Source organism: Pyrus communis, chromosome 6, assembly GCF_041283825.1.
Source record: "Pyrus communis isolate YQ-2024b chromosome 6, ASM4128382v1, whole genome shotgun sequence".
Taxonomy (NCBI): Eukaryota; Viridiplantae; Streptophyta; class Magnoliopsida; order Rosales; family Rosaceae; genus Pyrus; species Pyrus communis.
In genome coordinates this window covers 21290640-21430334 of record NC_142570.1, presented here as the reverse complement: position 1 = coordinate 21430334, position 139695 = coordinate 21290640, and the positions used below count along the sequence as shown (strand labels likewise).

At 36.4% G+C, this 139695-nt stretch overlaps 17 protein-coding genes and 2 non-coding genes across 35 annotated transcripts; 4 read left to right on the top strand and 15 right to left on the bottom strand.

The window, feature by feature from the left end:
• Positions 1 to 7668: 7668 nt before the first annotated feature.
• Positions 7669 to 16963, bottom strand: LOC137710492 (S-adenosyl-L-methionine-dependent methyltransferases superfamily protein). Of its 5 annotated transcripts, none has more exons than XM_088695964.1 (11): positions 16521 to 16963; positions 16316 to 16420; positions 15972 to 16053; positions 15118 to 15187; positions 13746 to 14073; positions 12039 to 12719; positions 11457 to 11667; positions 10690 to 10972; positions 9485 to 9868; positions 9144 to 9221; positions 7669 to 8339 (listed from the first exon to the last, which is right to left on the bottom strand). In XM_088695964.1, the coding sequence occupies exons 6-11, from the start codon at positions 12690 to 12692 to the stop codon at positions 8102 to 8104; spliced, it is 1848 nt and encodes a 615-aa protein (XP_088552090.1). In that variant the 5' UTR covers positions 12693 to 12719; positions 13746 to 14073; positions 15118 to 15187; positions 15972 to 16053; positions 16316 to 16420; positions 16521 to 16963; the 3' UTR covers positions 7669 to 8101. The 5 variants fall into 5 exon arrangements, with proteins under 5 accessions (XP_088552090.1, XP_088552089.1, XP_088552091.1 ...); XM_088695963.1 differs by having other exon boundaries at positions 15972 to 16038; XM_088695965.1 differs by lacking the exons at positions 15118 to 15187; positions 15972 to 16053; positions 16316 to 16420; positions 16521 to 16963 and adding an exon at positions 13529 to 13561 and having other exon boundaries at positions 13746 to 14010.
• Positions 16964 to 20243: 3280 nt separating this feature from the next.
• Positions 20244 to 25127, bottom strand: LOC137710953 (Man1-Src1p-carboxy-terminal domain protein). 2 transcript variants are annotated; one of them, XR_011065028.2, is made up of 11 exons: positions 24758 to 25110; positions 24444 to 24571; positions 24269 to 24340; positions 24010 to 24155; positions 23808 to 23922; positions 23644 to 23724; positions 22368 to 22505; positions 21268 to 21355; positions 20977 to 21090; positions 20500 to 20814; positions 20244 to 20421 (listed from the first exon to the last, which is right to left on the bottom strand). XR_011065028.2 is itself a non-coding variant. In XM_068450125.2 (10 exons), the coding sequence occupies exons 1-10, from the start codon at positions 25017 to 25019 to the stop codon at positions 20771 to 20773; spliced, it is 1188 nt and encodes a 395-aa protein (XP_068306226.2). In that variant the 5' UTR covers positions 25020 to 25127; the 3' UTR covers positions 20244 to 20770. The 2 variants fall into 2 exon arrangements, 1 of the variants encoding a protein (XP_068306226.2); XM_068450125.2 differs by having other exon boundaries at positions 20244 to 20814; positions 24758 to 25127.
• Positions 25128 to 27564: 2437 nt separating this feature from the next.
• LOC137709905 (uncharacterized) lies at positions 27565 to 28275 on the bottom strand. Its single transcript, XM_068448887.2, has 2 exons — positions 27930 to 28275; positions 27565 to 27793 (listed from the first exon to the last, which is right to left on the bottom strand). Exon 1 carries the CDS (start codon positions 28257 to 28259, stop codon positions 27972 to 27974), a length of 288 nt encoding a protein of 95 aa, XP_068304988.2. The 5' UTR covers positions 28260 to 28275; the 3' UTR covers positions 27565 to 27793; positions 27930 to 27971.
• Positions 28234 to 31964, top strand: LOC137709903 (phosphoacetylglucosamine mutase). The gene is made up of 10 exons (XM_068448885.2): positions 28234 to 28372; positions 28500 to 28606; positions 28691 to 28953; positions 29058 to 29177; positions 29261 to 29403; positions 29505 to 29756; positions 30356 to 30774; positions 30861 to 31036; positions 31245 to 31341; positions 31534 to 31964. Exons 2-10 carry the CDS (start codon positions 28546 to 28548, stop codon positions 31689 to 31691), a joined length of 1689 nt encoding a protein of 562 aa, XP_068304986.2. The 5' UTR covers positions 28234 to 28372; positions 28500 to 28545; the 3' UTR covers positions 31692 to 31964.
• Positions 31965 to 32110: 146 nt separating this feature from the next.
• Positions 32111 to 33717, bottom strand: LOC137709904 (uncharacterized). Its single transcript, XM_068448886.2, has 2 exons — positions 33320 to 33717; positions 32111 to 32312 (listed from the first exon to the last, which is right to left on the bottom strand). Exons 1-2 carry the CDS (start codon positions 33643 to 33645, stop codon positions 32303 to 32305), a joined length of 336 nt encoding a protein of 111 aa, XP_068304987.2. The 5' UTR covers positions 33646 to 33717; the 3' UTR covers positions 32111 to 32302.
• A 2478-nt stretch (positions 33718 to 36195) lies between these two features.
• Positions 36196 to 40092, top strand: LOC137710815 (iron-sulfur assembly protein IscA-like 2, mitochondrial). Of its 3 annotated transcripts, none has more exons than XR_011065013.2 (5): positions 36196 to 36691; positions 37205 to 37329; positions 37429 to 37537; positions 39502 to 39625; positions 39789 to 40092. XR_011065013.2 is itself a non-coding variant. In XM_068449950.2 (4 exons), the coding sequence occupies exons 1-4, from the start codon at positions 36497 to 36499 to the stop codon at positions 39562 to 39564; spliced, it is 492 nt and encodes a 163-aa protein (XP_068306051.2). In that variant the 5' UTR covers positions 36205 to 36496; the 3' UTR covers positions 39565 to 39768. The 3 variants fall into 3 exon arrangements, 1 of the variants encoding a protein (XP_068306051.2); XR_011065012.2 differs by having other exon boundaries at positions 36205 to 36691; positions 39502 to 39649; XM_068449950.2 differs by lacking the exon at positions 39789 to 40092 and having other exon boundaries at positions 36205 to 36691; positions 39502 to 39768.
• A 309-nt stretch (positions 40093 to 40401) lies between these two features.
• GNA1 (glucose-6-phosphate acetyltransferase 1) lies at positions 40402 to 41719 on the bottom strand. Its single transcript, XM_068449952.2, has 2 exons — positions 41476 to 41719; positions 40402 to 41078 (listed from the first exon to the last, which is right to left on the bottom strand). The coding sequence occupies exon 2, from the start codon at positions 41045 to 41047 to the stop codon at positions 40586 to 40588; it is 462 nt and encodes a 153-aa protein (XP_068306053.2). The 5' UTR covers positions 41048 to 41078; positions 41476 to 41719; the 3' UTR covers positions 40402 to 40585.
• LOC148696438 (U6 spliceosomal RNA) lies at positions 41531 to 41633 on the bottom strand. Its single transcript, XR_015963847.1, has one exon. It is a non-coding gene; the product is annotated as a U6 spliceosomal RNA (small nuclear RNA).
• Positions 41720 to 43004: 1285 nt separating the features above from the next.
• LOC148696437 (glucosamine 6-phosphate N-acetyltransferase-like) lies at positions 43005 to 46431 on the bottom strand. Of its 6 annotated transcripts, none has more exons than XR_015963684.1 (4): positions 46211 to 46426; positions 45334 to 45813; positions 44544 to 44687; positions 43005 to 43344 (listed from the first exon to the last, which is right to left on the bottom strand). XR_015963684.1 is itself a non-coding variant. In XM_088695960.1 (4 exons), the coding sequence occupies exons 2-4, from the start codon at positions 45780 to 45782 to the stop codon at positions 43168 to 43170; spliced, it is 765 nt and encodes a 254-aa protein (XP_088552086.1). In that variant the 5' UTR covers positions 45783 to 45813; positions 46211 to 46431; the 3' UTR covers positions 43005 to 43167. The 6 variants fall into 6 exon arrangements, 4 of the variants coding, with proteins under 4 accessions (XP_088552086.1, XP_088552084.1, XP_088552085.1 ...); XR_015963683.1 differs by lacking the exon at positions 46211 to 46426 and adding an exon at positions 45964 to 46167; XM_088695960.1 differs by having other exon boundaries at positions 45339 to 45813; positions 46211 to 46431.
• LOC137711757 (U6 spliceosomal RNA) lies at positions 46266 to 46368 on the bottom strand. Its single transcript, XR_011065105.1, has one exon. It is a non-coding gene; the product is annotated as a U6 spliceosomal RNA (small nuclear RNA).
• A 1353-nt stretch (positions 46432 to 47784) lies between the features above and the next one.
• Positions 47785 to 50585, bottom strand: LOC137709906 (eukaryotic translation initiation factor 3 subunit B). Its single transcript, XM_068448889.2, has 3 exons — positions 50161 to 50585; positions 49291 to 49434; positions 47785 to 48092 (listed from the first exon to the last, which is right to left on the bottom strand). The coding sequence occupies exons 1-3, from the start codon at positions 50515 to 50517 to the stop codon at positions 47916 to 47918; spliced, it is 678 nt and encodes a 225-aa protein (XP_068304990.2). The 5' UTR covers positions 50518 to 50585; the 3' UTR covers positions 47785 to 47915.
• A 1146-nt stretch (positions 50586 to 51731) lies between these two features.
• LOC137710943 (Vacuolar protein sorting 55 (VPS55) family protein) lies at positions 51732 to 54984 on the bottom strand. 2 transcript variants are annotated; one of them, XM_068450113.2, is made up of 5 exons: positions 54303 to 54984; positions 53418 to 53550; positions 53263 to 53302; positions 52323 to 52404; positions 51732 to 52202 (listed from the first exon to the last, which is right to left on the bottom strand). In XM_068450113.2, exons 2-5 carry the CDS (start codon positions 53514 to 53516, stop codon positions 52007 to 52009), a joined length of 417 nt encoding a protein of 138 aa, XP_068306214.1. In that variant the 5' UTR covers positions 53517 to 53550; positions 54303 to 54984; the 3' UTR covers positions 51732 to 52006. The 2 variants fall into 2 exon arrangements, with proteins under 2 accessions (XP_068306214.1, XP_088552083.1); XM_088695957.1 differs by having other exon boundaries at positions 53418 to 53649; positions 54303 to 54697.
• A 2252-nt stretch (positions 54985 to 57236) lies between these two features.
• On the bottom strand, positions 57237 to 60032 carry LOC137710896 (transcription factor MAMYB). 2 transcript variants are annotated; one of them, XM_068450052.2, is made up of 2 exons: positions 59902 to 60032; positions 57237 to 58529 (listed from the first exon to the last, which is right to left on the bottom strand). In XM_068450052.2, exon 2 carries the CDS (start codon positions 58420 to 58422, stop codon positions 57472 to 57474), a length of 951 nt encoding a protein of 316 aa, XP_068306153.1. In that variant the 5' UTR covers positions 58423 to 58529; positions 59902 to 60032; the 3' UTR covers positions 57237 to 57471. The 2 variants fall into 2 exon arrangements, with proteins under 2 accessions (XP_068306153.1, XP_088552081.1); XM_088695955.1 differs by lacking the exon at positions 59902 to 60032 and adding an exon at positions 58775 to 59558.
• Positions 60033 to 60719: 687 nt separating this feature from the next.
• On the top strand, positions 60720 to 65585 carry LOC137711208 (pentatricopeptide (PPR) repeat-containing protein). Of its 3 annotated transcripts, none has more exons than XM_068450419.2 (4): positions 60720 to 63252; positions 63463 to 63542; positions 64354 to 64801; positions 64888 to 65585. In XM_068450419.2, exon 1 carries the CDS (start codon positions 60803 to 60805, stop codon positions 63038 to 63040), a length of 2238 nt encoding a protein of 745 aa, XP_068306520.2. In that variant the 5' UTR covers positions 60720 to 60802; the 3' UTR covers positions 63041 to 63252; positions 63463 to 63542; positions 64354 to 64801; positions 64888 to 65585. The 3 variants fall into 3 exon arrangements, with proteins under 3 accessions (XP_068306520.2, XP_068306521.2, XP_088552080.1); XM_068450420.2 differs by having other exon boundaries at positions 63449 to 63542; positions 64888 to 65405; XM_088695954.1 differs by lacking the exon at positions 64888 to 65585 and having other exon boundaries at positions 60740 to 63029; positions 64354 to 64492.
• LOC137711209 (expansin-like B1) lies at positions 63519 to 65014 on the bottom strand. The gene is made up of 5 exons (XM_068450421.2): positions 64867 to 65014; positions 64668 to 64774; positions 64394 to 64575; positions 64146 to 64278; positions 63519 to 63855 (listed from the first exon to the last, which is right to left on the bottom strand). The coding sequence occupies exons 1-5, from the start codon at positions 65012 to 65014 to the stop codon at positions 63658 to 63660; spliced, it is 768 nt and encodes a 255-aa protein (XP_068306522.1). The 3' UTR covers positions 63519 to 63657.
• Positions 65586 to 81035: 15450 nt separating the features above from the next.
• On the top strand, positions 81036 to 84162 carry LOC137711474 (Haloacid dehalogenase-like hydrolase (HAD) superfamily protein). Its single transcript, XM_068450721.2, has 5 exons — positions 81036 to 81263; positions 82835 to 82949; positions 83149 to 83300; positions 83383 to 83644; positions 83723 to 84162. The coding sequence occupies exons 1-5, from the start codon at positions 81229 to 81231 to the stop codon at positions 83918 to 83920; spliced, it is 762 nt and encodes a 253-aa protein (XP_068306822.2). The 5' UTR covers positions 81036 to 81228; the 3' UTR covers positions 83921 to 84162.
• Positions 84163 to 105930: 21768 nt separating this feature from the next.
• On the bottom strand, positions 105931 to 106785 carry LOC137710291 (adenylate isopentenyltransferase 5, chloroplastic). Its single transcript, XM_068449223.2, has one exon. The coding sequence runs from the start codon at positions 106783 to 106785 to the stop codon at positions 105931 to 105933; it is 855 nt and encodes a 284-aa protein (XP_068305324.2).
• A 9893-nt stretch (positions 106786 to 116678) lies between these two features.
• Positions 116679 to 122837, bottom strand: LOC137710822 (phragmoplastin DRP1E). Its single transcript, XM_068449958.2, has 15 exons — positions 122402 to 122837; positions 122228 to 122291; positions 121634 to 121741; positions 121053 to 121154; positions 120406 to 120456; positions 120245 to 120306; positions 119639 to 119729; positions 119450 to 119514; positions 118777 to 118971; positions 118562 to 118681; positions 118399 to 118469; positions 117709 to 117934; positions 117474 to 117524; positions 117017 to 117382; positions 116679 to 116938 (listed from the first exon to the last, which is right to left on the bottom strand). The coding sequence occupies exons 1-15, from the start codon at positions 122540 to 122542 to the stop codon at positions 116810 to 116812; spliced, it is 1842 nt and encodes a 613-aa protein (XP_068306059.2). The 5' UTR covers positions 122543 to 122837; the 3' UTR covers positions 116679 to 116809.
• An 8668-nt stretch (positions 122838 to 131505) lies between these two features.
• Positions 131506 to 133140, bottom strand: LOC137709821 (deoxypodophyllotoxin synthase-like). The gene is made up of 3 exons (XM_068448808.2): positions 132720 to 133140; positions 132304 to 132625; positions 131506 to 132117 (listed from the first exon to the last, which is right to left on the bottom strand). The coding sequence occupies exons 1-3, from the start codon at positions 133079 to 133081 to the stop codon at positions 131872 to 131874; spliced, it is 930 nt and encodes a 309-aa protein (XP_068304909.2). The 5' UTR covers positions 133082 to 133140; the 3' UTR covers positions 131506 to 131871.
• Between the last annotated feature and the right edge of the window lie 6555 nt (positions 133141 to 139695).

Sequence of the window (139695 nt, the reverse complement as noted above, 5' to 3'; positions counted from 1 at the left end):
CTTATTCATGTATGTTCATTGAGATTGCAAGCTTAATTTTCATGCATGAATATGACGCTAGAATATAAGTGAGTTTCACCTAATCGTTATGAACTTATATTCACAAGTAGTGGAGGTTGCTTATAAACAATCGCGTTAAACGAATTCTTGGCATAAGTTTCATGCGTATTCCATAGTAACGAATGCCTCGTCAACACTTATAATTTTCATTGAACTTAATGATCTTTGTTGAATGTCTCTATCATGCGTATTCCATAGTTAGGGACTTTGATTAAGAATAATTTGGTTGTAATGCGTATTCCATTCAATCCAACGAATTTAGGGAAATCTGAAAGTTAATCTAAGCGGACCTAATTAACTTGGAGCATTGAGTTTCACAACTTATCGAAAGACCAACTGAGAATCAATATTGTATGCAAGTGTAACATGTGTGGAGAAGAACCCCTTGGCTATTCCATCATCCATATTTTCATCACATTCATATTTACGTTTTGCCTTTAATTACAATTTGTCCATTTAATTTAATCTCGTCCAACCACAATCACCCCCCTTATTTTGTTAAGTCTTATTCATTTGATTTGTCTTATTTTATGTTTTTGAGTATTTGGAGTCTTTTAAACTTGTTTTGATTCTTTTAGTTTGTCTTAGTGTTTTAAAAGTTAGTTTTTATGTTTTTAAGTCAATTTAGAAGGTTTTAGCAAGCCCTCCTAATCCCCGGTCTAGAACGATCCCTCACTTATCCATTCTACTACAATTGTCAAACGAGGGTTTAATTTGAGTGTCAAGTAAATCTCGCATCAACAAGTCTCAAGCGCTCCAACATGGCTACATGCAATATTGCATGGCCCCAAGCAGTGATCGAGAGCTTGGTTGTATGACCAACAATTAAGCAATCATTTGTAAGTGCTTAATGAAAGCCTCTACTAAGTCATTCTGGGTGTGAACATGGGGTACTGGATGTTCAACTTCAACCCCAACCGATATGCAATAATCATCAAAAGTTTTAGTTATGAATTCTCCAGCATTATCTAATCAAATAGATTTGATTGGATAATCAGGATGGTGAGCCCTGAGCTTGATAACCTGAGCCAACAGTTTGGAGAATGCAACATTCCTTGTGGATAACAAGAACACGTATGATCAACATGTGGAAGCGTCAACCAAAACTATAAAATATCTAAATGGTGCAGGGAGTGAATCGGTCCACAAATGTCCCATGAATCCTTTGTAGAAAAATAAAAGGATTCGAACGAATCTTATCATAAGAAGGTTTAATAATAAGATTTCCCATGGAGCAGGTTTGATATACGATTCCTTGAATCCAACCTAAACTTCGAATTAGTGGATGCCCGTTTGGTTATTTAAGGATACAGCACATCGCTATTCATCCAAGGTGTCCCAAATGATCATCCCAAAGTGTAATTTTGTGCGCGGTCCCAAAGATAGGGTCGGCCACATAGTGGCTTTCTATAGGGCGTATGGTCGTAGCATACAGACCACTCGAGATATGCTTTATCTTCTTTAGAACACGCTTCTAGCCATATTCGTAGGAAGTTATGCACATATATTCAACTTCATTTTCTACATAGGTTTCAGCGTGGTAATTATTATCTCTAATGTCCTTGAAACTCAACAACGTTCTTCCGGAATGCGGAGAATAAAGTGCCTTATCAATGGTCAAAATTGTACCATTAGACAACATTATACGTGCCTTACCGTATCCTTCGATCAGTTTGGATGGGCCTAAGAGGGTTGTCAGAGGTGCATTCTTAGGTATGAAGTTAGTGAAATAGATGAGTTCATGTAAAACAATGTGTGTGGTTGCATTATCTGCCAGACAACTAACTTTCCCACCAGTCATACCTAGAATAAAAATTAATTTGAATCGGTCATATGCATAAAAGTTCTAAAAACAAATATTCATTCAAAATAATTTAAGTATTCAAGGATGGTAATTAATTAAAAACTTAATATCCAAAAACAAATCACCAACAAATAATCCAAACATAAAGGAAAATTGTTCAAAAATTAAACCAAAAAACGAGGGGGGTTCGGCCACTATGTGGCATTCAGCCCCATTGTCAAAATTTCAAAAAGAAAATAGTGTATGTCTAAGATTCTAATCTTCCATAGGGGTGGTATCCTCCTGAAAGTAAGACCTCCATCTTGGTACTCTCCGGTTCATCCACTTGCACAAAGTTTGATTCAAACTTTTTACAACGAGAATGATATTCAGCTACAACCTTCTGGGGAGCACAGCAAACATAGGACCAATGGTCTTTTGAACCATAATGGTAGCCCATGTCTGCATCCATGGTTTCAGGTTCTTTGCCCTTATTCTTGAAGTTTGGCGCCTTGGGAGCAAGGTTAGGGCACTTCTGGGCTCGGTTTCCTCCCTTAGATGGGCTTTGGCTTTGTTGACCTTGACAGGGTGGCTTCTGGCCGCCCCTACCACGCCTATGTTGGCATTTTGGGCGTTTGCTTGTGCTATAATGTGTTTCAGGCACAGCACTCGGCCTAATAGGTCAAGCTTGATGATTCTTCATCAACAACTAATTTTTCTTTTTATCAATAAGTAAAATAGAGATCCAATCCGAAAACTTTGTGAAGTTCTAAGCCCTATATTGTTGCTATAGGACAATATTAGTAGTAGAGAAGGTCAAATAGGTCTTCTCCAATAGAGTCTTTTCGGTCAAGGTCTTGTTACAGAACTTGAGAAGTGATCAGATTCGACAAACTTCATAATTATATTTACAGACTTAAAATCTTGAAAGCGCAAATGCTGCTAGTCATGTCTTGCTTCAGGAGTGCTCGTAGATCCTCGTCAGCAAGGTACTCGGTTTGTAGTGCGTCATGAATATGTCTTCGGATGAAGATCATGGCAATAGTTTTCTCAACTGAGCCAACCAGGTTGTCTGTCTCATCTTCAATGGCGGGACGCAACTTCTTTGCAGTGAGGTAAAGCTTCACATCTTAGACCCACTTGAGGTAGTTTCTTCCATAGACCTCCAAAGCGATAAAGTCAAGTTTGTTCAAATTCGACATGTTCCTATCACAAAATAAATGGACAAGATGTGGTTAGTGTAATGGAGAAAAAAAATCAATCCATTCACATAAGAGTAAAACATTCAAGTTCTAATAGACATGTATTGGTTTAAATTTGCACGAAAAAACTTCGGGTTTTCATAGGTGATGTTTTTAAGGAAAACTTCATGTTTTCAAACAAGGCATGTTTCTAGAAACTTCAGGTTTCGAAATAATTATGAACTTCAAATTCATATGTTTCTGTAGACAAACACAAATATATACAGAAATATGCAACAATAAAATATGCAAATAGAACTTCAAGTTTATAATTATAATTGAATTAATTATTTGGTCTTCAAGCCAAATATAAAGTATGGGTGAAAAAAAAATTATAAAACCCAAATTGTCTAAAAAAAATAAACAATTAAACTCGGGGTTCAAAACATGGACTTTGGGTGGGCTGGGAAAAATTAAGTTGTGAGGTCCAGGCCCAAATTTGGGCTGGAATGGGCTGATCAGGCCAAAGGGTTTCAGGCCCAAGGCAGCAAATGGGCTACCAAGGAAAGCCGGGCCCAAAATAGGTCCAGCGAGGGCGCTAATCGTGTGCGGATAGGAGCACGGATGTACCAATGAGGTTGGGATCCGGTGCGTCGCAGCACAAGAAAATCACAACAGTCACATGGGCTGAGTTCCACTGCAGCGGGGACACGAAGACACCAAAGCCCAATTGGGCTAGTGTTGCAAGTGGGCCGAGAGAGAGGGGTTTGCAGTGGGCTATGGCATGCAAACCCCCAAAAACCAAGTCTAGGTTTTAGATTAGGCCAAGAGGGCTGGGTCTTTGGACCAGAAGAACGTCTTAGCTGTGTGCTAGACACGCTAGTTGGGGAAGAACACCAGACATATCGCTTCTAGTAGTGGTCTGGGGTTATGGTTCACCATAGAACCTCTTCCCAGGTGACGGAGAGTGAAAAGTAGCCGTGGTGGCTGGGCATGGCTGCAGGCCATGCTTTTGTCTGAAAATCAGTTATGACGCCGGTGATGGCGTCGGGTTCTAGGTTTGGAGACGAGGAGGGCTCCACGGTCTCGACTTGCTCGTAGGTTTACACAATCACACTTAAATAAGAAGTTTATAACATGCATCAATTTTTTGCACACTGTTTTATAATGTTGGCACGATAATTAACCCAAAAACATAAGGTGTCTAAGAATATATGAAGAGTCCTACTTTTGAGAGAGTCCATTTAGCATTTCTCTTATAAAAATGTAATTTTCAACTATAAATAGTGAAAAAGCCCGAGCTAAATAAGAATTGTTATAACTCGTTGTAATATCTTACACACATCAATACAATAAGTTATATTTTTACAGAATATCATTCGTTTCTCACCAGCTCCTAGATTTTCAAGTCCAAAAAAAAAAAAACAAATTTATTTTTCCCTTTGCCGTCCAAACCCCTCAGCTCTCTAGGGTTTCTTCTTCCCCTCTTCTCATGGCTTCCTCGTTTCCCCTTCCTAGTCATAATACCACTTCCTTTGTCAAGTTAACCAAAACCAGCTATCTTTTCTGACTTTGACAGATTAAGCTCTTTCATATTGGGCATGATTTTTGGATATTTGTGGATGCTTCTCACTCTCTTCGCTCTCCTTTTATCCCCGATCCTAAACACGAAGCCAAATAGAATTACAATTTCATTAATAACCAAAATTACAATTTCATAAAAAATAATTCCTTTTATTTCAATTAAACAACATTGCAATTATATCAAGTGTAGGCCTACACAAACAGAATTACAATTTCATAAAAAATAATTCCTTTTATTTCAACTGTATAGCTCTGCAATTATATCAAGTGTAGGCCTACACAAACAGAATTACAATTTCATTAGCACTTCAATGACTTACAAAAGATGGTAGCACTTATGTCAGTTGATACCCAAAATGCAATTTGACACCACTTGTCTGATCATGACCAAAGATTACTTAAAGTTCAAAGTACAGTTTGAAAAGCTAAAATAACTCTGAATACAAGTCATGAAATCAAAATGCAACGTATAATTTATATGGAAAATCTCGGAACTACAAATTAAGAATTTCAGGAAATTTGGGATGATCATGGGGAATGAATTCACACAAGCGTAAAATTACTTTGGCGTACCTGAAACCAAAAAAGTCAAGACAAGTGAGACCTTATCACAGCAGTGTGGTGTAAGCCAAAGACTCTCAGATGCCTAAGTTGGACTTAATTGTAGGAAGAATGAATCTCAAGTTATAGCCTATGGATTTTTTGGCTAAGGAAAAGTTACATTTTCATGGAAACGATCATGCTTTTATATAGGGCTTGCATTGGCTTGAAGATGATTCATTAAGTTTGTGCGGCACTCCCTAAGTGGTTAGACTGAACCCCACATAATCCTACCCATTTAACTAACAACAGTTGACCACGAAAAACGTGATGAAGGGCATAAATTAGGAGTTTGGTTTAGGGATGACTCTTAACAGCATCAATGATCATGGCCTATGTATGGGCCATGATTACATGGATGGCTATCCCTTGGAGATCCTACTGGATCTTGCCTTATCCAGCCTTTTTTGGGCTTATCTCATTTGTGAGTCCAATTGGGCTCACAGGATCCTTTTTGGTCCTTGCATGGCCAACTAAGCCCACCTACTATGTTGAGTGAGTGTGGCCCAACGCATCGATTTATGTGAGTCCATCATCACGTGTGGCATGCAGAATAGGCTAACTTTCACCTCTGTCAAGTGTGATTTACAGGGACATATCGCCTCGTTGAAATAGTTGTCAACCCATGCAAAGGTTAAGTGATGGTGAAACTCTAGGGGGTTATGTCATTTTGACTTGTTTTAGTACATATGGAATCCCCTCTTGCATCAGGGAAATTTGCTTACCACAATGACAATTTGTTTAAAATTTTAGCTGAGATGACAATTAAAACATTGTATTAGTTATATGACATTTCAAAAACATTTCCTAAAATAAAAAGTAGTTATAAAAGCCCTATGAAGGGTTCTTCATCTTTATTTAGTCAAAGCTACACCACATTCATGATTGTGTTGTAGCTGTTCCTTATAGATAAGTAATAAGTTTCCCTTGGCCTCTAGGCTCCAATCTGGACTCTGGGCACACCACTTTAAAGACAAACTTTGAAGGTTTATGTAAATTCAGTTGAAGAGAAATTTTGGACTTTTAGTCAGAATAGTATTAAGATTGGCATAACTTCTCATTTTGGTCCCGAACAATTTCTCACATTGGTCCTTAACAATGAAAATCGATAGAAGTGGTCCATGAGTTTGTCGACCGTAAATCATTTTGGTTCCGTGAAAAATATATCAATATCCTCGTTAAGCAAATGAGTTTGACAAAAATAACTTTAAAAAGGTGGTCACGTGATCGTTCACGTGACAATTTAATGAGGATATTGACACATTTTTCACAAAGGACTAGGATTCTCTCCCCTCCTCTTTCCATCCCCTTCCATCCCCTCCTCTCACATTCTCTATTTTGTCTTTCTCTTTCTATAAAAAATTAATATAAGTTGTTGACGTGGCTTAATCGTGATCGTTCAAATAGGATGGGAGGGAAGGGGAGGGAAAACAGAAGGGAGAGAATCCTACTTCTTTCCCAAAATGACCAAAATGATTTTTAGTGGACAAACTCAAGGATTACTTCTTCTGATTTTTATTGTCAAAGACCAAAATAAGAAGTTATATCAATCTTAAAGATCATTTTAGCTAAAAAGCCAAAAAACTCTTTTAAGGCTCTACCGTCTCTCTCTATTATAGAAACTTCTGGCTGCTGCTTCAAGAGAGGTGGGTATGTACTCTGTAGTGTAGTCAAGCCAGTCCAGTCGAAGTGGGGCTAAGAGCATCTCCAATAGAGGCCTTAAATAGAGTCCCTACAACCGTACAATCTCTAAATATAGGGACAAATGACTTCAAATAAGTCGGAATTGAAGTCCTCAAAGTATCTCAATACATAGGAACTCGCTGGATACCTCAAAAGAATTCTCAAATATAAGGACTGCATATAGAAACTCAAATAGTAGACTTCATATTAATTTTGAGAGGGAATGGTGCTGCTCTTTATGTTTTTTTTTCTTTGTTTTTTGAACCCACCCAAGTGGGGCAACTTCTCATTTGGTTTTTTTTTTTTTTTAATTCTTGAAAAATCAATGGTAAAGATAGTTTCTTATTTAGGAAAACTAACGAAAAATCCTCAAAACCTTTATTTTTAATGAAAATGACAGAATAAAGGTATAAGCGAATGGTACAAGAAGTGACTTTTCAAAGTAAAAATATCATTTTCGTTAAAAGTGAACAGTACCAAAGTGTTTCATTAAGATTCCCTTATTATTTTTATCAATGGTTACAATATTTTAATGAAATGAATAATAAGTTTTTAAAATTTTAATCTCTATATTTAGGGATATACTACAAAAAAATTTCATTGTAGACAATATTCTTTTAAGGACTCGAACATTCCTCTGAAGCTCCTAAATAAGCCCTCAAATATGATGGTCATCGAAGATGCTCTGAGTTACGTTGAGTTCTGGTTTTACGACAAGAAAGCTCGACTTTGCTGCATCAACTTTAACCTTTATGAATTAGTTATGTTCCCTTGACCTTTCAAAATAGTATGACATTCTTAAATTAATTTAACAATTCAATATGCCACTCAGTACTACAGTCTAATGGTATTCCTCTTCACTTGGAAGTAAGAGGTCTTATGTTCGAATCTCGTGAATTGAGAATTCAATATCAAATTAGGTTGTCCATTGAATGACTTAGCCGAACTCTCCTCCCCCTTAGTGCAAAAATATCGATGTACTAAACAAAAAACAATTCAACATGCCCGTAACCCTATTTCCCAGTGCGTCAAATGAAGCAAATTAAAAAGGAAAAGTAACGGCTGTTTCCGGTCATTACCTCACAACCCTATAAATTACACAACTCGTACCTAACGGCGGGTCATAACTCTTCAGTCCCACAACTACAGAGCAATTTTATCATTCCTTGTGCTATATTCTGATTTATTCACAACCGAATGATGATGCGGTTTACTCATCATTGGATGTGCTGTTTCCACTGCCGGCAACCCAGTACTGTTTAACGACCACCAATATCTTCTCAGGAACAAGGGGTCCGTCCTCGTGATCCATAATTTTGGCATCCCATCTCATGCCCCCGACAATCTTCCTAACCTTGTTCAGGACATCGACTTCATCCCTGAAGATGACTGTCCCTTCAGGCCGCAAAATGCGATCCATCTCCAAAAGGATGTCTTCCGGTTTGCACCTGCTTAATCCATTTAATAACTGATCAGCACATTTGTGAATGTTAAATGCTTCATGCAACAATGTACCTTACACGGAACCCCAGCTAACCAAAATGAGCTGTTAAATTGCAAGATTTGGCCTGATTGGAGCTTTCACCAGAACTAAACATCCGAGAGTATTGGTCATGAACTTGTCAAACGTGGAGCAATGGTCCTTTTGTGTAAATATGTTAAAATTTCTATCCAAAATAAAAGGTTTTAAATGGCAAATAAGGGACAGAAGTTCTAAAAGAGTTGCCTAAAAGGGCCATTTTACCACTCTCTCACGAGTTCCAGGACCAATACTCACGGATTTTCAATTCAAGGACCAAAGTTCAGGACAATTATCTCAAATTTGAATAAAACAGAAAAGAGTGACTTTATAACTGTAAGTTATAGAAAGTTGGCAAACTACATTACTACTCTTATTAGCATTAGATTAGATTTATGCATGAAAAAACAACTGTCATTAAGGAAGCCCGTAATTGTTTAAATTAGTATATTTTCACTTTATCACTAAAAAGCCACCATTGTTCAAACAGCCCTAGAGAAATTACTTAAAAGAGTTCTTGGATTTAGTTCTTCAAAGATTCTTCCATCTTGATGTTTACCAAACTACACACATTTTTAGAAATGAAGTCTAAACTATGAAGGTTTTAGAAATCTTAAGGACAAGATATTGCATCACATGATTTGATTGCTATCTCATAAGATAATCTACTGCTGCAAACAACTACATATGATATACGTACACAGATACACAGGAAGAAGATGATGATGCTTACTCGTTCTTGTACAAGCTGAACACGCCACTAGCATGAATAAGGTCATATGACCTTGGGTACGTAGAGAAGCCTTCACACCTGAAATAAGTTTCTTTTTTTCGTTATGACATGGAATAGTAACTTGAAAATATGTATTTGCTACCTAGATCTCAGTATTGTAAATTATAATCGAGAAGCAACTAAAAGTCTTTGTAGGAAAAGCATAAAGGTTAATGAGTCCTGAAGAACACTCGTACAGTTCCATAAACACTGATGTTCCTGTGTTTGCGTGTGATGTGTGTGTGTGTGTGTGTGTGTGTGTGTGTGAGAGAGAGAGAGAGAGAGAATTATCAAGGACATACCAATCATGATATATGCCGATTAGACCTCTCTCATAAATAACACCTAAAGTATTCTTTGCAATTGTAGGCACAACATTCATAACCCACAATTTTCGAGATTCAAGGGCTGCTGCAAACCCTCCAAGGCCTGCATTCATATCCATCACATTTCGATATCTTGTCGTTCCAATCAATCCATTGATTCTTTTGTAAACATTTACATGCTTTTTCCAAAGTTTATTGTCCTCTTGGTAAGATTCAGTTGTAACCCCTACAACTAAACCGTTAGCGATTCGAGGAGGGACTGCATAAAGCCTTGCAGGAAACTTCAACTCCCCTACTGCTACTTCATTTGCATTGGTTACCTCAGGAGAAGGGGTTACACATGTGTCCATTTTCTTGTACCTGGAACAGACCACATAAAACTTAGAATTAGGATGGCTGTAACAATTTAAGAACAATATATTAAGCAAATAACGAACAATCTAACCCTAGAACTAGCATTCTTTCAAAATCGCTCTTATATGAATTGCATGGGACATGCTATATAATATATATACCATGGAGGGAAAAAAAAGCAAGGCCAAATGAACTTCACCTTGTATTGTTGCAACATTTGTAGGAACTAAGCTAACTTTCACAACCACTAAAATGACAAAGGGTGGAAGAACATAAAACAAAGTAAAAAAGAGAACATATTCACTTTAATGAATGGAATTTAAAGTTATACTACCATACTGCTTATATCAATGAATTTCAGTTAAAAGCCTAATATTGAACTAGCAAACCAACGCAAACAGTGCAAAACCTGCATAGCAGCAGAGCTTGCTTACATAGGATTGGGAATGTTGGATATATGCAGCATGCCAATTCAACTACTTCTGCTTATAAAACTTGTGTTCTATTTAGCATTTTCCTAGATAAGTAAACCAAATTGCTGGATGAAAGTTACTCAATATCATATAATTTGAGATTTTCAAAAATGTTTTTCGCGCATTATCCTGCCATCTGCTGCAAAGGTTTGTGACTCTTTCCCCTAACTGAGTCTGTCCCACTTCAGGAAGTTCTACCAAACCTCAAATTTAGAGGGGGGCAAACTTATGATGACCATAAGATTATCTTTATACTTGAATAGGGAAGATGTAAAACAACTAAACAAGGCTAAAAACAATGAGTTGTGAAAATACCAAACTAATAAAGAGAAACCATAGTGCCCAGAGACTCACCAGACATCATCAGCATCCTTTGTCTGGCATACATCGATAGACTTTCTTCTGCAGGATTTTGTATTTACTTTTTTCTTCCAGATAGCCATATCTCCTTTCTCATACTTTTTATCCCAGCAAAGACTTTCAGCTAGTGCTTCAATCTGTTTTTGCTCAGCCTGCACGTCCTCCTTAGACCGCTTCCACGTTTTGTAGTAGGTCTTCCAATTAATTGGAGGTCCAGACAATATCCAATATCCACCAGGTCTAAGGACCCGATCAACTTCTTTTAGGTACATTCCATCTACACGCAGGCATTCATATTTGAATCATAAATTTCACCACATTGAGTAAAGAAGTTAATAAACTATCGTTGCAAGTTAAAACTTGGAAAACAAAGTAAAAGATGCAACTCCAATGAGAAGCCCATTTTATATAGAAGTCAACTTGTGGGAGGGGGGTTCATCAAACAAGAGAAACTCAGAAAAGGGAAATTGAGGAGGGTTGGTAAATAAATTAACAGCCAGCCATGTAAGAGTTTCAGGTGGATTAGCAAACAACTCTGACCATATTTCAGTGGTCAATGACTCGATCTTCCAAGTTGAGACAAGATCACAATTCAGTTGACCGTATTTCTGAGTACAGAAATAAATATAGATATGTTTTTCTACTTTTTATATCTTATTTTGAGTTTGTAATTCAACGATATATTATCAGTATGTAATACAAAAACAAAAGAAATCAAATGTGATTGCTCAAGCTTAATGTTGGTTACTCCAAGATGTTACCATTTTCAGTCCATGGAATTAAACACCGAGAGCACTGGGCCATATCAAAAGCCCTAGATGGGTATGGAAGATGAATCGATCCAAGCACACCAATAACAGCAGGTACTCCTCGCTCCAATGCAAACTGCACTTGTGCTTCATGATTGTCCCGGGGTGCAAAGGACATGGCTAATACATTTCTTTTCATTAAGTATGCACCCCAACTTGCAACCTGTGTTGTTGTTGGCCTCATTAGTACAGAACCACAACCAAATGGGAAAGAACTGACTGTGTGTGAACATGCACACTATTATAAATCACTGCTCATGCGCATACATGATCTAGTCACAAATACATAGGCACAGATGGAATGTACATTTTCATTCAGTACATGCACAGTGTTTTTGAAATGCAAGGTTGATCTGACGTGACAGGTTCTCAAATATTCTCTGGAAAGTGAAAAGCTAATGCTCTAGTCAGTCTTGGATTGACTGAAGGAAGTTAAGAAGCTCAAACTGAATGCAAATGATAAAATGGCAGAGTGGGGAAGTGAATGTAGACATGCATATCCAATAATAAAAGCACATTAGAAAACAAACTTACTCCACAACCGGTGTCCAATGCTGTCCTGACAGAGCCATCTGCAATCGGAATAACTGATGCAAGTTCGTCAATATATGCATCTGCGCCTTGGGGGAACATTGTTCCTCCGCCTGGAAATTTGAAAACATTTCCCTGAAATTGCACCCAGTTCTGTGAAGCTTTCTCAACTGTGAGGCTTTTATAAGGTACATTGGCATAGTGGACATAGTCACGGCCTTTAGGCCAGGGGAATGGAGTCATATACCCTTCCCGGGCTGGAATAAGACAATGCAATTTTTCCTCTTCTGGAGGACAATGTCTTTCCCTGTATACCATATTTTCCCTGGGGAATTTCATTGCTCGGTCTTGTTCTTGACAAGGAGTATAATCAGCATATTTAACATCACAAGGTTTGAACTCTTTGGCTTTAGGTTCATAAGGTTCAACTATCTCCACGATACTGTGATGAGATTCAAAGTTCAAATCAGAGTTCAAATCAGGAAAGACATTACAATCTTTCTGCTTGGTTACTTGAAATGCTATTTTATCTCCTTTTCCAAAACCGCTCTTTTGCCATGCTCCAAGAAGGTAGAAGAAACAACAAAGAGAAATCACAACAAATACAGATAACATGCTTCTTGTTCTGTTTCCTGAAGAATTATGCTTGGAGCCCATGATATTCTTGTAATAATTCCCTCAAACCTGTACAAAGTAATTTAAACCTTAGCGGCAAGTATTAGAAGTATTGATCAATGGTTGAGAAGTTGAAGCCAAGCACTGCCAAAATGTAATGAACAAAGGGAACAAAAATTCATGAACAGGTACTAAGTAGGTACTTACTTACCCAAGAATCTACTATAAATATTAAAAACTAGAAAATAACTTGATTAATTGTTCCGAAGTACAGTTAGTTTTCTCTAGCTAGAGTTGCAGTCAATATGCATCGGACCTACAAAACGAGAACTTGCTGCTCATTCGGCTTTTAGGCGATCTTGAAAATACAAATTCCAAAAAATATATGTATATCTCTTCAGATACGAACCAAGAAGTACTTAATTAACATAAAACTTCCTGAATGATAATGACATAAGAAAGACGATGGATTCCCAAATACAGTACGTTTCTAAAGGCAACTATGCATACATTCTTATGGTTAACTAGTAAAGGACTTGCAAGCAGTAACTAGATTTGCTGAAAAGAGAGTGCGTTGGCAACCACATTAGGATTAAATAAACTAATGGATAAATGGGATCAAACCCATATCATTTTCCACCATTTAATTTAGATTTAGTGGTACTAAATCCATTGTCATTGCTGTTTCAAGGTATGTGAAAGCTCATAGGATTAGATTAAGGATTAATCTCATCAGTAAACAAATCTTATCATTAATTATTAATTAGTTCCAACCGAGCACTATGGCGATCAAGGATTCATAGAGCCGAACCCACTTAGTGAGATAATGATTGGTTGTTGTTGTAGTAATTATATCTATTGCCTCAAATCCAGCTCACCTGTTGGATCTTTAAGTGTTGAATCCATTTCACCTAAGGAGAAAACTTTGGATCTCACTTAAAAAAAAACAAAAAAAAAAAAGGAAAGAACTTTGGATATGAATGCAAGATGCAGAAACAATGGAATTCAAATCTTCAACTTTTAAGACAAAAGAAAAAAGAAAAAGCAAGTGCAAGCATGGATCTTGTGATGGTATACAGGGATCAAATTGCTAACCTGAGAGATGAGTTCTCAAGTGGGTTTATTGCATTTGAACTTTTCTCACGTTCTGCATCCCCCACGGTGCTAGTGAGTAGTGAGAGAAACTGGGGAAGCTAGAGAGAGAGGAGAGAGAGATTTGCAGTGAGGGAGAGACAGAGAGACTGAGTGGGAGAGATTATATATATATAGGAAGAAGAGGAGAGGTGGTGGCAAAGCAGGGGCATACTATTAATAGAAATTTGATGACTTTGGTTTTCAACTCCTGGTGGAATTGCTCGTCGAATTGTCCGCCGACACAGAGGAGTGATGCACTACGATCCGGAACACGCAATCACCTCTTCATCTGTCAAATCTAGTAATTCCATTAAAATATAGATCTAAACTAAATAAATTGTCAACATAAAAATATTAAGTTTAGTTATAATGTCGGGACTAAATTAATGTTGTAACTATATAAGGACTACTAAATATAAGTATAGTTAAACAAACATATTTTTTAATTTAGTTATCTTTAACAAAAGTTGTATAAAGATTCGAAATTACAATGCAGCATGCTAATTTTCGAAATGTACATCTGACAGAAATTAAATTGGGACTAAACGGACGTAACATTTTCAATAGATTGAGTACTTGTTTAGAATGTTTAAAAATGTTGAGACCAATTTGAAATTATACTAAAAAGTTTAGGGGTTTTAGATACTTAATCCTAAATTTAAATATGCAAATATTGCATATTTTTTAACTTATTGATAATTATTCTTATATGGTGGCAAGTTTCCTAAGACGAGACTAGGAAAATTATAAGTTATTACAATGTGAAGTTTATTCTTATATATAGTTGACCCTAGTGGGGATCGAATTTTCTATGACTGGTTTATTCTCTTACAGAGTATTACTATGGAGAGGTTTTACTGTACCTAAATGTAAACTTTCCAACTTTTTATAATTGAAACACACAAAAAGTTATTAAAAACATCTTCAATTATGCTCATTATTTTCAAGTCAAGTGAGAATTTAGTTAAAAGAGATTATAAAGTTATTTTATGAGCTACCTAGAAAATACTCTAACCATACTTGAAGCATTTTGCTACTCGCTTTAAACTCTAGTGTATGTTCCACAGTTTCTCTTCATTAAGAAAATACATGTGACACACCCCGACCGAAATCAATGCATGTTGGTCGTCACGTGAGGGTGACGTAGCCATGTGCACAGTGCGGAAGCAAAAGATAGTAATAAAAGTACGAATAAATAAAAACCAAACTACAAAACAATGTAGTTAACGTACAAGTGCAAGTGTAAGTGTGATAAACAATATTTAGAGCACAGAAAGCCTATTGCAATCCAGAGAAACAAACACTAACTAAACACACCCAAAGGTGGTCTTACACTGGTGATAATCTATCAAATATGCCGTGGATTCCTCGTAAGCCACCAAAAGAGCAAACCAAACTAGAACCTGGAGGGGCGCAAAATAGAAAGTGTGAGTGGGCAAAAACAAAACTTTTCAAAATCAATTCATTATCAAAAGTTCTAACCCCTCGCCGTAAAACCTGTATAGTTTTCCAGAAAATAGAATATACACATATATCGAAAACATGTTCAGAAATATGCCATGTCGAATGCCTCCACATAAAATGTAAGTAACCCAGGTAATGTCAATCAATGCAAGTAACATGTTAGCCGGAATTACCTAACCTGACCTGTACAACTGAATCTAGAGCTCAAATCCCCAACTCACTAACTATACCTACACACGAGTCGGAACCACCTAAAGTGGTTTGTACGACAAGACTGGGTGTAAATAAATCCGCTCAAGTGCTACAATCACGTGAAAACTGGGCGAATAATCGCGGGTCACCTACGAGTCGGAACCACCTATAGTGGTCTGTACGACAGGACTGTGCACCTAACTTGGATCCAAGATGAGTGTGTGGTGCGGGAGGTGAACATCACATGAAGGACTGTGCCCTAACTCTGGGCGGGAGCACTAACACCGGGGGTGCAGGTTATGAGCTCTCTATGCATCTCACCTAACCACTAGTTCATAACCATAAACTATGAACTTACCTGGCACTTACATGTGCGTCCGCAACACTAAACATACATATATGCAACTACTAATGCATAAATAAATAGGCAAACGCTATGCATGGCATTTAAAACATATAAACATTCCATATCATTTTCTGGGGAAAACCACAAGTATATAGGTATATACGGAAAACCAAAAGCCCACTCACTGATATGTGGAAGGGTCGTAACCCCCTTATCTCAAGTGACTGCGCTCGTCCTCAGGATAGGTCTCACCTAAATGCGAAACAACTATAAAAACGTCAATTTAAAGCACATAACCAAAACTAGGTAATAATTTCTCATACAATGCTCAAATGGGATATTTGGATATACCAACGTGATCTACTCAACCTCACGAACATCCCCATATTTTTAAAATAATTTTTCGAGACTCCACGCGCCAGCAAGGGCATGGCCCTACGCACCCCCACGCACGGCGAAAACTAACGGATTCCCTAACCGTCGTTAGGGAATATCCCGTTAAACCCTAACAGATTCAGTTAAAACTAACCTGACACCGTTAAGAATATTCCGTTAACTTCACAAAATATTCCCTTGTCTTCTCCGGTGAGTCTCGCCAACCGCCGCCGTCTGCAACTCAAATTCTCGTTGGAAACTGGAAAATTTTCAAAACTTCATATCTTCTTCATTTCTCAACCAAATTCCATGAAATTGGTACCAAAATGAAGCTTACAACGAGTAGAACAAAACCTTACCACTTTGAAGTCCTGAAATTCATGGAATCTCGCTGGAGAAACCACGAAATTCCAGCCAAACTTGCAACTCGCCACTCCAGGCCTTCCCAACGTCCAATTTCTTCCAAAATGCTTCTCCGAGCTTCGTGAGAGTATTCTAAAGCTACCTATGACCTTAAAAACTTCTAAAACCCCCACGATCACGTGTGCATGAACAGTGCACAAAATCGGGGTTCCCTGGTTCTCAGGTTTTCGAGGGTTTCATGTCTAAAAACTGGTATAGATGAGTTCGTGATGACGAGATGAAGGTGATGGTACTAAACACAAGCTCGATCTGCATAGAAATGGGTTGGTTTGGTGTTGTCCGTACGACTTGTACGGACGTTGCAGAAAATCAAAAGAGGGAGGAGAAAGAGAGAGAGAGAGAGAGAGAGAAGGCACGAGAGTGTGGTATGGGTGTGTGTGTGTCCTGTAGAGTCAACCACCAAAAACAACAAAACAACACCCCACAACCCAATTAACGTCCAAGGGCATTTTAGTCTTGTCGCATCTACGGTACAAATAATTCGGGACGAGCTGTCACACATGGCTAATGAATAGGAATTGTGGAGCATACACCACAGTTTAAAATGGACAGCAACAAATGCTCCCTCTAATTTAAGAGGTCATAATATGAACTAGTAAGAATGGAGTTCTTATTAAGGAAAACTAACGAAAAATCCAAAAAAACTTTAGTTTTAATAAAAAAAAAATGACAAATAAAGATGTAATGAATAGTATCAGAGAAAGGTAAAAATGTGGTTTTTCGTTAAAAGTGAACAGTACAGGGGTGTTTCGTTAAAACTCACTTCTTATTATTACAGAAAACTCCATTTTTATTCTTGAAAAGTATAACTTTTAGACTAGAACCTTATGTAAGATTAAAATTTAATTTAGTCATTGATACATTTAATAACCTCATTTATTAATCATATTTTGATATTTTATTTCTCTTTTTCTTCCTAATTTTAATGTATTAAGTTAACTACATTTAATCCTATTTTTCTTTCATTCATCATTATATTTTGTTATAGACAATTGGGCCAACTAATTTTTTTTTATATACAATATTTTATGATACCCTTCGTGTCCTTCATTTAGGTAATTAATTTATATAATAATTTTAGTAAATCTCTTTTGGTACAAACATTTAGGTACATTAGTTCAATACAATATATTTCGATACATATATTTTGGTAATACATTTTAGTACAGGTATTTAGATACATTAATTCATTATAATATATTTCAATATAGATATTTAGGTAGATCAATTCGTTTTAATATCTTTTTGGTACACATATGTTTCTTATGTGTCACCATATATATATATTATGTTTTTTCATTAGGTACATTTATAAGGATATAAGTGGAGTAAGTTTAAAAAATTAATAAATTAAAATATGTATATTCACGTTCTTGGAATAGTAACACTTCAAATCACAAGATTTCAATAAACAACGATTTGTTAAATATTTTCTCATATGGACATAATTAAACACTACAAAACTTTATAACAACAGTGCACTCTGTGTACAACTACATGAATGTGAAAAGTTAATCAATTTACTGCAGTAAGATAACCTATTTATAGGCAAAACACCTTTTCACCGGTGATGATTATTCTTAAAAGGCCAACTGATGGAACCTTTTATTCAAACCATCTCATCCTTTTCAAATGATACGTCCCCTACTTCCAATTTTAATAAGTACAAAATTTAAAGGGAATTGTTATTGACACTCCAAATTTTTCATTTTACATTCTAAACTTTCTATATTTAAAAAGAAAAATACACTTGTGAAAGTGTAGAATGAGATTTTTGAAGTGTCAATAACAGTTCCCAATTTAAATAGAATTTCCAACAAAAATTCATTATATAACACTCCACAGGTGTAGAGCACATCACAAAGTTACTTTAGCTAATCCATATAACATTTATGGCGTTCCAGCTTTATAGATCAATTTGCATTATTGCAATCAAGAGTTACTTTCTTGACATATATATTGGACTCCAATTTGGAACGTTGAGCTGATCGCGTTTAGTGAATTTAATCTCTATTAAGCACTACACTTGTTTCAGTTGATCCTCCTTGATTTCCTGAGACTAACCATGCATCTCTCATCCTACAATTGTGCAGACCTAGTGTAGTCTGATTTAATTCTAGATATCGAGTCATATAATCCAACGACCAAAAACAATGTTTTGAATAAACACATATCATGAGCATGTGAAGATTTTTGAAGAGAATGGCGAGTAATCCATTACCAAGCATATTTAATATTGTCCCCCAATTAGCACTCGCACAATATGACCAGTGTGAAAATTTTATCACAAAAGGTGGTGGTATTAAAAGTAGAACGACACCGTACAAGTCATATTTACTTTTGTTTATTTTCGATGTGAAATTTTTGTTTTCTTCAATAGAATAACGCAATCTAATTCGAGGTTGAGTTGAATTCGAGCATATTTTTACTTATTTTAACCCGCTTGAACGAGACTAAAAATCAAATTGGACATCACGGATTCTGGATCACCAAACCCATGATGCACTCCTTACTGCTCCCTTAGGATTCAAGTCATGATGAGATAGCGAATTGAGTTATGATCGTGTTCTCCCGAAACAAAACCAAAGCAATAATAATTATTAGAACGTTGGCAGTTGGATCATATGCCTTTTCCCCCACTATCATCAATCACTACCGACACATTGCTGTCACTTGCCCACAAAACACATGTTATTTTAGAAAAACGATTTTACCACGGTTTTTCTCAATTCATATATACTCATCTAATTTTGTAGTTTTCAGATTGAACAATCTAAATACATATTAAAACTGAACATAAATAAAAAATATGGACAGTAATATAATTTCACATAATCAAAATTTTTATTATTTTTTTCAAAACCTCACTCACATATGATTTTACTATATCTCTTATTAAAAGTAAAAAAATAAAAAATAAAGCTCTGTCCCTTCTCTCCTCACTCTCAAGTTCTCTCTCACTCTCTTCCTTTCTCCTCCCATTTTAAAAATAAAAATAAAAAAAATTTCACACACATTTTGTGTGAGCCCGTATGCCAGTTAAAATAAAATCAACTGTGTGAGCCCATATGCCAGTTAAGAACCAGAAAGTTCAATTTCTTGTCGGTTTATTAAAGATTTCTGACGCCACTTGATAAATATTTTTAGAGTGTTGTTATTCGTACTAAAAATAAAGCCATTCACACTCTAAATTTACTACATTTCAAGAAAAGAATACTGAACGAATAACTTTATTGAGTTACAATAAAATCTCCCTAATTTTAATTCTTGTTTATTAAGAAAATAGGGCTTTAATGTAGTCGACAATGTCCTTTTCTTTTGGCCCCCGAGTGCCTGTGGTGTTAAGTGAATTGATTACTTATGAAAAGAAAAAAAGGATGAGGCTGACCAACAAAGACATGAGAAGCATAGTTCAACCACAAATTCATTTCCCCAACAAGAATATGTAGGTAAACATTCACATTCAGTGTTCAATTCGATTCCTCTCCAATATGATTACGACTTAGTAAACGAGCCATTATTGTATTACTTTTGTTAAGCGGGACGGAATAGAACCCTTCAAACGATCCTAATTTGTTGTTTTCTTTTTGCAGAAGTATTCAATTTCTTGTTACCCGAGAACGTCAATGACACCAAGTAACGATTCACTCATTGCAACGTTGAAAAAGGTCCAAAGTTTGAATTCCCCCACTCACATAAACTAAAAAGACGTCAATGTCTCACGAAACAAAGTTCCGATACTCAATATTCAACACAGGCAAAATCGAAGAGCAATACGAATTCCTCCAGACACAGGCAGCATCTGCAGTCTGGGATATCACAAGGCATTGGGTCTAACTACATACATAACAAGTTACAAAATTAGCATGCATAGTAATAATAAAAAAAAGCTTCATATGTATGTGTTTGCCAGACCTCATCCAGCAGTATGCTCTATGCGGTTAGTGCTCTGGTCTGGTGTGAAGCAGAGAAACCTGAAACCTAGTATCCATCTAAACTGTTTGGAGCTCGATACAGAATGGCGGAGGAGTAGCCGAATTTGCTTCTTTCATCTCAAAACAACCTAACTTCTGTACTCTTTCATTAAGCACCTTGATAAATATCCTGTGCAGCCTCTCCGACAAACTTGTGCATCACCCTTCAAAAACAGAACACTCTGAATCTCCTTTGCTCAATGGGATAATGGTCACTGCTCCAACATCACCGTATCAAAATTCAGTGCTTTAGCATCTGTGTGAAAAGAGAGTTCCATCAGATATCAATTCCACTACATTGATGCGAACAAACAATCTAAAAAACAAATGAGCACGCAGGAAGTACTAGAAGTGGGACCAATTATTTCATGAAAACAAAAACGAACAAAAAAATGAAATGAAATGATGTGCAACTAACCATCCTTGAGTGAGTGGAGATGCTGATCAGAACTTCTTTCCGTGCTTTTGCTCAACTTCAACGTGCTAGACTCCCCCTTTTTCATTCTTCTCAAAGAGCTCAAAGAGCCTTCAACTGCACAAAATGAGAGCCGTCATGCCAAATTTGAATGCACCCTTCTTTCCATAGAGCTCCCAATTACACAAATTATATGTGCTTGTAAATAGTGTTTTGCTAAAAGAAGATAAAACGGCCATGTTATGTCACCATATTTACAATTTCACATACATAAAACCGAGTCCACCTGCATACCTTGCCATTCCCATACTACTTTCGATTCACCCTTAACCAACATTGGATAACGATCTACATGAGAGTCCTCCTGAACCAACTCTTCTACCTGCACATACCACAGATATCACTATTAGAAACATGAACGATAATATAATTATTATTTTCAAATATAGACAAACAGAAACCATAGAAAAAAAGACCTACGCTTTTCATTGGGACTGAAAACTAAGATTTGGTAATGATACAAATAAACTAACAAAAGAACCAATTCAAGTCACGAAAAGTGGACGTACTGAAACTTTTCAATTTCGTTTTTTCTCATAACGGACAATGATATATTTTCATAGCTTGGTGATATAACCTTTTTAATGGGGTTAAAAATGAGTGTTCTTTTATACACTAAATACTAATAAGGTTGAACAAATGACTTGTAACTTGTGCCCAAGTATACAACAGGGCTTTATCACGTTCAATAGAGATTTATGGAAAAACAATATGTCTCCAATAGGAGGCATGCTTGGGAGTTGTCATGGTGATAAGAGGAGTAAGGTAAACAAGTAAAATTAGAATGGGTCGTGAGTTCAATCCCTTGTACCGCATTCAAAAGAAATTAGCAAAAAATAATGTAAGCCAAAACTTGTGAGATCATGTATACAACTAACTACCGTCATTAGCCCTAGCGACTCGAAGCTTGGCAGTGGCCCAATCCAAACATGAGTTTGGGCCCAGTTAGTCACTCAGACAGCAACTGAGGTTACCCTTTTGCTTTACGTAGAATCTTTTAAAATAGAATATGATACATTATATATATCATTTAAAACATTTTTAAAGGGTTCTTATTTTAAAACATCAATCCGCTGAAACTTTCAGTTCAACTAGATCATGCAAGAAGATCCACCTCTCATCCCAGAAAAGTATGCCAATTTACATTTCAACAGACAAATTTGAACGAATCTGAACTCCTATAACATTATATGCGCATTTGCCTGGGTCATTTTTTTTATTTTTACAAAGGAACACTATTTTGGATACTGACAAAATCATGGATTAATTTATAAATTATCAATTCAACAAGAAAGTATAGATTGAAGTGATAATCCCAAGAGACATGAAAATACCTTTTTCCACAATATAGGGTCCTTCCTCTCTTTTGGCAAAAGTAGATGATCTCGCAACCGAGAGGCAACTACCCATGGTTCGCATTCACCATTCACACTCTTTGACATCAAGGCCTTCTCCTCAAGTATCTCACAAACCTAAAAAATTGGCAAATGAAATTGTTTTAATAGAACCAATTGAACAATTCAAACCAACCCATGCAATTAAAAAAATCAAGTCTTTTCTAAGTTGTGCTTGATTAACAACCACAGTTAGCATGCTGTTATAAATTAAAGGTCACTGTTGACCTTGATAGGCATTCAAGCAGTGAGTTAATAGAACATAGAGCTAGCATGCTCCAGAGAGCTTAACTTGGGACGACCATTGACAAACTTGTATTTTTAAGTAGAACAATAAATTATGGTGTTTGTGGATGTTTTCAACAGCAAGAAAAGACGGCAGCTGAATCTGTGCTCATATAGTGTGACCATAAAAGGACATAAATTTAGCATCCATATTATTGTTCCCTGCATGAGATGATAGTTTTAACTTTTCGTATGGACAGAGTACCAACGTACGCTGACACGACCTGCAGGAGTTTCATTCTTTTTTTAAAGTATCAGATCTGATTCGCTTTTCTCTCAAAATTTCACATGTAAACACACATAAAAATAAAGAAATAATACAAGCATACAAGGTGATAACAGTGAGTAGACATGAAAAAAATAAATTAATAAAATTAGAAAAATAATGGGAGTGACACATAATGATGATAAAAGAAAAGAAATTAGACTTCATGGAATGGACATATAAAATGTAGACCACAAGATGCACCTATAACCAAAGGAAAACTTGTTGAAGCATATGCATCCAGAATCCAGATGCACCTATAATAGGAGATGTTGAGTATGGTAGATAAAACAGAAATGTGAAGCAACACTACCAAAAAAATATTTGCGACATTTTACATTCAGATCAAAAAAATTTCCTGATCTTACATGACCATGGGTTTGGGTTCGGATTAACATTAATATATGTCCACTTAATCCACATGAACATCCACTTCTTTTTTCAGGCATCTCAGAGTGTACAGTTGTCTATGTGTTACAGGTACATTCAGAAAACGCAGGTTACTTCACATAATTCCTTCAAAATCCAGGCTTTATGAGGTCAAGTGCTCAAATGTTGGTCCAAAACAGGATTAAGAATATGGTGACATCCCTTTGATGTCAGACTTACATGAGAGGCTAAATTGTATATGTTCCTTACAAGTAAAGAACAAACGATACCGTATACCTGTTGGTAAAGCTCATCAACTCTAGTTGCTAGACGCCATCTTCGCTGGAGTTTCCAAATAATGAATGTCGATCCCACAAGCTGGAGATCTCAATACCGTCAACAAGCTTCAAAAAGTTGATACTAAATATAAGCATTAAAGGCTGCCTTTAAGAATGGAATACCAATGCACAAACTGAATAAACAAGTAATGCATGCTCAGCAATCCATTGTCGGATGCGACAGGAAAATGGTTTGTAATGCTCTGCTAGCATGTCAGGGCACTTCAACTCTTTGACCCTACACACAAAGAAAGCAAATATAACATAAGATGGTTGGGAAAAATTGAGAAAGTGGACAATCTTCATTCCATATGAAATGACATACCCATGAGAATTTGTCCTCGTGTCCAACATTCTATTGACAGTCTCCATTGTCCTTTCTTTCGTATACATATAAATCGCATTGTCTGAGCCAACATGTTCCACCAGATCTTGCTTATCTAAATCATTCCATATATCATTCTCTTGGATCTGTCAGAGCAAGAAAAACTCAAGAATTTCAAATGTATTCAAAAGCACGGGAAAATATCCCGATACAGATAAATTTTTTTTATCAAATTCATAGGAGTTGAAAAGACACCAACCCAAATCGTTCCAGTTCCATAGCACAAAAATTCAGCAAGCGCCTCACAAAGACGAATTTCTACCCTTTCTGCCTGTATCATACAAACCCAAGTAAGAAACTCCAATGTAACTTATGCAAACATTCGTCTGCTGGAATAATGTTAGTGCAGCTGAAAGGAGAGTTTCAGGACCTACAAGTTTCTTAGATGTATCATAAATACTTCCATCTTCTATGCATAACTTGCCATGCTTTTTATATCCTTCAAGACAATCCAATTTCCCTTCATAACATTGTCCATTACTTGGGCAAGGCTCACAAGAATCTGTAATAATTCCAATTGCTTAAAATGTCATTTCAGCACATAATTACGCATCTTGCTGAAAACCCACTAGGAAAATCAAGGGAAATTCAGCTAAAAAACTAAAACAATGCATAAAACATAAAAATAAATAAATAAATAAAGGTGGGTTTTATCGGGAAACAAACAGGAGAAAATTGAGAGGCGTACCGGGGAGGAAGTCGAGAGAGTCGGGGGAGCTATCGCAATAGGGCTTCCGGTGGCGGTCGGTGAGAGTGGAGGATAAGAAATTGCAGGTGAGAGCAACGGAGGATGCGATGGCGAGGACTGCTATGAGACGAAGGAAGTCGTGCTTTGAGGGAAATAAACTTTGGGATGGTTCCAATAGCGACGCGATCGAATTAGGGGAAGACTGAAAGTAGGGTTCGGGTTTGGGCTTGGGTTTCAGGCGCTTCTTTGGAGTCGAAGACATTGATGATGATAGTGTGATTGTGTCTGTTACTGTGAGAGGGAATGAGAAAGAGAGGGAGGAGAAGGAGAAGGAGAAGGGATACCAGGAGAGATGAAAAATAAAGATTTAAATTTAAATTTGATAATCATTTCATTTCTTTTAATTAAAAATTAAAAATCAAAAAATAAAATTTACTTTTTAAATTTAAATTTGATAATCATTTGGAAGGGGTTGGTTCAGCCACACAATAAGAGCAAGTCCAGCCCTAGCAGAATGGGCTGGCACCAAGTGAAGAAAATGGCCCGGCCTGCAGTGAAGTTGCTCCAGCCCGCGAAATTGACTGGCACCCAGCCCGTGCCAGTCAAGAGCCCAGCCCAAAATGGACAGACCCAGAGGCCGGTCCGTTTATTGGCGCGTGCACAACACGCGCTCTGCCTGGCGAGTAGCCGACCGCGTCTGCAGGCGGTGGGGCCCGCGTGTCGCGCAAGTGGACTCAGCACTCCTCAGAGCCGTTGGATTTCCCACGGCTAGTTTTTGTAGGCCGTTGGATTTCCAACGGTTAAAAAAATTTAAATTTCACTTTTAAATTGGACCGTCCGATCATAGATCAATGGTCCACGTTTTTTTCACCAAAAAAAAAAAAAAAAAAGGCCCAACGGTCATAAATTTGACCGTTGGCCACGTGGCAGCGTGTTGGCTGTTGGATTTGATTATTTTTCAAATCCAACGGTCCAGATTAATTACAACATTAAAAATTATTAAAAATTAATTAAAAAATGTCAAAAAATTTTTAAAAAATACAGAAAAATTTTAAAAAATTAAATTTTTTTTTCTATAAATACATAACCCTCATCTTCCACCTTACACCACATTTCAATATTTTCTACACTTTCTACACTTTCTACATTTGAATTTTTTGTACACTTTGAGAGAAAAAAATGACTTCGTGGAAGCTCAGTGAAGATGTTACGTTGTGTGAATGTTGGTTAAAAAAATGACTTCGTGTGAATGTTACTTCATAGAAATCTATTCATAAAATAGTACGTTCGGATAATGACACGTGGCGTAACGAGATTGGTTAAAAATCCTATCCGAAATTAAAACTATTTTTTTTATTTTATAAAAAAAATTATTTAATATTTTAAATGGACTGGGTGCCAGCGCATTTTGTAGGGGTGGAGATCGTTTGTGCCAGCGCATTTTTTAGACTGGGTGGCAGCACATTTTTTTTGGGGTGGAGATGCTTTGGTCTATTACTGTTCATTGGGTCTATTACTGTTCAATTAAGTGGATAAATGCGCTGGGTGCTGGCGCAAAGTGGATAGGGGTGGAGTTGCTCTAACTAACAATAATATGTTTCAAACTCGCATTTGGGGATAATCAAATATAAGACCTTTCAATTACGAATGAAGAGAAATATCATTAAACTATAGTACTAAATGACTACTTTTTAAGTTTTAAATTTAAATTTGATTCGCTTCATTTTTCTATTACTGTGTGGAAACAGTCTTGCGCCTCGCCTTGTAGGGTAGTGGTGAAAATCTTGCACATGAGAGCGTCATTACTCTGGTAAAGGATCATTGTGCTAGGTAGTGCTTTAGGTACCTCTCTTGGTCTTCATCACCCTTGAAAAGGGTGAAAGGTGGCATATTGAATTTGCATGGGGCCTCCATCTGCTCAATCTCGTCTATGAAAGGTGACCTACTCATGTTGGCTATATCTCTCTGAAGTGCCTTGTCAGTAGTCTTAATGTGTTGGAAACCGTTCAATTGTTCAACTAGAAGCCTCTCTACTTCTTACTGGATTTGCCTCTATTGGGGCAGTGGAGCCTACCGCTGCCACTGTGTTGACCTGCGGGTCTATGATGTTCTTCCCTATGTCCTACTTGTATGTGTCGCGAAGGTGGTGCGCGTGGTACGTCTCTGGTGAGCGAGTTGCTAGTGGTTGTACATATGTGGGCTACTAGTTGAACTCGAGTCGGACGAGGCTTCTGCTTCTCTCTGTCTGTTACGCTAGCCAGGTGGAAGTGCACACTGCCATAATGCTCGGTTCGCGGCTGCTTGAGTGGTTGCTTGTCGAGACAATGCTGGAAAAATTTGTCGTCTCATGCCCTTATCCTGTTTTGAGATATCTCGTCAAGAGTGTGCTGGGTCTCGATGTGCTCCAAGAGCTTATTCACCAAGGTTGTCTGTTGCACGCATACGCTTGTCAAATCTGCGACCTGTCCAGACAAGTGTTGTTCGCCATTCAGGGTGGAAGAGCTTGGATGGTAGGCATCTCTTAGCATTATTGATGACATGTCATTTGGTTTGCAAATTGGAAAATTTTGGTCTCCCAAGCATTACTCCTTATTTTATACACATGCATGTTGTCCAATATCCTACTAGATAAAGTGTTGGATTCTACCCATATGCCTCAAGTTTGAAACTCTCATTCCTAAATTATTAGTATAATAATTCCAAAATCTTACTCCTCTACTTAATAATAAACTCAAAAAAAGAAAAAAAAAAAGAAAAGAAAAAAGAACAAGAATTACGTGTATTTTACTTTATTTAGAAATCATTCCTGAAGAAGACACAAAATACCAATTTGATGTTTGCCGAAGCTAGGCTAAATATTGTATTTTGTGTTTTTAATTATTTGTTCGTTGAAAGCAACATACCAAACGCATATTATCAGTACAACGTTACCAAACAAACCCTTATTTTCTTCCATACAAGCGACTTTGAAGAGGAAGAGGATTCAAATGCATAACCATTAACAGACCTTCCATGCAACCCAAGATTAAGAAGAAACTGCAAAAGTGAATTTCCACAACACACGAATAAACCAGACACTATTCAGCCGTTACGAACAACATTCAAATCAAAAATCAAAACTTGAAAATCACAAAGCAAAATGTATAAAACTTGGATCGTTTAGAAAATATACATTGACCATCCGTAAAATCACACGCAGACACAGGGTGAGTGCTTAGAAGACCACTCGAAACTGGGGCGCTTCCGAGCCACTGGCGGGGAGGATCTCCCAGCGGCATGGCTCCAGGTCTTCGGAGACGGGGCAGTACCCGGCGAGAGTGACCTTATCGGCTGAAGCCGCCACTGACCCGAACTCGAACACGGTGATGTTGGCGGCGGCGGGTGGTCGAGGCACCTCAACGGCGCCGTTCATGCCCGGAGCAGCCTCGGTCGGTTTCGAATCCTGGCTGGTCTTGGTTTCGGCTTTGGGTTCATTCCCTTTCCACCACGAGAGCAGACCCATCGCTCACCCTTCGACTCTGTCGTTCCTGCGGCTGCTTTCGTGAATTGTTTGATGCTTTGCTTGGGGACTTTGGCGGCATATCCATCCACACACGTAGGGCTTTAAGTACAAAGGTAACAGTATCGGGCTTGGAATTCCAGGAAATTACGGAAATGCCAAGCCATAGGGCATCCGAAGTCTAAATGGCTTGAGAAGAAAATCAAGACAGAAAACAAATTACAGAGTCTATTGATTTTGCAGGTGCAGATTAGGGTTTGATTGTGATTTTGAATCAGGATTAGCAACCATGAATGAAGAGCAACGGTCACTCCTTCTGAGCTCCTCGTCGCGCTTCCCGCCTCCACAAGGTCCTCATCTCTTGCTCTCTCTCTCTCTCTCTCTCTCGACAAAGTTAGGTTTCTGGTTTGTTAATTTTGAAATGTTGGCACCAGGAGTTAAGCTATCTTATGGAACGGCTGGATTCAGAGCGGATGCGTCGATCCTCCAATCCACGGTTTACAGGGTGGGAATTCTGGCGGCCCTAAGGGCCGTCAACACCCAATCAGTGATCGGCATCATGATCACAGCCTCTCACAACAAAGTCTCTGATAACGGAATCAAGGTTGCCGACCCGAGTGGCGGAATGCTCTCTCAAGATTGGGAGCCGTTCGCTGATACCCTCGCCAATGCTCGTGATCCGCAACAGCTTGTTCATGTATGTTTTTCATTTTTTATATAACCCTTGTGCGTGCGCGTGCGCATGTGCCTCTCTTTTATTCGTGTCAATTCGTGTACAATGCTGACTGAATTCTTCAACAGTTGATAGCTGAATTTGTTGAAAACAAAAAAATCGCACTTGATGGAGCGAAATCCGTGGAGATATTGGTGGCAAGAGATACAAGACCGAGTGGAGAATCTCTGGTTGAAGCTGCTAAACAGGTATCTTCTCTTTTTCCATTGCTTAGCATGCAGTTTCTAAATCTTTTTTCGCTCCTCATTTCTTAGCATTTGGTCCATTGAAGGGAATCAGTTCAATTCTTGGAGCGGTTGCCCATGACTTGGGAATATTAACCACTCCACAGCTACACTGGATGGTTCGGGCTAGAAATAAGGGTTTGAAAGTATCAGACATTGATTACTTCAAGCAGCTTTCAAGCTCGTTTAGGTTAGTTGGAGCTAGAGTTTTGTGTAATGTGTTGGTTTGATCTTGAAAAAATTCATATGTTGTTTGAATGCCTTCGTGAAGTGCTTTGTGTGGCTGGTTAGGTGCTTGGTAGATTTGATTCCTGGTGGAATGCATCCCAGCGATGTGGATGACAAGTTGGTTGTTGATGGGGCAAATGGTGTTGGTGGAGAAAAACTTGAACTTTTGAAGACGATGTTGAATGGTTTGGTTATTGAGACACGGAACTCCAGAAAAGGAGGAGGTGGTGTACTTAATGAAGGAGTCGGTGCTGATTATGTGCAGAAAGAGAAGGTCGTTCCTTGTAGTTTTGGTCCACAGGATGTTGGGATAAGGTCAGTTATTCATGGATTGTGAAACAAATTTTGATTATCATTTACTTAGGTACTTGCTTGAATTGCCTGCATCACAGAGATATTGTTGGAGAATGACTGATAGTTGCATTATGCTGACAATTCTGTTGTATGCGTATTGTTGCGATACATAGACTACGTTGATTAGATAGATGGGAGAAACTCTGAATTTTGGTGGCCTGTTGATTTGCTATTATTGTTATTGCAATACCTATGCTACGTTAATGTGATTAACAAATTCCGAGTTCTGATCTTTGTCGTAATAGCATGCTGCTTTTGGAGAACTTGAATTTTGATCTGATTTAACAACTACTTGGATTGCTTACAATGGATGTATCTTTTCCTTGATGCAAACATTTGTTGGCTAAGAAACAAGTTTGGTGGTATTTTAAATAATTGTTTCCCTAAAGCTAGTTTGGCAACAAAGGATGTCAGTGTGCAATATCCAAACATCGTTTTGGGGTTTCAAACTACTCAAGTTTTCTATTTGGTCAATTAGTAATGCTCGACTGTTGATCTAAAGTGTTACATTAAATGATCAGATGCAGGGACTAACTGTATGGATGCTTCTAGCTTTTCAGGTGTGCTAGTTTGGACGGTGATGCTGATCGGCTTGTATATTTTATTGTGCCATCTAGAAGTAATAATAAGATTGAACTCGTTGATGGGGACAAGATTTTATCCTTGTTTGCTATATTCATCAAGGAGCAACTAAGCATTTTGAGTAAGGAAATAGATGTTAATGGAAATAATGATTATCAGTGTCGCCTTGGTATTGTGCAAACAGCTTATGCAAACGGAGCATCCACGGATTATCTCAAACAGTTAGGCCTAGAAGTCACTTTTACACCTACAGGAGTGAAACACCTTCATGAGAAAGCTGCGGAGTATGATATCGGGATTTACTTTGAAGCAAATGGCCATGGCACCATTTTGTTCTCAGAACATTACTTACGGTGGTTAGAGACCAGGACTACTGTGCTTTCTGATGTAGCTAAAGGTTAAACCGGTCTTTATGCACTACATTAGTGCTGACATGATTGTCCATTACCTGTCTAAATGAAGAACGTGGTTGTTTCTTTTCAGGTTCAGAACAGCATAAGGCGGCTTTGAGACTCTTGGCTGTTAGTGAATTGATTAACCAGGCTGTCGGGGATGCGTTGAGTGGGGTACTCTTGGTTGAGGCCATTCTGAAACATATGGGATGGTCAATACAGAGGTGGAATGAGCTTTATCAGGATCTACCCAGTAGGCAGCTTAAGGCAAGTTTCCTTGGCCATCCTTCTATTCTATGTTATGGATGATTTATTAGCTTTATAGTTGTTTTCTTTTGAGGCTTTCATATGTCATCCGTTTTAAAACTTAATTGATTTTCCATCATTTCTTGTTGGCCGCAACGCGCCCAAAAAAAACAATGGTGTAAATTGATATTCTATTCAGAAACTAATTCTTCCGCGTCGCAATTATTAGGTCAAGGTTATGGACAGAACTGCTGTTGTAACAGAAAATGCAGAAACTGTGGCCGTGACACCCCCTGGCATTCAAGAAGCCATCAACGCTGAAACCGGTAAGCAGATTTCTCCCTTTATTTTGAGTACAGTTGAGTCTTTGCTCTGCACAATATCCATGTTGATTATTGGTCTGTACCGTTAAGTTGATAGCGGTAGTCATTTGTTGCACGGAAAATTGCCACTTTTCCTAATTTTAACTGTGTCTACAATTTTTTGAGGATATTCTTGTGTTCCTGTTTATATTGCAGTTAAATACCCTAGAGGCCGATGTTTTATACGACCATCAGGAACAGAAGATGTCATACGCGTATATGCGGAGGCATCCACACAGAATGCAGCAGACAGCTTAGCAAACTCTGTAGCAAAACTAGTAGATCAGTTTCTTGGGTTTGGAAGCTCGAAGTGATCTGCAACTTTCTTTTTCAAACCAAAACTCACTGAATTATTAAATCGATGAGGATTTATGGTGGCTGACAGATTTCCTGTTATTCTTGTTGTGGATGCGGTGGATTGAACCCGTAAATGTAGAACGGTGTCTTACCTGGTTTGGTTATGATTCATAGACATCCAAAATAACACGCGGACTAAAACCCAGAAGTGCGAAAACATTGAATTTTTCTTGTAACTTGTATTCTACCTTACATTGTTTCCTATTGATACATGTTCTGTTTCTTCTTTATTAAGAGTTCTTGTTCAACAATTTGCAGAACCCGCATTTGCGCAATGCAACAACGAAACTCAGCGCGATCTTAATAAATTTCCAACATACAGAAGTAGAGTAAAAGGCTTCTTGCATGACATGGAAAATTTATACTCGAGCTTGAATGATACGTAACATCTCTCAAATGACAAATAATTTCTTCGAAGAATCTGAGTAAATTACTCATCAATAAAAACTTACTTGTCTATAAAAACTACAGTCGCAGCGGAAATGAAAAGAGAGTGCTGTATTTAGCTGTGAAATTCTGGAACAAAAAGATGATAAATGCCAATCCAGCATCTGCTCGAACGATATTCTCACAGGCCTCTGCAAAATATGAACTCAGAAATTAATACCCATAGAAGAGGTAAGTAAAGAACATCAAAAGAGATAGTATTCACATAGAAAGGAAGTCTGAGGCAAACTAAGGAAGAAACAAGTGTCTAAAATTTGAAACAATACATAAACCGTCCCTGTCTACGTTACAAAAAACTTAGAAATCTAGTGAAAATCTATAAGCCGCTCTCCAAGTAAAATTATAGAATTTATAACTCAGCAGAGAGGGGAATGTGTTTGGAGTTCACTTTCATTTGGAGATGAGAAAGTAAAGTTTGGGCAATTCTTGTTCCTATAAATCGACTTTCTTGAGAGAGGTTTAGGAGGGAAATGATAGGACTCTGGTTTATTTTTCTTACTAACCAAACAGAAAGTTGGAGAATTTAATAAATTGTTCTTTCCCCCTTATCCACCATTGGTAAAGGTAAAACCAAACAAATGGTTGATTAATGTTTCAAAGTTTTCTACTTTGAAGAGTGAGAATGACTTACATGGCATGGGTACATTGACATGGTGGCATCCCGTGCAAATGGAACAAGGACGTGAACATTTTCTTATCCACGTCCTTGGGTTTAGCAGGACGCCACATGGCGATGTACCCGTGACTTGTAAGTTGGTCTCTTCAAGAGTAGTTTTCCATGGAAAAACTACAAGAATATAAGAACTCAAGCAAAAGCCGCATTTCTCAGGCAAAACCTCAAACAGTTGAACTGCAATACAAGCTACAAGCTGGGAAAAGCTTAAACACAACAAAATCTTCCATTACCCGTCACTTGGCACAAAACCCATATGCACTAAACACATTCTTAATCATCTACTTGTAGTGTAAACCCTAAACCCTATTCTCTAATCCAGCTACAGAAATTCACTTGACCAATTAGCACTAATGAATAATTTACATTGAAAATGAACAAATTAAGATTTAATCAAAAACAACAAATGGGTTTTGTATAATCCATAATTTTGCGATTTGTTGTTTGAGATTGCGAAATGAGTACCTGACTTTCTTGAGGAGGACGGCCTTGAGCTTGCGAGCGAGGTCTTGAGATCGGAGTTTCTGTTCGAGATTCTTGCGGGCTAAGATGCGCTTCTCGGAGTTCTTGAGGTGGTGGGTTTGCTCCCGCTTTATCATCCTCTCGATCCCACTCGACGTCATCTTCCTCTGCATAACCGTCAGCGCCCACTCCAGGTTCCCGTTCATAACCTTCACCCGAATCCCTCTCGATTGCTCATGTCGATGACCCAGAGTAGGCGTCGCTGACTCCACCCCCTGACTCGCCCGTTTCAACACGTTCCACGCGCACCTTGCCGCCACCGAGTTCATTGCTCCGCTTTCGCTGTGTTTCTTTCTGTTTCCGACGAGATTGCGGCGTTGGCTGGCTGTTAAAGTGAACAAATGTTTTACCGAGGTTTATTTATCGATTTTTTTTAATTTTTTTTTATGAAATTAATTTCAATTTTTTAAAGTTACACTAGCATATGGGCACACTTGGTGTGTGTGAGAAAAATTTTTATTTTTGTTTTTGAAATAGAATGAGAGAGGAAGTGAGTGATAGTGTTTGGACCCAAAATAATATTATTGGGCCGTGCGTAGGTTTATGTTCGGCCCAAGCTTTTTCAAATGTACTATGGGCTGTCTGGTGGTCGTAAGCCGCTCAGTTAGGGTAGTTGAGTCCTATTGCAAGAAGGAGTGATTTGGATAAGGATGGGTCGAAGTCCTAGTACGATAAGGGGTCCTAATGCAATGAGGATTCTTGGCCGGAAATGAATACGGCTTGAAAAGGGGGTGGAGTTCAAAGTCCTAATAGAAGTAGGATTGGTCGAGATAAAGTTAGATCAGAATAAGAAGTCCTAATCCGAATATGGTTTTAACTCGATCGTAAGGAGAATTTGTTGCTATAAATAGAGAGCAGAGTGCATCATTCAAGGCCCATCCAATTCAACACACAAATTGTCCTGCGCAAACCTTTCAAACACTTTGAGATTTTTTATTTTCTTTGTCCGCCAACACACCTTCAGTTTGGATAAACAACACTGTGAAGGCAACCGGCGAACATCTTCAGTTTGGATAAACAACACTGTTATCGTATAATCAGCCGATCGAGGAGCACCTTTAGTTTGGATAAACAGCACTACGTCGAGGCCGACTGGTTACCTATCCAAGTCTCGGTTGAGAAGGGTTTCCAAATCCTTATTAGCAGATGTCATCTTATTAGCCTTTTCGGCGAGGTAAGGTGTTACAAGTTAATACATTTGGCACATTGAACGCCAAGTGATTTTATGATTGGATACTCACAAGTGAGTTTCAGAGTTCGACATTCTGATGGTTGAACTACATTTACCATCAAGACATACATCTCTTTTGAGTACCTATGTTCGTATAATTTGGAGTCGGTTCGACGTACTTATACTCTTACAAATACAATCACCGTGACCGAACCCGGCGCCAACGATTCGTGAACTACGCAAAGCTAGCAGCCTTGTCTTCAGACTCGAGAACCCGAATGCCGAGACGTGTTCCTTCCTCGGCCGCAGTCGCAAGATCAAGAAGTCAGCAACGTGCTCAACGCAACATCAACAAATTTTACTCCTCGCCCGAGCTTGGCCGATGAGTTGGCACACCCCACATCAATCGAATAACGTAGTTAGCTTATTAGTTACTCGGCCTACGCGTCACGTAGGCTTTGTAATTTTTAGGGTCAATAGATAGATAAGGTAGGAGTGGGAAGTTTTTTATTTTTTTATTTTTAAATTTTAAATTTAGAGGTATGTTAGGATTACATGTAGGTGAGGCTTTGAAAAAAAAAAAAGCAAAATTTGGTTGTATGAAATTACATTTTTGTCTCATATTTCTTATTCATGTTATGTTTTAATTAAAGGGTTAAAATGGTAATTTCATAGGATTTTAGTTAACAATAAGTGTTTTATTAATTAGTAGAGATTAAGACCACCTTGACCTGTTTTGCCAAAACAATGCAAGATGACAATGGAGAGATTTTTTAGTGTGCTGGTAACAAAAATATTTCTCTATATGTAATTATATAATTGGAGTTTGGAGGAACATTTTTTTTTTTTTTTAATAAATTGTATTGATAACATATAACTAATCACTCAATGTGCTTGGAACACAAACGCACGTTATGTGTTATCATACAACTGATGATTTTTTTTCTCCAAATATTCCTCTCATTATATAATTAAATATGGCACACCTATAGTTTAAAAATATTTGATCCACTTGATATTTTTATTGAAATATTAAAAAAAAGCTGAGAAAGATATAGAAATGCGGGTGAAGTCTAATCCTCACCTCATATTAGAGAAATCAAGTTTAGGTTAAAATCAACATATATGGTTCATATTTATGTTAAATATTGAAGAAACTTTTATATTGAATCCCAACCAATATTTGACAATCTCTAAAGTTTCATTGAAATTTCCATTATTTCCATTGAAAGCAACCGATGATGATAATTGATATATCTGTTGATATTTTTGCAAAGAGTAATGTTATTCATAATATGTTTTTATATCACATTTATATACCACCTTAGGTGGCATCTGATATGGACAGCCACATCATTTGAAAAATTTGCAAAACCCAAGAAAGGAATAAGAAAGAGTCCTCTTATACCACAATCATCATTTAATTAACTAGTTTTTCTTAATTATTAGTTTATTAAATAATGAACTAAATTTAAAAATCTGATTAATTCAAATGATATGACTGTTCACATCAAATACCAGCTAAAATAATATGAAACTATAATATAAAAACATGATGTGAATATCATTACTCTTTTGCAAATTTGCATATCAATGTTTATACCAATACAGATATTCTAAATATTGAACACACGACCCGTCTTCCAGCACATGTAAAGAAAAATAACACGTCTGTGTTGTATTATTATGACGGAAGTGGTGACGATAGCGCCGTCCGATACAAGTCTTCTCCCTCCCTTACCTTGCAGCGGCAGCATGGTCTAACCCAACGTACCAGGTACCTCCACGGCTAACTCCTCTCCAATCTTCCTCTGACTTGGGCCGTCCTAAACCACCTTCGGCCACAGCCCAGCCAGCCCCTCCCCCGCCTGGACCCCCAGATTCCCGGACGACCGCGCAACCGCCCCAAATCTTGCAATCCAAAATTCCAAAAGGTCCGTTATCAGGCGATGGCTCCACCACGAACTCTGATCCTTCACCGGCTGACGCCCTACTTTGCAGCTCGAATCAGGCAGAACCAGAGGCTCCTATCCTCTTCTTTCTTCTATTCCTCTTCCTCTTCCGCTGCAGAAGAAGCCTCCTCTTCTTCTCCATCTCCGTCCCTCGACCTCGATTCCGTTCACATGACTGATACCTGTGTTCAAGTAATCCCTCTCTCCCTATCTTGCAATTCGATACCATATGTGGGCTGCCTGGCTTTTCCATTTCTATGTTTGGGTTATCAATTTGTAGATATGTGGAATTATATCTTTCCTTTATTTTCTCGAAAGGAATGAATCCCGAAATGGTTTTAATTCCGTTGTTTAGCTGACCATTTTCGTTAATTTTGAGGAATGAATCACAAAATAGAAACACAGAAAAGAAATGTTTAAACTTTGTAATGGATGCACGAAGAACGCTTATGATGTTAGACTCTAACCAGCCAAACGGCTATATTCCAGCAGATAATCCGAGTACCATTTCAGTTTTTCGTTCTTATTGAATTGGTTATCATGCTCGCGGTATGCAGTTTTTGGGCGAAGAGAGTTTAATGTGGCTTATGGGCTTTTGTGTCTGTAATCCTTTGTTGTTTTTGGTCAGGGTAATCCATACTGGTATCTTGAGTGAGTTGCATACTAATGTGTGCTGACTTTGGTTTCTTAACGGATGTCTCACAGAGAATGAAGCAGCTGCAAGCCAGTGAAGCGGAGGGAAAGGTGCTACGTTTGAGTGTAGAAACCGGTGGATGTTCTGGGTTTCAATATGTTTTTGATCTGGATGACAAAAGCCATCCGGATGACAGGTATTTATTGTCTCCCTCTGTATTTATAATTGTTGAATAAGAACGTTTTTACTTATTTAGTTTGCTTGGTTAACTGGAAATCCATGCATTCTGTAATAGAGTATTTGAGAAAGGAGGGGTAAAGTTGGTGGTCGACAATATTTCGTATGATTTTGTGAAAGGAGCAACTGTTGATTATGTTGAGGAGCTGATTCGTTCTGCTTTCCAAGTAAGTCAATTTATCTTATTCCATTTCATGCTTTGTTCTTTAATTTTCCTGTCCGTGGTGCACGTCAAATCTCACACACGTGACCCCACATGAAATTTCACTGTTCGGGATATGTGAACTAGAATAAGTAGTCAAGAAATATATTCTTTAGAAAGATGTGCTTGAAATTATTTTTGTTAACTATGCCTATCTTGGTGAGCATAAGAAAAGTAAGGAGCATCTGCCAGTGGTCTTCTTTTATGACAGTTAGAAGTACATTCTTTTATAATGAAAGATCTGCTTGAAATGTTTTCTGTCGGATGCATGATGCCTATCGTGGTATCAGTGCATAAGATAAGTAAGAACCATCTGCTAGATATAAAAGTTAGCATTTCATAATGGTATTCTGTGTATCAAATATAACAATGATGATATTGTATAGGTCTTGGCTCACCATTGTGCACTGTCGGCCATGTTAGAAAGTATCATAACGGTTCCCTTGACGGGCTATCCGATAATTCAGTGAGCATGTATACCATGTTAGAAAGTATCATAACGGTTTCCTGTATTTGGCATCACTACCTTTATTTTTTTCTAAGTAGGTTGCTGTAAACGAGAGATAATTGGCAATGCAATACAATGCTCTTCTGCTGTGCAACAGATTGGTTATTGCTGGCATTGTCTAGACAAGCAGAACAAGGGATTTTGTCTTTCAGGGAGGGGAGTTACAATAAAGAAGTTGTTTTAGGAATTTCTTTTTCTAACGAAATGGAGCGGAGAGTTCGAGAATTGATAGAACTGTTTGTTCTATGTGAATGAGTGGGTGGTAGCTGATTAGGAATAGCCATAAGGGATGGAAGAATCTTGCAGTGAGTTCAGTTGGGATATGGAAGCTTGGTTTCTCGGTTTTGTTCTTTTAAATGAGTGGACTTTGTTACACGTGGGATTACGAGGAAACTTCCCCGGGCTATAGAACAGGGGTGCTTTTAACATGGCTATGCCCTTATGTGTGGTTGCTTAGGTTTGTAGTGTGCCCATTACGGGTTTGGTCAAACAATATGGGGATGTTTAAAATCTGAAATCTGCTGAATCCCTTCTAAATTTGGTAGGACAAGACTCTTATGGTGTGTTTGGATGAGGAATTTTCAAAGTATCAAGGAATTTAGGCTACAATAGTAAAAAATGCACTACAAAACATTGGATAGAAGATATGAAACGACTAGATGCAATGCGCTTAGAGGGATTTGTAAATGACTACTTGAAAGGAGTCAATTGAAAATTCTAAAGGTTTAGTGGCTGTTGTAATGCTCATGTACTGCATTTCTTCCCTTTTTGATGTGTTGTAGTGCATTTCTTACTAATGTGACCTAAATCCCTTGGTACTTGGAAACCCCTCATTCAAATACGCCGTTATAGGGCTCAAAGTACACCTGCTGCACATTCTATTCGTTCAGCTCTCAATGAGAGGCCCTCACCAGGAAAACTCTCCAATTCTAAGAGGTCTCATGTCATGAAGTTAATTCGTTTTAAAATATTAACTACATTAGTTTTCTCTTAGACTTTTTGCTAAGAACTATTGATGAGTGTTCAGATGTCAATGTGTTACCGTCTGACTTGGAGGAATGGCAATCCCACTCAAATAGTCTTCCGCTGAATTTGAGGCACAAATTCAGCTGTTCCACTACCATATTGGTTTTGCAGTATGGAGCAAATTAATAAGGCTAGAGCCTAGAATTTGGTTGTAACTCATTATGATTGAAGATCCACAGATTCAATTTATTTCTGTTGTTTTGATTTCTGTATTTCCATTTCATTGCAGTTACTGGTAGTTAATATAGTGCGTCAGATGCCTTAAGAGGAAGCATCGTGTTTTGTTATGTGATTGCATATATGTCTGTCTTTGTAACTTTATGATACTGAAGTTCTTCACATCTTTTACACAGGAATTTCATGTATATTTAACCTAATCCTGGTTTCATGTTCAGGTGACCACAAATCCAAGTGCGGTCGGGGGGTGCAGTTGTAAAAGTTCTTTCATGGTGAAATAATAGATTTCCGCATTGCGACTACTTTTGTGCACAGCCTTCCAAGATAGCTAAACACTAGGAGGTGAATTAGGTTCAACCTAAATAGGTGCTTACATATCATTTTTCACTCGATTTTTTGAATAATGATTATTTGAGTATGTTGTGTAATAATCTCTTTGATGTATCACACGTTTATACCTATACCACATACATCTCATTGAGGCATCTTCTTGTACTTTTTTCAGCTTTCTGTCTGGGATGTTAATAACCACAACTATACACGAATGGTCGGGACTGGGAATTTGTTCAGTTGCCTGCCGCGCTCATTACTTGTAATTGAGTTGAATCAACCGTAACTTGTGTTATTTGATCGATCGCCTGTTTTGATGCCGTGTAGCGGCATAGATCAATAGTTACTTTTTGTAAGGAAATTGCATGTTTAATTCGGATGCTGAAGTTGCAATTTTGAAGCATCAATACCTTCCTGCAAAGCAACTGCTCTTATAGATTTGGAAAATTTGGTAATGCTATTGACCCAAAAATTCCGTCCTTCATTTCTTGCTAGCAGCCTCCTATGACACCCGGCTCTACGCGCAATCCGCAGTTCCTAACAGTACAATGAGCATTGCTTGTATGGAACTGCACGAATCGATCCAGACTCCAACTTGTAATCTGAAGATTTGTAGAAATGATCTTTTACCCTATGTTCCTGGCACTCCGAAAACATGGTTTTGAACGAAATAGATTGTCATTTTACTATAAACTGAAAAGGACGTTACAAATATAATCACTAATTAGGCGAACATTGCCATTGCCTGGATCGTGTTACAAATTTAGAGAAATGATTTTCACACTCTATTTTTGGCCAAGCGGACACTTGTTTATTTCATACTGCACAACGCAACACAATACAAACGAAGCAAAATGCCAACATCAAGAAGTCATAAATCATGGTTTTTGAGTTACGAATAGCATTTGCGGCCTTATTTCGAATGAAGATCGCAAGACACGAAGAAAAATACATTAAGAAAAAGAAAGCTTTTCAAGTGAAATACTTGACCATCTGAATTTCTTTCTGCTTGAAGCCGCACTTCTCATAGAATGCTCTGTTCTCGTTACTGCAATCAAGAATCACCTTATAACACCCAACAGAACGAGCATGATCCGTAAGGAAGCTAATGATTTTCTTCCCTAACTGCATCCCACGAGCATCAGCGTCAACCACAATGTCTTCAATGTGACCAACTTTGCCACAGTTCCTGATGAACTTCTTCTCAATGAACACGCTTCCAGTTGCAACAATCTTCCCCGAGCGATCATCTTCTACAACACAGATAACATGGTCATCTCCGAGGGAGCTAATCTCTCCGAACCTATCTGCAAACTCCTTGTCAGATACAGAATCACAAACAGTTAGCTGTTGCAACAGTTGTATGAAACCCTTGCTTTTATCTGACATCTCTAATTTTCGGACGTGAAAATTTTGCCCTTCACTCCTCTCCATCTCTGCAGAAAGACGCAGTGCTGGTTGCCAACTAAAACATTAAGAACCAAATCAAAATTAACCAGAGAAACAAGTAAACTAAAGTTCAACAAAGCAACCCATGAAAACACGGGGAAGTGGAGCTACAGTCGAGCAAAGCAATCGAAAATTACTCCTCCATTGGACATGGTTACAAGATTACTTGTTTAAGGATTGCAAGAGTCGAATTTTTACGCTCCGAAAAATATACATCAGATTGACAGATTCTCAGACACATTTCATCGAACAGGTAGTGTGCCACGTTCTCATATGCTTTCTTGTAAGAACAAATTGAAGAACAATACTTGGTGTTTGAACAAAATTAACTTCGAGTTTAGTAATTTAACAGCGAAGAAACAAAAAGAATCCCAGAAATCTTTGAAAATTTTGTTTTTAAGAACTGAAATTACCTTGAATGCAGCGAAACGAAGGAGATTGAAACCGTTTGATTGGACGGATTCAAAAAAAAATTTGGACCATTTCTCGATTTATGCGTGTCATCCTTGCGCAGGGGCCATGCTAATCTTCTCTGTATCGTTCCAATTTTATCGGATGTCCCCGAAGGGACGAGCTTCTCTGCAGGCAAAACCTATATAAAGCGTACTCTGGATCCAGGTCTGGGCGATGTGGGAGTGTACCTCAGCACTGTTCCTAATACCATCTCTAAAACAGATGTTAAATTTTAAACCTAAAATTTAAATTTGAAGACTTACACGGTATTTTGACATCTTTTAAATTTTTTTCCTCTAACCAATATGTTAAATTTTAAACATAAAATAATAATTCATGTACTTTCTTTGCATTGGGAATGAAAAGAAATAAAAAAATAATGCTTTAAACTAATAAAAAATTAATAAAATACATTTAATAATTAATTAAAAAAATTTGAAGGTGTTGTCAAATTTGACAGCAAGGGGAAGAGATGTCAATTCATTTCATACCACATCAGATTTGGCTTTTCGATTGAAAAACATTAATGTTGTCTTTTATTACCGTTATTACTGATTTGAATAATTTGACATCTCCTTTAGAGATGCTCTAAAACGCCTCGATTTGCTTTCCCTTAAATAAAAGAAAATTAATGAAAAGGATTTGAAAACTTTGAGTGTTAATGATAAGGACAAAATAAAGGGTAAAGTGAATAGTACTAAGCTTGACTTTTTAATATAAAAATATAATTTTTCGTTAAAATGAATATTACCGTGAGTTTTTCGTTAAAACTTTCCTTAAATAAGTGGAAATAGATTATGGACAATCAACACCAAATCGATTTCCAACGTGTTGCAGATCTCTCAGTCCTTAGCCATCTATTCACCTAGTATCCCCTCCTACTATGCGACCATTATAATACAGAGACATCTACGATTCACCGATTAACGTGTCTATTAATATCATAAAGCAGACTATTCTTTGCTCTTTCTATTTTTGATTTCGATGTGTATGCTTGATGTATTAGAGCATTATTCAAACATTAACTTATCCACAAATTGATCGTTGTAAGTTAGCTTCAGCTAAGTAAGTAGGCCTTAGGTCATTTCCAACCAAAAGTACTAAATATAACACTGTCCATAATTATAGCTTTGTAAAATATTATTTTTAAATGAACGGGGTCAAACCGTACTCATGTACCATCTCCAACTGAAAGTAGTTTTAAGTTTATACTTTAAATTTATTAGTTAATTTAATCAAACTACCTTTAATGTTTTCAAATCTAGCCGTTGAATAATCAATTATTGCAACTGAAAAGCTGAGCCTAAAAAAAAAAAACCTAAGATGGGAGCTACATTTGACCAGCTTGATGCCCTTTTGGCCAAATAATGGCCTGATGAGCTCCATAGAATTATAGCCTAACCTTCGGTTAGAGATGAATTTTTGAACAGATCAAACTATTTTTTTGTTTTTGGACATTTATTCCTCTCCATCGGAGATGTCCTTTATCTTTGTTTGAAAGAGATCTTATTTCATTGAAAGTAATTTTATGCCGGATAAACTTGTAATAATAATAATTGTTACAAAGATGTTGGGTGAGAAATATGGGATGAAAATTTAGAGCACTCAGCACTGGAAATTCACTTCAAAATGTGCATGTACACTTCCAGTCTTCATTCCATGCTTTCCCCTCTAATACTCATCATTCCAATTGATGCCATGACTTCCCCGAAATCTTGCTCCTTTTGCTCTCTTGCTTCTCTGCCGTGGTTTACTCGATCGGCTTCTTCCGGTACTTCTTCCTCTTTCAAGGGACTAAGCAACGGGGATGGCCCCATATACCTTGAGGACTGCAGAATAGATTTAGTTCATCTAGTTCTGGTTCGGGTATTTTTAACAAACTTACATTGTCTAACAGATTCTGCAGTGCTGTTCAGTTACTATAAAATCATGCTGAAAAATAAGCATCCAATGATGCAACGCATACATTACTAACTACATAGGAAAAGACTTATTATTCTTCCACATTATGAATGCTACCTCAAGAACATAATACGAATAAAGTACCGTAATTGATATCATGGCAATAGAAAATCTCCCATTTCTTAATAACTTAGTGCCGATACTTCATGGTCCTAACCCAAACGCAGCATGAAAATGATCGTACGAGACTGTGATGAGACCTTCTGAATCATTAAGAAAGTAACGAACACTAACCTACGCAATAAGTGTGCATTGGTAAACATCAACCGGTTGCAGTTATTCCACCATCCATAAATGTTTTCTCCATTAGATTAAACACCACAAGGTATCAAGACACTATTATCATGAAAACCACTTGAGATTACAAGCAGGAATCATAACAATTCACCAAAATTGGAACGTGGAACGCATTAGCTGTGTAATAACACAGCTATAATCTGCAATTTCACCATGATGTACTTTTTTTATAGCACGAGTGGGATGCTCACGATGCGGACAACAGACTTTTGTAACATGGCCTGAGTCTTAAGTAGTCTCCAATAATCACAAGCCAAACAAAGCCTTTTCTTGGACCAAAATACTACTGTTCCTATCATCAAGCTTTTCATTTATTGCCTTCAAGTTTTCCAGTTATATAGTTCATTGTATATACTATTCTCAACTAAATGACTGTTAAGAGCTCTCAGAAATAAAGAACTTGAAATTAAAACTTCAGAAATGAAAGAAAGAAACTGATCGACTTCGTTATATTAAGAAATTTAAAATGGCAAAATTTCAACTCAAACGCTTATAGTCATAGCGTCTGGCTTCTCTTCTTTAGTTATAATTTCTTCCCATAAGGTTACAATTCATCTCAATATGCATTTGAAATAAACAGAATTTGACATAGATATTAGATAATGTTCAATACAATTAAGATAAATAATGACGAAAATATCCTGCTTGCTAAATGCATATAGAAAAGTTGAATGGATAGAAAATATACCGTACAACAAGAAGCAACTGAAAACATAGAATTAAAATAAAAATGACAGTTGACAGGCACAGTGAGGTTACGAAAAATTACCATACAAGCGGCTGGATAAGTTTCTGGAATAGTCCCCTCATCAAGGATATCAACGAACCTGTCCAAGTCATCATACAGGCTTACGGATAGTGTATGTGTATGGAAGTTGTATCCATCTCTCTTCTCCCTAGCAAGTTCCGCTTCCTACAAAGGGAACATGAAAAGATGAGATGCCAAAGAAATGCATATCGATGAGCGGATGACAAATACACAACAATTAATGCACGCCTTGTATATCAGCAAACCACCTATATACACTACCGTCCACGCTTTACTCTCTAAAATATCTAACACTTGGATGATAGCATTCTAAACCTATACAGTTGAGAAACGCCTAGATCAAATTAATATGCTACAAATCGAATAAAAAGGGCATAGCCGGCAAGTGATCCCCTGGAATACATACAAATCCTTAACCAAAACATGATCTTTTACCCTTTGTTCCTGGCACTCCGAAAACATGGTTTTGAACGAAATAGATGGTCATTTTACTATAAACTGAAAAGGACGTTACAGATATAATCACTAATTAGGCGAACATTGCCATGGCCTGGATCGTGTTACAAATTTAGAGAAATGATTTTCACACTCTATTTTTGGCCAAGCGGACCCTTGTTTATTTCATACTGCACAACGCAACACGATACAAACGAAGCAAAATGCCAACATCAAGAAGTCATAAATCATGGTTTTTGAGTTACGAATTGCATTTGCGGCCTTATTTCGAATGAAGATCGCAAGACACGAAGAAAAATACATTAAGAAAAAGAAAGCTTTTCAAGTGAAATACTTGACCATCTGAATTTCTTTCTGCTTGAAGCCGCACTTCTCATAGAATGCTCTGTTCTCGTTACTGCAATCAAGAATCACCTTATAACACCCAACAGAACGAGCATGATCCGTAAGGAAGCTAATGATTTTCTTCCCTAACTGCATCCCACGAGCATCAGCGTCAACCACAATGTCTTCAATGTGCCCGACTTTGCCACAGTTCCTGATGAACTTCTTCTCGATGAACACGCTTCCAGTTGCAATAATCTTCCCCGAGCGATCATCTTCTACAACACAGATAACATGGTCATCTCCGAGGGAGCTAATCTCTCCGAACCTATCTGCAAACTCCTTGTCAGATACAGAATCACAAACAGTTAGCTGTTGCAACAGTTGTATGAAACCCTTGCTTTTATCTGACATCTCTAATTTTCGGACGCGAAAATTTTGCCCTTCACTCCTCTCCATCTTTGCAGAAAGATGCAGTGCTGGTTGCCAACTAAAACATTAAGAACCAAATCAAAATTAACCAGAGAAACAAGTAAACTAAAGTTCAACAAAACAACCCATGAAAACATGGGGAAGTGGAGCTACAGTCGAGCAAAGCAATCGAAAATTACTCCTCCATTGGACATGGTTACAAGATTACTTGTTTAAGGATTGGAAGAGCCGAATTTTTACGCTCCGACAAAAATACATCAGATTGACAGATTCTCAGACACATTTCATCGAACAGGTAGTGTGCCACGTTCTCATATGCTTTCTTGTAAGAACAAATTGAAGAACAATACTTGGTGTTTGAACAAAATTAACTTCGAGTTTAGTAATTTAACAGCGAAGAAGCAAAAAGAATCCCAGAAATCTTTGAAAATTTTGTTTTTAAGAACTGAAATTACCTTGAATGCAGCGAAAAGACCGAGATTGAAACCGTTTGATCGGACGGATTCAAAAAAAAATTTGGACCATTTCTCGATTTATGCGTGTCATCCTTGCGCAGGGGCCATGCTAATCTTCTCTGTATCGTTCCAATTTTATCGGATGTCCCCGAAGGGACGAGGTTCTTTGCAGGCAAATCCTATATAAAGCGTAATCTGGATCCTCGTTTGGGCGATGTGGGAGTGTACCTCAGCGCTGTTCCTAGTACCATATTTTTAAGGAGATGTCAAATTTTAAACGTAAAATTTCAATTTGAAGGCTTACATGGTATTTTGACATCTTTTAAACTTTTTCTCTCTAACCGATATGTCAAATTTTAAACATAAAATAATAATTCATGTACTTTCTTTGCATTAGGAATGAAAAGAAACAAAAAAATAATGCTTTAAACTAATAAAAAATTAATAAAAAACATTTAATAATTAATTAAAACAATTTGAAGGTGCTGTCAAATTTGGCAACAAGGGAAAGAGATGTCAATCCATTTCATACCACATCAGATTTGGCTTTTCGGTTGGAAAACATTAATGTTGTCTTTTATTACCGTTATTACTGATTTGAATAATTTGACATCTCATTTGGAGATGCTCTAAAACGCCTCGATTTGCTTGCCCTTAAATAAAAGAAAATTAATGAAAAAGATTTGAAAACTTTGAGTTTTAATGATAAGGACAAAAGAAAGGGTAAAGTGAATAGTACTAAGCTTGACTTTTTAGTGTAAAAATATGATTTTTTTGTTAAAATGAACAATACCGTGAGTTTTTCGTTAAAACTTTCCTTAAATAAGTGGAAATAGATTATGGACAATCAACACCAAATAGATTTCCAACGTGTTGCAGATCTCTCAGTCCTTAGCCATCTATTCACCTAGTATCCCCTCCTACTATGCGACCATTATAATACAGAGACATCTACGATTCACCGATTAACGTGTCAATTAATATCATAAAGCAGACTATTCTTTGCTCTTTCTATTTTTGATTTCGATGTGTATGCTTGATGTATTAGAGCATTATTCAAACATTAACTTATCCACAAATTGATCGTTGTAAGTTAGCTTCAGCTAAGTAAGTAGGCCTTAGGTCATTTCCAACCAAAGTACTAAATATAACACTGTTCAGAATTAGTGTCTTGCAAAATATTATTTTTAAATGAATGGTGTCAGACCGTACTCATGTACCATCTCCAACCGAACGTAGTTTTAAGTTTATACTTTAAATTTATTAGTTAATTTAATCAAACTACCTTTAATGTTTTCAAATCTAGCCATTGAATAATCGATTACTGCAACTGAAGAGCTAAGCCTAAAAAAAAGACTAAGATGGGAGCTACATTTGGCCAGCTTGATGCCATTTTGGCCAAATAACGGCCTAATGAGCTCCATAGAATTATAGCCTAACCTTCGGTTAGAGATGAATTTTTGAACAGATCAAACTATTTTTTGGTGTTTGGACATTTATTCCTCTACATCGGAGATGTCCTTTATCTTTGTTTGAAAGAGATCTTATTTCATTGAAAGTAATTTTATGCCGGATAAACTTGTAAAAATAATAATAAAAATAATAATAATTGTTACAAAGATGTTGGGTGAGAAATATGGGATGAAAATTTAGAGCACTCAGCACTGGAAATGCACTTCAAAATGTGCATGTACGCTTCCAGTCTTCATTCCATGCCTTCCCCTCTAATACTCATCATTCCAATTGATGCCATGACTTCCTCGAAATCTTGCTCCTTTTGCTCTCTTGCTTCTCTGCCGTGGTTTACTCGATCGGCTTCTTCCGGTACTTCTTCCTCTTTCAAGGGACTAAGCAACGGGGATGGCCCCATATACCTTGAGGACTGCAGAATAGATTTAGTTCATCTAGTTCTGGTTCGGGTATTTTTAACAAACTTACATTGTCTAACAGATTCTGCAGTGCTGTTCAGTTACTATAAAATCATGCTGAAAAATAAGCGTCCAATGATGCAACGCATACATTACTAACTACATAGGAAAAGACTTATTATTCTTCCACATTATGAATGCTACCTCAAGAACATAAAACGAATAAAGTACCGTAATTGATATCATGGCAATAGAAAATCCCCATTTCTTAATAACTTGGTGTCGATACTTCATGGTCTAACCCCAAACGCAACATGAAAATGATCGTAAGAGACTGTGATGAGACCTTCTGAATCATTTAGAAAGTAACGAACACTAACCTACGCAATAAGTGTGCATTGGTAAACATCAACCGGTTGCAGTTATTCCACCATCCATAAATGTTTTCTCCATTAGATTAAACACCACAAGGTATCAAGACACTATTATCATGAAAACCACTTGAGATTACAAGCAGGAATCATAACAATTCACCAAAATTGGAACGTGGAACGCATTAGCTGTGTAATACCACAGCTATAATCTGCAATTTCACCATGATGTACTTTTTTTATAGCACGAGTGGGATGCTCACGATGCGGACAACAGACTTTTGCAACATGGCCTGAGTCTTAAGTAGTCTCCAATAATCACAAGCCAAACAAAGCCTTTTCTTGGACCAAAATACTACTGTTCCTATCATCAAGCTTTTCATTTATTGCCTTCAAGTTTTCCAGTTATATAGTTCATTGTATATACTATTCTCAACTAAATGACTGTTAAGAGCTCTCAGAAATAAAGAACTTGAAATTAAAACTTCAGAAATGAAAGAAAGAAACTGATCGACTTGGTTATATTAAGAAATTTAAAATGGCAAAATTTCAACTCAAACGCTTATAGTCATAGCGTCTGGCTTCTCTTCTTTAGTTATAATTTCTTCCCATAAGGTTACAATTCATCTCAATATGCATTTGAAATAAACAGAATTTGACATAGATATTAGATAATGTTCAATACAATTAAGATAAATAATGATGAAAATATCCTGCTTGCTAAATGCATATAGAAAAGTTGAATCGATAGAAAATATACCATACAACAAGAAGCAACTGAAAACATAGAAATAAAATAAAAATGATAGTTGACAGGCACAGTGAGGTCACGAAAAATTACCATACAAGCGGCTGGATAAGTTTCTGGAGTAGTCCCCTCATCAAGGATATCAACGAACCTGTCCAAGTCATCATACAGGCTTACTGATAGTGTATGTGTATGGAAGTTGTAACCATCTCTCTTCTCCCTAGCAAGTTCCGCTTCCTACAAAGGGAACATGAAAAGATGAGATGCCAAAGAAATGCATATCGATGAGCGGATGATAAATACACAACAATTAATGCACGCCTTGTATATTAGCAAACCACCTATATACACTACCGTCCACGCTTTACTCTCTAAAATATCTAACACTTGGATGATAGCATTCTAAACCTATACAGTTGAGAAACGCCTAGATCAAATTAATATGCTACAAATCGAATAAAAAGGACATAGCCGGCAAGTGATCCCCTGGAATACATACAAATCCTTAACCAAAACAGAAAAGAGAGGCGTCAATACAACGGCGCCTTCAACTCCAAAGAAAATTGAAGACCAAAAGGAAGCCAAAAAAGGAACTCTATTCCCCATTCCAACATTTCCCGGAAACTCTTTCGTTTCACTCCATCCACACTCTGAGGTAAAAAGCGACAACATTGAACCGAAAAATGAAATCTTTTCCCATGGTTTACATGGTGGAATGCGGAGTTTCGATGAAGTGTATGATTCAATGCTCTAGCAGGGCTCTACCTCATTTCAAAATTATTGCATCCAATCCAATAGACATGATTTAATATTTCTGCTTCAAATCAAACGGTTGAACACATTTAGCACCACTCATACTCATTTGATTTGATTTCAACTACTGTAAACCTAATCAAATTCAAGTTCGACAGCATGAAAATAAAAGCATGAAATTCCCAATTCAACACAGAAAATAAATACTACCTGACGAGAATTAAACTCTATAAAACAACGACCCAAGATTTCGTGGGTTTGGGGATTCAGAGGCACGGAAACCCCATCGTGTTTAATCACACCAACTTCACTAAACGCTTGTCGGATTTCGCTTTCGAGCTTCTTGGCCATCCTGGCATCAACAATTGGAAGGTTATCGACGACAATCACGTTTCCGAACCCGATGTCGAACAGCAAGCCGTCGTCGTTGTAGAAGACCTGTCGGTCATCAGACTCATACAAGTTTTGGTAAAGAGGCGGCGGAGGAGGCGGAGTGTTTAAGTGGAGGGCAGAGAGTTGGAGGCGCAGCTGCTCTTGCTCTCCCATGGTGGCGGTGTCTATTGTCATGCTTTTCACTTTTCACTTTCTACGAATTGAGCGTTTTCTGCCTCGCAAAATAACTGAAAATAAAGGGTTTAAGACAAATAGAAGAATTTTTTTAATAATCTCACAAACTCGAATAATAATTTTAATATTTTATGTTTCTTTACAGATATATTTATAAGATTACAAATGAATAAATCATTTATTTACAAGACAAAGAAACCCAACCAAATCAAATCATATCAAAATCTTAATTAAATTATATAAAATCACTAATTAAATCATATTTCTAAAATATTTTCCTTTTCCCAACAAAGATGAGTTTGGCTTTTAGTCCACTTTGGTTTTTGAAAAAAAATCTTTTTATTTTTAAGCTAGAAAATATATAAGAAATAAGATTTTTCTCTTCATTTGTTAGTGAGGGATTTTAAGTTATTTTTGTCGAAAGCAAATTTGAACCACATTATTGCTAGCTTATTGTGAGATTTACCCTTCTTCTTTAATGTAGATAATATCGTTTGTTTAAAACATAATTGGGCTTATAGTTAAGTTTATCTAACTTTAAATTGAAATTAGACTAATGATTAATTTCAAGGTGGACTTTGAAAAATGAATACACAACATAAATATATTAAAAAATATTGATTTATACTTGGTTCGGTTTGATGTTTGAACTTTGAACTATCAAAACTGAAACCGAACCAATAGTTTTCGGTTTCGTTTGTGTTTTTAGTCTCAATTTGGTTTTCAATCAAACTTTTTTAGTTCGGTATTTGATGTACCTAGCCAACCCCTTTGCGCTTCGGTATTGTTTACTTTTTTGGACTATGTATGTACATAAAACAGGTCCATTGCGGCATGATGTTTTAGTTCAACAACATATTATTGTAAGTGATTTTTGTTTTTCTGTGAGGCATTTTTGATACCCATTTCGTTTTCAATTTTCATATTTATCACATTTTTTGAAAATTAAAACTCAAAACTCGTTTGGGATCTACTTTCAGTTTTCATTTTTTTTTAAGGAAACTTAATGAAAATAACTTGAAAACTTTGAGTTTTAATGATAAGGACAAAATAAAAGGTAAAGTGAATAGTACCAGAATTGACTTTTTAGTGTAAAAATATGATTTTTCGTTAAATACAAAACCAATCCACTAAATAAGGGTGGCCACAAAGCATATCAAATGCATTCATATGAGCTCAACCCGAAACTTATCTCACCAACGGAGACCATAATGTGACGACCAAACCATCAACTACACTAAAGGTACAAGGATACACAATTCTGATGGGGATCGATACAATGAGATGTTAAAACGTATTAAACACAATACACACTCAATTACATGGATAAAGAATTACACTCGAACAGGAAAAAACGTAAAGGGGAAAGCAGTTTTGGAATATATAACAAGCTGATATTGGAGGCAATGTTCACCAAGAAATAGAAACATCTTATGGGAAAATAACGCGTCTTTACAGAAATCTGGCAGGACCGCAGGAGAGGCATACCTCAGATCGAACTGTAGCTGTCATCATCATCACTCGTCCGAATGTAACACATTATTGCCAGTACAAATACGAAAAAGGATGAGAGCTCCATAGCCAGGGCCCCCCAACCAATTACACCAGCGTGTTTTAAGATAGCAGGGATTGCAATGCTTCCAATAGCTGAAGCTCCGGTCAAGAACTTGGTTGCATTTACCCAGCTGTTTCATCATACAGTATTTAATAAGCGAAGGGAGTAAGAACACGAATAATGTTGATGCAGCTTTAGACTTTAAACGAATAGTTATTTCAGTAAGCAAGTTCAGGGGAGAAAGACAAACCCATTTTCAGATTGTGAAAATATAGAAAAATCGGATCCCACAAAGAACAGCAATGGCAAGGGAAGAAGCACGTACATTATTACTGCAAAACATCGTGAGATGACCATCACCATCAGCATGCATGTTTTCATTCAAATCATTGAAATCTATATAGAGGATGTTCTCTCGAGGGAAGATTCCATAAAAATGTAATATTTATCTTGTTTTGATAATTAAAAAATGTTAAAGTTGAACAGGCCAATGATGACAATATAACACAGACTTTGACACCAACAAATAAGGGGACGATATGGTCGTGGAATTCCATTATCCGCACATTTTAGTTATTGGAAAGCAATTATTTCTAGTGAAAGCATTCACCTGTATAGAAGAATTACTAATCACCTTTAACCATCAATCGAATATAAGCATTAGGGGGGTGTGGAATATCACCAAAACCAAAACCATAACCATAAATACAAGACAGCAGAGATATCCAACCCTGATTTATTCCTGAACCTATGTTCGTACATGTTGTTGCTATCCTAGATGTCATTTAAAGTCACCATCAAACCATATCACTATCCTTTTACCACCTGACCGAAGGCTCAAAGGCTCTTGTTTCTAATCAGGTCAAAGACAAATATGAAAATAATTCTGAAACCATGAAGCAAAGAGATATAAGAAACTTCAACAAAAAAGAAAGCAAAAAGTAAAACGTATTCAGATCTATTTATTCATTTGAGTTATGGGAATTAAAATAAAGGGAATAGAATATCATTACCCTTAAAGATTCTTTCTTAAAGGAGCTAGATAATCAAAAATTGAAATCTTTTGAGTACTGGCATACCTATCATCTTACAAGCACATTAACACGTAGCATAACATAACAGCTTATTTGGCCAAAAGAAAAGGCATCACATAGCAAGTTTACGAAGGAAAACAACAGTTCAGAACCTACCAGTTAGCATTGGCCACCAATTATTGTACAAAGCACACGCCTGCATCAAAAGCCGTGATAGATGAGAACCTAGTATGACCATCAACTTACAACAGAGAAAAGCTTACTAATTACATATGAATTGAGCATAACTGACAATAAGAAGCACTACCCACCAAAATTTGCAATACAATCCCTCCAGAGACCAAAATTGCCAGGGCGGCAAGTTTTCCAGTGTGCAAGCAGGCACGCATATAGCCTGGTAAGTCAGCCATCAAGTACTTGCCTTAGCGCGCAGATGGGGAACACCTGAAATCATGATGTGCTTAAATATATGCTCATTCCCCATACATCAACTTCAATCTCTGAATGTTAGTCCATAAGCGTAGACTGAACCATGGAACCACCCTGAAGCATGGCATATAGGCACATGTGTGGGGCGACGTCATTTCTCTTGCTTGTGATTTCTTGAATTCTTTCACAACTATCATGACTTATTACTTACAAAAAGTGTTGTACAATTGAAAATCATTGCAAAGTCTACAATACAGATTAACCATTCCGCAGAAACTACAGCTAAAACTGCGTCGAGTGCCTATTTCACACATACACATACACAAAGTGTTGGTTCATGTGTCAATGCGTTATGCTCCGTGTGCACAATCAACGAATCCATGACCACGATAACAAATACAGTAATGCGCAGCTAAGGAGTCGGAACTAGACATCTCAGTGTTCTGAAGTTGGGAACAATGCAATGCATGTAGGAAAAACAGAGACTTTCTTACAGCAATTCAGAGGATTGGAAATTAGGAAATGGAACCCTCACCCTCAAATCAAACACAAAAAGATAGAAACCCTAAATTAATAAGTAAAAATATAAAACCAATCTAATCTGTTCATAAATGTCTATCATCAGAGCAGGGTTAGGGTTCCAACTCCCACTAACGTATCATTCCATCCACTTAAATCCTAAATTAATCCAAAAATATCCATTTATCCATAATTAATGACAATTCTTCAACAAAAATGCAATCACCAAGGAAGGTTGAAGAATTTACCTTAGTTGTTACTTCAATCAAATCAATCGAGCTCAGCCATCCGATTCCGACCACACTGCCGGCGAAAACGGTTGGTTGGTGATTCGGAGTCCGTCCGGAGTCAGCAGCTGAGCTCAGCTCTAAAACAATAAAGAAAGATTACCCGAACAGGAAACGGATCGGGCCTCCACAATTCAGAATTCTGGAATCGGACTTCAACAAAGAGTCCTGAATCTCCTGATCCCGGCACGTGATCCCAATTTTCACCTAACCTCTCTCCCCTTTCCTCCTTTTTGCTGTATCTATTTATTTTATTTATTTTTAATTTTTGCAAATCAATAGGAACGTTCACACACTGCACCTTTCCCTGTCCTGAATGGGTTTTCTCGTCACTGCTGCGCATCAAATCAAGCAGTGTGAGTTGTAAACTTGGGAGTTGTTTATTTATTTGTTCATTTTCTTTTGCAAACTAATATTATAAAATCACACTTAAAAGTAGTTTATTTATCGTTTTGTGGTGAGTTTCCCAGTTTTGTCCATGCGCTTTTTTCAAATTTTGGATTTGCAAATGAGTATTCTTTTTTCTTTGTTCCTTCGTGACTTGCATGCTGCTATATACTGCTATATAATTTGGTTCTGTTTTTGTTTGTGTGCTTCATTTTTGCTCTCTACCCAGAGTTGTTTTCTTCTTTCTTATGGTTGTGAATATATATATATATATATATATATATATATATGTGAACATATAATACCTTCTTTTGGAGTGAATCGAAAAGCTTACTACGATAAAATTATATTTTGTGGTACTTAGGTAAATTAATAAAATAAAAAAAAATCTCAGTTTACTATATCATGTTTCGTGGTTTTCAATATTTAGTACATCAAGTTTTTTTCTTACCTAAAGTGTAAATTTTAGGACAGTTTCATATATCCGTTAGTTAAACTGTTAAGTCTCCCGTTAACTGATGACGTGACATTCATGTGCACAATGACTGAGCGTGACGTGTCAAATGGGAGTCCACTTGAATATTAAAAAAAAAAAATTAATTTTAAAAGTACAGAAAAAAAAAAAAATTCCCCACCCTCCCCCCCGGGCGGCGTCTCCTACCTCCCCATCTCATTCCCCTCCCTCCCTTCCTCTGCAACCCGCACCTCCCTCCCTTCCATCTCTCCTCTGCAACCCGTAACCCGCAACACCTCCACCATTCCTCTCCACACCACCACCTCCTCCACCATTCCTCTCCTAACCCCCACCCTCTTCTTCCTCCTTCTCCTGCACCCCAACCCTCGTCGTTGGCGGTCCACAGCCGACCCGTCCCCAAGTCCCGCGAGACCAGAATCTCCCCCGACCCTGGAGACAATGCCATATTCCGTTTTTGTCCAATGATTTCGCAAACCCGAGACCCATAATTTTTCTTCTCTCTCTGAGGCCCTCTGCTCGAACCCTAACCCTCAAATTTCTCGGCAAAACCCTCAAATTTCTTCTCTCTCTGAAGCAGCTGCAGCAACAAGCTCTGATGCAGCAGGCTTTTCTCCAGCAGCATTCTCATGTTTCGGAAGTACCGATTCCGTAAGATGGGATTTTCGGGAAATTTCCTTTTGAGGGAAAGTTTTGAATTTTATTGTTTTAGTTTTTGATTGCTTCTGAATCGAAGCACGACCTTCATCTAAAACAACAACAGGAGCACTCCAAGTACTGTAAGAATAGTGCCAATTCATATTCAGATTACAGGTGACCCCAGAATCAATAACTGCGATTCCGTCGTCTCCCAGCTCGAAACGCAACGGACCCACATCGATTTCATAGATTGTAACGTTGTAGAGCACCATATTTAACATTTCCCAGAAATGGGATTCTCTTGGATTTTGAAATTTTGGGGAGCTGGTGTGGAATTATGGAGGAAACGGCTTGAGTTACAAGCAAGTCCTTCAGTAAATCGAAACCTTTTATTTTTTTATTTTTTTGAAGATGACGGATGCGAAGGTTGGTCGGTGGCTTGGACTTGCAGGTGGGTCGGCGGTGAAAGGAAGAAGGAAGATACGAGAATTTTTTTTTTTTTTTTTTTTTTTTTTCGGGGGCGATTCTGGTCTCGCGGGGCTTGGGAGAGGAATGGTGGAGGAGGTGGTGGTGTGAAGAGGAATGGTGGAGGTGTTGCGGGTTGCAGAGGAGAGATGAAAGGAGGGAGGTGCAGGTGGAGGAAGATTCTCTGCCTTGTTTGGCTGTATTTTCCATCTCTTTCTATTTGTCTGGTCACTATTAAGTTATGTCAACATTTTATATTCTTATTATTTTATATTTTATTATCTTTATAAAAAAATTAATATAAAATATTGACGTGACTTAACCGTAATCGCACAAAATAGAAAAAGATGGGAAGACATCCAAACAAGAGGACAAACAATTTACCTCCGGTGCAGGTTGCAGAGGAAGGAAGGGAGTGGGATGGGGGTAGGAGACGGAGGGGGGGGGGATTTTATTTTATTTTATTTGTATTAAATTTTTTAACAGTTTGACTATCGAATGTATAAGACTCCCAAAAGTTACACTTTAGGTATAACTTTGAGACAAAAAAAAAATTTGATGTACTAAATGTTGAAAATCACGAAACATGAAGATAGTAAACTGAGATTTACCTGAAAAAAAATAATATATATATATATATATATATATGTTTCATAATTTAAGTGAAATAATAATACTACACGATGCTGCTTCAAAGTACACCTAAAAATTAGTCATATGAACGAGGTAGCACACCATGATTCATGATGGAATGGCAGTAACCGTGTGATTGACATCATGCGGATCCCATATAAAATGTTAGCTTAGTTTGATTTGAGGTGATGATCTCAATCACATATATTCGTCATTCGCGATAGTCGATTTTGAGATCTCTCACTTAAAAGTGCAAAAAAAACGTCATGAGACAATAATACTAAAATATATCACATCCGTACATGAATATTACTTCTGTATATCAAACCATAAATAACTTAGAGGTATGAGTTACAGCATGTTTGTAAGGGCGGACAATCACCAAACTCCAATGGAACTATGATATGAAATTGCCTACGGATCAAACATAGGCAACAATTCTCAATTTCAATTTAAACAAAACTATGAATCATCAAAATTACCTCCTCAATGCAAATGCAGATCCGATTCAAAATTTGATCAGACAAACTTCGTCTACTCTTCGTTAGAAGCCTTGGCGCTCCGAAAGCCCTTCTTCAACTCAGCAACTCTCTTCATACAAGCAGCCTTCGACTTCCCGGGCACAGCAGCTGCAATCTTCTCCCACCTCATTGACACTTCCTTCGGAAATGCCTTCAAGGCATTCAGCAATGCAATGTCTTCAGTAGAAGACCAACTCTCTTTCTTCACTTCACCATTATCCGCCACCGACTCATCACCCAACTCTTGATTCCCACTTTCAGTTTTCTTGTCATTGGGCTTACGCTTCTTCAGAAACTCTGCATACGAATCTGAATCACTCACTTTCTTCTCTCCCAATTCTTTGGCCTTTTTTATCACACTCTCCACCTTATGCTTTCCTTGAAACGATTCGGTGATAACCTCCCACCGTCTGAGCTTCCCCACCGGGTGCTTCAAAAGCAGTTTCTTCAAGAACTCAACATCCTCCTCAACCCACTCCGTCTCTTCACCAAAAAACACTGACCCATTACCATTACCTTCGGAAGCCTCACTCCTTTTCTTTTCTCTCACAGACCCACTAATAGTTTCAGGCATGGGCGTTGAATCTGCCCCCAATTCGTCAAATCGACGTGGTTTTGATCTCTTCTGAGAAACCCTCTTCTTTGATTCATCCTCTACTTGGGTTGCAATTTCTGGGAAGTCGACGATTGGGCCATGACCAACCCGAATGTCACCACCAGTGACAGGTGCAGGAGCAAAGGGACCAATGAGGAGGGCGAGAGCGGCCCAAATAAGAAGAGATTGGTAGGGTTCGGATAGGAGGAAGAAGGCGAGACCCATTAACAGAAACGAGATCAAGATGGTAAAGAAAATGAATGGTTTGCTCAGATTCTTGTAATGGGGTTGCAGGTCTGTGGCAGAAGAAGCTACTGCTTTGGATTGGAAGAGGAACCTAGGCCTTGCGTCCTCATCCAAAAACTCCATTTTCGGATCTCGAAGCTAAAAGCTTTAGACACAGCCCTTTATATATACTACTAGCCCTTGTGGTTCTTCTGAAGGTCAAACGCGAAGGCTTCGTTTTGGCAGCAGCGCTGAAAGGTAAAATAGGAAGGTAAGTATCAATAATGTCCAGCCCGAGATGTAAATTAAAGATACTCTAAACGATTATCCAAAAGAACAAAGAAATCTGAAAAACTGATATTTTCAACATAAACAAAATGCCCTTATGCCAAACAGATTAGACATAAAAAACCACCCAACAATTATGAGTGCCATAATGGGTTCGATGCCTGGCACTGGTGAATCACACGATGGTGGTCAGGAACGGCTAAAATACCTCTGTGAGTCTTCACAGCCCCTGCAAGGATTGACTACCATGGCAAAGCCACTTGCTGATCCCCTTTCATTTTTTTTTTAGAAAAAATTATTGTAAATAACTAAACACCTACTACATTATTCAAGAAAGTAAACAAAAAGGAAACAAACCACAAACTTTCACTTGCTAAAGTTTTAAGCCAATCGACTTCAACTTGTGAACATCTCCCATTCCTCTCGTTTAATGAAATTTTGAAAGCCTGCTCACTGTTTTTACTATTCCTAAGTATATGGTAACAATCCAACTTCAACTTCAACTTCAATTATCATCACACTTCGAATCCACAAAGTAACTTTTGGGCACATCAAAGGGATAGAGAATCGAATGAAGAACAATCCGGAGAAATTAGCTGTAATTGAAACTGCATGGGCCAAATTGGAACTCAACTCACTTGTCACTCTATAGACATACAATCACGTTAAACCTAATAAAAATGTAAGTGAATCCTGGAAAAGCACTTAGATGCTTTATGCAAGAAGCACATAATTGGTGCTTCTTCCAAAATGCACCTCAAGTGCTTTTATAACCCAAAAACACTTTATCAAAAACGCTTTCAATCAATTTAAAAGGACTTCTAAACGAAAATATTGAATGTCACAAAAAGATAAACTTGTGAGCATAACGTTAATTTGTAATACCTATGACCTTTTCGTAGTATTTCAATCTCGTTTTTCACCTTATACCATATACTATAACAAAACATAAGGGAACTCAAAACTAACACATACATACAATGCATCCATGTGTGTGTGTGTATATATATATATATATATATAGTATATGTAAAACTAATCCATTTTTTTAGTAGGAAAAACGGCATTGATTCTACAGGACGACTACAAGTCCCTCCATCGAAAAAAACACAAACGTTTAAATACGGCCAGGATTATTGAGAGATCAGATGATAAAATTCAAAACTAGGACATGCAATCCAATCCAATCCAATCCAATCAATGAGTTAAACAGTAGAATCGTTGAACAATTAATAATTTAAAAAATGTAATATTTTATATATATTCATCAATTGGATTAGCAGAAGAATCAGAGAAAATGGAGACAGAGAGGTGAATAAATTTAGGGATTCTTACCGGAACCCAAGAATCGGAGGAGGAGAGATGCGGCTGGAGCCTGCAGTAATAAAATTTGGAGTCAGTCTGGGAACGGAACCGACAAGATTGAGATTTGAGAGGCGTGTATTTTAGTAGATCCAGCAACAAACATAAACCATCGACACTACGTCGTTTCAGGTTTTAGTTTAATTAATTAATTAACCTTTTGATTTGAAAAAAAAAAAAATTAATAAACCCTTTAATAACCATTTTGCTTTTTGAAATCGTGTTTAGTTAGTCTTCAAAAATATTGAAAATTATTTTTTTGTGTTTTCAAAATTTGACATTGAGTTTTCAAAATTTGGAGTTGAGATTCTACTTTTTAGTTTGAAAATTAAAAATAATTACTAAACAAGATTTCAATTTTCAACCAAAATTCAAATTAAAAACTGAAAACAAAATGAAAACTACTTTGGGCTTCAAGAAAAAAATGAAACTGAAAACCAAAATTTAAAAACTCAATAAAGTAGTTTTTATATTTTAGTTTTTAGCTTTTTTAAAAAAATAAAAGGAGTTATCAAATAAATTTTTAGCATTCAATTAAAAAATAAAATAAAAACAAAATGGTTATCAAACGTTTATAAGACCATCTTTAAAAGGATATATCGAATTCTAAGTAGAATGCCACATAATTAAATTTGTTCTAACTGATATGTCAATCCTACGTAGATTAAAACATAAGCTTTTTGGAGTCAAAATTGACATATAAATTTAAGAAAAAGAAGATCTAACATTGCCACGTTGACTATTAAATTAACCTATAACATTTATATTTTATTATCTTCTTCGGAGATGCTCTGAGATACCAATACTTTTTTCTCTCAACCTGCACCTCTTGGCATGCACTCCCCATTTTGTTATTTTTTTTTTTTTCACGTTCATGCGCGCCTCATTTTATAAACCCTTCCGTTTTGATCTCTCAGAAACCTTAATCAGAGTTGGCTCCAGCAATTTTTATTGCCGATGTTATAAAACCCAGATTTCATTTTCGAGAACCCATTCTGCTAAACTCACCCCCGACGATTCTCAGCTTCTTCACTGTCTTTCTCAAAGTCACTGTCAAGACGCACGTAAGCTGCTTGAGAAATTGCCTGAGAGAAGCAGCCATGGCCGCGTTGTTCACTGGACTTGTTTGCTCACGAAATACTCGAGGAGTGGCTGGGTCGATGAGGCACGGATGCTCTTTGATATCATGCCTGAGAAGAACATTGTTTCTTACAATGCAATGTTGTCTGGGTATGTGCAATCTGGGAGGTTGAATGAGGGCTGGCGATTCTTTTATGAGATGCCAGAGAGAAATGTTGTTTCCTGGACTTCAATGCTCTGTGGGTTTGCGGATGCGGGGAGGATTGACGAGGCGAGGCAGTTGTTTGACGCGATGCCAGAGAGGAATGTTGTTTCTTGGAATTCGATGATTGCTGGGTTGATTAAGAATGGGGATTTGGAGGGAGCAGGGCAGGTTTTTGACCAAATGCCGACGAAGAATGTTGTTTCTTGGAATGCTATGATTTCTGGGTATGCTGAGAATTGTAGAATGGACGAAGCAAGAGTTTTGTTTGATGAGATGCTCGATAGGAATGTGATTACTTGGACTAGCATGATATCCGGTTACTGTCGGTCTGGCCATGTGGATGAGGGATACTCTTTGTTTCAAAAAATGCCTGAGAGGAATGTTGTTTCTTGGACAGCCATGATTGGCGGCTTTGCTTGGAATGGCTTCTATAAAGAAGCTCTGTCGCTATTTCTTGAACTTAAGGGGAACTACGACACAAAACCAAACGGAGAGACCTTCATATCGCTTGTTTATGCTTGTGCGGGTATTGGTTTGCCTCATCTTGGCAAGCAACTACATGCTCAGTTGATTGTCGATGGTTGGGACCATGATGATTATGATGGCAGATTATCAAAGAGCCTCATTCACATGTACTCGGCCTATGGTATCATGGATTCCGCGTGCTTTCTTTTCATCAAGAACTCAAGTAACTGTACTGCGCAGTCTTGTAATTCTATGATTAACGGTTACATACAGATTGGGCAGCTAGAACAGGCACAAATTTGCTTTAACAATGCACCCATCCGAGACAAGATCTCTTGGACGTCTATGATAACTGGGTATTTTAGCGTTGGACAAGTATCAAAGGCTTGTAATATGTTTCAAATCATGCCAGATAAGGATGCAATTGCATGGACAGTGATGATTTCGGGGCACATCCAAAATGAGCTTTTTGCTGAAGCTACCAATTTGTTTTCAGAAATGAGGTCAGAAGGTGTTTTGCCTCTCAGTTCAACATATTCAGTTCTTCTTGGAGCTGCAGGTGCAATGGCATATCTTGATTCTGGGAAACAGTTCCACAGCCTGCTGATCAAAACACAGTACGAATTTGACTTGTTTATTAACAACGCACTGATTTCCATGTATGCCAAATGTGGGGAGCTAGATGATGCTTACTGTACATTCTCAAACATGTGTTTCCGGGATTTGATTTCTTGGAATTCCATGATTATGGGGTTTTCAGACCACGGACAGGCAAATGAGACTCTGAAGATCTTTGGAGCCATGGTCAAATCTACAATCCGACCAAATTCGGTCACTTTTTTGGGCATCCTATCAGCATGTAGCCATGCAGGGCTTGTCCAGAGAGGGTGGGATTTTTTCCATGCCATGAGCAATGTTTATGCAATTCAACCAGCTTTGGAGCATTACATTTGTATGATTAATCTTCTGGGAAGAGCTGGGAAAGTAAAAGAAGCAGGAGAATTTGTTTCAAGGCTTCCCTTCAAACCAGATCGCACTGTTTGGGGTGCATTGCTTGGTATATGCGGATTTGGTGAAACGAATGCTGATGTTGCTAGATATGCAGCCAAAAATCTCCTAGAGCTGGATCCTTTAAATGCACCAGCCCATGTGGTGCTTTGCAACATATATGCAGCAAATGGTCAGCATATTGAGGAAAGACAGCTGAGAAGGGAGATGGGATTCAAAGGAGTGAGAAAGGTTCCTGGATGCAGTTGGATTCTGGTGCAAGGGAAAGTTAATGTATTCCTCTCAGGCGATAAACTCCATCCCGAAGTGGATGAGATGCTATCCCTTGTATTTGGCACTATTAGTGAGTCATAAATCTATGCATCTAATATATCAAGAAAGTTTAACCTACACTGGAAACTCATGACATGCCTGCTCTGAATGTTGAGGAAAATCCTCTCACGATTTCATTATACCAAATGCCGTTTGAAAATAATGGAAGGAAGAAAGCATATAATAGTGGAAAGGAACATGGAGTGAACGGAAATATGTTTGACAGACAGAGGTTCCTTTACTTGATTAAAGAGGTTGGTTTGATGCAAATTTCTGTAGTTTGTTTTACTTTTTGAATTCATAAGAACACTTAAAATAGTTGTTGCCTCTATGCCAATATCAATTTTTATCCCGAGGAGTGTTTATATGTTCCTTAAGAGCGTGATAAACCTCGTACATTCTGATCATATTTTTTATGGTATCAAAATCTGATTAGCACCTTTTGAACAGTTTTGCTTTTGCAGGGAAAAGTTCCAATATCCACATAGGAGGGAACTTTGAGGAATATTGGAGCAGCCAATTATGTCACCCAATACCTTAAAAGGTGAGGAATTTAGTCTCGTATACATTCATTCTTCCAATTTGCAAAACAAAACAAATTTTAAGAAACTAATAAAAATTGATAATTAAACAGGATTAATAAATCCGATCTGATCTGATCAGTTAACTTGAACTCCGGTGTCATATGTTTGTCCAACTTTCCAGTCTTGTGGTATAGTGTTCGGAGGAACAACCCAAGTCTCGTCATCATCATCGCTGAATAACATTCTTATTTGCAAGGGTCCACTTGGTGCTGAAGTTGTTGTCCAAATTGCTCCAATACTCCTGTCCAGTACTACGCATACAAAGTTTGTTGTCTGCAGCAATTTTTTAAAATATAAGTTAATATAAATATAAATATATATATTATTTCAATTATATGTGTAATGAGGAAGGTGACATATTTAATTAACAATAAAAGCAAGTAATTAAAACTAGGTTGATGATTAAGAACAAGAGTTTTATTAGCTATAAACAAACATATGATATAATTTGTCTACCTAACAAATCTTTTAATTTTATTTCAAGAAAAAGCCAGTGCTTGTGAAGAGCAAGGCAAGTTGGTTTGGTTCATATGTATTGAATATCCTGACTCACACACACACACCTCACACAGCTGGACAGCGGTGATATCTTTCTTCCCTTGCTGGTACCATATTACAAAAGCCAAATAATAAGGATTGTTGCTGTGCTCATCGATCTTGATTATAATATTTTTGTTTGGATAGCTGCATGAAACACTGCATGTTTGGAAAAAGAGGACAGATTATTGAGGAGCTACTTGAGTCATATAGATTTATCACAAAATCATGCAGGTTCCTCAAAGTTGCTTTCAGGATTTAGGCTGTTAATTACCGTCTGTACTCAATATCAATGATACCAAGTGACAGCAGAGAAGCAGCTGCTTCAGTGCTTTGAGCCATCCGGCCGAACGCTTGCTTACTCATGATGAAGTCTGTGCCATCACTCGAGCCTTGGTCAGTTATAACTACAGTTACTCCTTTGTCTGAGCAATAGGCACTATTGGTGCACCTCACCTAGGGAACCATCAAGAAAATTAATTATGATCACAAAAATTGAACACGCGTTTGCGCGCACACACACACATCTTAGAATCGTGCATGCTCACCTGGTAACAAGCTCCACATCCGAGGCCACTGCGATAGAGGTCAGAGGCAGCTGAGACATCCCCGCCATTGAGTGTTGCTCCAAATGAACCAAATCCACATGCACCACCTGCAGTTCGATACAAGAAAATATCTAGTAAGCATATGCCTGCAACATGAAAGATTTTGCTCATTCTTTTTCTTTGATTAAAAGTCTCTTACTGTCTGTTCCTTGTGCTTCAGAATTCGGATAATAAGTTGCTCGAGAGTGAATGAAGCAGTCACTGCACGTTGCAGCCTCGCTCGGAGATTGCAGTAAAAGCAAAACAATGAGAAGGGAGAGTACTTGAGACCCAAGAGAGAAAGCCATTAGCAAAATAGAGAAAGGAGAGCTTGCTAATGATCAATATTATTGCAAAGGTGGTATTGCAATATTGCACGAAGCTATAGCTAAATGGTTACTGGTATTTATAGTAAACTGTAAGGGCCATCTTCAAATTTGGTAAGCTTTACTAACTTTGACATTCTGCTCTGCCCAAGAATATTTGTTTTGCGCTTTTTTTTTTTGAATAGAAACGCTAATGAGAATCTCTCAAAGCGAGACTCTCCGTGAACTCTCTGTTACCTCACGGTTTAATGTTAATTTCCATATCAACATCAACATTGTAAAACATTGTGCGAAAAACATGAGGTGACAAAGAGTCTAAAGAGAGCCCCACTTTTGAAAGAGTCTCGTTATCATTTTTTTTTCGGAATTATGATTAGTGGAGTTCTGTTACTTGTGGTTTGTCGGCTACCTTCCTAGCCAGATTATTTACATGATAAAATAATATTGTGGAAAACTTGTTTTTCACCTTTGGGATGTGATTGTAATCATTTCATGTCCTATTGTGTAATTCTTTTGGTATTGATTAAATTAATAAAAAAAATCATTTGCTAAACTGTGTTCAAGTGTGAATTATCCAGTGCTTAACCAAATCCAAATGAGTGCTCTATTCAATTTTCTCCATCAGGTAGGTAGGCACTCATCATGTTATTTTCTTTGTTTCCGTCTATCGATGTTTGTGTTTTTCACACTATCACGTGATACTACATATTTACATAGATTATATCAACACATAAGATCTATTTGTTGTTATTATACTGGAAGTCGATGAATATCAATCATAACTATGTTACACAGATAGTATAACACTTGGATAGTAATAGAATAAGCGTGACAGTAAAAGATTTATCTATATTGGGGATAAGCATTAATTTATATGATGAAAAATATGTTTCTATCACAACTTGTTGGGTCGCAATTGACAATGGCTTTAATAAACCCTAGAGAGAGTGGTCAGAATCGAATATTGAGACTTTTGAATACGCAGTAAAGAGATTTGGTTGGAAATTGTGTTGGAAATACAAGAGAAAGTTAGGGGCTTTTGCACTAGATAAGTAAACCCTATGTATGTAATGTGTTAGGCATCTCAAATTTTCCCACCTAAGAGCTAGTTATATATGTATATGAGCACATGGGCTGTGAATTTTTGGGGATGGGGAAGGTATTAGGAAACACCCTTCCTTCACATAAGGTTTTTTTAGCAAAATAGTTCTTAAGATTGACATAATTCTTCATTTTAGTATCTTAGATTAAAAAATAATAGAAGTTGTCCATGAGATTTTTCACGGCCAATCATTTTGATTATTCTGTGAAAATTCTCTGTTAAATTGAAGAAACCGCCCATTCAAGTGGAGGGGTTGGTTTGACAAAAATACCCTAAATTTAATGGAGATTTTTCATAGAAGGGCTAAAATGATTGACGGTAGACAATCTCAAGGACCACTTCTATTGATTTTAAATCTCAGAGACCAAAATGAAGAATTATGCTAATTTTAGAAACCATTTTAGCTAAAAAGCCTTCGTATAATCATAATTTTTGGGTTTAGATGGCCCAAACGGAGTAGGATCCCATCCGGATCCTATTTGTGGGGAGCGAAATGGTCAATCAATTGTGTCTGTTTATCGTAGTTCGTGCGGTTAGAAATTAATTTTGTTTAAAATTAAATATAAACAGTATCCAACAAAAATTGACCGCATGATGTACGATAAACGATGAACAATTGCGATTGATTGATCATTTGGATCCCCACAAAGAGAGTCCGAAGAGGATCCTTGTCCGGCCCAAACGTGAAATGGTGGTTTTGCAAGTACAACTTATAGTATTAATTTTAATTGATGGTAATTATTAGATACAGCAGTTGGATGTATACAATGATATAGTGTTGTAGTAATATATTTGTACTTTTGTTTTAAAGCATAGTAAGTCTCTTTTTAATAAGGTTTCATTTTTACTTGAAGTCCACTCCAAGCATGCCCCTTCTTCCAACTTGATCATCCTTAATATGATATGTTTTTATTTTATTGCATGGTGGTACCAATGCAAAGAGAATACCATTTCAAGTGTTAAATAATATATATATATATATATATATATATATATATATATATATAGATCGTTTAACAAGAGGGATCCCTATTTTCCAAAAAAATGAGAACATCTTCTTGACTGTTGGATTGCCTTTTAATGAAATTCTGTGGTTGAGATTAAATCACAGACCACACAATTTCATTAAAGGCAATCTAACAGCCAAGAGAGTGTCCTAATTTTTTTTGAAAAATGAGAATCCCTCTTGTTAAAGGATTCATACATATATGTTGCAAGACAATGTGACTTGCATTGTTAGGCTTGCCATCGTAATTAGTACTATTACGATTTTCCTTTGAATATGTAGGTTAATGGCTTAACTATCTCTGTACTCTTTGAAATTTCACTTCAATCTGAAACTTAAACTTTTGTTACTTAATTTCGAAAACTTAACCCGTTCTCACTTTGCTTCTTACTAGTAAAGTCCATTATAAATCTGTTAAAATTGTTAACATGACACAATAAGGCTCATTGGTTAAATGATACTCGAGTTTAAGTTTCATGAGATTTTACCGTAAATAAGCTTAGTTTAAATCGATGGTGGAGCTCGTATGGGGTCATTGGGTGTTCATGACTCTAACAAGTTCAACATCACTATGTATATTTGTCTATGTATTTGTATTTGACTCCTATAAACAACTAGAAAAGAAAAAAAAAAAAGTTAGCAACACTAAATTACAACCTCCTTCTTCCATACTTTTCTATCATTCCTGTATCTACCTTTTCTCTCTTCTTGCGTGCGACTTTACTGTGCACACTTAGTGCTCGATGAAATGTCTATGTTGACAAGCCTTGACAATCTTCAACATAACTTTACAGTTTCCTATTTTTGGCCTGACAAGCCTCTCATTGTCGACATATGTTGGAAGGAATCACCAGGTGCTCGACAAGAAATGGTCCAATGAAGTTTTTTTCATCGAAATCATGACCCGTTATTTTAAATATTGGCTTTGCCACTTTGCTACTGGTTTAAATTACATGAAACTAATAAAATGACTTCAAAACTTTAATTTTAACCAAAATTATTCAAACAACTTTATTTAATGGTTAATGCAAAAAAAAATTGCCACATCTCACACATTATGCGCACTGACACACATGCCTCTTTCACGGACCTGGATTGTCTGCCCTCTCCATCCCATACCTTTCTCATCCCCTCCTATTTCTGTGATCACGGTTAAGCCACGTCAATATTTTATATTCCCATTGTTTTTTTGTCTTATTATTTCTATAAAAAAAAATCAATATAAAATGTTGACGTGGTTTAACTGTGACCACATAAATAGGAGAAGATGTGAGGGTATGGGATGAAGAGGGCAGACAATCCAGGTCCTCTTTCACATGAAATGTTAGTTTTCTTTCTCTTTTTCACATCTTTACCATCATTTTTTTATTTTCCTCGGATTCCTTTCCTTCTCATCTTTCACCGGTTCACCCAACCTTCTTTCTCTTTTTCTCCCATCTTTCACGGTAGAGGATCCTCTCTTGAGCACAAGATGAGGATCATGTTGACCACGAAATCCAGGCCGTTCAAATTTAATCCAACGGTTGCAATTATTATAACTTTTAGAATATCCTCTATTTGGAACCGTTGAATTAATTGTGAACGGTCTAGATTTCATGATTAGAAGGATCTTCCATCTGTCACGTCATCTTTTTGTTTTCCCCAAATTCCATCCTCCCTCCTCTCACTCTCTTTCTCTCTCTCTCTTCACCCTTGGTCAACTTTGGTAAGATTTGTGTGGACCAGCATTTTACTTTCTCACAATCTATCTCTCTATATCCTCTTCATTATTGTTTATTAGAAATTATTAATTAAGAAACAGTTCCTAATAAAGTTTGATTAATCCATAATATCAAATATTTTACAAATGGTAATTGTTTATCAATTAATATTTTAAAATAGTAGTTATTTCTCAATTAATATTTTAGAAATAGGGATTATTTCTAAATAAATATTCATAAAATAGTGACTATTCCTCAATAAATATAAATATCTTAAAAATAGTCAATAAATATTTTAAATAGTGACTAATTCTTAATTAATATTTTAAAAATAACGATTGTTTCTCAGTGAGTAAATAAAAAGTTCTTGGAATGATGGTATAAAAAACAAACAACAAAACAAAAAACAAATAATAACACAAGAATAAACGGGAGAGTGACGTGAGAGGCGTGAGGAGATAGATGATTGTGCGTGACCTCACGCCTTATCTCCACGTGTCAGGTATCAGGGGCCCACGTGGCTGCGTGAGTTAGTTGTCAGTTCGTTCTTTATGTTTTGTTGTTTTTAAGTACTTATGTTTGATGGATTTAGCATCTATCTCTTCTTGTCGACATGGGATTTGGATCCTCTCCTGAGCCCAAGGAGAGGATCTTTCTGATCAAAGAATTTGGACCGTTAGATGAAAATCTAACGGTTATAATTATTATAATTTTAAAGAGATCTCTTGTTTGTAGACGTTAGATTTTTATCCAACGGTTCAAGTCATTTGGTCAGGAGGATCCTCTCCTTAGGCTGAGGAGAAGATCCAAGTCCATCGACATGGAGAGGTTTATGAATAGGCCTTCAGTATATGCCGACGTAGACTACCACTAAATAAAGGAGAGGAAAGAAGTCATTCAACCATATATGTCATCGATGACATGGAAACCATTTTAGGGTTTGGACCCCTATGCAAAAGTTTCAATCTGATGAGCTAAGGATGGGAATAACTTGCATCATAAGCTACCCTTTGAGCTTACATGAGTTGAGGAAGGTTGTATCGACACTCTGGTCTAAATTCAGATCTTGTGGGCTTAGCTTAACTCGCATATACGAGTTTACCAAAAAATAAAAAGAAAAAAAAACTCGCATATACGATTGCACCTGCGTTTGACGACCGGAGCTACCATGACATCTAGGGTACAGGTGACAACTCGTGTTCAAACTTTCATGCCAGCCGATATATAATTTGAGTCAACTCAAACATGACACGATATTAGTTAGGTCATCTTTTCTAAACTTGAACACGACACAATTATTAAACTTATTACATGCTAATATCACAACTTTGGCTTGGTGATGAACATGGATAAAATTACATCCATGTTCGTGCTCTACAACATGCCCAACATACAAAATTTTAATAGAGGGATCCTTAGACCACCTCCAATGGAGATGGCTAAAAGGCCATAGACCATTTTTTTAGCCCCTTTTTGGTAAAACACCCAATGAAAGGCTGGGCAAAAAATGTGTGGAACTCACCAGGCTAAATAATGGCCTTTTGGCTATCGAGCTCTCTACTTCTAGTTAGGCCCTTTTTTTAGACCCATATGTCACCCTCCAGCGCACTAATATCAGCAGCAATAACTTGCTGATGTCAGCTAGCCGTTTGATTTTTTTTTTTCCCAAATGAAATTTAAAAAAAAAAAAAAAATCTAATTTTTTTGTTCCCACAAATAGCTATGGCATTTCTACACCATTTTTCACATTTTTTTTCACCCTTACATACTAACCTACCTCTTTTATTCTAACTTTTTCACATTATATTCACCTCATACACTCTTTTCATACCCACCCCTCTCTTAGGGTGCGTTTGTTGCACCGGACAATTTCAGACTGTACTAGATTCAAGAACTAACCAGGACTTGGTTAGACTAGACTGAGCTGAACTAACTTACTGAAGCGTTTGGAGTAGAGTCATAATAAGAAGCTGGACTAACAATAAATTATTGTTATATTTTAATTTATTTTCTATTAAAAATATCAAAATGAATATATGGAAAATTAGAAGGGCATAGCCCTTTCTTCTTCACGAATTGCAGATGGTCCCCTGCAACTTGGAGAATTATCGAAGTTTCAATAACAAAGGCTTACCCCCATTCAAAACCCAAAAAACAGAGATCCAAATTTCCAATAACAATGAAAAATGATTATTACAAACAAAAAATACCCTAAAAAGAACCAATTAATTGTTGGTGCTCGCGGCTGAAGATAAACATCGAAAGGACTCTGTTAAGGCTGTCGTTGAATAGCCGAACTCGATCAAGCAAAGAAATCGCGAGACTATAGATCGGATTCGGTTCGAGATTCGCATCCAATGCGACCTTAGGGAGGAAGTCATTGATAAATTTCCGATCCAGTTAAGAAACATCCGAGTCTTGTAATTAGGTATTATTTAAATTATTTAAAATTTACATATTAATTATTTATTATGTAAATAATAAATAATTCATATGTAATTTACGTAATATGTAATGTAATTCTTTTATAATGAATTTTTTTGAATTAATATAAACTATAATATTCAAGGGATATTACTACCAGACTAGTATGGACGACCTAACGAGGCTAGGAGTCCACACGAGTTTGGGCTAGTCTCATTTAAGTTAGTCCCCAAGCATATCAAACATGGGATAATAATCCTAGCTAGTCCCCATTTAAGAAGGTGAAACAAACACACTCTTAATGTCTAAGTTGTTAACATGCAAGTAATATTAAAATATTTAACAAAATAAGTAACAATACCAACATGAAACTTAAAGAATATGTAACAATACCAATAAGTTAAAAAATAAACTAAAAAACAATAAATTATTAAGGGGTTATGTTTAGCCTATTTCGATTGGAGATGATATATAAATATAGTCTGACACTATTCATTTTGAATAATTTTTTACAGGGTTATAATCCTGGATGGGGCTATACTTAACTCTTTCGATTGGAGATGAATCCGGAGAGAATCAGTCTCTAGTGTCAAGTTTTGAAGTCCCCTAGATGTCGCCAAATCCAATCCTTCTCCAACCGCAAGTGCCTCCGCATCAACAGGAGTAAAAACATTCTCAAACCTCCTTTTGCCATCCCCGCGACAAAGCTACCTTCCTCATCTCGAACCACAATACCTAACCAACGATGTTGATTAGGTTATATATGAAACATAAACACTGAACTTGATCATGTCATCCAAGCAGAAATAGGCTGGATCCAGCCCCGCCGAATCAAAACCTTAATTTGCTATAAAGAAACTAATATTAAATCTAAGATAACATTTGATAACCATTTTGGTTTTTAGTTTTTAATTTTTAATTTTAATTTTTATAAAAGTTGAAAACTGAAAACCAAATTTCGAAAATTCAAAAATGTTGTTTCACTTTTTAGTTTTCAATTTTTGATCTTCAATTTCATTATTTTGAAAATTAAAAATAAAATGGTCTTACTATCATATCAAGCAGACGCTATAGGAGCAGTCTTTGCTTTTGTTTTATTTATTTATTTATTGTGTTTTGGCCTCATATTATATAGAGCATGACGCTGGGTGAAAATCACGGCAAACAAAAAATTAGTTTTTCTCGTCACAATATATAAAACAGGACCGGATCTTTTTCCTAGGAATCTCATGATCTTACTCGTTTATCATATATCGTGCGGTTAATTTTCGTTAAGTACTATTCATATTTAATTTTAAATTTTAAATTTTAAAATGTTTTCTGACTGTACAATATCCGATAAATGAATGGGAGCACAGAACCCCTAGGATCCCTAGGAAAAGGAACCTCGGATCCTTTTCCTATAAAACAAAGGAGCTAAAGCGAGAGTTTCTCCAATGATCAAGTAATGCGAGATAAAAAATAAAAAAAAATGTTAAAACACAAGATAAAAGCATGATAGGCCTAGTTTGCACATAAATAAATAAGTGAGTTAAATTACATAATTAATCAATCATAATATTTTATGTTCATTTACAAAATTTAAATATAATATTTTATTTTCCTTTACAAAATTTAAACTTTTTATTTTCATCACACATTATATTAAATATATTAATAGACCATAATACGCAGACCAAATGATGATAAAATATTTTTTACAACATTTAATTAGTGGAGCAAGAGGACGTTTCCAAATTGGGTTTCCTTTCCTCACGTAATTTTTTATGAACACGTGACGCAGTTTTACGCCATTTTACCTGAAAACGTGTACGACTGCTAGGCTTTTGCTGCTTTACCACCAAACTCCACTACCAGCCGCCTCCCCAATTTTTTGAAGAATCCAATTTGGACCTCTTGGTTTTAGTTTTTGATCGTTCAGAGAAAAACTGAAGTATTCATGGCTCGTTAATTAAATCGCAATCCGAATGAGAGGAATTAAATTAAATAAGAGTTTTTATTTATTTTATTTTTTATGAACAAACGATATTATCTACACTAAAGAAAAGGAGTGGGTATAGTCTCACAATGAGCTAAGTAATAATGATGTTCAAATTCACATTTGGCAAAAATCGTATTGGCGTGAGTCAATATTTAGGAGAAAGGGAATGTAAATATTTTGTAATTATTAGAGTCATATTTTAGGAAGGATATAGTTGTAATTATTGGCGTGTCATGTTTTATGATGGTTATGATATTTCTCAAATTTATGAGTTGAAGGTTAAGTCGTTTGACTTCGTTAGGAAGGGCGTCCTATTGGTGTGTACTATGCCGATCTTAGAGTAGTATGGCAAGAACTGGATCAAAGAAGACCAATTAAGATGGAGTGTGCTATTGACTTGAAGACGCTTCGAGAGGAGACTCAATTGGACCGAGTGTATGCCTTCTTGGTGGGACTTGATGTATTTGATAGGGTATGTAGTGATATTTTGAGAACTCAACCCCTACCATCTGTCAAGGAGGTGTTTTCTGTTGTTAGACGTGAAGCTTAATGTCATGCTACCATGATGGGGGGAAGTAGTGTCAGCAGCCAAGGAGGGAGCTCGACACCATCTATAGCCATGGTGTCTCGACCATCCTCCATTGGTCAAACCCGTCATTTTACTCGGGAAAATAAAGATGATTTAACGTGTACTTTCTGCGGTCAAACCCGTCATACTGAGGACACTTGTTTTCAAAAGCATGGAGTCCCTGAATGGTTCCCTAAATTGAAGAAAAAGTTACTTGCAAAGGAACGAGCTGCTAATGGAGCAAGTGGGAGCCGTGCATCCATTGTCGTTATTGCACCTAGTGCAAAGGATGTCGTGCCTACCCCTGGAGATCCAAATCAAAGCTTGTTGACTAGGACCACTCCTAGTGAATCATCGTCCAATACAGGTAGCATGGGGCGTGTTCTTTTAGCCTCTAACATGGAACATCATACAGGTTGGATTATAGACTTTGGTGCAACATACCATATGACCTTCAATAAAAATTTGTTTACTTGTATGACAACGACTCCTCGGAAGTGTATCACAACAACAAATGACACCACTGCATTGGTTCTTGGGGCTGGCACAGTGGACCTCACACCGGCCCTCTCCCCTCATCATTGCTTACTTGTTCCATCGTTGTCTCATAACTTGTTATTTATTCTTCAAACAATTAGATTGTGTTGTACTTATGTATCCACTCTTTTGTTTACTTCAGGATATTCAGACCAATGAGATAATTAGGCATGGCACTAAGAGAGAGGGGTTATACTATATGGATCACGTCGTTCTTGGCAAAGCTAATACAATTCGAGCATCCCGTACCGGTAATTTACAAGAAGTTTGGTTATTGCATCGTCGGTTAGGACATGCTTCGTGTGGTTATTTAAGGAGTATGTTGCCCAGTTTATTTCATGAAATAAAAGAATCAGACTTACATTGTGAAGTATGTATCCTCGCAAAGAGTCATTGCGCTTCGTTTTCTCCTAGTATGAATAAAATATTGTTTCCGTTTGATTTTGTGCACTCTGATGTTTGGGATCCTTCTCCTGTTAGTACTCATTCTGAAATTAAATGATTTGTTACATTTGTTGATGATTGCACCCGTATGACTTGGATATATGCGATGAAGCATAAAAGTGATGTTAGTATGGTGGTTTGATCTTTCTTTCAGATGATTACAATACAATATTCTTCTGTTATTAAAGTTCTTCCCTCTAATAATAGCCGGTGAATCTATTGGTTCTGAAGTGTCTAGTTTTCTTTGGGATCATGGAATTCTCCATGAAACTACTTGTACTCATACTCTGCAATGAGAGAAAGAATCGTCATATCTTGGAAGCTGCTCGTGCCTTGCTTATTGGTGCATCCATGCCTAAACGGTTTTGGGCTAAATTCTATACACCTCAGGTGGTAGAATTCTGTACACCTCTTCAAGTATTGACAGAACATGTTCGCGTAGTATCCACTAACACCCTTACTCCCCATGTATTTGGATGTGTAACGTATGTTCATATTCATAAGATTCATCGTAGCAAATTGGATCCATGTGTCCTTAGGTGTGTCTTTGTTAGCTTTGCCTTCCAACAGAAAGGGTATAAGTGCTATCATCCTGAAACTCGACATATGTATGTGACCATGAATGTTACTTTTTTTGAATCAGAGTATTTTTATTCTTCGCTCATGTCACATTCCGATCACCAGGGGGAGAACACTATTGATCAGGGTGATCTTGGGTGGTTGGAGATACCAGAAGATGTGATATGCGGTTCAGGGGGAGCATGTGTTAAAAATAAGGCAATAGTGTCTTGGCAAGAAACTACCGAGAATGATCAGGTTTTTCAACTGCTGCCTGCTGAGATAGGTGCAGCAACTCGACAAGGTTCTGTCGAGGAGAATACGACAGTCCCACAACAAGGTTTTGCCAAACCAAGTACATTAGAGGAAGTATTGTCTCCTGCCTAATCCACATCACCCTCTCTCTCACACTCAATAGTGTCATCCAATGTGTCTTCTCTGAATGTCCCTGAGGTAAGTAATACCGATGCTCATGTTGTAAGTACATATAAGTTGCCTCCACGGCAAAATCGTGGTGTTCCTCCTGACATGTTTTCTCCTGAAGGAAAAGTAAAGAATCCAATAGCAAATTATGTGTTATGCAAGAACCTTGCACCTGAATGCCAAACATGGGTGAATAATGTGGAATCAATCCAAATACCAACTCAAGTTAAGGAGGCCTTGAAGGATCCTAAATGGGCTGCTGCAATGGATGAAGAAATGATGGCACTACATAAGAATGATACATGGGAAGTGATGGAACTACTGAAAGGAAAAAAACTCGTGGGGTGTAGGTGGGTCTTTACAATTAAATACAAGGTTGACGGATCAATAGACAGGTATAAAGTAAGGTTAGTAGCAAATGATTATACTCAAACGTATGATGTTGATTACCATGAAACTTTTTCCCCAGTGGCCAAGATGAATACGGTATGTGTTCTTATCTCATTAGCTGCAAATTTGAATTGGCCGCTGAAATAATTTGATCTAAAAAATGCTTTCCTTCATAGGCTTTTGAAAGAAGAAGTATATATGGATTTTCCTTCAGGATATAATGCCGGAATGAAAATCGGAATGTGTCGTTTGCGAGAGTTGCTTATGGGCTTAAGCAATCACCTTGTGTGTGGTTTGGTAGATTTACTCAAGTCATGAGAAGGAATGGATATTACCAAAGTCACTCCGACATCACGTAGAGGCGATGAAATTGTATTGTGACAATAAGTCGACAAGATAAATAGCAGAGAATCCAGTATAGCATGACAGGACTAAGCATGTTGAGGTTGATCGACATTTTATTAAAGAGAAGCTTGAGATGAAGATTGTGTCAATACCATTTATGAACTCAGAGGATCAACTTGCATATGTTTTTACTCATGCCGTGTGTAGTAGGAGCTTTGATGACTCACTTATCAAGTTGGGCATGTGTGATATCTATACTCAACTTGAGGGGGAGTATTGGCGTGAGTCAATATTTAGGAGAAAGGGAATGCAAATATTTTGTAATTATTAGAGTCATGTTTTAGGAAGGATATAGTTGTGTCCTTTATTGTTGTTTCCTTTTGTAACAAAGATTGTATGTACTTATATTCAGAATTATGGAATACATGAAAATTAAGCCATAGAATTCTATTAATTGAACGTAAGACTTCTCACTTATAAGTGAAGAGGAATATCACTAAATCGTAGTACTAAGTGGTGAATTGAAGAAGAGTTGAAATGAGGAGGAATCAATCAAATTCATGTTGAAACTATTTACAACATTTTATGAAATTGAAGTAGGAACGGTACTAATTCCATATAAGTTGTTTACTAAGTCACCAAATCAGAATGAAAACCAATATAATTACTAAAATGCCTTTGTTCTAAATAAATTATAAAACCTTTATTCTAAATAAATTATTTTTATATTCTTATTGTTTTTAATTATTTTATAAAACTGTTATTAACACTAAACAAATCTCATTCTACATTTCTCACAAAGTGAAATTTTTTTCTTCTAATTATAGAATATTTGAAGTGCAAATGAATTTTTTAGAGTACCAATAACAATTTCTTTATTTATATACTAATTAATTATTATCCACATAATAAAACTTCGATTAGTTTTATTCATTTTTACCTATATATCTCAATAATTATTTATAGTCCTTTTATGGTTAATAAATTATTTTATAATTTTTTGGTTAATTATTATAATACAACTTGGCTTAATATTATTCATTTTACCTATATATTTCAAATAAATTATTTATAGTCTTTTTTATAGTTAATAAATTATTTAATTTTTTTTGTTAATAAGTTATTTTATAGTCTAATTAATAGAAAACATTTGTTAATCTTCTATTAATTTCTACCAATGAGCAGAGCTAGGAATATTTTATGAAATGAGGACAACGTTGGAATAATTAGAATCAAGTGAGAGCATAATAGGTAAAAGAAATTCATTTTGATTCCCCACATGTTTTGAATTCAAATACCTCCCTTATCTAGGGAGTCCAATATCCAGTAATCAAAATTCAATTTCCTAAAGTGATTTCGATTATGGACATGTGAACATGCCACCATTCCTTCCATTTTTTTTTTCATTTAGCTACTTTTGAGCATCTCCAATGCTTTGGAAAATTTGGACTCAAATCTTATATTTGTATAATAAATATGAGTTTAAGGTTTCTAATGTACTGGAGATATATAACTCATATACAAGTCTCCGGCGAAATTGAGATCTAAATTTAGGTTTCAATATGAGATTTGAGTCCAAGATGGAGTCCACGTCGGTTATAACCTACATGATTGCTTAAAAAAAAATTTGAATACAACGGCTAGCTGACTACTTCGGTTGTATTCAATTTTTTTAATTTTTAATTTTTTGGTTTTTTGGGCCAATTTTTTATTTTTTTAAATTCTTAAAAATTCTATTTTTTTTCCTATAAATACCTAAACCATTCATTTAATTTAAGTTCTAATTTTTTTGGTTTTTTGGGTCAGTTATCGTTGTAGTTTTTAAATTTAAATTGTTGGATTTGAATTTAAGTTGTTGTAATTTTAAAATTTAAATAATAAATTATGTTTGACCCTATGACCCTTTGGCCCTCGGTTGGAGACGGTTTTTTGTGATAGGGCTAAAACGAGCCCTATGACTCTTTAACCCTCGGTTGAAGACGGAGGCAAATATGGCCATGTACTGTTTATTAAAATATTAATTTATTGGAGGGCCAAAAGATTAAAACGAGCCATCTGACCAGCCATCGGTTAGAGATGATTTAAAGCTCAAAAACACGTCATACTTCCACAGTTTTTGAGGAGGAGGATGAAGAGGATTCATGGGTTGTCATTGTGGTGTCACTGTTTACAGCACCACAATGATACTCAAGTGAAAAGCAAGGAAAAAATGGCAGTGCTTGTCTCGTGTGCAATAAGAATTTATAACACTCAAGGGACACCTATTGGCTCTTTCCAGGAAGCATCCTAGACGACTTTGTTTATTTTTGTGTGTTGATTCTTATTTAACTTTTCAATTCGATGTTTAAGTGAAAAGACGCAAGTCAAGTCTCCTCTCAAAAGCAAAGCACCTTCCGGCAACAAAGACAAAAGTCATCGTGTTACCGTACGAACACGTAATAGAACGGTCAAAAAAAGAGGAGCTGCTTTTTGAGGAAAACCAAGGAAATTTCCATGATCCAATTCACCATTAGGCTTTTAATAATTCTTTTTTTGGTTTTATATTTGTATTTGTAGTTTGGTTTGCAGAGAGATGACATCATTAGGTATTAATAAAACATTAAACAATATTAAATTAAGCAACATGAATCAGCATTAAACAATATGAAACAACATTAAATAACATTAACCAACATAAAAAAACATTTAACAACATGAAACTTAAACAATATTTAAAAAAACATTTAACAACATAAAACTTAAACGCCTACTTCATGCTAACGTCACTTAGCCGTTAGATTTGAATTTAAGTTGTAGTTTTTAAATAATAAATTATATTTGGCCCTATGACCCTTTGGCCCTCGGTTGGAGACGATTTTTTGTGACAGGGCTAAAATAAGCCCTCTGGCCCTTTGGCCCTTGGTTGGAGATGGAGGCAAATATGATCATGTACTGTTCATTAAAATATTAATATCTTGGTGGGCCAGAGGGCTAAAGCCATCTCCAACCAAAGGGTCCAGAGGGTTGAAAATAGCCCGAAAACCGTCTCCAACTGAGGGCTAGGCCAGAGGGCTATGGAATCTGAAAGGGCCCCACGGAATCGGAGAGGGCTAGAGGGCTGGAGGGCTGGTTACAAGCAGCCATGCCAGCCAACAAAGGGCTGGCCAGAAAATAGAGCAATCATGTCGGTTATAACCGACATGATTGCTTAAAAAAAAAAATTTGAATACAACAGCTAGTCAGCTAGCCGTTGTATTCAATTTTTTTTTTTTTGGTTTATTGGGCCAATTTTTTTTTCTTATAAATACCTAAACCATTCATTAAATTTAAGTTCTAATTTTTTTGATTTTTCGGGCTAGTTATTGTTGTAGTTTTTAAATTTAAGTTGTTGGATTTGAATTTATGTTGTTGTAGGTTTTTAATTTAAATAATAAATTATGTTTGGTCTTATGGCCCTCGGTTGGAGACGGTTTTTTGTGAAAGGGCTAAAACGAGCCCTATGACCCTTTGGCCCTCGGTTGGAGACGGAGGAAAATATGACCCTGTACTGTTCATTAAAATTTTAATTCCTTGGAGGGTCAGAGGGCTAAAACGAGCTATCCGGCCAGCCCTCGGTTGGAGATAGCCTTAGGTTTCAAGAAAACTCAAATATGAGTTTTGATCAAATATTTTCTCTTACAATGCAAAGACTTGGATTGGAGAAGAAAACTACAACACATAAATCCACCAACTTTTTGAGACCCAAATGTAAGAATATAGATCTAGAATTTGAGTCAGCAGAGTTGGTCACAAGTGCTTCTATCGAGTCTGAAAAGGCTCGAAGACGAATTTAGCCCAACATCGATTAATGTATAAGTATCCAGCATAATCGTTAAGGAATGACAATCCCTATAATCATGGTGTAGAGAAGTATGATGTAGTTTTTTGAACAAACGATATTTATCTACACTAAGGGAGGTGGGAGAGTGGGCTAAGCCTTACAATGGGTTAGCAATAATGTGGTTCAAATTTACCTTTGGCGAGACTCAAACCTAAAACCTCTCACTTACAAGTGAAGAGAAATACAATTAAACCGTAATACTAAATGACATAACATAGTTAAGAATACTCCTTAAACATGTCTCTTAATTGGTGTCCTCATTACATCTCTATTAATCCAAAGTTACAAACTAAATGAGGGAGATATGTGGGGTTTAAACCACAAATCAAAGAACGCCACCTTTTTGGAAAATTGAATATTGTAACTATTTTAGTTTGGATTTAAAAAAAAAAAAAACTGAAATCTAAAAACCAAAAGCATACTGAAAGCTAAAATTTGAAAACTCACCTTTTAACTTTTAGTTTTTAATTTAAAAAAATAAAAATAATTACCAAACAAGTTTTCAATTTTTATAAACTGAAAAAAAAAAGTGAAATACTTATCAATGTCGCATAGAAAATTAAATAGTTAATAGTAAAAAAGAAACAGAAAAGGGGAGTTTAGTAATATCGTGAAAACTACCAGGTAGAATTTTGCAATTTGGGAATAGTAGAAAACCAAATATGCAAACGAGAGGAGAGCGGAGAGATTGTTGGAGAAAGAAGGCAAACTCGCATCTGTCTCATTCGCTCTACTTTGATTCCAGGGTTGACGCCGTGTCCCATTTCCCTTTATATTTCACGGATCGTCTTCTTCCCATCAATCAATCTGCTCTCGGAAACCCTTTTGCGTTCATCGGAAGCCAAATATCGCAGAGACAATGACAGTTTCTTCCGGTGAAAACTCTGTGGACAGGTACCATCCCTTCTCTCGCCTTTTCTCCTTCCCTTGATTTCTTCTTGCAACTTTGACTGGATATATGATCTGGATTCTTATTATAATTTCAATGTCTGCCACTTCCAATGCCAGTTTCAGACATTTATTCTGTATAACATTCCAAGTTCAAATCCACATCTGCGTACATGCTTAATGCTTTTTGTTGTTTTTCAAATGTCTCTTATGGAGCATTGCGTTGTGATTGGTTATTTTGTGTATGGTTTGTATGAGTTTTACGCTAATGTTAGTTCGATGGATTGTTTAAATTTTCCATTGATCTGGATTTTTCTTGTTATGTATGGATTTTGCAAGTTCATAATTATTTTGCTTATTCCTGTGACTTTGTGATTTTACTGATATTCTTGGTAACACGATTCATATTCGAAAAAAGAAAAAGGTAACAGACAAAGAAATCAAGTGGTTTGAGAATGGAGAATATGTTAGTAAATCATTGTCATCGTCCTCATCCTCGCCCTTCTCCCAGTCACATTGGGACATTAGTAGGCTATGCAGAACCAAATTGTCTGAGGACATTAAAATAATACTTTCAATTTAAGTGGCATGTTGAACCATTTTCCATGGTCCTTTGTATGAATAGTTGTCTTGGCCAATTGCTATAGGCATTTAATAGTTTTAGCTCTTCGGCTGAAAATACTGTGCACATAAAACCATACAAACATACATACAACAACAATAACAAAAACAACAACAACAACAACAACAACAACAAAGCCTTTTCCCACTAAGTGCGGTCGGCTGTATGAATCCTAGAATGCCATTGCGGTCGGTTCTGTGCCACGTCTTCTATTATATCCAAGTTCGACTTGTATGCCATACAAACATACATATTCAGCATAATTCGACTTGTATGCCATTGTTCTCTCCTCTAGTTGTAAGTTTTGCATAGACTGTATGTGTCGATTGTTCTTAGAATTTTAATTCCGAGGAACCTCTTCCTGTGTACCATCTTTTTCTTGTTATGCCTTTGTTTCTCTGGCATGATTGATTTGTATTAGGAAGATGATTGTGGTTCTTCTCAGTTTCTCTCCCTACTGTTGAAGTTGTCTTTAGCTTTTAGGTGCAATATCGATCTGGTATCGACAGAGTTAATAGGAACTGACTCAATTCAAATAGCCCTAGAGTTAATAGACGCTGAATTAATTCAGACAGCCCTATGATGTTTATTGCCGAACTCAAATTAAAGAACAACCTTACCTGATCAAAACAATATATACTATGAAAAAAAATTTGGTCGAATATGAACAAATATTTCAAGCCATTGTCTTTGTATCCCGTAGGCAGAAATTAGACACGTCTATACTCCCAGAAAGGAGGTAATGTGGACTAACCTAAGTCTACAAGGTTACGAAGACATAATTGTTCTCTACGGCCTTTTCTTTGTATATATTATGGTGTCTAAATTCATGTTCTTTTCATCTATACTGCATGAGACAGAAATGATTGTTACATTTGTTATTTTTTTCGTTTCATGTATTTGTACTTATGCCTAATTGTCTTTTTATTTTTCTTTTCTTTGTCTGTGGAACCAGCAAAAGTTCACTCTCTGGAGTTGCTCCACTTGAAGCAGTATTATTTGATATTGATGGAACGCTATGTGATTCGGATCCAATTCATTACTATGCCTTCCGTGAAATGCTACCAGAGGTAGATGTCTTTTCTTTTTGTTTGGTCTTTTCCTTTATCTTATGATTTGTCGGGCAATAAATTTACCTATTGTTACTCTACATTCATATCGCACTGTGAAAAGTGCAAAAGGTGCATCTACCTTTTTATGAAAGTTGCTCATACTTTTTATAAACTTTATATACAACGGAAAGGTGTACTGAAGTGGGAAAATTAACAGATAGGTTTCAACGGAGGTGTTCCGATTACTGAGGAGTACTATATTGAGAATTTTGCTGGGAAGCATAATGATGATGTTGCCAGGATACTCTTTCCTGATGACTTTGAAAGAGGCTTAAAGTTCACAGAAGACAAGGAAGCCATGTTTCGCAGGTAAAAGCTTCACTTTCTCTGTGCTGTGTGCATAGCATTTCTTTCTGGTTCCCACCTTATGTAATTTCCCTGATGGAAACAGATTGGCCGTAGATAAATTGAAGCCTGTGAATGGTCTCTATAAAGTGAAGAAATGGATTGAAGATCGTGGGTTGAAACGGGCTGCTGTTACTAATGCTCCAAGAGTAAATGCAGAGCTGATGATTTCAATGCTTGGCCTCTCAGATTTTTTTCAAGGTCTTGTCATTGGGAATGAGTGTGAGCATGCTAAGCCACACCCCGAGCCCTACTTGAAGGGTCTTGAAATACTCAAAGCATCAAAAGAACACACTTTTGTGTTCGAGGTTTGCCTCTTCTCACGTTATACTTTGAGAGAAAATTAAATGGGGGAACTTTGGAAACTTATTTTCTGATTTTGCTAGGATTCTGTCTCGGGGATTAAAGCAGCAGTTGCAGCCGGTATGCCAGTCGTTGGATTAACCACGGGAAATCCAGAACACATATTAGTGGAAGCAAAACCCACCTTGCTCATAAAGGACTATGAGGACCCAAAGTTGTGGGCGGCATTGGAAGAACTTGATAAGAAGAGCGGTACAGGTAGCGGTACAAGTAGAGCATGAAAAGTTCTATCGTCTCAATCAAATGATTATAAGCTTAAAGGGTTTCTGAAGAATGATTTGCAAATGCAGTAGTAAACTCAAAAGGTTTCTTAAATAATTCTGTTGCTGGCGCACACTTTTATCCGTCTATAGCTGCAAATTCTTGATGCCGTAGAAGTTCTTTCGTTGATAAAACGGATGCTGTATTCTTTCGCGGCCCATTCTCTCGTAAAATTGAAGTACCTGTTGTTGATTTTCTTCAATGCATGCATTTGATTCTGCATTTGGAACTGAAGTGCTCTGTTTCACTCCAAGAATTTGATTCTGCGGTTGGAAATGAGGTGCTCTGTTTCACTCCAAGAAAGTGAAGGGCAGAGAATGGCTCCGAGCGAAACACGGGAGTACGTACTATTAATTGTTACCAAAACGTTAATTTATTTTATATCAAATAAATGGATCGTCTATCAAGAAACTATTAATTTTTATTTGAACGTTAATTTATTTTATGCATTAAGATGACTAATTAACAATCATCAATTTGATTACTATTATTTTTTTGAAGAAATTATCTTTGAACCTTTTTTTTTGTTGAAAAAAAAAATCTGATTATGATACTTGTACGGTTAAAGCTACAAGCTGAAAGTTGACTGGATTTAGTATTGGTTTGGTATTGAGGTGTTTTTATAAAAAATGGGTATAAAAAAAAGCTGAGCTCAAAAAAGTGTTTGGTAAACACTTGAAAACAGCTTATTTTCATAGTTTTGGAAGAACAAAAGTTGAAAACGTGAAGTAGCAAAAATGAGCTTATTCTCACAGTACAGCAGAAACAGTTTTTTTTCAAAGCACAGTACCAAACCAGTACATGTAACTTGTGTGATTCTATGAACTATGAAATGATATCAAATCTCAAATCTCAATTTTTTATTTATTATTATTATTATTATTATTATTATTTTTGGGTGTGGTGAAATTGCGGGTCAAAAGACCCAAGAAAAACAACTAACTATAACAAAACGGTTCTGAGGAAACCCAACAGCATCCTCAAGGATCAACCTATCCACAAGAGCTAGGCTCATCAAAAACATGAAGACCAATGTCAAACTTATGGCCTAAATCTGCCATATTATCAGCCACTCTATTCTTCTCAAGATAAACATGTGAAAGTGAAACTGAGCAAATCCAATCCCTACGTAATAACTCAAATCTTAGTTCTTTATTGAGTATCAATAACAAACTTAAATCCTTTCCTTTTACAGCAACAAACGCAAAATAATTTACATCTAGAAAAATAAAACCCAAGCACAAATCAGAAGAAACAAATGTGAACTTTCTCAACTAGTTCCTCCAATAATATTTAGTAGGGTAATCAAATAAGAAGCTCTAAAATTTGGGATCGAAAATGAAAGAAGTCTATTTCTAAATATTCTGAACAATTGAAAAAGTATATCATTCGAAACTATACATATGTTGTTTTTTTTTTTTTTTTTTTTTTTTTTTTTATCAATCAAATTTAACAAACTTTCATTTGCTAGCATGTACAGAAAATGGTCAGATATTACTTTAAAGTTTGGGAGGGGTGGCACCGTAGCAATTTCAATTGGGGATTTCAATTTATTTACGGAATTGCGATTGGTTTATAGAATAGGGTGGCTAAGTTTGTGCTTTGGGCCACCCATGCATTTTTTAGGCTTTTTTACGTGGCCTGTTTCCGTGTCTAGGATTTAGGCCCACTTAGGTGTTTTAAAGACCATTGTGCCCATCTGGGCTTTAAATCGTAGGGCTCTGTGTATAACTTTGGTGGGCAGTTTTGTAATTCTATTTTTCGCAGGAGTTAGTGTTGGGTGGTTGGGCGGATTGGAAGGTCAACCTAATCCTAACCCAATTGTTACAATTCAGGCTCAGGTTCGAGTTGCCCAACTTTTTTGAGTTTAATCCTGTAACAACTTAGTTTTCAAGAATTCTTAAAAAAAATTAAGCCAAGTAGCATCAAGGCTAGTGAACTTTATTTTCATAAATCAATCAAAGTTGCTGAGCAATTGCTTCGAGACACAAAGAATTTAGGTTTTGGAGACTAACAATCTACTATAAAGTTTTAGGATTTAGAGACTATGAATATGGGCTGACTAATCAAAGCCTCTTATTTCCTAAAAGCTTAAGTAATTATAAAGGATAATTTATTTAAAAAATAAAAAGAAAGGACGTTGGTTTTTTTGACTTAGCCCACTTGGGTGTAGTATGAGAATTAATTAATATGGGTTACAATTTGGTTAGATTGGGATTGGTTAATCGGGTTGGGTTGGGTTGGGGATGGACGGGCAAATGATCCACCCAACTCAACCCAATCAATGAACGGGTTGAAATTGGGTTAGGTTAGGGATGAATGGGCAAATGATCCACCTAACTTAACCCAATCAATGAAGGGGTTGAAATTGGGTTGGGTTCAGACGGGTTATAACTAAAAAAAATTTCGGTTGTTTGGGTTTAAAGTCGGGTTGGACATGGGCGGGTTCAGATTGACCCAACCCAAGTTGCACCCTTAGTGTTCGATGGGTTAGATGGGGGGCTTACACATTCGTGTTTGGTGAGGGTGGTTGTTACTTAGAGCATTTCCACCCCTAAAAAACTCCTGGGTTATAGGCAATTCAATCCCCCCAAAGTGAATAGTAATTGCCTTTAGTGAACAGTAACTGTCTAAGTTTATTTTCATCTCTAAATTGAATAGCTCAGACAATTCGTATTAAAATATTATTAAATGTTTTATTTATTTATTTTTTTTATAAAATACTAAAAGATAATTTTATTTTTAATTTCGGATGACTATAAAAGATTGGTTGAAAGTATTTAAAAATATTGAAATGCAATGTAAGGTGGAAGAATATGGTTAGGTATTTATTTTCCTGGATTCGATTCTATTATCCCCTGCGTTTTTCTCTTTGAAGGTGGGTTGTCTCCTTCGGGGTATAATCTGCGTTTTACTGTTCATTTAAGTTTAAAGCCATGCTTTTATGTTTTTTTTAATGAATTAGGGTATTTAGAGAGTGTTAATTGTGTTCTCATTCTTTTGCTGCCTTAGAGACTTGCCTGATGTGATGAATATTATTATCTCTTTGGTTCGGTTCTGCTATCCTGTGCGTTTTGTTATCAACCAATTGAGTTTATTTATGAGCTACTTTTGTTTTGAATGATTAGTATAATTGTACACTATTCTTTATGTCATAACTTTGTCCGCAACATTGTATTATTATTATTTTGTTGAATGCAACATTGAATTATTGATTTCAGTGTCTTTGCGATTATAGACTTCATGATCACTATTATTCTGGTTGTGTTTGGTTGATTTTGTGTATAAGTTCATTGACATTCAAGTGGGAGAATGCAAACATAATTATGAGTATCAATGACTTGTCAATCAATCATTTGATTCTCGAGTAAATTATTATTTAAGTGACTTGATATACAAATGATTTAGCAGCCCCAATATGGCTCGAATAGTAATCTTAACAATGATTAAAATCTTTATTTAGTAAGACTTATTATGGTAGGACATAATACGCTTGATTGAGAGATATCCTAGCAATTACATAAGGATTGTACCTGCTCTCGTAATACACATCCTATTACAATGCTAAACCCCATTCACTAGCAAGAGCATTTAGAATGTAGAGTAAAAGACAATTTTGAAATCAAACCCAACCATGTCTTCAAATTCAAGCCAGAAGTTAATTTCTTTTATATTTATTTGGTTTATTTAATTTATGGTCCTAATATCTTGTTATAGTGATTTCAAAATATATCTTACATATTTTTCTTCCAACGGTTCAACCATCCTTAAGAGATAATTATTATGATTAAAAACTACAATGTTATCTCTTGAACGGTACCGAACTATGCTCATTTAAAGATCTCGATTACTCACTTAACGGTCTCAAATACACAGGCTTAGGTCCAAACTTGCTCCCCAGTCTTTTTGAGCTTCGGCCCGTAAGCCGATCGATGGTTAAGAGAATTTATTATTTGCTTTTGAACTTGGCTGCCACCAAATAACTCCACCAAATACTTTAGCGAGCATCACCATGAATGCTGCAAAAAATTGATTGGCATCAGTGAATGATGGTCAAAAGAAGGCCGTATTTAATTGGCATCAAAATTAATTCAGGCCGAATTAAAAGTTCACCCTATAATAGGCAGAATTTATTGCTCAACGAGTATTTAATATATTCTGAATTTACTGCTCGGCCAACATTTAATACAAGTAAAGTCTAATGCTAGAGAGATCAAAATTTTAAATTAAATTTTGTGAACCAAATGATTGGATTATCACTTAAGTGTTGATTAATGTGCTTATTTTCTATTGGTGACACATAATTTAATTTACAAATTTGATTTAAAAATTTGATCTTCCTAACATTATCCTATATTTAAAGTATGCCGAATTTAATGTTAGGCCAATACTTAATATAGGCTGAATTTAAAGATCTAGCAATATTAATAGGAAAATACTTGGGCTACTCAATGGGGAGTACCCAAAAGATTGACAAGCCCAATGAGAACAAATCACCTGTTTCAATATAAGTTCTATAAAGATGTAACCAAACACAATGTTAACTACACATCCAGACAACCCATTTCTTCCCCAACACCCTTCCCCTCCCAGCCTCCATCTCCTTCTTGCTTTTGCCAGTTTCAATGCCGGAAACCTCGTCTCCTCCGTCGAACCCACCAGTATCTTCTCCTCCAATCTCTCTATCGTTTCGCCCTTAAACCCTCTTTTTTATCGTAGCCATGGCAGCACCACTTCCCTCCCCTTCCTTCGCCGGAGACCACATCAACATTGGTGTCGACTATCAAACTATAGAACGTATCCACAACCACTTCTTTGGCCTTCGCCAGAAACCATGTCATCATTGACGTCGATTGCATTCAGCGACTTCATTTTGATGTTGATTCGAAGAGAAAGAACGAAAGAGAGAGAAAATCCTCTGATGCGGGCGTCGACTATCAAACTACAGAACCAAAATTAAACTCATTTAAGTCTTGAATTTTAGTGCTCGCAAGTATACGAATCAGATGATTGTATAGCATATAAGCATGTATAGCGTCCCACAGAGATCAAATTGGTTGTAAAGTCTTACTAATTAAATTGAAACAAATTATAGTTGAGAAGCTTTGACAAAAAAAAGAAAAGAAAAGATAGATATGATTTGAATTAAACTGAAATGAAATACAACTTAAAAAAAATGCATAAAATATTACAATTAAAATATAGGAAAAGAAAACCTAGGGCATCCGAATTCACCGTAACCAATTCTACTTAATTCCCTTAATATGTTATGCTCAAGTAGTTCCCCAATATTGATGATCGATTTTCCCTAAATTATTCGAAGGCCATGGCATCTGGTTACATCAAAAGTATCCTTACATGTTAACCCTCTATGACAACTAGATTAATTTAAACAAGTAAGAACCCATTAAGCTTTATGGGAATCGTTGGAAAATCACACAAACCCTAATTGTATGACATCTACAAATAGGTGTTTATGGTATCAATTGCAAGAAGCTAAACCCAAGTTAAGTATGGCATCTACTCTAACTTGCATCAAATCAACTTAATTTAAATCTAGATGGTGATCAAGCATCTAAATAAAAATCAAGCGCATCACTAATAGCAAAATATACTCAATAAAGATGAAAAACTTGATAATAACAATGCCACAAGGCAATTAAGTATTCATGATCAGACTACATCATAGCCCTAGAAAAGAAAAAAAAAAAAAAACTAGAAAAACTCTTCTCTCTTCCCTTCCTTGCCGCAACCCCTATGTAAAATATGATTTTTGGTTCTGTTTTTGGTGGCTCTCTAACTTAATAAGGAGAGGTAGCCTCCTTATATACAACCCATGGTAAGAAGGTGTTCAAGAAAGAAAAATAACAATTAAAACCTTACTAAAATCCTATCACTAATGGACTTTAAGTCCTTATTAAAGAAAAGAAAAAAAAATGGAAATAATACAAACTAGAAATTAGGTTCTCTCCTAAAGTCCATTGAATAGCATTCCCATGTCTATTTGATTCCAAAACCGCTCGATTTCATCTTCTTGTTGTAATGGACATGTCTTTGTGCAGCTAGTTAGCCTCGTGCTACATTGGAATTACTCTACACACCCAAAAAGCTAATTTTTCACTTCATTTCTGCATCGGTTTCATCTTCACGTATTATTTACCGAATCACGGATATTGTTAAGTTAGAAAAGCTCTTCTCTCTTCCCTTCCTTGCCACAACACCCCATCTAAAATATGATTTTTAGATCAGACTACATCATAGCCCTAGAAAAGAAAAAAAAAAAAAAAAAAAAAACTAGAAAAGCTCTTCTCTCTTCCTTTCCTTGCCGTAACCCCTATCTAAAATATGATTTTTGGTTCTGTTTTTGGTGGCTCTCTAACTTAATAAGGAGAGGTAGCCTCCTTATATAAAACCCATGGTAAGAAGGTGTTCAAGAAAGAAAAATAACAATTAAAACCCCACTAAATTCCTATCACTAATGGGGCCTTATTAAAGAAAAGGAAAAATAAACGGTAATAATAAAAACTCGAAATTAAGTTCTCTCCTAAAGTCCATTGAATAGCATTCCCATGTCTATTTGATTCCAAAACCGCTCGATTTCATCTTCTTGTTGTAATGGACATGTCTTCGTGCAGCTAGTTAGCCTCGTGCTACATTGGAATTACTCTACACACCCAAAAAGCTAATTTTTCACTTCATTTCTGCATCGGTTTCATCTTCACGTATTATTTACCGAAGCACGGATATTGTTAAGTTAGAAAAGCTCTTCTCTCTTCCCTTCCTTGCCACAACACCCCATCTAAAATATGATTTTTAGATCAGACTACATCATAGCCCTAGAAAAGAAAAAAAAAAAAAAAAAAACTAGAAAAGCTCTTCTCTCTTCCTTTCCTTGCCGTAACCCCTATCTAAAATATGATTTTTGTTTCTATTTTTGGTGGCTCTCTAACTTAATAAGGAGAGGTAGCCTCCTTATATAAAACCCATGGTAAGAGGGTGTTCAAGAAAGAAAAATAACAATTAAAACCCCACTAAATTCCTATCACTAATGGGGCCTTATTAAAGAAAAGGAAAAATAAACAGTAATAATAAAAACTCGAAATTAAGTTCTCTCCTAAAGTCCATTGAATAGCATTCCCATGTCTATTTGATTCCAAAACCGCTCGATTTCATCTTCTTGTTGTAATGCACATGTCTTCGTGCAGCTAGTTAGACTCGTGCTCCACTGGAATTACTCTACACACCAAAAAAGCTCATTTTTCACTTCATTTCTACATAACTTCAGTATTGAATGCCTATAAATTAAAACAATATAAATTAGTTCATTTAACCCATTCATATATACAAAATCCAAGGGAAGAATATAATAAAAACATATGAAAATATGCACACATCAGGGGGAGGGTTTGGTAGAAGGAGGATATGGGGTCGCTGTGGTCCATGGATTAGCTATGGCAGATCAGCCAGGCATCTAACAAAATGAGAAAGAAGATGAAAGGTGTTTGGTTATGAGTTTAAAATGATAATTGAGTGTTTGGTTAGTAAGATAGCAAATATTGGGATAAAGTTTTGAAATACACATGTTGTAATATTATTGGGCCACATCAGAGTGAGTAAATTTGGGTGCTCTCCATTAAGTATTCAAGTATTGTCCCTATTAATATAGTCCGAATTTAATGTTAAGCCAATGTTTAATGTTCGGACGATATTTAACACATACCAAATTTAATGCTCGATCAATATTTAATGGATAACGTTAGGGATACCAAATTTTGAAACCAAATGATGTATCAATAATAAGAAACAAGCACATTAATTGATACTTAATTAATAATCATCTACAACCACAACATTTGGTTTGCAAATTTGGCTTAAAAACTTTGGTTTCTTTAGCATTACCCATATTTAACATAGGCTGAATTTAAGGCTCAACCAATACTTAATATAGGCTGAATTTAATGCTCAGCCAAAATATAATGCAGGCCAAATTTAATGTTGCTTGTTGCCCCTTATTTTCTTAAGTATCAATCACTGAAATAACCGAATGGTTAAAAAAAATTATATATTTTTTAACAAATAGAAATAAAAGTAGCCAAACTATAACAAGGAAGAGGCCGACAATACTTTATTTTGAGCTGAGATTTTTTATTCCATCGTTGTTAATATGATTTTGTTTCACGCTTTGATATGAAACAACCTTATTTTGCAAATTTTCTGATACTTCGACTGGAAAGTGATTCGAGGTACTATGCCCCCTGAGTATAATCACTTCATGATTTTAGATTTTAACTCGAATAACTCAGCTAATCGGGATTGCTCCACATCAGCTTTATCTCTAATAACCATATCGATTGACATGGTTTTTTTGTCTAAGACTGTGGTTTGGCCTTGTTTGTCATTGAAAAATTCCTCTGACAAAGTATCAGAAACAGTTCCTTCTAAGCCAACCAAATTTTCAGTCCCGACCTAGAAAAATAAATGGCCTAACTTCTCCTTCGACCAAATTGATAATTTTCTTAGGCCGAAGCTTGATTGGGGCCCGAGCAAAAAATTGCCTACCGGTCATTTGATCCAACCACGCTTCAAATGAAATTGATATGTATTCAGGAATGTAAGGAAAATGTTCTTCATCTAACAAAGTATTAAATCGAGCTCTGTCTTCGTTTACCATTGTTCTTGTAAGGGCATCAGGAGCTTTCATTTTTAACATGTGGGCGAATGATTTTTGCCTCACTTTATGGGTATCAAGAATCTTTTTTCGCTCCATAGGCATCAAGAAATTTTTTTTTGCCTCGCTTCACCTACCTACGTCATTCTGGTGAATGCGGACATGCCAACTCGCCACTGAGCTCGGTCGACGAGTAGAATGAATGCGATGGTGGTGTGTCGAGTGCATTGCTGACTTCTGTGTACAAACGATCATGATCGAGGAAGGAAAACGTCTTGCCATCTTGGTTCTAGAGCCAGAAGACAAGGCTACTAGTCACTGCGAAGTTCGGATAAAGGTTCGACTTTCAATGTGCCAAGCACTGAGTAACCTGGTAACATCTCACTTCGCCAAGAAGGCTAATAAGATGATCTCTTTCAATAAGAAGACCAAAAACTCCTCGCTGAAATATACTTGGATAGATAGTCAGACAAACTTGAAGCAGTGCGGTTGCTCCAAACTAATCGCCTGACTTTACGGCTCCAGTGCTGTTAATCCAAATTGAAGATGTCACCGGTTGCCAACACAATATTTTTAATCCAAACTGAAGATATGTTGATGAAGTGAAAGAAGTTAGTGTTTTCTCAAAAGTTTAAAAGGGTTTCTCGTAGTAGAGAGAAAATTTGCTCAGGGCAGTTTTTGTATTAAGTTGGAAGTCCTTTTATTGTTGCAGAGCACCTGGTCGTTATGGTATCGTTTAGTACGTGGGATGAGATGGAACGCAGTGGGACGGGATACACTCATCCCACGTTTGGTGCGCCAATTTTCCTGGGATGCGCTGTCCCGTGGAACGAATTTTAGTCAATTTTTTATGCCACCTTCCCCCTTGGAACGACTTGTTCCAGCTCATGGAACACAAAATTATAAATTTTTGGGCAACACTACCCCTTATTCCTTTCATTAATTTCACTACCTACCCTCTCTCTCCTGTAGCCTCCTCATCCTCCACCACAAACCCAGTAGCATGGGCTAACCCAATCCCAGTAAATCTGAACCCAATCCCACCTTCCTCCCACTGCCTCCCTCCTCCCTACTAGTCTCACAACGAGACCGTTGCCCTCCTCTGCGAAAACCTCAAGACTAGCCACTTGCAAGATGTGGCCAACGTTATTGCTCGAGGGATGGGATGGCGAGGATTAGGCGGAAAATGTTTAATCCTTTGTTCCATTCCGGCCGGAGCGTACACCAAACGTAGCATGGAACCTCTATTTTGTTTCGTTTCATTCCATCCCATTCTGTCCCATTCTGTCCCGTCTGCATACCAAACGGTAGAGACATGTTGTGGAAATAATTCCACTTGCACCGTGCCTCTGAGGCTTTATTTCATATGCAATTGAACTCCACGTGCCGTATCACATCAATCAAACAACCACGTGCCTTAGCGCATCAAACAAGCATAATCACACCTTTATTCCATCCTGACCATCTTCATTTATTTAATTATGGTGATTAAACCTGGCATGAAATCACATGCTTGATCTCATCCACGTTGCATGAAGCAGCACCACATCATGATTATGCATTTGATAATTGAATTGGATTATGATCTTATGCACTAATTGGTATGCATTATCCAGAGTCTGAAATTCGGAAAAGATCTCCCTTGTATTACACTGAGATCACATTCAGTTACTGGGTTGCAGTCTTGCAGAATATGAGGCCTTGTGCGATTCGAAGAGGACAACCTGAAACCCTATTTTTCTATTTTATGAACGATGTCGTCTTGTATTATTTTGATACGTGGCATGATCTGTTGAGTCTAGAATCCTATCAGCACAATGAGTTGCAATTACTCTCTTTTTTATGTTGAAAGAATAACAATGAATAATAATATTCATCCTTTTGTGTGATTATATTTCAACAAATAATATACACTACGTTTTTTTAGTTGCTTGACTTTATGTTTTGTAGCTCCATTTCAATTTATGTTGATAAATTGATGAAAGTTTTTATCTAGATTATTGAATGAGTTGAGTTTTGTGTGAGGAGTTGGTTTGTATGAGTTTATAATCATGTGTATTTGCTAATTACATTGACTTTAGTTATACTGGTTGCTACTGCTCCAGCCTTCAAAGGAGAAAACATTTTTCGCTATGAATATTATGAAAAGTGCATTGCGTTATCGAATGGAAGATCAATGGTTGAGTGATATCATAATGGGTTATATCGAGAGCAATGTTTTTTCTCCCATTGATAATGAAGGATAATTGTAACTTGTATTGTTATTTGTTGTATAAATTACGAATGATGGAAACATAGTTTAATTTTTAAATTTATATGTCTAAGAAATATTTGTCAATTTTTAGATTTTTTCTTGGATCCGCCACTGCGGTTGAAAGGGTATATTATTGTCATGACATTCATATTCTGGATTAGAGTTCAAACTCCTATCTTATGTTGTGTTCGAGTCCAAAAATTTCGGGTAGAGTCCCGACATGATACTTATTTTTGGTTAGATTCCAAACTCCTATCTTATTTTGGGTTCGAGTCCCAACGTTTCAGGTAGAGTCCTGACAGGGTACTTACTTTGGGTTAGAGTCTCCACTAAGTATGTAGTTTGCATTACCATTGGTATTATGATTTAGATTTCTATGCTTTACGAATACTATATTTCTAGAGATGTTGGCCAATTTTACGCCTTATTTAGTAGTATAGGTTTCCACGCTATATGGTTTTAACAAGGGTATGTATTGGAGTGAGTTAATATTTCAGGAGAAAAGAAATGTAAATATTTTGTAATTATTAGAGTCATGTTTTAGGAAGGATATTGTGTCCTTTTTTTTTGTTTCCTTTTGTAACAAGGATTATATCTACTTTTATTCAGAATTATGGAATACAGGAAAATTATGCCCTAAAATTCTATTTAGCATCAGAGCCAAATTGTAACCCTAATCCTACCATGCTGTCGCTGCCGTGAAGAAGGAAGAAAAAAAAAGAAGGTTTTTCTGGTTTGTCGCTGCATCCTTGCAGCAAGACTGACTGTTATTGCGTGCGTGCTGTGTATTGTGTTGTTGCCGTGATCAATGGCGAGTGACAAAGGAGAGTTGTGGTTGAAATTAGAGGGTGGGGCGCATGGCTTTACCCACGGTTTAGTCGTGAATCCGGTTGTTATTCAGAGTGATGCTTCAGCCGTACCGAGTACTGTAAAACTTAATGGATCAAACTATCCTCTTTGGTCCAAGGTATTGGAGATGCATATCACTGGACGTGGTAAGAAAGGGTTCATGACAAGGAGCATCAAAGAGCCCAAGGAGGACAGTGCCAAGTATGAAGCTTGGGAGACAGGGAATGCAATTGTAAAAGGGTGGTTGATTAATTCCATGGATCTTACCATCATGAGATTTTTCATTCATCTTCGTACAGTTACATAAGTCTGGGAAGAAGTTGCTCGAATGTATTATGATGGGTCTGATATCTCTCAGATTTATGAGTTGAAGGTGAAGTCATTCCTATTTTGACAAGAGGGGCAGCTTATTGGTGTGTATTATACCGATCTCAAAGCTGTTTGGCAAGAATTGAATCAAAGAAGACCAATCAAGATGGAATGTGCTATTGACTTGAAGATACTTTGAGAAAAGATCCAACTGGATCGTGTGTATGCCTTCCAAGCAGGAGTTGATGGTATATTTGATAAAGTACATAGTGATATTTTGAGAACTCAACCCTTACCATCCGTGGAGGAAGTTTTTTCTATTGTTAGGCGAGAAGCACAACACCATGCAATTATGATGGGAAGTAATGGCGTTGTGAACCAAGGAAGAGCCCCTTCCGGTGGCTATGGTGTCACGACCACCTTTGGCTGGCCGACCCTTTAACCCATCGTCATCAACAAACTCTCAGCCATTTACTTGGGAAAATAAGGATGATTTGAAGCGTACTTTTGGTAGGCAAACCTGTCATATGGAAGATACATGTTTTCAGAAACATGGAGTACCTGAATGGTTCCCTGAATTGAAGAAAAAGTTACGTGCCAGGGAACGAGCCGCTAATGGAGCAAGTGGAAGCTGTGCACCCGTTGCCACTGCCACCAAGGATGCCATACTTGCCGTGCCTTCCTTTAGTGATCTGAGTCCAAGCTTATTGACTAGGACCACTCCTAGTGAAAATCCGGGCACTCCAGGTAGTATAGGGCGCGTTCCTTTAGCCTCTGATATGGAACATCATACAGGTTGAATTTTAGACTTGGGTGCAACAGGTCATATGGCTTTTGATAAGAATTTATTTACTTTTATGTTGACAACTCCATGGAAGTGTATTGCAACGACTAACAAAACAACAGTACCGATTTTGGGGGCCGGCATTGTGAACCTCACACCAACTCTTCCCCTTCATCACTGCTTACTTGTTCCATCGTTATCTCATAATTTGTTATCCATTCCTCAAGTTATTGAGCAATTAGATTGTGTCATACTTATGTATCCAATTTTTTGTTTACTTCAGGATATTCAGACCAAGGAGATAACTGGGCATGACACTAATTTACAAGAAGTTTGGTTATTTCATCGTCGGTTAGGATGACGTCGTTCCTGGAAGAGCTAATACAGTTTGAGCATCCCGTACCAATAATTTACAAGAAGTGTGGTTATTTCATCGTTGGTTAGGACATGCTTTATTTGGTTATTTAAGGCGTATGTTGCCTAGTTTATTTCATGAAATAAAAGAATCAGACTTACATTGTGAAGTATGTATTCTCGAGAAGAGTCATCGCGCTTCGTTTCTTCCTAGTATAAATAAAAGATTGTTTCCATTTGATCTTGTGCACTCTGAAATTTGGGGTCTATCTCCTATTAGTACTCTTTCTGGTATTAAATGGTTTGTTACCTTTATTGATGATTGCACTCGTATGACTTGGATTTATGCAATGAAGAATAAAAGTGATGTTAGTATGGTGTTTCGGTCATTCTCTCAAATGATTGCAACATAATATTCCTCTGTTATTAAGGTTCTCCGCTTTAATAATGGAGGTGAATATATTGGTTCTGAATTGGCTGCCCTTCTTCGGGATCAAGGGATTCTACATGAAACTACTTGTCCTCATACCCCACAAAAAAATGGAGTTGCTGAGAGAAAGAATCATCATATTCTAGAAACTACTCGTGCGTTGCTGATTAGGGCGTCCATACCTAAATGGTTCTGGCTTGAAGCTGTTACCTATGCCGTGTATGTGATTAACCGTATGCTATCTCGGGTTGTGGACTTTTGTACACCTCTCCAAGTATTGACATAATTTGTTCCTGTAGTGTCCACCAATACTCGTACACCTCGTGTGTTTGGGTGTGTAGCCTATGTTCATATTCATAAGAATCATTGTAGTAAATTAGATCCATGTGCTCTCTGGTGTGTCTTTCTTGGAGTTTTTCCCCAACATAAAGGGTATAAGTGCTACCACCCTAAAAGTCGCCATATGTATGTGACCATGGATGTGACTTTCTCTGAATTTGAGTATTTTTATGCTTCGATTCCATCACTTTCTGATCACCAGGGGGAGAATATTAGTGGTGATCCTGGGTAGTTGGAGATACCAAACAATGTAATATGTAGCTCGGCGGGATCGTGTGTTGAAAAATAAAATTGTGAAGGCTTTTGGCAACGCACTGCCGAGAATGAAGACAGTAAGGGCTCTCGGCAATAACCTGCTGAATGTTGGAGTACTGTTCAGCTGCCGAGCATCGAACCTAATGAAGTTTCTCAGTAATAGCCTGTCGAGTCTAATGCAGAGTATCGGCAGGAGTTTGCTGAACCAGCAGCTACCGAACCCACACTCCCCTATCTCGAGCTCTATAGTGCCACCCAATATGTCTTCTCTGAATATTCCTAAGGTAAATGTTACTGATGCTCACGTAACTAATCCAGATAATATTATGAGTACATATAAGTTGTAGCCAAGGCAAAATCGTGGTGTTCTTCTTAACAGGTTTTCACCTGCAGGAAAAGTGAAGTATCCAATAGCTAATTATGTGTCATGCTCGAACCTTGCACCAAAACGTCAAGCTTGGGTAAATAATGTGGAAGCAATCCAAGCACCAACTCGTGTTGAAGAGGTCTTGAAGGATCCTAAATGGGTTGCTGCAATGGATGAAGAAATGATGGCACAACATAAGAATGACATGTGGGAGGTAACGGAGCTACCAAGAGGAAAAAAAACCGGTTAGGTGTAGATGGGTCTTTACAATCAAATACAAGGCAGACGGATCAGTGGACATGTACAAAGTAAGGTTACTAGCAAAGGGTTATACTCAAACTTATGGTGTTGATTATTAGGACACTTTTCTCCAGTAACGAAGATGAATAAAGTACTAGTTCTTATTTCTTTAGCTGCAAATTTGAATTGGCCACTGAGACAGTTTGATGTAAAAAATGCTTTTCTTCATGGGCTCTTGAAAGAAGAAGTATATATGGATTTTCCTCTGGCGTATAATGCCGGAGGGAAAACCGGAGTATGTAGGTTGCGAAAGTCACTTTATAGGCTTAGGCAATCACCTTGTGCATGGTTTGGTAGATTTACTCAAGTTATGAGGAGGATTGTGTATTATCAAAGTCACTCTGATCATATGTTATTTATGAAATGGAGAAGTGGTAAAGTGATGATCCTAATTATTTATGTGGATGACATGATAATAACGGGTGATGATTCAAAGGAGATGACGAAATTAGAACAAAGTCTTGCCGCCGAGTTCGAGATGAAGAATTTGGGAGATATGAAATATTTCCTTGGAATGGAAGTCGCCCGGTCATCTAGAGGTATTTTCTTGTCTCAACGTAAATATGTTTTGGATTTATTAAAGGAAACAGGCATGCTAGGATGGAAACCTGTGGACACTCCCATCGTAGAGAACCATTATTTGGGGATTTATCCAGATCAGGAATCGGTTGACAAGGGTAAATATCAATGGCTAGTGGGGAGGCTGATTTATTTGTCTCACACTTGTCCGGATATTGCCTATGCAGTAAATGTGGTTAGTCAATTCATGTACTCACCAAGTGTGGATCATATGGCGGCAGTAATGAGAATTTTGGCATATTTGAAGTTTGCTCCGGGAAAGGGAATTTTGTATGAAGACATACGGCCATATCTCTAGGTTGCCCACCCCTTTCACGATCGTTCTATTCGTGCTCCTCATGGACATATGAGGATTAAGGGATTTACTGATGCTGATTGAGCAGGTAATGTGATTCATAGATGATCTACATCTGGGTATTTTACATTCGTTGGAAGTAATTTGGTTACGTGGCGGAGCAAGAAACAAAATGTGGTATCACGATCCTCTGTCGAGGCCAAGTATAGGGGTATGACACATGGTGTGTGTGTGATTCTTTGGCTATGAAAATTGCTTTAGGGTCTTGGTTTTAAATAAAAGGAGGCAATGAAATTGTATTGTGATAATAAGTCCGCTAAAGAAAAAGATGAGAAATTGGTACAACATGACAAGACTAAGCATGTTGAGGTTGATCGACATTTTGTCAAAGAAAAGCTGGAGAAGAAGATTGTGTTAATACCGTTCGTGAACTTTGAGGAACAACTTGCGGATATCCTTACACAAGCTGTGTGTAGTAGGAGCTTCGATGACTCACTTATCAAGTTGGGCATGTGTAACATCTATGCTCCAACTTGAGGAGGAGTATTGGAGTGAGTCAAGATTTTAGGAGAAAAGGAATGTAAATATTTTGTAATTATTAGAGTCATGTTTTAGGAAGGATATTGTGTCCTTTTTTTCGTTTCCTTTTGTAACAAGGATTATATGTACTTTTATTCAGAATTATAGAATACGTGAAAATTAAGTCGTAAAATTCTATTTCAAGAAGAGAATATTTTTGTCCACTCACGTTTTCTTGTTTTGCGCCTCCTTCGTGATCTAGTAGCGGTGACGTTGGACTAGCAGATGCATGATCATACCTAATAATGAAAGAATGATCTCAATTAATCAAAATAATCAAAACTCATCAGATAAATGGTGTTTCCAACAATAAACCTAGTGTGTGTGTTTATATATAATCAAAATCATTTTTTTGAAAACAAATGTCCACTCATAGGAGGGATTTTTGAGTGTGACCGGCACATGAGATGGTACACCACGTGCCACTATACAAATGGTGTGATATGTGTGTTAAAAAGTTAATAACTTATAAAATAAAACTTCTCACCGCTTACATAAAAACACATGGTGTATCGCCCGTGTTCCCGTCACAATAAAAAATTTCTCCACTCATAGGAGCTCTAGTATGTCCTCATCTAGAGGAAGATGCTCTCTAAAGCGCCTAGCATGTCCAAGGCCATTTTGATACAATTAAAAGGATGAACTTTTGCTCACCACCCTACTTATTACTATTGGATGAATTTAAGTTTTGAGATTTGTATTTATTCACTACACATATTTTGAAGTTTAAGAGTATCATCATTACTTAAGGATGGTGAGAATCATCGTTACTTAAAGGTGGTGAGCAAAAATATTCCTCAATTAAAAATATCAAAACAGTAATAGGGTAAAGTTTGAATTAGTTCCAATACCCGATACATGGAAGCCCTTTTACTCTCCAGGCACACAATCACAACATATTTGCGATCTTGAGTTTCCGGTCTTGGATGGGGTTGTTGTGTATTTTTATACTCGAATGTGAGAAATAATTGAATCTACAATATTTCTTAGGGTAAATTACATTTTACCCCCTCATGTTTGAGTGCAATTGCAACCTCATACAATATCTTTAAAACATTTCAATCACATACATTGACTTATCATTTAATTACAATCTCATACATCTGTTAGTCAAACCATTAATTTGACCATTAAGTGATGATGTGGATAATATAAAGTCCATATATTTTTGTTCATTTGTGTTGAAGGTTTGTTTGGCATATTACATAAAAGTGAAGCTATGGATCAATTACATGGGATCAAGATTTGCAACGAGGCTCCAAGTATCCATCATCTTTTGTTTGCTGACAATAGTTTTTCGTTTGCTCGGGGAAGTTTGGAGGAGTGTGTGCATATCAGGCAATTGCTACGAGCCTACAAAGTGGCTTAGGGACAAGCGGTGAACTTTGAAAAAAGTTGTGTAGCCTTCAGCACCAATCTTACGGAGGTCGATCAACAGTTGTTGGCGGATTTTTTGGGAGTAAAGGGAGCGACTCACCATGATAAGTACCTGGGACTTCTAGTGTTCGTCGGGAAATCGAATAAACAAACTTTTGCATATGTGAAGGAGAGAATTTGGAAAAAGCTCCATGGGTGGCGTGGGGATTTATTAAGCACCGCTAGGAGAGAACTTTTAATCAAGACCGTGGCTCAATCCTTACCGATGTATTCGATACAACGTTTCCTATTACCCAAAACTTTTGTGCCAGAATGAATATGATGCTTGCTAAATTCTAGTGGAGCGGGGAACCTGGCAAGAAAAAGATACATTGGATTGATTGGCGAATGTTGTGTAAACCAAAGTGGGATGGTGAATGGGTTTTAGGGAACTCTATGCTTTTAATCTAGCTTTATTAGCTAAGTAGGTGTGGAGGGTTGTGAGAAACCCAGATTCCTTGGCTTTCCAGTTACTTAAGACTCGTTATTTCCCGAAATGCGAGTTTTTGAAAGCAACGTGTAACATAAATTCCTCTTATTGTTGAAGAAGCATTTGGCTGCAGGGAATGTATTAACGACAGGTTTGAGGTGGTAGGTGGGCTCAGGGTCTACTGTTAGAGTTTGGGAGGATGATTGGATCCCCCGTGAATCTTTCTTCAAGGTGATTACTCCTTCTTTGTCGTGGACCAGAGAGATGACAATGGATAGGTTGATATTGAATGGTGTAGGTGTGTGGAATATATCGCTGCTTAGACAGTTATTTTACAAGGAGGAGGTGGATTTTATACAACGAATTCCACTTAGCTCGCAACCCTCAGCACATCGCTTAATTTGGCATTATGAAAAGAATGGACAGTTCTTTGTTAGGAATGCTTATCAGTTGGCTTGTAAGGAAGTGGAAGGGAGTTATTCAGGGGCAGGTGGCTCGGGTTCAAGGAATAGTGAGCGTGTTCTATGGAAGAAGCTGTGGGGAGCGTGTGTCCCAGGGAAAGTAAAAATTTTGGGATGGCGGGGTTGTTTAAATTCCCTACCGACTCGTTCGAAGTTAGCTAAACGGAAAATAGTGGTAGACGATATGTGCTTATTTTGTGCTTCAAGACCAGAGACTATTGAACATGTTTTGAGAGATTGCCCCATGACAACTGCAGTGTGGTTTTCGTACCTGGGGTTGAGGGTCAACAATGGCAGTAATGTAAGTTTGCTTGATTGGTTGGTTGGGTTAGTTCATACTGCTACGAAAGCTACCTTTGAGTTAATTTTGATGCTGCGTGTTGTATTTGGCATGCTAGAAATGACTTGCTATAGAATGGAAATCAAACGTTGCCAAGTGAAGTCTCTTTGCGAGCTGTGGAATAGCTGGAAGCTTTTTAGAAATGGCATCTACCTCCTAAGATTTCAAAAACTGTGCAGAAACAACAATGGCACAAACCTGAGGGGGGATAGATCAAGTGCAACTTCTATGGGGCATGGAACGAAAGAACGCGAATTTGAGGTGTTGGGGTAATCTTACGTAACTGCAATGGTGGTTTTATTGCACCATGTTCAGGGAGTTTCGAATTAGTGACTTCACCCCTGCATGCTGAAATGATTGCAGCTCGTAGGGCTATTTGTTTTGTAATTCAAGTTTGCTCCCGCGATGTTCAAGTGGTGTTTGAAGGAGACTCATTAATCACGTTGGCTGCTATGAGGAATACAAGGGATGACACTTCAATATTGGGCCCTATTATCAATGACATCTGCTTGTTTTTTCTAGAACTTGCCCATGTTAAGCTTAATCATGTTAGAAAGGAGGCCAATTCCGCCGCCCATCGACTTGCTCGATCTGGGATTGGCAAGATTGATGAATTTCAATGGAGGGGGACTGCTCCTGAGTTATTGTTGGATACTCTTATGGAAGACAACTTTTTATAATTTTGCTTGTTTGCTCTCTTGGTGTGAGGATAGGTAAAGTTAGTTGTTCATGTGGGACACTTTTTTTCCCTTCGACCGGGTTAAAAGCCCCGTCAAGGTTTTTATCATGACCCATTTAAGCACACTATCCTCCACTTTGTACGTTTTTATCTTATATCAATAAATATCGTACTTCTCTAAAAAAACAAAATGACCCCACTTATCTCTCTCTCTCTCTAAAAATCTCCAGCCCCAAACTCAGTGGTTGCAACCATTTTTCATCTTCTTCTCCGACGACCCAACGCACCCAGATGACTCAAATGGCAGCTCCACCGCCGTTCCCCATCGATGTCAGACCACCACCATGACCCAATGTTCCTCATGGAATAAAGCCCAAGTCTCTGCTTGGTGATTTTCAAACCCCAAGCCCTTGAATCGAAGAGCCCCATCTTGGACCCAACTTCCCACAACAAAGTCGGCAACGTCCTCCTCCACCTTCTCTCTTTAACCACTTCGACCAAAGCCACTTTATCTTCGCCGAAAACCGAAATCGCAAAGTTAACTGATTTAGAGACCCTAAATTCAATGCAATGATGAGATCTAAGTCGTCGGAGAAAAGGAAATCCTCGACCACCACCTGCTATCTCAACAGGTGTCCACCATTCATCTGCATCCGCTTCCCCTTCGTCCGTCCCCCATCCCTTCCACCACCAAAACCACAACCCACTCCCCCACCCCTGACGGCGGAATTGCGAACAGCAAGCCCTTGGAACTCCTCTATTAACAACAACAAAGATGTTTCCGATTTGGGATTGGACCCCTTTATTTTGAATCGTAACCCTTTTCATTTTTTCTGCAGAATTGCAACCCTAAACCCTTTGCAGAAAACAAGAACTATGCCTTTCTTTTGAATTATTGATTTTCTTTTTTTCTTGGCTCATGATTTCTTGCTCCCGGACCCTTGGTCTTCTTTAAGTGTCTATGGCCATTTGGCCGCTGGTAGTGGCGGCGGGCGGTGGTGCAGCGAGGTCGCCTGAGCAACTTTAGCAGGGTAAGCAAATCGGCCACATCCCAAAAAATCCTGAAAACCTGAAATCTAGAGGTAGCAGTGGGTGTTGTTCTGTAGGAAGAATTGGGTGAGGAGGAGAGGAGAGTGAGGGGTGGGCGGAGACCAAGAGAAGAAGAGAAAGAGAGAGAGAGAGAGAGAGAGAGAGAGAAAGGAAATGGTCGGTTAGAGAAGAAGGAGAAAGCCCTTCTATAATTAAAATTTATTTTATTAATTTTTAATTCATGTGTCACATGTATATAGGGCCCGTGAGATCCATATAAGTAGATAACTGAAAATTTAACAAAAGTTAAGACGGTTGTATGAAATTGAAATGGAATAATAATAAATGTATAAAATTGAAATGTTTTAAAGATATTGTAAGAAGTTATAATTACACTTAAATTTGAAGATGTAAAATATAATTTACCCTATTAATACGACTCGAAGAGTAGGTATTTGCGCGACGTCCTAACCTTTACCCTTTGCCACTCCGATGATGTCAATCATCTCATCCATTTTCGGAAACAACATCAATCATCTTTTAAAATTAACTTCACTCGGTTAGATGACAGACATGTTTTTCTCTTACAAAATATCATTGGAGTGACGTAATTAAAAAAAAGTTGTTGGGATTCGCTAATATTTTTGGATTTGAGAGTTTTTAATTTTAATTTTAATTTTATTTTAAGTATAACGATATATTTTACATCAATAAAATGAGGAGTTCGGCAAAGCCACAATAGATAGTTTAATTTGGTATCGAATTTGCTATCCACGAAATCCGAACCTAAGACTTTTTACTTAGAAGTGAAGAGGAATACCACCAAACTGTAGTCTTAACTTTAAGAGTTAGATAACCCAACAAATGAAGATAGTTATTTCATTTGTAAGAGAAAAACAGGTTTGTCATATGATCAAGTGAAGTTAATTAAAAACTGAAACTTTTGAAAAGAGTATATAAATAATCAGTTTTTGTCCAAATTTATTATATTTAGTAAGACTAATTTTGGTAAGACATAAAATATAAGATTGTTATTATTATTATTATCACAAATTTGATAATAAGCTTGATTGACATATATTTAGTAATTATAAATAAGGATTGTTCATGATCTCACAATACACGTCATATTTCAATGCTAAACGCCATTTAATTATTCTGAGATCAATCCCAAGTCTTCAATTCGTATCTGAGCTAATGTCTTCTTATTGTGATTTCCAAATATATCTTTCATATTTTTCTTCCAGCAGAGTTCAACCATCTTTCTGCAAAAATCCATCCACAATGGTGAAACTTGGCTTTAAAACCAAGGTTTCCCAGGCAACCACAGCTTCCTTTCCACAGTTCTCATGCACAGCAGTGACTTCAATACGATGAATATCCCATTTGTCGCTAAGAAGTTGAATTTTCTGCACTTGGCGTTCAGCAAGTTTACAAGTATTTTCTTTGGTTTTCCAAATGCCGTCTTTCAGCAGAAATTCCTTACGAACCTTATCATCATCTACTATATTGTTGTTCATTTCAGCCATGAAGTATGGATGCATCTCCGGAGCTCCGATTGCTCGGCGAATGCCACCATCATAATTCACCCCTGGAGCAAACATTTCACGAAGCTCATCCACTAATCCTGCAGCCACCATTTCGTCAACTCTTTTGGACACACGATTATATAGCACAGGCAACGACACATCAAGCCATATAAAACAGCAATCATATTTATTTCGAAACTCAATCACTGGATCTTCGATGAGTGCCTCGATATAAGAGTTGGATCCGCCAGCAATGATTGGGAGGCAGTTGCGCCTTGTGATCTCATCGATTGAAGTTTGCACACGACGACAAAATTCATCAACGGAGAAATCAGCTACTGGGTCTTCTACGAACCCTAGCAAGTGATGACGGATGCCTCGTTGCTCAGATTCTGTGGCTTTGTTAGTGACAATGTCCAGGCCTTTGTAGGCTTGGATTTTGTCTGAATTAATTACTTCTCCCCCGTAATGGGTAGCTAGGTCTATGGAAAGTTTGGTTTTTCCACACCCTGTCGGACCCATTATAAAAACAACCTTCGCCTTTGTGTGGACAGAACCATTGACATGCACAGGTTCCATAGTTCTCCCTGTCACAGTCATTTATTTAATACACAATAATCAAATTTACCATTTTTACAAGGGAAGTTAATATCTTCAAATACTAATTGAATAACAAATGGAAAGATAAACACACACACACACACACATATATATACCAAGTTTTTTTCGTGATTCATGTGGTGAGACCATACTTTTCATAAACCTATAGTGAAAAAGCTGTAAATCGTAACCTTGTGAGATGCTTGTTATCAATCATGGTCCAAATTAAATTTTCCCTCATTCTTCTATCATATGTGGGGGGAAATGTGTCACTACACTTTCTTTTTATTACATCAACCAATCATAAAACGCCGTATCGACATAAACCTTATATTTTAAAAATTTTAGAACTAAAATAAAAAACAAAAAAATCACAAGTGAAGCACGTGTACACAGAAAGACTTATAACTCCGATGGTTAAGAACATTTTGAACTAAGCTTAGTGCTAGAATTTAGGAAATAAAATATACTAATAAAAGGTATAAAAGAGTAAAAATACATATGGTTCTCATCAGAAAAATACTTGTCAAGAAACTCACCACAGACCTTCTTTGTCTTGACGAAAATAAATCGGTTTTGTGTTTCTTCTGCTTTATAATTTGCTAGCTCTCACTCACAGTTTCGTAACGCGTACAATAGAAATGTTTCTCATGAAATATTCGAGTGGGTATATATACTAATTTATCCCACATATATGTGTGTGTGTGTTATATCTTTTTCTTTTTTTTTTCTTTCAATTCCCTAATATCGTAATCTGTTTTAGTTATTAGCAATAATTTCAAAATCTGATATCAATACAGTGTATCTACATGATTTTAAACCATTTAAAATTTTCTTGCATATATACAGATACAAATATCCACGGGTATTAATTATCAAAATCTTTCTGTCAAAGTCCTACATATAAACTTTCCATTTTTACTGTCACCTTATTTGACAACATAAAAAAAAAAAAAGGGAATGTTTGAATATTATTTTTCTTTGTTTTGTCAAAGAAATAAAAAATGAATTTGATACAAACAATCGGTAAATGTTCGAAAAGCAACAATTGGATACAAATACTTGTTTCATATTATTGTTCTTACCAAATATATATTTCCACGAGCATAGAAATGAATTGTATTATAAAATAGTATGAATTTGTTCAGTTGAGACGGTCGTCTTTAATCATACAACTTTACCATCGTTAGCTAATAAACAGAAAAAGAAGAAGAAGAAGAAGAAAGAAGAGTTTGAATGTGTATTTTACAGTATTCCTTAAGCCGCTAATGTCGATGTATCAGTGCGTATCTAATTCTGTGAATGTATATCAAACATGCAATTCGTCTGTGGTATTCAGATGAAATATAAACATGCATAATTCATTACGCTTTGTGAAAACCCTTTGAAAAACCATGCAACCCTGACATTCATCCTAGGTGAACTTACAACTATCATTCACAAGAAGCAATACTCAATCCCCCAGTGGCATTCCTACCGAATTGCATTCAATTACTTATCTAAACATCATAATGGTAACTAAGCATTAAGATATAAAGACAGTTTAAAAAACAGTGATTAATAATTCAAAGTATGCATGTATAATATCATAAGCAATTAAATAAAAACTACATATTCATGCTAAGGCTCAAGGCATCGCCCTAGCAAATGGAAATTAGTTATGAATAACTATAAAACAAAATATTATTAAGAACATGGATAGAAAACATCTTGAAATACAAATCATCAAAGCCTAGCTAAGTTCTCCAAATTGATGCCTATGTTCTCCCTTTTCTAATGGCTAAATAGCCTTATTTATACTACTACAAAATAAAATCCTACTTAGAAAAGGTCTTCTAAAAACTAGAAAACATAATAGAATAAGATATCTAGGAAATAAAAGATTTCCTATTTGAACTGAAATTTGGACTTTTCAGAAAATCAAACTTTTGACCAACTAAATCAACTCTGATTTGGTCCTGAAAGGCCTCTTTTTAAAGCTTGAGACGTCTCTAACAAATCCTCAAAAGGAATCTTTCTCAAAAAATGCCATATTGACCTTCAAAATATCCAAAACGTCCAAAAACGTCAATTTAGGAAAGCTGCGTGCCGAAACTTTATTTCATTGCCACGGTCAAACGGCTTGGTAGAAAAATCTAAAATTTTGATACAATCATCTTGAAAGACTCATGAACATCCTTCAATTGGAATCACTCCAAAATTCATCCGTTTGATCACTTTTTTCTCTAGAGGAAGTCGAATGTCCTACATTGAAAATATAATCCAAAGTATCAAAATATCACAAAATAACTAATAAATTAATACTAAGATTAAGGTAAAATACATGGTATAATATGGACTCATCAAATATCATTTGTTTGAAAAAAAAATGTATTCCTTAAGCATAGAGTAAATTCTTTAGTAAAAAAATGAAGAGTAATTTCTTTATAACTTTTGTGATTATTGAGGTAATGAAGCGAGCAACGCACAGTTTCTTGGCAATAGAAGATTTTTTCTATTAATAAAAAAAATAAATTACAAAACGAAGCCCCTAAGGTCCCACACCCAAGCAGCAAGAGCTTTCGGCAGCAAATAAAGGCTCTCTTTGCTAGTGTTTTTTCGAAAATGTTTCATATGAGTAAGAATCTCCGAATGTTACATATTTCGAACAACGAGAGTAAAAGAAGCATATGAATTAAAAACTTTAAGCCACGAGACTAAGAGCTAGTTCGCGACGCAACTCAATTGATGCTGTTAAATAAGGATAAATGAATAGCCCATCAAGTAGTGTAATAAGGAACTGCAAGGACACCGAAATGGATCGGGTGAAAAAATAAACTAAATAAATGTACTTCTCTAGGTTTCGAAATAAATAACCTAATTTTAAACAAAGCATGTTTACATTTTGCGTTACTCCTTTAAAAATTCTTACTAGAATGCATTCCTTAGATTGAACAAACAAATTAATCACAGAACTACAAACAATCGGGAAACAAAATAATATTTAGTTACCATATGAATAAATTAATGTACTTCAAAAAGTCTCAACAATAACAACCAAATTTCATTCTATTAAGTGGGGTCGGCTGTATGAATCTTAGAACGTCATTATGCACGGTTTTGCACCAAGTCTTTTGTTAGCTTAAAGTACTCCATATCTTGTCTTATAGTCTCCTTCAAAATCTTCATATGTCTTCCTCTACCCCATTTTTTCTAGGCCTCCGTCTTATAGTTGCCTCTTCTAACCAGAATATCTGTAGTTCGTCAGCTCATGTGTCGAAACCATTTTAATCGATTTTCTCCCATCTTATATTTAATTGCAGGAACTCATACTTTTTCTCGGATATCATCGTTCTTAATCATATCTTATCTTGTGTGCCCACACATCCAACAAAGCATTCTCATCTTCGCTACATTCATTTTTTGCACGTGTTGCTTTTTAACCTCTCAACATTCTGTGCCATAAAACATTGTTGACCTTATTGTTGTCCTATAAAAAATTTCCCTTGAGTTTTGGTGGCATAAGACGATTGCACCACACCCAATGCACTCTTCCACTTCATTCATCCAACTTGAATTCTATGGTTGAAATCTCCATCTAATTCTCTGTTATTTATTTGCAAGAAAGATCCCAGAGAACAAAAATGTTCACTAGCTCTTTGGTACTTCTTGATCTCCAATTTTCACCCCTATCTCATTTAGGCCCCCATTTCCATTGAACTTGCACTCCATATACTCTGTCATTGACCTACTCAGGCGAAGGCATATAGCTTCCAACACTTCATGCCAAAAGTTAAGCTTCACATTTACTCCATCCTACGTTTCATCTATCAACACTAGACCATTAGCAAAAACATATACCAAGAGATATATCATCTTGGATATGTCTCGTTAACTCATCCATTACCAATGCAAAAAGGTAAAGACTTAAAGCTGAGTCTTGGTGTAAACCTATTGTTTGAATATATGATACTCGTACTCTTTCATTCTCTAGAATCCTCCAAAGAATTTCTATTGAGACCCTATCATACGCTTTTTCCAAATCTATAAAAACCATGTGCAAATCCTTTTCCATATTTCTATATCGTTCCATCGATATTCGTAAGAGATAGATTGTCTCCATTGTCGAGCGCTTTGGCATGAACCCGAATTAATTCTCTTAGATATGTGCCTATTTTCTCAATCTGTACTCAATTACCCTCTCCCAACATATATATGAAATTAAATTTTAATATTGACAAGGATTTTGTGGCTTATCTATAAATATGGATTACCATCATATAAAATTTTCCCGTATCAACCTCGATCTAGTGATATGAATTCCCAGATATGTAACTGAAAGTATTTTATTAAGTTTTAATAAAAAAAATAAAAAAACGTTGAAAATCCATGGATGAGAAAATAAGGATTGTTGTTCTATTCAAGCGAAATTCTAATCTAATTAACTTGATGCAAGGGAGGGTCAAACAACTAACCTTTTAACTCTCGCATGTTCAATCGCTAACAGAAAGCTGAAAAGGTACCGATACTCGTACTACAATTTTTCCAACATCACCAATCACCATCGAGGAGTCGATAGGTTAAGGGGCGCTTGGCATTTGCTATATGTCTATTGAAATTTTCTGTGATAAACTTGCGATACTGATATATTTCAAAGCGAAGCAATGAGGTCCTTATTTATTCTCACGGAGATGGATTATTTTCTAAAGAAAATTAATTAAAAGGGCTTCAAAATTTTGAATTTTAACCAAAAACCATATACAAATTTTATTTAATAATAAGGACAAAAAATAAAAAAGAAAAAAAATAAAAAATAATCCAATCCAACCGCGCATAAGCACGCGCCAACCAATTTAAATATCAAATCAAGCCTTTGTTGTAACTGTGAGCAAATAGAACTGATAAAAAGACTAACATGCAGTGCAAAATAAGTAGTGGGAGTAGTACAATGAATGATGAGATGGAATGGAGGGATGAAATAAATTATTTTTAAAACATTTCATTGGGAAGAAAAACGTGAGAGTGAAGCTTCAATGACTCTTTTTTCTTTTAGAGAGGGAGAGAGAGAAATCTGTTTACGTACAGAAAGAAAGAAAGAAAAGAAAAGTAGTAATTTTCAACAGAAAATCAACGGTGCAAAAGCAGCACCCAAATTACTTTTTAAATATTTCATCGGGAAGGAAGGGAGAGAGTGTGTAAGGAAGAGAGATTGTGAGGGTAGAGCCAACCAAATCCTTTCAAACTGACATCAACAAACTTCAAAAAAATTTAAAAAGAGAGAGAAATTTGAGATAAAAAAATATATTGCTGACATCAATACGTGACAGTAATTTGTAAGGAAATAGTTTAAAAAATAGTGATAGTGTTAGTGTTCGATTTTAAGAAATAGTCAGTGTTTAGTTTATGAAATAGTTAGCTTTTTGTTTAAGAAATAGTCAGTGCTTAGTTTACGAAATAGTGACAGCACTAGTTTTTGAAACAGTGATAATACTAGTGTTTGGTTTGAAAAATAGTCAGTGCTTAGTTTATGAAATAGTGATAATACTATTACTTGGTTTAATATATATAGTCTATTGTGTTCGGTTTAAGAAATAGTCAGTGTTTAGTTTACAAAATAGTAATAGTACTAGCGTTCAGTTTAAGAAATAGTCAGTATTCATTTTACGAAATAGTCAATGTTTAGTTTAAGAAGTAATGGTAGTATTAGTGTTCCGTTTAAGATATAGTTAGTGTTTAGTTTAAGAAATACTGTTCAGTTTAAGAAGTAGTCAATGTTTACTTTACAAAATAGTGTTTGGTTTAAGAAGTAGTCAATGTTCAGTTTAAGAAGTAGTCAATGTTCTGTTTAAGAAATAGTCACAGTATTAATGTTCATAAAACTAAATAATGAAAATTTTCTTTATTTTTGATTTTGTAATATTATTACTTAGTTTGTTCTAAATCAATTGAAAGAATAATCAAATAAACAAATAATAAAATAAAAATAAAATGTTTATGGAGTGAGGTGAAAGGAGAAAGAAGAGTGGGGAGAGGTGAAAAAAAAAAAGAAAAAAAAAAGAGAAAAAGTTGATGTGGATGGGTGAGGTGAAATGAGAGAAAAAATGTATGTGAACATGCAAAAGAGGGAGAGAGAGAAAGAGGTTGCATAGTTAAGTGAGGAAGAGAGTGTGTGTGTGTGTGATGTCCCGCGCGTCAGTATATGTGTTTTCTTTGTTTTTTCTGTTTTGTTGTTATGTAAAACTTTTGTCATTTTCATTAAAATTTGAGTTATTTTTATTAAAGTTTAAGCCTTTTTTATTAAATAAAGTTAGTATATGATTTTTGGTTAATTAAAAGTTTTGAGAAGTCCTTTTCATTAAAGTTCCCTATTTTCTATTGTTGTAAAGAACACGTTATTGCCTCAGGATAATTGTCAAAATTAGTATGCAAATCTGGTAGGTTTAATTATGAGATTAGATTTCAATTTCGGTACTGGAAATATTGAAGGGGAGCTTTATTTATAAAAAAAAAAAACCCACCTAATAACTTTATTTAATAAAAAAATACTTCAATTTTAGTAAGGCGGATCCAGGAAAAATAATTTGGAGGGTCACATGTAAAAGTTCACAACATTTTTTAGACATATAATAATCTTAAAAATTAAACCATAGTTACATCATTCATAATTTAGAGAACAAATACAAGTTATAATGGTCCACGATGTGTTTTCATTTTTTGAAAACGCTGCATTATAGCTTCATTATCAATGGAAGAAAAAACTTTGCTCTCAATACAAACCATCGTGCTATCACTTAACCATTGATCTCCCATATGGTTATGCAATGGACTTTTCACAATATTCATTGCGAAAAGGCTCTCTCCACTAAAATAATAGCAACCGGTCGAATCAAAGTCAATATAATTAGCAAAAACACTTGATTATATACTATATTCCTCCCCGTCTCCCCCAATTTTTTTTGCAAGACTACTAATTCCTTTCAATTGAAAAAAATCACTACTTGAACGCGTAGAAGAATATAATGCCTAAGTTGATATTTAAGAAAAAAAATACTAAGAACGACAACTCCTCTTTGAGGCATTTTATCAAGCAGTTGGAGGGAATGTTTGAAAGACAACTCCAACCTTCAAGGGGACATGACCAAGTCATCTATGATGATTCACCGGAATTCAAGGGGTCAATCTTGATTTCTAATTAGAAGGACAAAATTTTAAAATAATAAGAAAAAAACTAAAGCAAAAATAACTAGCAAAACTCGCGCGTCCCCCTTTCTCTCTCCCACCCTTCCTCATCCATATCTCCTTTCATTTCACCCATCATCATTATCATTTCTCTCTTCATCCATCATTGTCATCTCTCTCTCTCATTTTTCACTCATCACCATTATCTTTTTCATCTTTTACCCATTACCATCATTTCTCTCTCATCTTTCACCCATCACTATCATCTTTCTCTTCTTTCTCTCATGTCACTGTGTTCTCCCATCCTTGTTCTTTTTTATTTATTGTTATTATTAACAAATTTTTAATAAAAACACTTAATAAAACTTTATCAATAAGAAATATTGTATCTTAAAAATAATGAATTTCGAGAAAAACTAATGAAAATTCAAGCCTTTTTCTTATTATATTAGTCGGTTTTGTTTAGTCTTTTTAGCTTTTTTTATTTTTAGTTTCTTTATAAATGATAACACTATTTCTAAAAATTGTGACAACAATTTTAGAAACGGTGACACTATTTCTAAGCAACTATTTCTAGAAGCGGTGAAACTATTTCTAGAACTTGTGACACTATTTCTAGAACTGATGACTCTACAGCTCCGTCCCCGTGTATCCAGTCGGTAACTTTGCTGGTAGCTTTTGGAAAACCCCGTATATCTAGTCAATCATTGTCCGTCAGCTGCCAACCCAAAGTCATCTATCAAGTCGAAATTTGTGCTAACGGTTATTAAACAAGTTAGTTTTCTCAAAAGGTGTGAGAGGTTTTGCGTAGACGTTGATTTATGTATTGAGTTGAATATCCCCTCTATATTGCAAATCTCTTGTATTTATAGAGACAAATTCCCTGATGCTCAAGTGGTAGAGTTCTAATAGCACTATAATTCCTTAACAATATTTGAATACATTTGGATTTATCCTTTGCAATCATCCTCCCACCGAAACTCTATCATCACTGAGTCTAGCTCTCTTTGACTTGAACTAGAATTCTGAATCTAGTCCCCTTATGTGATCAATTCATTTTCATCTAGACACGAGTTTTAATCCTTAAACAATCTAATCCAATTCTTATCCAAACCCATCCTAATCCTCACAGTCCTATTTTGTTTAGGACTCGACCGAGCCATAATCGAAACCCTGACCTTTTAAGCAATCCTGATTCACTTATGACTCAACTGAACTACTAGCACTTTACTATTGGGCCGAGTACTTCACCTTTGGGCCGAGACTCGCAGCCTTCTTTCTGGGCTAATTCCTTCTTGGCCAAAATCTAGGATTTTTGGCCCAAACAACAGCACTAAGTGATACGAAAATGAATGGATAAGATTGAAAATAGAAAATATAATAGTTGTGGAAATCAAATCTAATAGCTAAAACAACCGAGATCCACCAAATGAAGATCTTTAGTTTTGCTTTTGACGTGGTGCATGGGTGGGCCATAGTTGTGGTCGTTGAATTGGGTGCGCGAGGACAGTTACGAATTCATAATTCTAACTTCATGTAGCCCTAATATAAATATCCAAGAGCATGCAAACATATTTAATTTTTCAATGTGACATTTAGTCAAAACACTTGGTGGGCATGTCGTTATCTGCCTAAATATGTCAACAACTTTTAAGACTTGCTACCAAATTTGTCAGCAGCTTTCAAAGCCCGAAAACATGTCAGGCCTCACTTGCCAAATTTTGTGGAATGGGCATTTCATCAAACTGTTTGTGGGCATTCTTAGGTCACATACTAGATGACTATAGGCTTATTTGGCGACCTTCCTCTCATATTTCTCCACTTCCTTAGGGTCCCCAAGACTAAATGGGACCAGGGAGTCAGGCCTCACTTGCCAAATTTTGTGGAATGGGCATTTCATCAAACTGTTTGTGGGCATTCTTAGGTCACATACTAGATGACTATAGGCTTATTTGGCGACCTTCCTCTCATATTTCTCCACTTCCGTAGGGTCCCCAAGACTAAATGGGACCCCCCTGGTCAGCCTCTAAGTGGGGGGGGGGGTCTGAAGTGAGGATTGTCGTCGGATTCTCTTCGTGATGATTTCAAAGATCTTTAAATCATATTCGTTCATCGCATATCGTGCAATCAGAAATTATTGTAATTTTTTTTTATTTAAAATTGAATATAAACAGTACCTGATAAAAATTAACCGCACGATGTACGATGAACGGATGTGATTGGAGGATTCGGCAAAGATCCTCTCTTGGGGACCTGTGTCTGTTGATTTTTTTTATTTAAAATTGAATATAAACAGTACCTGATAAAAACTAACCGCACGATGTACGATGAACGGATGTGATTGGAGGATCCGGCAAAGATCCTCTCTTGGGGACCTGTGTCTGTTGCTTGTTTCCTTTTAATTTTTTTTTTTAATTAAGCAATTTAAACAAAGAAGGTCGGTACATAGGGATGGGCAAAATACGCATAGATATGGATAACCGCAGTTATCCGTCCATTTAAAGCTTACGAATACGGTTATGGGTAACCATTTAAACAAATAAACGATTATAGGCACAACCGTTTACCCGTGAAATTTAAATGGATGATTATGGATGGATACCCATTTAACCGTTTATTTAACGTATGTAAAATTAAAAATAAAATAAAAGACATGAACATCTCAAATAGGCTTCTGCGGGCATGATATCACAAGATGGCAAGGACCATGATAATGATTCTAAGGAAATGTCTTTTAACTGAAATGATTTAAACTCCACCCGAAACGACTATACTTGATATGCATTCACGGTTATTTATCCTAAAATACACACAAAAAAGATGCATTGAGGGTCAGTTTCATGATTCATCTGGACCATGAGACCGAGTCGATCTCATCCCTTGCAGACTTGTACAATTCAAGCCTCTTGCCACATTGTTGCCTCCTTTCCATCACTTCAGGATTTTCACCCAGCAATTGTGCAAGTTGCCTTCCCTGCACGAAATAACAGTACTCGAATCAGCCAAACAGCATCGACCCTATGTGAGAGAGAGAGAGAGAGAGAGAGAGAACCTCCATTTTGCCCAATCGGATATAGAAGTGATCAAGTAAAGACCTCTTAGCCTCCCTCACTTGACAATGAACGACAGCCTTCGGGATAGTATTTCTCAGTGTCTCCGAGACCATCTTAACATACAAGGAAACATTGGATCCTATCCTGTTGAAGTGCCCCTCAGCATATCGAACTTCAGGAGCGGCATACGGATTTCCATTATCCACTTCTTGAGGGAGATTCCGGAAGAAATCCACTGTCAGATACGAGGATTCCATGTCCACCAATCGCAAAGTTGTCTTCTTGCTGTCTTCACGAAACCTCTCCAATGCTTCATTAGCAGCTGCTGCCAATTCGGCTTGAAGAGTTGGAAAGCGCTTCAGCTCCTGTTTCATTCCCAAAACACAATCTATAACTTTCCCCACTAATAAACCATTCAAGTGTTAGATGGAGTGTATTAGTTATAAAGATTTGAACCTGAGTTTCTCCAATTGACCTTCTCACAATTTCCTTCAAAATAAAGTGAACCTGCAGTATTCGATTACTGAATAAGAATGCTGCTTGAATAACTACTTTATTGTCAAGTGAACAAAATTGAAAACAATTCTGCTTCCAGTGGCCATGGAAACAAAATTGCTATGCTATAGCTTGTTCGGCGTTAATGAACCCCAAACTACCATGAGGACAAGAAGATGGAATGGTAGACACTTACCGCATCTACTGATGCTTCAGATGGACCCCTGAAATAGTTAAGTGCACTGTCAATGAGGCGCCGATAACCTTGCTCAGGTGCAATTAGATGAGGTTGGTACCCATCTGCCTCTGAAACGACTTTCCTTACATTTTCAACTGAAAGATGACGGTCAAAAGGGAGCTTCCTCAAAGCAACAGGGAGCTGGTGATTAAATACAGCATATATCCGATCTCCACCAGGTCGTCTGTAGTATAAAAATCAGTGAAATGCTATTATCTTTTTTGCCCATACTTGTGGGCAGCGTTACTGGATACAAATTGAGTGAATTGAAAAAATAGCAGTTATATATAATCACTGGCTAACGTTTTGCAAGTTAACTACTTTTGAACCTTCAGAGCTGACAGGCTTTCTCAAAGCCAGCCATACAGAACTGGTGAATTCATATGAAAGAGCAGAGGAATCAAGGAGAAATTCTTTGATCAGGCTCACATATGCTCAATCGCACATGAACTGTGAAGAATAAGATCATGTGTTGGTCACAAAATGAAGCATTAAATGCATCTGATTTTTTTTTCCCAATGTAAACATATCGCTGGACATCAGATTCTCGATCAGAAAATGTAAAGTTACATGAAAGGAGGCATTATCATCCATATGTATTCTACAAAAATAATATATGTATATGGCATGTTAAAAGGGATGTATTACCCTCCATCCAAATGCTCCTTGAATATCCGGTCAAATGCCCGGCATAACTCTAGGATAGTATATAACTGTGCCTGATACATACAAACAAAATAACTTCATATGATAATCTAAAACCAAATAGCATCACAATTGAATGAATGGATGACATATATAGATTTCTCACCCCTGCATCAATAGCAACAGGTCTACCAAGATAATCCAACTCCACTTCAAGTTCTCCGATGCTTTTATTGATCAAAGATGCTATTCCTGGAATGCGAGCTTTAATTACAGACTCCAAATGCTGAAATCATATGAAAACTAAACGTTAACTCCCAAGTTCTACATTATATGTAGACATTGAGCTATCAAATCATAGATGTAGGGGGCTGGGAAAACCTTTGAGAGAAGTTTTGCAAGATATTCTGAACCCATTTTGCTTGCCAAATGTGCGTAATCTGGACTGGAATTAAAAAATTCGCGCTCCCTCCGCCTGGCAGCAATCATATCCACATTTTTGTTAATATCAACTTGTGAACGGTTCACAATTCCGACCCAAGGGTGTTGAAGCCGATAAGACCTTCCTTCGAGAACCTAACTCAATGCAAATAAAACATTATGACCTATCATCAACAGAGTGGATTGATGACCTCCAGTAAAAAACAAACTCGAACCTCCATGAGCAAAATATGTTCTAATATAAAATGCAACTCCCAACAAAATTAACCACCACCATAGATGTTCTAGCGAAACACCTTTCTTAAGTTGAAACTTCAGAAAGGATGAAGGATAAACCTATATACTTACGTATAGTACTGAAATACTATCTCAAATAATTAATGACAACCCCAATCTGTATTTTTTTATATTTATATGAAACTTGGAAGACTTGTTGTGAATCAATTAAAATTTGAAAAAAGAATTGAATATTCATTGATCAAATCATTCAATCCACCGCAGTCTGATGGATCTTTTTAATAATAGATTAATTGGACTAGAATAAAGATGGAAATATTTAGTACATGAAATAGCAATTCAAGTGGAACAGCATAATACAAGCAAGAAGTCTTACATCCAAAGCATTTGTTCCCTTGTCCATTAAATCAAGCTTTGTCAACACACCAAATGTCCTTTCACCTAAGAAAAGAAACACAGAAGATCAATACATAAAACGAAAGCGCAAAGGAAGATTTGTGACGCATGGACCATGCGAGATCATACAGTTGAATGATAAAGTCGGAAAATTGTTCAGGGACGATACCTGTAGGATCAACTAGTCTAGCAATCCTGATAGCATCAGATGTTGCTATGTCCTGATTGGCTGGAGTTATTGCCAGAATGATGCAATTAGGCTGTACTAAGAAGCGTTTTCATTAAGAATGAAGAATAAAACCAAACTTAGCTTGTGAATAACTTCAAGGCAAACAATCTATCCAGAAATTTAGTAAACGGTAATACATATCCTGGTAATGGTCACAACACAAACATGCAGGATAAATATTATAACGGTTAATAAAGCTAAGACTTAAGGATAAAAACATTTATCAATCAAAGCTCGAAAATGGGGAATCGGTTTAAGTATAACTCTTCAGCCCTTAAATTGACTTAAATAGATAAAAAAATGTTATTTACATGCAAGCTGTGATAAGAATGAATTGCTATTCCGAATGAAAACTGAATCGTCAGAATATCCAGACTCATTCTGCCCCTTTGAATAGAGGATACCAATTTAAAGAGTAAATTGCTTGACAGAATAAATTGCTTGACAGAATGTCCATTGCAACTGCAAACTTGGTTTCTGACTGAATTCTCCATTGTTCTAAGCTATTTATCTATAAATTGAGGGGGGAAAGGAACTCCGTATTACCTTCTCAACATAAGAATGAACCATGTTTTCAATGTCTTGAACAATACTCTCTGGCTGTCCCTCTGTCAGCAAGAAACATCTATGAGTAGATATTCAATAAATAAAACATTAAAATTTTCGTTTGAACTTGGAACCAAGGGGAAACAGTTTAACAATTATACCTACAGCAACCTTGGTTAAACCAGGCAAATCTATCAATGTTAGATTGACAACTGCCAAGAAGATAAATCATATGTTTGTCAGAGAGCAAAATGGACAACAGATCATTATTGAATACTTCATTGAATAAAAGATAAGGGTTCAACCTTACGCGACAGAAAAAACATGAATCACAGATAATTCATTCCACCAAAAGACCACAGATAATTTCCATTGTAGAAACTTGTTTTAACCCAAGATTTCAGAAGAAGGAAAATAATAAAATTATTGATGAACAGTTAAGCTAAGAATTTTCATTCATCACAACAAGAGTAGTTTTACGCAGGAAGCCATTTGTTGACGCTCTCATGGTTAAACAGCATGAAAATAAATATTTAGAATGTAACTACATGGTCATGGAATCAAATTCCTCTAACTGAAACACAAAATGCTTCGTTGCATTGTGTGCACTTCATGAAATCAAGGTCACTCTTTTGACGTTATACAGGTCATAATCATCACGTGGAATGAAATTTCTGTTAATATTAACAAAATAAACTGTAAATCTGTAATGTAAAGCAATGCTACCAATACATACGTGCACAAAAAGAACAAGGATCATAATAACAATTAACAATCACACCAAAACCAATGTAAAGAACATTGTTACCATTTGGGGAGTAGATACTGAGATGAATAGGAACATTAGATATCTGTTTTGATCTCCCAGTAATTCTGTCAGTTTCATCCTGAATTTCTCTTCGAACAGCAGCTGTTTAAGAAATTAAGACACAAACAAGAAAATCCAATATGAAATTCCACTTCAAAATAAAAGATAAGGGGAAACATTAGACACTTTTGCTAAAATTTCATTGCTATAGTTCTAAGAATACATTTCATGCTTGAAGTGATTTTGATTCATAATTAAACAAGCAAAAGAGACAACCTGAAAATAAGGCTATTGAAAAATACGAGCAAAATAACAACATAATAGGTGCATGTTGTTAGTATTTTCCTGCAAACCATCGAGTTTTTGTTTCATCACTCATACTACATTACCAATCACCCAAGTTTTCCATCAAAATCTACCATTTTACACTATATGTAAGAAAAAGTCACAAAACACTACTCAAACTAGGATCCATAATGTAATAACATTAACGTTATCATCTCGTCAAAACCAGAATAATCACTAGAAAAACATTAATCAGGTGCTCGATCCATAGCACATCTGTACAATAAATAACATACAAAAATCAGTGAATCTTTTCTTTTCCAAGTGGAGGAACTCGGCGTACTCCTGCATTCCCTGTTCTGTCTTGTGCAGCTGCAAGACCAATGGCCTTCTGGTCACAATTCCTGCAACCCAAGCAAACTAAAATTACTTTTGAAGCTTTAATGTGTATGGTTCTAATACAAATAATGTAATCATCAAACAAGAAACTTTATATTGCTTAGTTTAGTTGACTATTTTTTCTTATGCTGAACAATAGTTTACTTTTCTTTTAAAATTTGCTTTTTGTTTCATTTTCTTTCCTCTGCTTTCTCAGCAGCCAAACAGCGCATAAGATTGAAAGATAACAATCATAATCTGTAAAGAAAACCTTTATTAGTTTGGCCTTTTGAGTATATTCTAATAAAAAAGTAACAAATCAATTTAAAATTGTTTAGTTTGACCGAGTTGACGATTACCTTTATATGTTGAAAAATAGTTGACTTATTTTTAATGATAATAATATTATTATTGCTATTATTCTGTTTTTATTACATTTCTTTCCTCTGTTTTCTCAGGAGCCAAACAGCATAAAATATGAAAATTCGTAATCAGTAAGCATAAACCCTAACCAGATCCTCTCGGAAGAAAATCACGCCCCACGATGCTCTCTAACACGGACGACTTTCCAGAACTCTGCAATTACATCATCCAAACACACCGCAAAAACTCGATAAGCCAAACAAAAAAGAAACCAGAGGAAAACAACAATGAGAGCGCGGTGAGAGAGAGAGAGAGAGAGGGACCTGGCCGCCGACGACGACGACAAGAGGAAGAGACTCCCAGAGAGTAGGCAATGCAGAGTCGGCGCCACCGTGGTCGCCGAGGACCGTACAGGCCCTCTGAATCCGATTGACGAGGCCTATCAAGCCCTCCATGGTGGCCATTGGGGGAAGTGAAGAAGAAGCAGTAGAGGCGGTTGAGACGATGACAAAGCACGCACCGAGGGTGAGAGCGAGGAAGAGGTAATAGAGGGTGGTGAGGAGCAAGAAAGCTATTTTCGCTAATTTTTTCTAAAAATTTAATTTTTTATTAATTGGGAAAAGAATTTGATGAATTTCCGTTTCTGAAGAGAAATGAGTTGGTGGTGAGTGCCTGAGTGGTGCTGACAGAGAGAGATAGAGAGAGAGAGAGAGAGACTCGGCTCTCACCCCCTTGACTCATTTTGAATTTAGTCAATGCATTTTTGAATTCGTTTTCTTTTTTCTTTTTTAATTTTATTTTACAAAAGATAGAATTGTTAAATATTAGGAGGATTGGTGGGGCCCGCCAAGGGAAAAAAGCATTGTTGAATGTAAACTTAGACAATTTTTTACATTTTCTATTAGCCAGATTTGAAACGATACGAAATAACAAATTTTAGGTTTACATGTTAACTAATTAAGTCGTTATTGGATCACACATTAAGGATTTATTAGCGAGTAACCTATTTCAACTCTATAAGAAAAAGCTAGTTTGATAATTGTAAGCTACTAAAAAAAACTTACTACAATGGTCAGAGTATTTAATCTCACATAACTGAGATTAAAATAATATCAAAGCACATTAAAAATACCAAGCAAATTAAAAAATTTGTAATGATTAATATACAAGTGTGAAAAATGTAAAAAAAAAAAAATATATAGAAATGCTCATGGCTGCATCCTTTTCGCTTTGATGATGGGTATATCATCATTTGGATTTTTAAAATCCTACAAACCCCTGTGAACAGGGAAGTTTAAAATAAATAAAATTCATAATAATTATTATAAAAGTAAAAATGTGAAAAGAAAACGCTTGTTATTGCATCATCTACATTTAGACGATGGTTACATTGTCGTTTAGATTTTTAAAACCCTCTAAACTCTAATGAATAGTGTTATTGTTTGAGTGTAAATTAATAAAAATTAATAAAAATTAATATAGAAGTATGAAAAATATAAAAATAAAATAAAAATACAACCACTAGTAATGATAAACTTACCAACTTTGATGAAGGAGGTCAACTTTGAAATTTGACAACATAGTCCATAAACACTATCTTGATATTTAACCGTCGATTGTCATTAACACATTCTTCTCTTTGAATTTCGTCTTTTATATTTTGTTTTTTGAAAACATTATCTTTTAGTGGATGTAGAAAAACGAACGTTGATATCACGTTCATATTTTTACAGTTAATGAAAATATTGCTCAGAGTCTATAAAGTCTCTAAAAATTATATATCATCGTCTCATATTTCAATTAACCATAAAAGATAATGTTTTCAAAAAACCAAATATGAAAAAACGAAATTTAATGAGAAGAATAGAGCGTAAATGTAAACGACAATCTACGGTTAAATGTAAATATGTGGTTATGGGATTGTGGTTGCAAAGTTAAGAGTTGACCTCTTCCCCAAAGTTGGAGAGTTTGTCATTACGGGCATTTGTATTTGTATTTTATATTTTTCATACTTCTTCGTTAATTAAAAAATCTTACTACAATAATAGCCGTATGATTTAATCTCACTTGTGAGATTAAATCCTTACCGTTGGATTCTTTGATCTTATTTATGTTTGTAGTATTACATTTTTCATTTGCTTATTTATTAGTTTAAAATATATTTTCTTTAATGAGTAAAGAATCGGGTTATATTACCCGTTCATTTTAAAGGGTCGTGTTCGAGTCGGGTCGTATTACTCGTTCATTTTAATTGGTGTTACATGATACGATGCGTTAAGGTATTGGGTATCTCATAAAAACAACACAAACAAGAGAAACACGATACGAATGTCAAGTCTAGTTAAAGTTAGAGGTTGCTGAATCCAGTGTCTATGGATAAATATTATTGTTTTCTACCACTGCGGTAATACCAATTGCAAATGTAGGCAATGCAACAATAGAAGAGATTTTTCAGTTTGATCGGCACATAGAGTGGTGCACCACGTATTACTATATAAATGATGGAATATTTGTGTTAAAAAATTAATAACTTAAAAAATAAATTTCCCACCACTTAAAAAATGGTGTACAACACATTTTCTCATCACCATGAAAAATTTCTCCAACACTAGAATTATATAGGGTCAGTTGAATGAGACTTATTTTGGAGAAATTCTTTTGCAATCAAGATACAATCACATTTGAGTCACTCGTCTAATAAATGTTTCTGTGTGGTGAACAAGTGAATCACTCGTCTAGTAAAAACTTGTTACATGGTGATTTGGTAAAATCGTGTTTGTATTATGTGTAAATCTTGTCAAGTCCATGTCCAATATATATATATATATATATATATATATATATATATATATATATATATATATACAGATCTTTTAACAAGACAGATCCCCATTTTTTTTCCAAAAATTGAGGATTAGTTGTGGGGTCCACACCACATCGAACTTTAATGATCCGAATCGTCTATTTTTCAAGTTGCACCTCATAGATCATTCTTGCAAAATATTAGCTAAACCGAAAATGTTTTAAGACAAAAAAATTAACGAATACTTTGTTATATAAGAAACAATGAAATTTTATTTTGATAATTAAATAGGCAAATGATTTCGAATTGAATTGAATTGAATTTTTGCAAAGATGATCTATGAATAGAGACTTACAAAATAAAAAAATGGGATCCCTCTTGTTAAAGGATTAGTGTGTGTTTGTATTGGATTAGCAGTAATTGCATCGTGTACATACAAAAGTCACTGGCTTCTCAGTATAATGCAATAGTTCTTTGGTGGCAGGATCAACAACCAACTGCCAAAACTGGTTCAAAGATTCAGCAGAAACTTACAGATGAACCCAAAAACGAAGTATGGCATGACAAAAAAACAACCTTTTATTACAGATGAACATCAAGAATATGGGAGAGAGTTGCAACATTATTCAATAGTTTAAGCAGTCTGTCAACAAACTAACCTTTTATTACTAACATTATACCCATCATCTTATATCCTTTATGAGCATCTGCAATGACGAACAAGAAGAAGCAATAAAAAGAATTAACTTTTCGAAATCCTATCTATAATTCCAAGCAATAATCACAAATAATTTTCATTAAATTCCAAAAATGAATTGTATAGTGGTACAACTAACAACTACTAATTGATCTTTTGACATGTCACAACAGGCCACACCGCAATCAAAATTTAGGTCCAGTGACATCAAGGGCACTCTAGATTGGAATTTCATTAACCTTCAATGTTAATCGTGTTTGAACTCCAATCCAAATCAGTCGTGACTATGTGTTCGATATATGCAAATGGATTTAAGTGTGTAAAAAGGATTAAAGGCAACCGCAGAAGAAGATGGGATGGTGCTTAGATAACTACACAGGCTTAGAAATAGAGAGTTATTCTTCCTACTATCCAATCAACAAAATTTGAAACATCAATTTGTTGCTTTCCTAATTTTATTATGCCAATGCAAAATGCAATGCCAATTAATATGCAGTAAGCTGTGTTTAAGGTTCAACAATTCTTACCGAAGAAACATGCGAAACTCGCCAAGGCCTAGCTCGTCCCATAATCATAGCAAAGATTAAGAAATAATTAGATGAAATTAAAACCCATAACCTCATATATTCCACACACAAAAGTAATAGAAGAAAAAAGCATAGCAGACATGTAGAGCTATAAACAATCAACCTAAACAAAATTAAGAACCAAACAGATGAGTGAATTGTTTCTGCACCTCAGAATCACTTCGACTTTGTAAAATTTGGAGTCTTGGGACATAACCTACTAGCAACCAACAATATGGTGTTAGAAGCCATGCCAAAATTTAAAATTTAAAATCCGAGAAACCCAAATCATAATTTGGTATATGCAATAGCATTGAAAACCCATGAACCATTTTTCCAGAAAATGGGAAGAAGACGAACTAGAAGAACTCTGCGCTCGTACGAACGTAACAATGGACGCATTTGTTGCGTGCTTTAGAGCGATATTGGGTTGACAGAACCGAAATTTTGCGAGCTTGGTGCAGATCGAGGTCTAACCCAAAAACGGAAGCTTGTTGAGGTGGCAATGGAGGTGCGGCTGACTCCGAATTCGAAGGCTTCCACGACGGCGACGAAATATTGATGAGGACCACGACTCCTCACTCCCTCTCCGACTCGCACCTGCCCTTCCCTCACCAACACCTCATAACCCGACGCACCTCCCTCCCATGATCCCTCCTATCGAACTCGGATCCCAACGCGATTTCCGATTCAGGCTCTACATCCACTGATCTTCCCAAACCCGACCCACCCCCTCCCTTGATCCCTCCCTACCAGACCCCGATCTTCCCAAACCTTCCTCCATCGCGTGTAGGGGGTTTCTGCTAGGGGACTTTGGCGATGATGGAGCTTAAAAGCCTCCGTGATTTGTATGGAGAAGGTAGAGAGAGAAAGAGGGGTTGGAGAGAGAGACAAAGGTGAGAGAAAAAATCTGAGGGGGACAGAGCGAAAGAGGAAAGTAAAGGGAAAGAGATGGAAGGGACCCGAGATAGAATTAGGGTAGAATTTTAATTATTATAATTATTATTATAAGAGTTAGTGGGCACAATTATTATTAGAACAAATATTTTTTAATTATTATTATAAGAGTTAGTGGGCACAATTGTGTAATGCGGTGGTGGAAACCTAAGTTTTTGAATTTGGTGGTGGGAAACCCAAACTTGCACCATAAAATAGAGGGAGAAGTACAATTTGGAGAAGGGGAAACTTAATATAAATCCAATTTTATAAGCTTGTCACTTTCCGATCCCGACATACGTCTTGGATCGACACGTGACGTTATCAAGTATCCGTACATCTACCATACTCTGCCTTCGGGATATGGCAAAAGCACAACTCGAGCATCGATTCGCATAGTAATATTTTTTTCTTCCTAATTTCTGATTGATTGCTCAACCCCCTTAAATTCTGATTGGTCCTCCACCATTTAACTAATTGGTTCCTTCCCTTTGGCCTGAATAGCCTCTTTCCCACAAGGTGGGAGTTTATATTCCTTTAAATCTATAGTTTAGTAAAACGACTTCAAATGTCCGTAACTATATCGTATAATCTGGACTCGCAAACGGTTTTCGTCTATGCGTTCATGGTCTCGAGATCTATTTGAAAACATCAATTGTGAACTCGAAATGTCAACAAATTTTAAAGATTGATTACGAAAATTCAAACTTGATAGTTATTCGATTTAATTCCAAAAATCAACGGAATTAAAATTAACTAATGAAAATAACGTAAACGTGAAATACGAATTTAAATAACAAGATATGTAATTAATAGTGAAATTTTGGGGACATGATTTCACAAAGTCATTATTAGTTATAGTCCAATTTTGTTTTAATTTTGAAGTTCTATCGAAGGTTAATTGTGTTTAGCATGATAAAAGGCTTGCGTTGTTCTTTTATTTTTTTCTTTTAATTTTTTCTTTTCTTTTTTCTTTTTGTTTTTCTTTTCTATATGAACCAAACGGAAAACATAATTATAAACCAAAAAATATACAATGCTGGAAGTATCTATATCATAGGCCAATTAGAAAGAAAACATTACTATATTGTAATACTACATAAGTTGATAAAAGGACCTAAGAGGAGTCCTGCATAGCATAAGATAATTATATTTTCACATACCAGTGAAATATAACATAATACAAAATATATTAATTGTCCTCGTCATCACTACTTCAAATCTCAATGGTAACATTCTGCATATTTTGTGAGCTCATCTATGGGAGAGACAGGCCTCTAGACGAATTTGTGCTTGACAAGTGCATGGTTCTTCAATGAGAACGACAGAACTGGTAGACTCTTCAGTTGTTGTTTCAGTAAAAACCAAATTGACAGGGTATTGTTTTGTCTTACCTGGGTTTGCCCATGCTGGCAATACACGTCCTTGAGGTGTGCGTACAAATCCGTTATTAGAGAGTAATGCGTAGCCAAGGCGACCATCAGCAACAGTAGTAAGAATGTACTGATTAACAATATAACGAGGTATGCGCCCGGCATTAACAGGTTGTCGTGGACGTTGAGTTGGAGGATTCGTTGTGGAATTTGTTGTTTTAATGTTGGAAGCAATAGACGAATTTGATGTTGGAGATTCGGTTCCAATTCTAACTCCACGACGTCGCCTGTCTGCCGTTCTCAATGATGTAGAACTTGATCAAATTCAAAAGAAACACAAGTGTATGAAGCAACCTTCTAAATTTCCATATACAAATTAGTAAAGGAGTGTGGACATTTTATATTAGAATAAGGGCACAAATCCACAATTGTGCCAACATATTATTTTGCTATAGAGTGATTTATTATTTATTAATATATACTGGACACAATTTCTAACATTTGTGTCAGAAAAGGGAATTTATAATTATTAAGATATATTCTCCATTTGAAGACCCAATGAGAAGTAGAGTGATTTATTATTTATTAATATTTAGTGGACACAATTTCTATCATTAGTGTTATAAAAAGGAATCTACAATTATTAACTCATTTGTCTATCTGAAGACCAACTAACTTTTGCATAGAGACTCACCCTAAGGGCACAATTGTTGGTTATGTGTCACTGCAGGTAGGACTTTTAATACAGTAAAAAAATTAAACACTTACTATAAAACCAAAAACCATATCACCAAGTATAAAAAAACAAACTTGTAGGAAGATAACAATCTAAAAAGCAGTTAAAAAAGATACGAATCTAACAAACATTCATTGCACCTGGAAATGATCCTTTGTAAATCTAAAACACGCGCACTTAGTACTACATTGTAGTAGTATTCTTCTTTACTTGTAAGTGAGAGATCTGAGGTTCGGCTCTCGCGAAAAACGAATTTGAACAACATTATTACTAACTTATTTTGAGGCTAAAATATTGCACAGTAATAAATAGCTCCATACCATTATTTACCACAATTTTATAAATTTTAATTATTGGTGTGCTAGAGGAGGTAAAGACAAACAAGAGAGAACATATAGCGCCTCTGACAAATAATTTTTATAGACACAAAATGTTTTTTGTACCCATTTTCAGTAAAAAAAGTTGTCATCTGACTTCATTCGGCACGGTTTCCGTGCCCATTACTGTTTTGTGTCTGCTTTTTTTAACATTGGGCACAATAGATGGTGCCCTCTATGGAATGACTTCATTCGGCACAGTTTCCGTGCCCATTACTGTTTTGTGTCTGCTTTTTTTAACATTGGGCACAATAGATGGTGCCCTCTATGGAATGGGAACTGTTTAAGCTTTTGAATTGGTGGTCAAACTGACACAAAATTAATTCTCAATTATGCCCTTTGTTTTGTACCCAAAGCTCATTTTTCTTGTAGTGACATTACAAGCATGTTTGCATGTTTAATCAGTAGAAAATGTCTCTGTGTTTATAACCTTCTCGAATGAAAATTGTACTTGGGAAAGGTAAAATGTGTACGTCGCAGATGCACCAAGTGTGCATACGAAATCAACAACATACTTTTTCTTCGAGATATTAGTGGTAGTATTTTGGAATCTGCATTAATTCAAGAAGGGAGGCAGACATGGTTGGAAGAACAAGAGAGTAAAGTACAAAAGGAGTGAACTTTTGAGAATCAAGAAAGAGAAAAATGCATTAAAAGTCAATTGGGTTGCACATAATAAAGAGTAAATAGAGATAGGGTGGTACGACCGTATGAATACATCATGTTGTCGCCGGTCAAGAGTAGGCCGAAGGTGAGGTAGAGCAAGGGAAGGGTTGAGAGTTTCTATACTTTTGTAGAAGGGGAATTACTGTGATCAAGAGGGTTTGGTGTAGAATTGTCGTTGTGAAATGTTGTAGTCCCCAGGATATCCGTCTTTTGGTCCACGCACATAGCCAACATAAGGTTTTGGAGCTGCAAGGCATGGAAGCAGTGACATTGTTCTGTTCCTTTAATTTGATTACGTTTAATCATTTTCAGAAACTAACTAGGAGTTCTTTCATATTAGTTTTCGTCTGGTGTGTTGTATCTCTTTCAGATATTTATTAGAAGGGTGAAGTTGCTTGATTTGATGGTGGTGATTGTTAGACCCATAAGCATTCAATTTCCAATATGAAAAAATAGGCCCGTTTTGGGTCTGTGAGATAGGAGAGATTTTCTTAAGTAACCAAATTTTAGTTTCAATGACATCACCGTTCAATGGGAGATTGTCACGTGGTGAAATGCTGACATTAGAGAAACTGTAATAGAACTTCTCATTGGAGAAAGAGACTAATTAATAACATCATTGTCTTATAATATTCATTTCAACTTGCAAGTCAGGTTTGAATCTCATAAATAACAAATTTAATACTTTATTGTTGTGTCATTTATGACTTATCCCACATTCCAATCCTCCTATATCATTGTATCAAGAAACTAAAAATGTTCGGCTTCTTTATTCTTCAAATTATTATTATCTTTCTTTCTTTTAAACACATTCTCCTTCTCTTCTAGATTTCGTACTATAGTAATAGAAAGTGCATGGAAAAGGAAAACAGTAGCATCTATAAGTTTTCGAAAAGGATGAGAATGACACTTAAGATGTGTATCCAATTGAGATTATGATAGATTTTAAAAAATTCAAAAATCAGTGTATTTAATTAAAATTTTAAATGAATCTGCCAAATTCTAGTAGTATTCAATCTTGATTTTCAAAGAGTTTGTCAAAATCTTGCGGTATTCAATCTCGAGTTTTTAAAAATGTTTCAAAATCTAGTTGTATCCAAAATTCAATGAATTTGTTGGGATTTAGGAGTTGGTGGAGTTTGGTGGATTCTAGAGTGGAAAATGGAGACTTGTGAATTCGAAGGGAGAAATATGACTTTTTTGGTTAAATCCAAATATGCAGGAAACCATAGAGACTGATGTATCTCTTCAAACGAGTCATGCCCATTCGGAATTATCAGTCACAACTCTTCAATGGAGAACTGTTTATTTTCTGAATAGTATGGACATTAGATTGCATCACATACAAGATCAAAGGTCATTATTTAACTACCAAAAGTACCAATTTGGCATACATCTTTCTGCATTAATTCCAATCGGTGGCAGCCAAATAAACCCAGTGACGGCAGCCAATCATCCACACTGTGCTGCAACTTGACAGTAAATAAGAAACAACGCCATGACATAAAGATATCCCAAACAACAAACACAGGCTACACAGCCTTATCTTTTGACAAGAAAGAAATACAAAGAAACGAGAAGAGGTAAAGAAAGGTAAATAAGGAGAGGAGATTGTCTTGTAGCCTTAGACCTAGACAAATCAAACGCCACAATATGCCTTGACGGTATAGTTAGGTCCAAGGCTGGAGCCATTTTTCTTGACATATTGAGTATATTCCAAGTTATTCAATGGCTTATACTGTAGGGGGTGGTCCTCGTCTATAAGCTCCTTCTGTGTATGTGTTTCCCCTACCCTGAATGAAAATAGTCCGAGTGAGTGTCGTACATCATTCTCGCTCAAGGTCACTCGATGTTTACAAGCTCGTACTTTGTCGTTGCTCCAAACCTGAGTCAAGCAAAACCACACAAACATTCTCGCTAAGAAATATATTATTATACTTTCCATTACAAAATATTGATAATTTGATTACAAAATATATCATTTCAAATGCTTTGCACCTTTAGAAATTAACAATAGTCATGATAACTTGATTACGTATGTACGTATCACATAATTGTGTTTGTGGCATACCTGTAATGCATCACCTGCTAGAAATATGAAGGACGAAGGCAGAGGATCAAAACATATCCACTCATCGTCCCTTGAATATATTTCCAGACCTTTGACATGATTTTGATAGAGTATGGTGTTAAAGTTTGTGTCTGTATGAACTGGCACACCCACATTAGTTCCAGTTTTCTCAGGCTCACTGTATTTGTTAAATCGGCACGTGTGAACAGTCGATTGAAGGTGATCATCATGGTACTTCTCTACACCATAGTTTTCAAACACCATTCTTGTGACAGCATGCTGTAGTTCTTCCATCACTTTTGTATACAAATCAACACTCTCACTGCCCAACAAAGAATAAATTAATTGTGTAACTGTACGTTAAAAAAAATTAATATTTCGATCTTTCTGGTGGAATTAAGTCGAGTAAATCGTACCGAAATACATCATTTCCATTGGGCCAAAAATGATGTTCGAATATCTGAGTTTGTTCAGGGTTTGTAGCACCAGCAATCCCCAAACTTTCAAAAGCTGCGGTTTTAACTTTTATGTAGCCAGTGGGGTAAGGCTTTTCATAAGAACTTTTCACTTTCATTTCAGTTGGGAAATCAAACAACTCGTCTAACGTGTCGAAGAAAGTACTGCGAACCTCCGAAGAAATTTTGTTGGGTAATATTGCCACGAAACAGCCAAGCTCCTCGAGTGCATGGCAAATGTCTTTGCGTATTGAGAGCCAAGAACTTGTCCCAGGCTTGAAGCAGTCTTCATTGGAGAAATCTACTATTGCTAGTTTGGCCATTGTTTGAGTATGCTGTATGTGAAGAGGTTTTGAGGGTTATAGGTTAAACTGCTAGGTGTGTATACCTAACTAACCAAAATGACATTTATAGAGAAGCATGCATGTTATGTATTTTCTGGTTTCTTTAATATATTATATCTATTTTTTAATTTTTTATTACAAGTGACTTCTACTTAGTTTGTGGTGTGAAGGATTTGAATCCGACCAATAATGTAGTAAGTTGAAGATGAATGCTCTATTCAATAGGCAATCCACTACTTTTCTATGTACACTTGATTTGCGTGGCTTATTATCAGAATCATCGGTCTCTCTATTTGGCTTGTAAACCAAGATTTAAATCATAGAAAATATGAACCATGTGATTGATGCCATGCTGTGAACAACAGTGAAGTCTTGTCCTCTATTATTTGGAGTTTGCATCCATGATTAGATTTCTTGCTTAGATGTGGTAATGGAAGCACAAGACAACCACAAATGACAAGAATCTTAATAATTTCTTGTGATTTAGGGGTTTAGTGATATACGTCGGACTCTGATTGAAATGTATAATAAAGTTAAGTCGACGTAATGTACTTGATATTATAACACTAGATGCAAAGTTGGATTACTGTAATTTAGTGATTTACGTCTTTATCAATCGCATTCCTTTTCGCCTATAGGACAAAGTTAACATAATTAAAAGTCGGTTGGCATAATATTTGTGCATGAATACAGCAAGGTAACTGCTGCTTTCCTTAAAGTTTTATATCAAAACTTTTGGCCGAGTTTACTAGCTCTATATCTGCTGACCTGAATCATTCGGCCAAAATCGAGTAAGGGAAACAAGCCGGCTGATGTCCTTTGGCAGGTACGTGAAATGGCAAATTCGAGAGAAGTTGATTTTATCTCACCATTAAAAACGAATGACAAATTTGAGAGAGGAAGTTTACTTTCACACACCATTGAACGAATGCCATCGGACAACATTAGACAAAAGTTTGTATATAAGAGAGCAAAAATGATATGCATTTATCATTTCCGTATCAAAGATAAGAGATTATACCACAAAGTGAATGAAGGAGTATGTCCTTATAACTATTGGTAGATGCACTATGGGACCAGCTGGGTGGTCACGTGACCACCCTAAAGCCCAGATTAGATGATGTGAGAACCTCCGAGGACTACCCAAGTTTGGTCATGTGGTGGAGAAGAAGAGTGCAACAGTGGAAAGGCGGCTGCAGGTTATGCTAATGATTGACAAAGAGGAGGAAGACTATTCTGTTTTTTAAAAGACTTGGACAAACAACGTCGTTTTGTGTCAAGCCAATTTTTTAGTACAACGATGTAGTTAGACTAAGGGGAGGGTAGAATTTGGCTAAGTCAGATAGTGGGCAGCCTTATTTAGCCATTTAAAACAAAATAATTAAAAGCAAGTCTTCTTATTAAGCTATGTAAGGGACAAGCTTGGGAACACAGAGGTTGAATGTAGAATAGTGACAAAATTAAAGAAAAAAGAATACAAAAATTTACGTTGCCAAAAAACCTTATGGTTTGTTGGTTTCTTAGCCTTTTCAACTCGAGTTAGTAAGTCCTTAGGGGTGTTTTATGCCTAGTGCCCTAAAGCCCTATGGTTTGTGAATCATTGACCTAAAACTCGTTACATGGGTTGGATCGAAAGCTTAATGAAACTGGCACTGCACAACCACTACTATTGCTAGAAAAAGGAGAAAAAATGATGAAGAAAAAAGAATGAGAAAAATCGAAAAGAAGAAAGAAAAAATAAGTGTGTTTAAAGCTTAAATATGTTTGAATAAAAAGGACGGCAGGTATGGGTTTTAGTCGAGTTTCCTTAACTTTGTCGTTTCACTTTACACCAAAGAAGTTCATGAATTATTTTCTAATTAGTTATAAATAGCTTGGATTCTGTCGTGGGATTGTTGGAACTTTTGGAATGATGTTTTAATTTTTAACGTTTTCTATGGCTAGGAACTTGAAGGTGAAAATTGTCTTAGTTAATTTTTGTTTAAATTTTTAGTTTGTTAGGGTTTTTTTTTTTTTTTTTTTTTTTTTTTTTTTTTTTTGAGTTTTGTTTTACTTGAGGACAAGCAAAAAGCTAAGTTTGGGGGTATTTGATGAGTCGATATTATACTATATATTTTACCTTATTATTAGTTATTTTGGTTGAATTTTTAATACTTTGTTATATATTCCAATGTAGGACATTCGACTTCCTTTTGAGTAAAATGTGATCAAACAAACGAATTTTGGAGTGATTCTAATTAGAGGACGTTCGTGAGTATCTCAACCTGTCCGTGTCAAAGTTTCAAAATTTTCTACCAAGCGGTTTATTTATGGCGATGAAATAAAGGATCTGCATGCAGTGCTGTCAAAGTGACATTTTGGGCTTATTTGGGCTTTTTGGTGTCCAAGATGATGTCTTTTGTGTTCGGGACATCTCAAGTTTTAATTCAAGTCGTTTTGGGCCTGTTTTAGAGTCTTGAAGATTCAAAAACATGGGATTCTTTGTGGCTGGGCAGATTTCCCAAAGTTAGAATATGAATGTATTTCCTGGTTATCGTATTCTATTATGTTTCCTAGTTTTAAGAAGACCTTTTTCAGTTAGGATTATATATATTTAGTATAATAAATAAGGCTAGCCATTCAATTTGGAGAACGTAGAGAGCTTTTAATGTTTAAGGTGTCTTCTATCTTTTTTATATTTCAATAAAATTCTTTTTATTTTATGATTGTTTGTAACTAATTTCTATTTGCTATGACTGGGCCACGAGCCTTAGCATGAATATATAGTCTTTATTGAATTGCTTATGATATTATGCATGTATACTATGAATTATTAATCACTGTGTTTAAACTAGTTTATATCTTAATGCTTAGCTATCATTAGGATGTTTAGATAAGTAATCAGATGTAATTCGGTCAAAATATCATCGAAGAATTGAGTATTGCTTCTTGTGATTAATAATTGTAATTTCACTTAAGGCGAATATCACGCTCTTAGGCGTTGCATGGTTTTCACAAAACTTAATGAGTCTTGCATGTTTACATTTAGTTTGAATATCACAGACGAATTACATGTTAGATTTATGTTCTTGCTTGAATATCACAAGGAGAATATGCATGAGAAAAACCTAACCTTCTAAACCCTAAAATACTCTTGCAAATATTTTTTTTTTTTTGTGTTTTTATCCCTACCTTTTTCAAAGGGTAAAAATCCTACCAAGAAATTGGCGTAGTTATCGGGGATTTTTATTACCTGCAAAAGTAAGGATAAAGACACTTAAAATACTTGCAAAAGAACAAAGTAATTGTAATATATTTGACTCTAACAAAGTTGTTCTCCACAGAGATTGAATGAATAATTTGTATCTAACCTAATTCTTAATTAACAACTTAAAACAAAGTTTGAGAAAAGTATGATTTTATGACCTAAAATAATAAAAGGGTGAACACAAAACTACCTTAACTACGGGTCGAACGATATTATCATACCTTAATTTTTAAAAATGACAATGTCATACCTTATCTTACGAATTTGTTCCAATGTAACATCAATCAGTTTTTCTGTTAATTTCTCTGTTAAATGTTGACGTGACTAGAGAAAAAGACCACTCTCTAATCCAACTGGATTAAAAAATAATTAAATATTAAAAAATTAAAAATAAAATTATTTTTTTTATATAAAATTGTGGGATCCACCCTACAAATCCTTCCCCACCCCTCCCCCAACCTTCCTCCACCCATCTCCCCCTTTCCTTTCTTCTCCGATGAAACCACCAACCCAGTCGTTGTCTCCGGCTACCCCACCTCAACCTCTCTTCTCCGACGAAACCCAACATCTCTCGTACGAACCTCGTCATACCATCTTCCAATATATCACAAATCTGAAGCTGCCGTCGGCCTTTCCGGAATGCTTGGCCATTCGCTGTGACCAACTCGAAGTCGCCTTCCAGGTCGTCAAGCTCTAGATCGCCGATCGAGTAGTTTTGCCGGTCGAAAACTCCTTTGATGGGGACACAGAGCACCGCAATTTGACGAACCTCGAGGAATGACTGGGGTTCCACAGCTCCGTTTTGGAGGGAGGGAAGGTGAAAAAATTAAGAAAATCGCCCTCCTTCTAGTGCACATGGAAGGTTTGTCCGTGATGGCCTCTCTCCAACTCATGGGATGCAAAGCCCTGCCACTCCTTCATGATATCCAAAAAGTTTTCGAATTTCAAATTTCGAATTTCTGTGAAATTTTAGAACTTTTTGGCTTCTGGTTCTGTTTTTGGTGTGGATTTGTAACTGAATTTATTGGTTTTTGAATGCGGATTTGTAATTGAATTTATTCGTTTTTTGGGCAGATCTGGTTTTGCATGTAATGTGCTCTGAAATTTTGATGAATTTTGCAATTTTTAAAGTCTTGAATGTTACGTGGTGTTGTTTCATGTTTTAGGTGAAGGAATTTTGATTGTGTTTAAGGAGGACGAGGAAGTAGGGGGACGGAGGAGGGAGTGAGGGAAGACGAAGGAGATGACCGGCGTTCTGGAGAGAAAAGGAGGAGAGATTGCCCTTGAAATCCCATTTCCATTTTTATTTACCAGATTTGTTAGACTTGGATTGTATTTTTGATAGATTTGTTCGATCCCATTTCCCCTTTGAAATCCCCTTTGAAATCCCATTTTTTATTTCCCGTTGTTAATTCCGTTTCTTTGAAATCCCATTTCCATTTTGATATAGATTAATGTCGACTGGGTTGGTGGTTTCATCACAGAAGAAAAGAATGGGGGAGACGGTTGGAGGAAGGTTGGGCAACCGGTAGGGAAGGGTTTGTAGAGGTGGATCTCACAATTTTATATAAAAAATAATTTTATTTTTAAATTTTTAATATTTAATTATTAAAAATATATTTAATTATTTTTTAATCTAATTGACTTCTTCTCTAACCACGTCAGCATTTAACTAAGAAATTAACAGAAAATCTGACATTGGAACAAATTCATAAGATGAGGTATGATATTGTTATTTTCAAAAGATGATGTATGATAGTGTCGTTCAACCTATAGTTGAGGTAGTTTTGTGTAATTTACCCATAATAAAAACGAATTTAATAAAAACAGTTAAATAAATTGGCAAAGTAAAGAAAACAAAAAAAAAATTTGAACAAAAAAAAAAAAAAAACAAAAGAAAACGATTTTGAAAATTAATTGAAGCACTAGGATTTCGCCGTCTGTTTAACAATCATATGTAATTTTACCAATTACTTACATGCAACTTTGAAGGTTAGGTTTTCCTTATGCATATTCTCCTCGTTATATTCAAGTAAGAACGTATATCTAATATGCAATCTGTTTGTGATATTCATATTAAATGTAAACATGCAAGACTCTTTAAGTTTTGTGAAACCCATTTGAAAAACTATGCAACACCTAAGAGCGTGATATTCACCTTAAATGAAATTACAATTATTAACCACAAAAAGCAATACTCAATCCTCCGGTGATATTCCGACCGAATTGCATCTGTTTACTTATCTAAACATCCTAATGGTAGCTAAGCATTAAAATATAAAGACAGTTTAAATACAGTGATCAAATAATTCAAAGTATGCATGCATAGTATCATAAACAATTCAATAAGACTACATATTCATGCTAAGGCTCGTGGTCTTGCCCTAGCAAACGAAAACTAATTATGAACAATCATAAAACAAAAGGAGTATTATTGAAATAGAGAAAAGATATAAAACACCATGAAAATAAACTTGAATCGTCAAATGCTCTCTACGTTCTCCAAATTGATGTGTTCCAAAACCCTAATGGCTAGCCTTATTTATATTACTACAAAATAAAATCCTTACTAGAAAAGGTCTTCTTAAAACTAGGAAACATGATAGGATAAGATAACCAGGAAATACATTCATATTATAACTTTGGGAAATACACCCTGCCACAAAGAATCCCACGTTTCTGGATCTCCAGGACTCCAAAACTAGTCCAAAACGACTTGAATTAAAGTTTGAGATGTCCCAAACATAATTTCAGAAGTTCTCGAACACTAAAGACCTCATCTTGGATGCCAAAAAGCCCAAATAAGCCCAAAACATCACTTTGACAGTAATGCACGATGGTCCTTTATTTCCTCACCATAAATAAACCGCTTGGTAGAAAAATGTGAAATTTTGACACGGACAGGTTGAGATACTCACAAACATCCTTCAATTAGAGTCACTCCAAAATTCATTCGTTTGATCATATTTTACTCAGGAGGAAGTTGAATGTCTTACATTGGAATATATAACAAAGTATCCCAAATTCAACCAAAATAACTAATAATTCTAACTAATAATAAGGTAAAATATATTGTATAATATCAACTCATCAGCAGGACATTGGAAGATGAGTTCTCTATGGACGTGTCTACGTGTAGAATGTGGCGTTGCGATTAAAAATATGTGTGTAGGTCTAGGGGGGAGAGAGAGAGAGAGAGAGAGAGAGAGAGAGAGAGAGAGAGAGAGAGAGAGAGAGAGAGAGAGAGATAGAGAGAGGTTCATTCATAAATACTCAGGCTAGGGTATTTTAGAGATCTTGAGAGTTCTTGTAAGGAAAGTAATATTCATCAAATCGGGAGACTATC

Bases quoted from the DNA above. Each gene is read 5' to 3' on its own strand.
- LOC137710492 (XM_068449530.2), bottom strand. From the start codon at position 12,692: ATGGGCTCCAAGCATAATTCTTCAGGAAACAGAACAAGAAGCATGTTA. The intron at 10,973-11,456 runs GTAACATCTTGG...GCCTGCGTGTAG, and splicing joins AATTCCATGGACTGAAAATG to ATGGAATGTACCTAAAAGAA. The intron at 9,222-9,484 runs GTATGTCCTTGA...AACTTATTTCAG, and splicing joins ATCGGCATATATCATGATTG to GTGTGAAGGCTTCTCTACGT.
- LOC137710953 (XM_068450125.2), bottom strand. From the start codon at position 25,019: ATGTCTTCGACTCCAAAGAAGCGCCTGAAACCCAAGCCCAAACCCGAA. The intron at 24,341-24,443 runs GTAGGTCCTGAA...TGTATGATACAG, and splicing joins ATGATACATCTAAGAAACTT to GCAGAAAGGGTAGAAATTCG. The intron at 21,356-22,367 runs GTATTTTCATGT...TGGTATGTGCAG, and splicing joins ACCCTATATTGTGGAAAAAG to GTAGAAGAGTTGGTTCAGGA.
- LOC137709905 (XM_068448887.2), bottom strand. From the start codon at position 28,259: ATGGGTCTGCTCTCGTGGTGGAAAGGGAATGAACCCAAAGCCGAAACC.
- LOC137709903 (XM_068448885.2), top strand. From the start codon at position 28,546: ATGAATGAAGAGCAACGGTCACTCCTTCTGAGCTCCTCGTCGCGCTTC. The intron at 28,607-28,690 runs GTCCTCATCTCT...TGTTGGCACCAG, and splicing joins GCGCTTCCCGCCTCCACAAG to GAGTTAAGCTATCTTATGGA. The intron at 31,342-31,533 runs GTAAGCAGATTT...TTTATATTGCAG, and splicing joins AGCCATCAACGCTGAAACCG to TTAAATACCCTAGAGGCCGA.
- LOC137709904 (XM_068448886.2), bottom strand. From the start codon at position 33,645: ATGAACTCGGTGGCGGCAAGGTGCGCGTGGAACGTGTTGAAACGGGCG.
- LOC137710815 (XM_068449950.2), top strand. From the start codon at position 36,497: ATGGCTCCACCACGAACTCTGATCCTTCACCGGCTGACGCCCTACTTT. The intron at 36,692-37,204 runs GTAATCCCTCTC...GATGTCTCACAG, and splicing joins TGACTGATACCTGTGTTCAA to AGAATGAAGCAGCTGCAAGC. The intron at 37,538-39,501 runs GTAAGTCAATTT...TTTCATGTTCAG, and splicing joins TGATTCGTTCTGCTTTCCAA to GTGACCACAAATCCAAGTGC.
- GNA1 (XM_068449952.2), bottom strand. From the start codon at position 41,047: ATGGAGAGGAGTGAAGGGCAAAATTTTCACGTCCGAAAATTAGAGATG.
- LOC148696437 (XM_088695958.1), bottom strand. From the start codon at position 46,013: ATGTATTTTTGTCGGAGCGTAAAAATTCGGCTCTTCCAATCCTTAAAC. The intron at 45,814-45,963 runs GTAATCTTGTAA...TTAATGTTTTAG, and splicing joins CTCTTCCAATCCTTAAACAA to TTGGCAACCAGCACTGCATC. The intron at 44,688-45,338 runs GTCAAGTATTTC...TTCCCTTTGTAG, and splicing joins AGCAGAAAGAAATTCAGATG to GAAGCGGAACTTGCTAGGGA.
- LOC137709906 (XM_068448889.2), bottom strand. From the start codon at position 50,517: ATGACAATAGACACCGCCACCATGGGAGAGCAAGAGCAGCTGCGCCTC. The intron at 49,435-50,160 runs GTAGTATTTATT...TTCCCTTTGTAG, and splicing joins TAGAGTTTAATTCTCGTCAG to GAAGCGGAACTTGCTAGGGA. The intron at 48,093-49,290 runs GTAATTTTTCGT...TCTATTCTGCAG, and splicing joins CTTATCCAGCCGCTTGTATG to TCCTCAAGGTATATGGGGCC.
- LOC137710943 (XM_068450113.2), bottom strand. From the start codon at position 53,516: ATGGCTGACTTACCAGGCTATATGCGTGCCTGCTTGCACACTGGAAAA. The intron at 52,405-53,262 runs GTAGGTTCTGAA...GATGTTTTGCAG, and splicing joins TTGGTGGCCAATGCTAACTG to TAATAATGTACGTGCTTCTT. The intron at 52,203-52,322 runs GTTTGTCTTTCT...ATGATGAAACAG, and splicing joins TTTTCACAATCTGAAAATGG to CTGGGTAAATGCAACCAAGT.
- LOC137710896 (XM_068450052.2), bottom strand. From the start codon at position 58,422: ATGGAGTTTTTGGATGAGGACGCAAGGCCTAGGTTCCTCTTCCAATCC.
- LOC137711208 (XM_088695954.1), top strand. From the start codon at position 60,803: ATGCGCGCCTCATTTTATAAACCCTTCCGTTTTGATCTCTCAGAAACC. The intron at 63,030-63,462 runs GTGAGTCATAAA...TTGCTTTTGCAG, and splicing joins CCTTGTATTTGGCACTATTA to GGAAAAGTTCCAATATCCAC.
- LOC137711209 (XM_068450421.2), bottom strand. From the start codon at position 65,014: ATGGCTTTCTCTCTTGGGTCTCAAGTACTCTCCCTTCTCATTGTTTTG. The intron at 64,279-64,393 runs GTAATTAACAGC...CCAAACATGCAG, and splicing joins ATTGATATTGAGTACAGACG to TGTTTCATGCAGCTATCCAA. The intron at 63,856-64,145 runs GTGTGTGTGTGT...AAATTGCTGCAG, and splicing joins CCGCTGTCCAGCTGTGTGAG to ACAACAAACTTTGTATGCGT.
- LOC137711474 (XM_068450721.2), top strand. From the start codon at position 81,229: ATGACAGTTTCTTCCGGTGAAAACTCTGTGGACAG. The intron at 82,950-83,148 runs GTAGATGTCTTT...GAAAATTAACAG, and splicing joins TCCGTGAAATGCTACCAGAG to ATAGGTTTCAACGGAGGTGT. The intron at 83,645-83,722 runs GTTTGCCTCTTC...TGATTTTGCTAG, and splicing joins AACACACTTTTGTGTTCGAG to GATTCTGTCTCGGGGATTAA.
- LOC137710291 (XM_068449223.2), bottom strand. From the start codon at position 106,785: ATGGAACCTGTGCATGTCAATGGTTCTGTCCACACAAAGGCGAAGGTT.
- LOC137710822 (XM_068449958.2), bottom strand. From the start codon at position 122,542: ATGGCCACCATGGAGGGCTTGATAGGCCTCGTCAATCGGATTCAGAGG. The intron at 120,457-121,052 runs GTAACAATGTTC...TCTTCTTGGCAG, and splicing joins CAGTATCTACTCCCCAAATG to TTGTCAATCTAACATTGATA. The intron at 117,525-117,708 runs GTAAGTGTCTAC...CGAATACTGCAG, and splicing joins CTGAAGCATCAGTAGATGCG to GTTCACTTTATTTTGAAGGA.
- LOC137709821 (XM_068448808.2), bottom strand. From the start codon at position 133,081: ATGGCCAAACTAGCAATAGTAGATTTCTCCAATGAAGACTGCTTCAAG. The intron at 132,626-132,719 runs GTACGATTTACT...TTTGTTGGGCAG, and splicing joins AATGGAAATGATGTATTTCG to TGAGAGTGTTGATTTGTATA. The intron at 132,118-132,303 runs GTATGCCACAAA...TGCTTGACTCAG, and splicing joins TAGCAGGTGATGCATTACAG to GTTTGGAGCAACGACAAAGT.